Source organism: Scomber scombrus, chromosome 3 (assembly GCF_963691925.1).
Source record: "Scomber scombrus chromosome 3, fScoSco1.1, whole genome shotgun sequence".
NCBI classification, from domain to species: domain Eukaryota; kingdom Metazoa; phylum Chordata; class Actinopteri; order Scombriformes; family Scombridae; genus Scomber; species Scomber scombrus.
In genome coordinates this window covers 21,770,608-21,914,786 of record NC_084972.1, presented here as the reverse complement: position 1 = coordinate 21,914,786, position 144,179 = coordinate 21,770,608, and the positions used below count along the sequence as shown (strand labels likewise).

Genomic DNA, 144,179 nt, shown 5'->3' with positions numbered 1-144,179 from the left:
TAATTTTAGCTCTGGTTACATTTTGGCCTGCAGCTGAACAGTGATTGTCGTTATAGATTAATCTGGATTATTTTTTAAGCAGTGGATTAATGGTTTACTCCAGTGGTTCATAACCTTTTGGTCATGTGACCCCTTCAGTCTCTCACGAACAGTTATAATCAGTTCAACCAAAGTACGATTTTCTTTTCCTTGTTTTATTGGAATAACATCCTAAATAATGAAAATATCCAGTAATTTAAAAGAAAAAGCAGAGGTTAGAGGGAAGTCTTAATAACAATAGATTTGTGTATCTTTTTTTTTAATGACCCACATCTAAATGTGTCTTGTGACCTCTTGTGGGGGTCCTGACCCCTAGGTTGGAAACAACTGGTTTATTCTACAAAATGTAAGAAAAAATGAAAAATGGCCTTCACATATCCTCAGAGCCTGAGGTGACGTTTTCAAACTGCTTCTTTGGTCTGAGCAGCAGCCAGCATTTAAACTCATACATCTTATAAAACAAAGAAAAGAAGCAAATCTTCATGTTTGAGAAACTGAAAACATCAAATGTTTTGTATTTTTGATGAAGAAGAAACTTGAAAAATGTGTTAGATGTCATTTACAAAATTGTTGTTGATGTTATTTCAGCATTAGTTTGCTATATCTGTTATTCACTTCTGACTTTATCCAAGATTTTAATGATAATTCAAAAGAAAAATGGTTCATGGCTTCATGAAAATCATTTTGGACAGAATTAGTGGTAAAAATGTGTTGCTGAGCGGCAGCTGCCTGCATTTCACAATGATGAATTCAGCATCACAAAATACAAAGCAGCGTTCTGAATAAAACATGAAAAGGGATTCTTTGAGAATGGGGTCATACTGAAACCACATGAATTTACAGTCTCCCGCATCCTCTCACTCCATTTTTCACTATTTCCCATCATTCCCTCTGAATTAATTCCCAAAGAATGAGCGAATTTCCCTCTCTGATGAGTCAATGAGAAGCGCCAAAGCCCTTGTGTTTATCTTAGATCGTCCAGACCATTGACATTTCACTTTCTTTTTTCCCTTCCTTCAGAGTAATGTTACTGCTTAGGTGGAAGGAAGTGTGACATATGCCAGAGCCAGAGGTCATGGCAGATTTGGGTCATGCTGACGTTAAACGGTGCTGTCTGGCCGGCTGTAATATGCGGGGCCTCCGTCACATCTTTTTGGTAATAGTAGGGTAATTATGGTAAAGGATAGACCAAGATGTGACCTTACACTGTTCTGTGGAAAGTTGTGGATTCCTGAAATATCTGAAATGGTTGTTTCAACGTGTCTTTTTATGTATTCAAGAACGTAGATGGGGACGGATGTAATTATTTTCTGGCATTTTAAAAGCTGTATTAAGGGTAGAAGAAAAGTGATGTAATGCTGCATCTGTAGATCCACTAATTTGTGGATTAACTGCTGTGGTTTACACTGTTACTTATTTGATGTCAGAGTCTTATATAGTTGGGTTTGGGGCGTTCTGATGATGAGTTTTGGACCCTTTTTATAGTGGAAAGTGAGCACACATCACATATAAATTTAATTTGGCATCCGCTTGGCAGCTTGAGCTCGTGAGCCAACTGACCTCAATCCTACAACAAGAGATGCAGGCAGAGAGAGATAAAGGAGTGCACGAGAGAGAGAAAGAGAGAAGGAAGGAAAGAAGCACTTAACTCTCGCAAGTGCAAAGGCTCGAAACTGACAGAAGGTGGATGGATGTAGCTGGTTAATAATGTAAGATGTGTTTTTTTATTCAGGTTTTTCTACGTATGGAGAGCTAGAAAGCAGAATGAAACTAGAAAGAAAGAAAAACGTCTCTGTGACTTTCTGCTGTAATTGAGAAAGATCATGCTGGAAATAAAATATTTAGTTTTTAGTTTGTTTTCATGTTTGGAGTTGAAGTAAGCTTGTGTTAGGCAGTACATCACTTTGAATTAGAGCTGCAAGAAGCAGTTCTTTTCATTATCAGTTAATCAGCTGATTATTAATTAATTATGGTTTTGCCCATAAAATGTCAGAATATAGTGAAAACTGCTGATCGTAATGTCACGGAGCCCAAAGTGACGTCTTTTAAAGTCTTAATTTATCCGACCAAAGGCTGTAAAAACCCAGAAGCATTCAGCTTTCAAGGTTAGAAAACAGAAAGAAGCAGAACTTCTTCACATTTAAGATACAAGTCTGCTTGAAAAGCGAGTCGAAATGAATTGATTGTTTATGAAAGTAGCTGTCAAAGATATTTTTGTCAATCACCGAATCAATTAATAACCTACTTGTTTTGACTCTGTATATGACTGCATGATGTTATTCTTCAAATTAAATTTTTTAGATTAATCATTTGGAACTAGTTTTTACTTTAAAACTTTGCTGCTTTGAGTTATTTGTTTTTGTTTCCCACATATTAAAAGTTTGGTCTTGTGTAATGAAGAACAGTCAAACAGTTTATTGCTTTGAACATAAGGTGAATGTTTCTTATTTGATCTTGTGTACTTTATATTTTTATATTCCACAAATATTGTGACCTTAATTTCAACCATATTACGCAACCCTACTTTAAAGCTGCGAAAATCTTTTTTTATTATTTTATTTATTTTTTTAACAATGGATCAAATTACTATTTATATGGTTTGTGAAAAGTGTTGCCATGATGGCAGAAACACGACCCCTAATGTTGCTCCGTACCTGCTGGATGTGTAAATAGGCAACAGTTTGCTAACCTGTTAGCCAAAACAACTTTGTAAGGTGATAATATGTCAGTGTTATATTTTGATACTATAGTATGTGTTGATGACAAGATCATATTTTCATTAACTTAAAAGACAGTTTTCCTTTTGGCTCATTGATCATTTGAAGGCAAAGTTGTAGGATTACGCTGTAGTTTTGAACAGTTATCTAATCCTCTTTCAAATTTTTTTCTTCTCTTCTTTCCCTTCACTCGTCCTTCCCTCTCTTCCTCAGACGAGGCACGCTCGAAAAAGTGCGGCATCCTGGTGCACTGCCTGGCCGGGATCAGCCGCTCGGTGACCGTCACCGTGGCCTACCTGATGCAGAAGCTCAACCTGTCGCTCAACGACGCTTACGACTTTGTCAAGCGGAAAAAGTCGAACATTTCCCCAAACTTCAACTTTATGGGCCAGCTCCTGGACTTTGAGCGGACGCTGGGCCTCAACAGCCCCTGTGACAACCACTCGTCCTCCCCGACACACGACCAGCTCTTCTTCACCACCCCGACCAATCACAATGTGTTTCAACTGGACACGCTGGAGTCCACATGAAAATTAAGGGAAGGGGGAGACTGTCCCATCCAAAGGGTCGAAGTGGTTTTGTTACCACGGTAACAAGCGGCTGCACTGGAGGGAAGCAGCCAGTTTTAATGAATGTTTTAGCCTCCAGAGGCTCGTTGTCTGAGAGCCTGGCCACGGAGCAGCTTTGAAGGGAGAGGGGAGGTCACAGATAAAGGGAACGGGGAGTCTTTTTTTAACCGAGAAGGAACAGTGACGGGTGGGTTTACGGCGGCGTCCTCCTCGGAGTTCATTGAAATCGAGGTAAAAGCTCAACTTGTCTTGTAATGAGAAGCCAAGAAGACTTAACTGACTGAGAAACTGGGCGAAGTTCCGCCGCAGGACAGACAGCTTTAAACAAAGATCGGGGCACGGAAAATCTACCGTGCTCGACTCATGAGACGACATCATCCTCTCTGTCTTTCTGTCTCAGCTCTCAAGCTGAGCTGACTGGTGCCAAGTGGAAAATCTGGGATTTACTCGTAGGAAATCTCACTCTACTGAATGTAGAGTTTTTAAAAACCAAGGAATTAACACACACACGCACACACACATAAACAAAGTATGTATGTTTGTACTGTATGTACTGTTTGTATGTTAACGTACATAGCAGAAAATGTATGGGCAGTCCTTAACAAATTCAGTATGTCTATATGCATTTTTGTATATTTTTGTGTACATTTACACACAAATCTATACCTTATATAAATATATAAACATAGAAATCTTATCTTTGTCCAAAAACAAAGTAATCCAATCCAATAATGGCTTAAGAGATTGTAAAACTAAAGAAAGGGAATGGGTGTGGTGACGCCAACAAAGAGGAACGTTGTTGTGATATTCCTAGTTGTCTTTTTTTTTTAGGTTAGTTTTTCTTTTAGGTTTGTAATGACCTAATGCAGTTTGCACAGTGATGTAGCCATTGACTTGTTGGCACTCGAGGCCAGTGCTGGAAGCAGGCAGATAAAGAGACATTCAGAGAAGATGAGCGGAGAGGAGAGGCCAGTCCCAGGCTGCGACGAGTCCTGACAGCTGTACGGTGCAGCAGGGAGGGAGCAGGAGCAGGAACTGGGCCCTAAGCAAAGGACGAGGTTCAGGGGTTTGGATTGGGTCAGGAGGAAGACATGCTGCAGGCAGGACAAGGTATTAGCAGTAGAAGTGTGGCTAAAGATACTACAGTAGATTTGACCTTTAGCCAACTGTTTGCAAGACTGCAGTTCCCAGTTCCTACTTCCTTCCCCATCTGATTCATCAAGTTGCCTAACGAGAAGTACCAGTTGTTCTGACAGCTGTTTGATTATTTTAGTCGTTTGTTGCATTTCTAACTAACGTCCTTGGTTATTTCATCACAGCATAGTGAGGTTTGCCAAACTGGTTTGTAATGGTTGTAACTTTTGTACTTTGTCAGAGGCATGGACGGTCAGGGTTAGCACTGGGGATACTAAGACACCTTTTTGGGCAGCTTATCTTGGCAACCTTGTGGCAAAGAAGTGCCTCAACACTCTCGTATTACCCACATCGCAAACTTATTTTTGCCCAAGAGGAAGTTGTTCAATAGTGTCGCATCTTAGGTTCCTTTTAGGACACAGTTAGAAATTTGCCAAAAAAAAGAGGACTCTGGACAGGGTACAGGACCAGGTGTCGGGGCTGAGATTGTAACCCAGTCTCTTGGCACCACAGTGTTGTGGACTGGGACTGACCTCAGATACAGACTGCACTTACTTATTTCAATAGCTTCATGTCCCTTAACTGCATTTGGAGAAGACAGAGGGAAGGTCTCTCTTCGAAGGGGATCAGCCATTTCGTCAAAGACAAAATAGTTTGAGTTGATTCACCCTTAAAGCCTTGGGAATATTATATGACAGAAATATTAAACACAAATGGATATAAATATATATTATAGAGCTAATAGTAAACAGATCTATATTATTTTGTATACCTGAGCATGCTGTGGTATTGTATGCTCTCTAACAGCAGACTTAACCATGGGTTGGATGTTGCTTTACCGGGTGGGTTTACGAGCGATGAGGACTGTTTTTTTAACTGCTGTTGCTGCTGAACACAGCGGTACACAGCGTGTGGTCAAGGAGTTTTCTCAGACCCTGTTCACATCAGGAGCACTTCAAAGACACTGTGAAAATTATTTGAAAAGTATGGAGTAAAAACCAAATCACAAAATTCATAGTGAGTCCAAAAATATGTTAAAATTCCCTTATGCTGCAGCAGTTGTTCTTCAGCATGTGGACTTATGGCAGCATCTGTATGTAAACTGGGCCTCTTGCAAGAACATTTTACCTTTTACTTTTTTCTGAAAGGTTTGCTCATACATGTGTTCAAAGTCAAATCCAACAAACTTTGCTTGTTTTAACTTCATAAATACATCTGTTCATGATTAGGTGCACACTTGTTAGATGTATTCATTAGCATAATCAATACCCCAAAACAGCTTTATAAGGCTGTGTGTTCTGCTCCATTTACTGGCAAATTTCATTCACACAAAAAAAAATTTAAAAAGCAGAAATTCACACTGCGGAGCCTGAAGTTGAAAAGACAAAACAACTAATTTAGCAGTGTCAGTAGTGCTAAAAGTGTACCCAAAAAATACCAAGTAGACAAGTACTATGTTTGTCTGCACTGTCACAGCAGACAGAATTAAAAAAGGGAACTGTTTAGTTTGAGGTTAAATGCTTAAAAACATCTTGCTAAAGCAAAGAGATCCCTGACTTTTAAAGGGGAGAGCAGATTATTGGTTAGCTTTCATTTCATTTATTTTGACTGATCTCACATTTGAATATTTAAACTCCAAATTCATAAGTTTGTATCATTTTCAAGTATAGCACTATCTGTATATGACTCTTACAACACATAAACCACCACAAGAGAAAATTCTAAATATGAGAAAATTGGCAAACTTCTCTTAAATCATCTCATTTGAGAACTAATCTGTTCATACAAGTGTTTCTTGCATGAGCCTCAATGTTCACAGCAAACTACAGAAAAGTGTTTTCAGGGTGGTGATGTGGACGGGGTCTAAACAGAAACAAAGAACTGGGTTTCAGAGGGGACAGCAGTTGAATCTGAACAGGGTTGGTTTTAGCTGGCCTTATATAATCTTTCTAACTTGTTTCTAATGCTGACTGTTCAATACTCTTTGTATCTCACTTTAGAAAAATGTTATGTAAAAAAAAAAAAAAAAGAAAAAAAAAAAGATGAAACGTTTGTTATCTGTTATTTGAATCAGAACACGGTAATTATAGACGGCGAGCTGTCTTCTACCGTAACGGGTCACACAAGGTCCTCTTTGTTACTCTGCAATATATCAAAACACCTTTTTTGCAGTATTTTGTAGATCCAAGACCTCAACATTTTTAAATTCTTCTTCTTTTGTACTATATCTATTCTATATAATTATACAAGATCCAGCTCAATATGGCTTGTGGACTGAAGTAACATTTTACCTGGGGTCTCCTAAATGTAGAGCCAGTGTGCCCAGTACCAAAACACACACCCACACACATACATACACACACAGCCAGAGCTGTGTTTCAGCATGCCAGTTATGTTTCACAATAGATAATTACACCACCCGACTTAAATAACTACAAGGTCTTTTTCCGTCTTGTTTTGATATAATGTGCTCTATGCTATTCCTGTGGCCTTTCAATATGAATATATATCTGAGTATATATATGTTATGAATTTATATGCAAACGTTCCTCTCCTATTATAGCATCAGAGTTGAAAATAATACTACCGTGTTTGAATGGACTTCCCTTATCTGGAGTCATATCCCACTTACAATAAGGAAAATGTTGAGGACTTGATCACTTGCACCCTACGATTGAAATATATTTCAGTACGGAGCTTTTCTATTTAAAAAGAATACGGTTGATTTCAAGCTGCTTTCTTGTGTTTTTGTGTCTTTGTAACAATGAAAGAGAAATCAAGTCTTTTTCTCTGTTTGTAAATTTGCCAGACCACGGGAACGGCCGTTTCTGTGTCCTTAAACTTGTAGCTACATATTGGTAAGAATGTGCTCGGGAGTGAAAAACGTGAATGAGTTTTTTTTTTAAAAAAGAGGAATGGAGAGGAGACTTGGTGGTGTCAAATACAAAGTGAAAGAAAAAGTGAATGATTTAAAAAAAATGTTACCTCAGTGAGGAATTTTTCAGGGATTTTTTTGACAATGCATCTTGCATCGTGTTACAGCTTCAAACACACGTTGAATAGCTGTTTTGTATTGTGCTGTAAACAGTTTTTTAAAAAAGATGCAATCTGTCGGTGTATAAAATGGGGGCATGTTAACCGGGGCAGTTTCACCTTTCTGTCTACTGAAGGAAACACGATTGACCCTATGTATTGTACAGTATATGGAAACAACACAAGACATGTTTATACCGCAAATAAATATTGAAATATTTTTTTCTTTAACACCTGCTTCCTTCTTATTTCTTTGCACAAAACAACATTCAAATCAACCTTCACATGCCAATTACAATGAATGATTCTGAAAATGAAGGTCGGGACACAGTGAGGTTAAAACATATATCTGATAGGTCATAACATGATTAAAAAAAACATACAGGAAAAATCATATATTAATATTTATTACGACTCTAATACTCGTTTTATTCTTGTGAAGTACTGGATAGTTTTATCAGTTCAGGTCTCTATAAAGTATTAAAATAAACAGAAGAAAGTCACTGGTCATAACTGGTTGACGTGTGGTGATGCAGGGTAGCAACCTGTTTTGTTTTAAGGCATAATAGTCATAATAATAATGATAATAATATATTATGATAACTAAATACAAATTCCACACAGACATTCATATTTCCCCCAATCTGGCTACAAAATGACAGTTCATCATCTGTTTGAGGCTTGATGGCAAACAAGCCTCTCTGACAAAGATTGAGTTTAGAACATGATTGTACAAGTCTTGTTTCTTTTTGGTTTTTGGTTTTGCTATGCCTAAGACTTCCCCTTACTTTATCTCCTTCCACAATCACAAACACACATAGGGTTGGTCTCGTTGTGTCTTTGCCATGGTTTCGAAGGCGTCTTAAACCGAGATATCCGATTGCTTAAACTGAAACTCTACCACTTCCCTTCCCATACACCACTGTGTGTTTGTTTGCGGTAAGAAGGAACATGTTGTTTGTGCTTACCATAAAAAACTACCAAAAAAAAAAAAAAACAACCCACATCTACCAGTTTGATCACAATCTAACAGCCTGTAGTGTAAAATACTACACACTTGTATTTCAGTGCATTGTTTAGGGGAATAATTTGACATTTGGGGAAATATGCTTAAAATGATGTCTATATAGTAAATATGTAGTATATCTGTTGCCAACAGCCAGTTAGCTTAGCTTAGTGTCAAGGGGAAGTAGCTAGCCTGGCCCTGTACAAAGGTAACAACAACACCTACCAGCACATCTGAAGCTCAGTAATTAACACTTAATATCTTGTTTGTTAATTAAATACAAAAAACGATCTTGGTTTTACGGGCGATATGTTTCCAACTATTTCTTGGCAGGGAGTCTCCACTGGTTGCTCGGCAACTGCTCCTAGCCAAGAAATAGACTGGCACATAACCCCATAAAACAGCAAATGATATATAATGCTTTAGTTTTTGTGTGTACTTTAAGTATTAAATCAAAGTGCTCATTTGTCCCTCTGACTGATATATTATTATATAAGCTATGACATCATTAGATTATTAATAGTGAAGCGTTAGAGCAGCATGTTACTGATGTAGCTGTTGGAGGTGGAGCTAGTTTACACTACTTTATATAATTTAGTCCAGTGGTTCCCAACCAGGAGTCGGAGCCCTCCAAAGGGTCACCAAAATCTGAGGGGTCATGAGATGATTAATGGGAGAGGAAAGAGGAAGAAAAAAATCTGATACCAAAATTGTTTTCAGTTTTTGGACTTTTTCTCTAATCCTTAATTTTTGGAGAAATATTTAATCATTTGAACATTTACTGAAATGAAACCATGTGAGAAGTTTAGGGGGAAACGTGTTGGAGTTGTTAACAGCTCATAGACATCTGAAATGTGAGCACGAATACACACTGCTTTTTGTAAGACGTCAAAAGATAAAAAGGTTGGTAACCACTGATTTAATCTATAACAATGTGTTGTATTTTTTAAAGCTAATTATATTATCCATTGTGTCAAATCTTCATCTGAAAACTAACTAAAGCTGTCAAATAAATATAGTAGAGTAGAGATTACAATATTTCCCTCTTAAATGTAGTGGAATGGAAGTATTAAATTGGCATCAAATGGAAATACTCAAGTACAAGTACCTCAAAACAATACTTGAGTAAATGTACTTAGTTACTTTTCACCACTGGTTAAGTAGTATGTGACCTGTAGAGGTGCTAGTAGGTGAATTTTGTTATCTGTAAACAGAGTCAAGCTGTTTCCAGTCTTTATGCTAGAAATCCAGACATATTGCAGGGAAAAGAAGCAAAAACCCTCTTGTGGTTTTCTGTCCAATACCTGTGTGTCCATTAACTGTGCTCCCTACATAACCTTTCCTGCCGTTTCTATCTTCTCAATTAGTCGGTACTAATGGCACATGCACATGAAAATGCCCATGAAAGATGACAGTCAGGGAAGGAGAAACAGCAAAGTGAGGAAGCGAGGAGGAGGGTTGGAGAGAAAAAAAGGAGCATCTTAAAAGACAGTGCTCTGAGCTGAGCTGAGCTGGCTATAAATATCTCTCCTCTATCTCCTTGTCTCTTCCAGTGTTGCCCTCTCTTCCTCTTCCTTCCCTCTACAATGCTTCTCCTTCGTTGTTGTTATGATTTCCCCCGCCATTGCACCATCAAGCGAGCCATTCACCTCATGGTAATTCGGACAGGATATTACGGTGACAGCGGAGGTGGAACGGAAATTAAAGACCCACCCTGTTTGAAGACAAGGATGATCGACACCAGTGACTGATTACTCTCTGGTTTCTTGGCAACATGTTGACATATGCCTATCACCATCATCATCATCATCATCATCATCATCATCATCATCATCATCATCATCATCATCATCATCATCATCATCATCACAGTTCATGTAATGCAGGAAATGTTTCCAGCTCTAATTTGAAACAATTAAAACTGAGAGTTTATCAGGAACTATGATAGTTAAAGGACTTAATCGACAGCGTGGCCCAATTTCCGATGTTGTCATTTCTACTGAAGCCTTTCTGTGAGACTGAAGAGCTGAAAACATGTTCCAGTCTTCACACTAATTAAGTTATTTCATTCAGGTGTCCAGGCAGGTGCATGTTGTTGTTCATAAGATGACAGATAATTGCCAACAAGTTCTTCTATCTGACAAATTCTCAGGCCTCAGGGCACTTTCAGTGAAAAGATTCAGATTTGGTTATTTTAAAATGTAGTTTATTGGGAAATTACTCTATTGCAAAGTGGAAAGAGCTAAGGACACCAATGTGTTGCATTAAGGTGGATTTAGGCTTCTGCGTCGTTTACATTTCTAAGTTCTGCGTTGAGGGAATGCGTCTTTTTTTGTCGCGTTGCAATTCACCGCCAGAGCGGTAGGGGGATGTGCTCCTTTCCTGAATAGTTATCGGTGTCTCTAGTTGATTCTTTGTTTAGCTTCCGGCTTTTCCGGTCACAGTAAACAACAATGGCAACCGAAAGAGAGAGGATCTTGCTGCAGTTGCAGTTGTTGAATGTTGAAGAAAATATGCTTTTAATGCACTTCTTCAATAAGACGCTCTTCTACTTGGTCCATTTTCTTTGTGTTTACCTCCCTGATCCAATGGCGGGGTATAGGCAGGCGACCGGAAGTTCAAGATATCGGAAATACGTGGCTACCAAGCAAACCAATCACAGCCCTTGCGGTCTGCGTTGCCTCGACGCATAGTTACATTTCTGGGGAGGTGCACGTCAGGCGACAGCGTAGGGGTCCACGTCGACGGCGAGAACTCTGCGTAGGTACGCTGTAGCTACACTGTCGTTCCGACGCAGAAGCTTAAATCAACGTTTAGCCTGATAAGCAGATGATTAAAGGATGAAATAAAGCAAAAATATAGCCTCTGGTCTCGGCTTAGGTTCAAGACTCATATTTGGCAGTACCACTCAGATCATTGACTGTATATAAAGATGCACATAGTGTTGCGTAGTGCGAGTTGCTGCTCATGATTGGTGCCATTAATGGTTTGGGCCAAGACCTTCCAAATAATGAGTGCTTGTTGCTTTTCACGCTCTGAAAACATGCCCACACTACCTCAGACCGAACACTACTTTACCGGGAACACCGATCAGTGCACACTAAGCTATATTGTGCAAGAGAGCAGGGATGACAATCAAGTAACATTAAACTTTCCAAAATACTGCAGCAAATGACAACACTGGAGCCAGGGAGAGCAGCAGGCTAGCATACTGTCAATCACAGCTGTCACTCAACCAGTCACTCCAGGAAATTGTGATTTTGCACTCGCAATAGTTAATGCAAATTCAAGTATTTTTTTTTCATTCATCAAAGTCTGCTCTAAATCTTTAAATCTTAGAGCAATAATTTCCTGAATGACCACAGCGCACTTATTAGAGCACCCAAATTTAGTAATTGAAACCATAATGACTAAGATCTTAGTAATTAAGTTGACGCTTTTTGAATGTGAGTCAGTCGGAGCCAGGGATTTTTTGGAGCCAGCATCAAGCAGTCGTCGGAGGCATCACAGTTAGAGGTGCTTCCACAATGGCTTTGCCCTAACGGTATGGTAGTTGCTACTTGGTCAAATCTCAGAACATTCATTCCCATACTGCCAAACTGTTCCATATCATGAAAGCAAGTATATCTGTGCATTAATTAGTCCTATTGTTTAATGTGTATTCAACCATTTTAGAGAAACCACTAACTGCTGCCAATGATAATAACAGATGCATTACTACAGTGGCAGTGAGTTCAAATTGTCTCAAAGATAAGTGTTCACTTTATTTATTCATTTATTTTCCAAAATATAAATAAATAAAAGGAATTGGCAGCAGAAAATGCTCTCTGTATCAGTGTCAGTGGTGACAACAGTGCTAAGAATATGCACACTCTAGGGTAAAATCTGTAAGCCAAGATTATGCAACTTTTGCTCATAGTGAAACTGCGTCAACCAAACTTTGTGAAGGAATGTAGTTGATTTTCACCAGGTGTTGGAGACAGTATCCAGGGGTGAGTGAAAGTTCACAGAAGAAAAATATTTGATCTCAATTCATCCTCTCCCACAGAAACGGCATGTGCCAACAAGCCTCAGACATAAAATCGTTGTCGAACTGGAGAATAAATTGTGCATCTGTCTCTACATGCATGTGTCATTTACAGCTTAGACAACATGAAATACATCTGTGTTAATGCCATGATATTTCTGTCATCTGTCAACATGCTTATAAAGACAGTAAGTTCAACACAAAGCTTGAATTTCCTCAACATGAGACTTTTTTAATTCAGTTATTTTAATAATGGCCCAACTTTTGTCTTTAATGAGATTCTTGTCATGATCGCTCTCTCTCTCTCTCTCTCTTTTACAAAGCTCTACTTTTACCGGTTCCTTTAATGGGCCTTAATAATTGTAGTAAAGACTATGACTGCTGCTGCAGCTGCTGCTGCAGTACTTAGTCGAGCACTGTCCTCCCACTGTGAGTGCTACTGTACTGATGCACTGTACTCTCTCAGCTCTCTTACACAGTTATATAATGAACCAGTGCAGCGCTCTCCACAGAAACGCACCACTTCAAGAGCATAATGAGAGGGGATCTACGAGGGAGCGGAAGTCGAGGGAGGGAGCGATGTTCATGTTTCATCATGTCAAGGCCTGCGTACCTCTAAAATGGAAACTTTAAAACCAGCAGTAAAGCAGAGACAGACAAATGCTATTAATCATGTGCTATATTGCGATCACCATCATCATCACATTTTCATCACTAGTTTGCATTCTGTGGGTCACTGTGTGTTTATCGTCTGATGATTAGATTTATATCGTATTGATGTTAAATTTCCATTTTCCTGCTGAAACACTGTGAGGAGCTGCTTTTGAAGCAAACTCCCCTTTCTCAGTGATGATTCTTCAATGGTGGAAGAAATACTCAGATCGTTTACTTAAAGGTGCTATATGTAACAATAGGCCCATCCTGTATTGTATTACCACTTTGTACCTCAAGAGGTGATAGTGAGTCACTGTGGCATCCAGTCTGCCCAAAGTCTAACATGAGAAGAAGCAGCACTGTCCCAAGCAACCAGCAGCAATGGCGAAAAAATTGAGCCATGCCGATAATATGTCACTTTAATAAGTTTTCTTTTTTTCAGGCAAGAAAGTTACCATTTAGATTCCCAATGTGTGGTCAGAAAAGATCCGATGAACTGATCTGTAGTTCATAGCATTTTGATCTGTTGATGATGCCATAGGACAGACTCACTTTGGGGGCTTCTTCATCCTCTTATGTTAGACCAAGGGCAAAGTGGACTCTGCAGTGACTCACTATCGCCTCTTGAGGTATAAAGTGGTATTACAAGACAGGACGAGCCAGAGCTATTCTAACATGTTAAAATTACTCCAAGTAAAATTCCTGCATTTAAGATCCTGGCTGTGACTGTGACTCAGCCAGTATAGGAAATAATAAATAAGTTTTTATTCATTTTTAATATATTGGAAAGTTTGACCTCTTTGGGCTTCAAAAATGATTTATTTTGGTGGACCTGCTAACATCTCAAACATCTGTAATATGAAATAGGAGCAACAACTACACACAGTGATTACAAGCCAAAAAGTTTGGTAACTACTGGTTTATTCTTTAACATTTTTTTGTATTTTATAAGCTTATACATCATTTCATATAAAATTCTAAACTGAAAAGTAACTGCAGCTGTTACATAAAAGTCAATATTTCCCTCTGACTTGCGGTGGAGTAGAAGAACAAAGTAGCATAAAATGGAAACACTCAAGGACAACTACCTAAAGATTGTATTTGAGTACAGTACTTGAGTGAATGTATTTAATTATATTCCACCATTCATCAGCTAATGTACGTTATGTGTTCTCTGTGGTTGTAATGTATTATACTGCATGCTGTATTTCTTCTGTATTTCAATACAGTATTTTCAATGTATTGCAAATTACAGGTCATTTTAAGAGATCTAAATTAGTGTTAAAGAAGGACTTATCTGAGACAGTAAACCATACAATGAAGAAACTACTTTCATTGTAACTCTCAGGTACACTGACAATGATATCAGTGATTTGCACATCACACCTGAATTGCCTTGCAGGTCAGTGGCACATGTTTAAAAGCAACTTGAGAATGCACACCTCAACAGTTCACCTGTGTCCGCTTCTTGTGAACTGCCTTTACTGTAGATGGCTCATTAAACACCTGATCGAACTTTGAACACAACAAACCACTTACATCCTCACAAACAAAGCAATTGTTGCCATAAAAGTTTAAAAGAAATAATGACAAGACATTTGCTTGTAAATGTGAAACCACCCCACCTCTCCAAATACTAATAATATAGGGTATTTTTTGAATAAATCTATGTCTACATTGTACGGAGCAGCGTTATTGAGGCCAAATATGGCTTGAAAGTTCCTGGAGCTTACAGCAAAATCCAGATTTCAGCCACTATCTCAGGAAGTGTTTGCGTGTGTATGGGAGGGGGGAGTTTGATACGTGTATATGCGCATGGGCAGCCACATGTGCATATACAATGAATGTTTGACTTTGATCCTCTCCTTGGTGAGCAAACATATTCATACTCTTTGCCCCCAGTGGCATTACCTAAAAGACCACACTCGTATTTGTTTAATTCTCATAATGTCGGATGCGTTTCATGGTCATAAATATACTTTAAATTAACTCCCTGCTGTCGAACTGCATTATAGAATAATTTGATTACTGCAACCATATATTTCAGTGACAGTCACCATCTGTCAAAGAATAAAAGGGAGTCTTCTGGTTGAAAAAAATGTACCACAGCTCTTTCCAAAGTGATACCTCTTCCCATATTCCACCTTGTGAAATATGTGATTCAGTCTAAAATCTGACATAAAATGACTATCCTTTTTGTAAAAGTTATTTCCTTCTCATTATCTCTTAATCCTTAATACAACATTTTCTCTATCCTGTTCTTTTCTCCAGCTCACCTCAATCGTCCTCAGTTGATATCAATTTCTCCCTTCCCTCACCTCTACCCCCCTCCCCGCTGTGACATGACCTCAGATGGGGTAAAGGTGAGGTGCTCAGCAGGCTCATAAAATGCGTCGCACATCCGCTCGCAAGTTAAAGAGTAACAACAACAGGTGATTACCACACTGCTGTCTGTGACCGCAGTCCAGATTGTAGCAAGGAAACAAACACAAAGATTTTGGGATAGAGTGACAAAAATCATGACCATATCTATTTGTGTGTGTGCCTCGCATATGTGTTCAATAATTCAAGTAACCATATACTAAAAAGTCTAAATCACTAAATTATTTTTTTTTAAATACAAAGGACCCTTAAAAAAAAAAAAGACTCAGCATTTATGTAGTTACTTTAAACTACAGCAGATCATTGTAGTAGAAAAATAAAACCAATACAACCTCTCACAATAGAAAATGAAACCAGAGTTCATATTTTCTGTATATTAATTGGCTATTTTGAGGATATAATCATATGTTTACGTGTGATTAGTCTTTTAACTCTCAGCTGAACAACAAGTTCTCTCTTTTGTCATTTGTTTAGGGGTCGAATGTAGAATGAAATGCAATCCAACAATAACCCTTAAGTAACATGTTTTGATGACAAATGATAAATGGTCTGTATTTATATATTTATTATACTTTCACCCAAAGTGCTTTACAATTTGCCTCTCATTCACACTCACACCAAGCATCAGGAGCAATTTGGAGTTCAATGGCTTTCTATTATATTTAATGTGCCATCCTTTAAATTCAAAATAAGCAGCATCCAGCTTCCTCTGCCATTTTCGGACTTTACTACAGTATGTGGTACAAAAAACACTTGCAAGATGTTTTTGTACATCACTGTATTCATTCATATCCATTCTCATCCATTCATTCATGTTGCTACGGGATATCTAGTCATTTTTCAGCCTACAGGTAATATGCACCCATAAAATAATCAGTGACTAGGCACGCTCTTTGCTCTGGCGGTCATGAATGATGAATAAAACGTTGTAGTGTGCTCCCCAGAGCTGGATTAGCGGATCATTAGCACGTTGACTCCTTTTTAAATTGCTGGATTGTCCTGGGAACGCTTGATTGGCCTAAGATCATCTCAGTGCTCATCTTTCACCCAGGCTGCGCCGCCAAGACAAATGGTTAGATTATAAATGAAGGCCGGATGTGATACAGACACCAGACACTCGCTGGGATGAGCCTCTTCATCACCTTCTTTACCCCTGAAGTAACAGCTGCATTTGTATGCGGCTCAAATGCCAGTCAGGCAGACAAAAGACATGATCACCAGTCTGTTTTTCCTTAAGATCCTTAAGATTTTTATTTTATCAAAACCACATTTTTGCTATTATTTCTTGCATTTGTTAACAATACCTACTCAGTGAATTTGCATTGTGTAATTGCCAGTCTTTCCTTTTCCTGTGTAGTAATAATGTGTGAAAATGTGTGTAAAAATACTCGCAATTTTACTCCCTGTAGTCATTCCTCCTTTTCATACTGGCCATTAAAAGATCCCTATCCAAACACACTTACAATGCAAGTGATGAAGGACAACATCCACAGTCCTTGTTTGAGCAAAAATGTGTTTAAAAGTTAATCTATAGAGACAATTAGGCTTCAGCTGTCTGAAATAGACAAATAAAGTGGATATCCTCCATAGTTATGTCTTTTTTAGTAACAAATTACTTCTTTGTGTTGCAGTGTTTTCCTCTTTTAGCTGTGGAGGAGAGATCATAAAAAAGGAGAGAATTTGACTCTATAAAGTAAAGACTTTGGGCATCATTTTAGGACAGACTCATGGATTTTGGACTGTTTGTGTTACGTTGGCTCTTGGTTTCCAGTGTTACTTCGGTTGTTCAGTCATTTTGTTTCGCTTACTTATATTTGGGTTGTGTAAGAGTGTGTTTTCTGTGTTTTTATTTTCAGTTTGCTCTATTTCCTTTCTGTGTTCCTGCACTCCTCCCCAGCTAATTTTCCCCCTCCACACCTGACCTGCATCAGTCTCATCAGCCCTGCCCCGTGTCCTTCCAGCCAATCAACTCCCAGTCTGCCCTTGTCTCGTCACCCATTCCCCAGTTAGTATTTAAGTCATGATTTTCAGTTCCTTGTTGGATCCTCTGTCATGTTTCCTCAGTTCTCGTCGGGTTGTGTTCAAGTTTCATAGGTGTAAAGACATTTTTCCAATGCCTGCTTTCAGTCTTTTGTGTTTGGGTTCACCTGCTCCATTCTTGCATGACATCTATCCTTTAATGTTATTATTGCTGCAGTTATTGCAACGGTTGAGAGGTTGAGTTATTTATCTCATTGCTGCTTGAGGAAATGCATCGCTGGCCTATCTGCATATTGTGCTACATCAGATGCTTTAATGTTCATCCTTTACTCTGTGTGTGTGTGTGTGTTACTTTTTACACTTTTAGCAAGCAAGATAGATAGATGGACTTTTATTGTCATTGTACAGACACCTGAACAACAAAATTAAAAAGCTGTAGCTGAAGGTGCTTTTAGACATAAAAAACATATAAAGTGCTCCACATAATAAAAACAAAAGAAAACATGAATAGCTTCTGATTGTCTTTATCTCATTTTGACTTGGCTCACGTTAGCTGAAGCAGATTCACAGTCCAGCTGCAGCGTGAAGCCTGTGAGGACACTCAGTCCCCTGGTTATATGAGGCAGAGAGATGGGGAAGTGGAGATAAAAATAATTTTTGCAGTCCGATCCATCTGATGACACCAGAGTTCTCCTTTGCTGTTACCATGGTAACCGGGAACAGGAAGGAAGTGGAATTGTTGCCGAGCTCAGCAGGACAGGCTGAACTACTGACAGGAACCAGAATAAGTGATTACAGCATGTGGAAGATCCTGCATGTGTGTTTGTGTGTGCGGTATACTGAAACACACACCAAGTGAAAAAGTGTCTTCCTTATAAGCTTAGTAGCATGATGTGGACTCTAGCCAGTGTCTTATCTGACCCCATTAGATTATCTATCATCTTGCATAATCAGCCACTGCAAACTCCTTCTGACCTGAGCTGCACTGTACTCAGCCCAAATCAACTGAACTGTGCACACAAGACTGTGCGCTGATTATAGAAGTGGTCAGCAGGGTGGCAAAGTGATTCAGTCCCCATTCATAGCAAATGTAAGCCCTGCCGAAGTGTCCTTGAGCAAAAGGGGATGAGTCTCTACTTGCTGCATTGGCGTGTGTGATTCTGTATCAGAAGCTGTACTTTGATCTCACTGTGGAAGGGGCAAAAGATGCAAAGCTCGGTCAGGAATCAATATTGTAGCATCAAAATATTGATTTTCCATATTTACTAAGTAGGAAGTCCCTGTAAAATCACATTAAATATTAAAAAAATATTAAAAAACATACCATTTAGCAGTGACTACTTTAAAGAAATATTCCTTTTTTTAAGAGAAGAAACAGAGTTTGTACCATATAGGAAGTATGATTTTTACAATGATTACATATTTAAATGTTTAAGCCATGTGTCTATCATGTGTGAATCATTCACAGAAGTCATACCACTTCACCTTTGAAGGCTCGAAAAAGTGCGTTTCAAGCTATGAGCATCATCTGGGAGCCATGTGCAGGCATTCATGGCTCCCAAATGATGCAACTCGATGTTTCACAGGATAAGAGAAAACTTTGTTGCTTGAGCTGCAACGAGCTCCCCAAGTGATTTAAGAAACTACTCTTTAATCCTCCAATAAGCACGTCTCTCTGATGTGCTGAAGCTGAGGAAGCATTCCTCTTGTGGTGTAAGTTTTAAACTCCATGCTCTGTTCCCTATCTGAAGGCTTGAACAACACTGAGTTGATTCACATAATGCTATGAGATTCCCTGTAGAGCAGTCTTCACACACAAGAATGTGAAAAAATGCAAATTTGTACAACTTTTACTAATTATTCAAATGTACATTTCGCTTTGGGCCTCTGCTCATATTTAAATACAGGAGGTTGAGTTTTATGCTTCTTGAATAAATACATTTCCCAGAAGCTTAGATAGCGTCTTTCCTATCACAAAAAACCCTGAAATCCTTTCTTTTGTGAAAAATGTACCCTGCAGATTTGAGTCAAACTTGGTTCTACACTGTAATTCAGATACCTTTTTAGATGGTGTTTAACAACTGCTCACAGTAACAAAACACACTGACAGAAAGGTCAACCCTGAGCTGTGTCCTTCAGAAAGACTCACAGAAGGCTGTTTATTCATAGTGCTGTTTTAAAATAGCAGCTCAGATGAAAAGAAAGAAACATAGTATTGCATAACCGCCACTCTCTGAGCTCCACTGGCCAAAAAAGTCATACAATATGTAGATGGTTGTTAGACAGAGATTCAACCAGGGATATTCTCTGCTCTACAAGCAGCAACATGTAGAATTTGTTAAGCTGCTACAGGAGGAGAATCATGTAGAGAATAAGTTTTAGTTTATCAAACCTGTATGAATACAAGTAAAGTGAATTTCAATCAATTATACATGCTAAAGTCAACCTGTGAAAACAGTTGTATGTGTTCGGTTATCCTGGAGGAGGAAATTACTCATGTGACATCACCTAGATTTTCTAGATTTCTAGATTTTAAGAAGGCCTGTATGTTACAAACTTGGGATGTGGCGTTTGAAAGATGACTATAAAGTTTTGTTGTGGGAAGTTCAGGATCCAGCTTTTTTGGAACCTGAATGTCAATAGATATGTCAGCCTCTTTGTTTTTTATGTCTGTCTCTCACAAATCCAGTGTTGGATTTCCTCAGGGGCAAAAGCTAGCTGTTGGCTTCCTACTGTGCCCCTTTCTAAGGCCCTTAAGTCAAACTGACCTGCATGAAAAAACACAACTTTCTCATTCATTTCAATTAGACAAGTTGATTGATGCAGCAGTGGTGCCAGACAAAAAGTCGCAGGGTCAACCAACAAAAAAGTTTAACCTGTTCAACAAACCACGACACAATGTCATCAAGCAAGATACTCTGACGGCCAAAAAAATATGTGCAGCCACATATGTCCAAAATCTAACCCTTCACAAATTTGGAATTTTGATGTCAAATATGCCTTCAAACTAGAGATCAATACACATACATTCAATACATTTTATCAATGAATCTTAGAAGTGAATATTTTAGGAGTGATGTGGTCACTTACCAAGGAAATGCTGAAGTGTATTTGTATGGCTATGAAGCTTTAAAAGGAACTGGGAAAAAAAAGCTTCACATAAGGTAAATGATTAACGATTTATTCTTCAAACTCATTAATTTGTTACTCAAGCTGAACTTTCTAGGGCCTCTTGCATTGATGTTAACACCTGCCCTTATGATGCCAGTTGATACTGTTCTTTAGTAGTTCATACTCCAGTCATAACCAATCCCATTATTAAAGAATCTGGGTTTTTAGAGGGGGGTGTGGAGCCCACACTATGCTTAGCCCAGCTGGTAAGCAGCCATGCATAAAACTGCCACATTTATTAAGTGCAATATTAAATCCCTGGAGTATCCTATTCTAATCAGCCAGTTGCCGAATGATATAGAGAAAAGGCTTAATTTCAGTTTTCGGTTTTATGAACAATGTGATGCAAAAATGAGCTAAATGATGGATGAGTGTCATTTTAAATTCCATTCCTGTCTTATCAAACTTTGCTTTCCTCTTTCAGACTAAGCAAACGTGCGCAGACTGCATGTCAAGTGCTTTATTATGGAGAAGTACGCACTTTTCAGAATCGGCAGGGATGCAAGCTCTCTGGTGGATTCAAAATAATCATGAATGTTCTTTCCACATTGTAATCTCATTACGTGCTCACAGGGTGTTCTTATTTCATTCAAACGCTCTTAATTGTTTCTGTGGCTAATTCATCCCATGTCTCTTTTTTTTCTTTCATGTTCCTGATTCTTTCTTTTTTTTCTTTTTTACGCTGCACTCACTCTTTATTCTTTTCTTTTTTTCTTCTCATCTGGTGTCAACATCTCTACTCCCTCTGATTCTTCTTCTACTTCTTCTTCTTCTTCTGCTTCTTCTTCTGTCTTTCGGGGCTACTAATGAGCTACACTGCAAAAAAAGAAAAGTTGAGTGAACTCAAAATTTCAAGGCTCGATAAAATTTTAAGTTAGGAAATTAAACTAAATATTTTAAGTTTTGCTTCTGAGTTTGCTCAACTCCGAATTCTGAGTTTTGACAACGCAACTGTAAGTTGTCCCAACTTATAATTTTACATTGTAATAACTTTCAATCCTTACTTCTGTTAACTCTCCCATAAGTTGTACTAACTTGGAAATGTACATTGTAATAACTTTCAATCCTTACTTCTGCTAACTCTCCTGTAAGTACTAATTTACACATTTACATTGTAATAACTTTCAATCCTTACTTCTGCTAACTCTCCCATAAATTGTACTAACTTGGAAATGTACATTGTAATAACTTTCAATCCTTACTTCTGCTAACTCTCCTGTAAGTACTAACTTACACATTTACATTGTAATAACTTTCAATCCTTACTTCTGCTAACTCTCCTGTAAGTTGTACTAACTTACAAATTTACATTGTAATAACTTTTAATCCTTACTTCTGCCAACTCTCCCATAAATTATACCAATTTATACATTTACATTGTATTAACTTTTAATCGCTACTTCTGCTAACTCTCCTGTAAATTATACAAACTTACCATTATCATTTTTATATTGTTATAACTCTGATTTATTACACATAATCCACTTAACTTTGGGTAAGATAGTATAACGGAATAATTTTAGAGGAATTTAAAATTGCACAATGCAATAGTTTTTAATGTAACTCACCTTTATAACTTAATAGAACTAACAACAACTTCTACTCAAATGTATAAATAATTATACAGATGCAACATGTACATTCAAAACATTTGTTTTATTTAAAACTGCACCTGCATGCATCAAATCCCTTCCAACAGGTCCAAGTATGTGCAAACTAATGAGACCCATTTGTCCCTGTCCTGGCAGTGAACTTGCACTACATTGCATACTTGTAAACTTTGAGATATAAAATATCAAACATGCGTATTCCAAGACCATACAGAACCAGTATGAATAAAAGATCAAATATTAGTATGAATCTAACAAATGTGTTAACAAGGTTACTGAGTGCCATGACTTCAGTTTTCAAAATCTCAAAAATGAGTCATGTATACAAGGCCATACATGACCAGTATGATACAACTATGACTCTCAAATCTGTTTAAGGTTACCGAGCGCTAGAACTTCAGATCTCAAAATAATCAGCAAATTCTTTCTTGTGACACTGCTCAGTACCATGACAATTTTCAAACACTGAATCTTAACATATAATATGTATAAAGAAAACCTAATAAAGTGTAAACCAAGTAAAACTGTAAGACAGTGGGAGTTCGAGGTACATCAGATTTGACGGTGAGTAACAGGAAGACTAAATTAGCATGGTGTTCAGAGGTCAACAATGCCAGATCTGGCATTATCAGTTAACTTGTGGATTCACTGAAGGAGTTTGTTGTTGAGGGATCTGATCCTTGCAGAGAGGTCTGTACCAAGTTCCATGAACACCTTCTGAACGGTTTCAAATGTGTACCTGAGATATTTGGGGTACTTAAGGTTTAGAGCATAGATCAGTCCAAAGAGGTAAGCAAAAGCAGTTGGCAGGTCAGGGAGATCTTGGAGGACAATCTCTTCTTCCACAACAACAGCAACACCCACGACAGCTAGAGTGAGTCAGTGTGCCAACTCGGAAAGTTGGCTTTCCCGCATTTCACAACAAATAATTAAGAGTTGGCAGAACTGTTGTCCCTTATATTGAACTCCAACTTAAAGATATAAGTATGACCAACCAACCAAATCGTTTTGAAGCACACAACTGGCTTGCTTTGTTGTGCTAACTAATATTATTGCCTAAACTGTCAATAATTTATATCTTCAAGTTTAACCAACTTAAACGACTGTTTTAGGCCAAAAAATGCAAGTTGGCTTTTTTGCAGTGTACAAATCCCCTGGTCGTTTTGCGGCCCAGACTCTGTGTCAGTGCTACTTATTGGCAAACATGAATCTGGGCTTTACAGCACAGCAGCTGAGATGTGTGTGTGTAATTGTGCACCCACACATACACACACATGCACACACAGATTATTTCCTATCATCACACTGAGTGGGATCCCTTTAAGTAAAAGAAGGATTCCTGCTTTATAAGTAATAGCACAGTAAATTACACCTTCTAAATATACCCGGGTAGAAAACAGTTTAGTGACCGCTGTTTCTTACGGGAACGTGTTTATTCATCATGAAAGAATTACATGAAAAAGAAAAACAAGCTGACATCGAAATAGTTCACTTCAAAGAAATGCTGTCGTGATCAGAGTGGTGAATGGGCACAAATATTTGCGCTCACCTCAGTTAACCTGTGTTCAAGTCATTTGAACTGGTGCTGTTTTTATGCCATGACTGATGCAATGACCCATAGAAAATCCACAATTATGTATATTATTGTGTAATGTTTTTCTTTTGCTTTTTTCCCCTCCCTGAGCTACTACCTTATCGTGGTGGAGGGGTTTGTGTGTCCCAATGACCCTAGGAGCTCAGTTGTCGGGGGCTTTATGCCCCTGGTAGGGTCACCCATGGCAAACAGGTCCTGGGGGAGGGACCAGACAAAGCGTAGCTCACAAGACCCATTGTGATGAGTGATATAAATGGAACCTCGTTTCCCCTGCCATGACGCAGGTCACCAGGGCCCCCCCCTGGAGCCAGGCCTGGGGGTGGCGCTCGATGGCGAGCGCCTGATGGCCGGTCACCTCTCTGGTGGGGAAGGAGCCTGAGCTGGTGCGCGAGGTTGAGAAGTTCCGGCTAGATATATGTATTTTGGAGTTTACCCCAGTGGACGAGAGGGTAGCCTCCCTCCGCCTTCGGGTGGGGGGACCGATCCTGACTGTTGTTTGTGCCTATGGTCCAAACAAGAGTTCAGAGTATCCACCCTTTTTGGACTCCTTAGAGGGGGTGCTGGAGAGTGCTCCCTCTGGGGATTCCCTCGTTCTGCTGGGAGACTTCAACGCTCACGTTGGCAGCAACAGTGAGACCTGGAAGGGTGTGATTGGGAGGAACGGCCCCACCGATCTGAACCTGAGCGGTGTTCTGTTATTGGACTTCTGTGCTCGTCACAGATTGTCTATAACGAACACCATGTTCAAGCATAAGGGTGTCCATATGTGCACTTGGCACCAGGACACCCTAGGCCGCAGTTCGCTGATTGACTTTGTAGTCGTGTCGTCGGACTTGCGGCCGCATGTTTTGGACACTCGTGTGAAGAGAGGGGCGGAGCTGTCAACTGATCACCACCTGGTGGTGAGTTGGCTCCGATGGTGGGGGAGGATGCGGGTCAGACCTGGCAGACCCAAACGTATTGTGAGGGTCTGCTGGGAACATCTGGCAGAGTCTCCTGTCAGAGAGAGTTTCAACTCCCACCTCCAGGAGAGCTTTGACCGAGCTTTGATGTGCCGGGGGAGGCGGGGGACATTGAGTCTGAGTGGGCCATGTTCCGTGCCTCCATTGTCAAGGCGGCCGACTGGTGGTCGGTGCCTGTCGTGGCGTCAACACCCGAACCCGCTGGTGGACACCGGCGGTGAGGGATGCCATCAAGCTGAAGAAGGAGTCCTATAAGGGCCTTTTTGGCCTATTGGACTCCGGAGGCAGCAGGCAGGTACCGACAGGCCAAGCGGAGTGTAGCTGTGGTAGTCGCTGAGGCAAAAACCCGGACATGGGAGGAGTTCGGTGAGGCCATGGAGAACGACTTCTGGACGGCTTCAAAGAGGTTCTGGACCACCATCCAGCGTCTCAGGAGGGGGAAGCAGTGCACCGTCAACACTGTGTATGGTGGGGGTGTGCTGCTGACCTCAACTCGGGACGTTGGGATTGATGGAAGGAATACTTCGAAGACCTCCTCAATCCCACCGAGGCGCCTTCCGGTAAGGAAGCAGGGCCTGGGGACCCGGGTGTGAGCTCTCCTATCTCTGGGGCTGAGGTCGCCAAGGTGGTCAAAAAGCTCCTCGGTGGCAGGGCCCCAGGGGTGGATGAGATCCGATGTTGTGGGGCTGTCATGGTTGACACGACTCTGCAGCATCGCGTGTACATCGGGGGCAGTAACTCTGGATTGGCAGACTGGGGTGGTGGTCCCTCTTTTTAAGAAGACTATAGGGGGATCACACTCCTCAGCCTCCCTGGTAAGGTCTATTCGGGGGTACTTGAGAGGAGGGTCCGTCGGATAGTTGAACCTCGGATTCAGGAGGAGCAATGTGGTTTTCGTCCAGGTCGTGGAACTGTGGACCAGCTCTACACCCTCTGCAGGATCCTTGAGGGTGCATGGGAGTTTGCCCGACCATTCCACATGTGTTTTGTGGACTTGGAGAAGGCATTCGACCGTGTCCCTCGGGGACTCCTGTACGGGGTTCTCCGGGAATATGGGTATCGGACCCCCTGATACGGGCCGTCCGTTCCCTGTACACTGGTGTCAGAGCTTCGTCCGCATTGCTGGTAGTAAGTCGGACTCGTTTCCAGTGGGGGTTGGACTCCGCCAGGGCTACCCTTTGTCACCGATTCTGTTCATAATCTTTATGGACAGGATTTGTAGGCGCAGCCAGGGCGTTGAGGGGGTCCGGTTTGGTGACCTCAGGATTGGGTCACTGCTTTTTGCAGATGATGTGGTCCTGTTGGCTTCATCAGACCGTGACCTCGCGGCTGGGATGAGAATCAGCACCTCCAAATCCGGGTCCATGGTCCTCAGCCGGAAAAGGGTGGAGTGCCCCAAGTGGAGGAGTTCAAGTACCTCGGTCTTGTTCACGAGTGAGGGAAAGATGGAGCGGGAAATCGACAGGCGGATCGGTGCGGCCTCTACAGTAATGCAGACTCTGCACAGATCCGTTGCGGTGAAGAGGGAGCTGAGCCGAAAGGGATGGCTCTCGATTTACCAGTTGATCTTCGTTCCTACCCTCACCTATGGTCATGAGCTTTGGGTAGTGACCGAAAGAACAAGATCGCGGGTGTAAGCGGCTGAAATGAGCTTCCTCTGTAGGGTGGTTGGGCTCTCCCTTAGAGATAGGGTGAGAAGCTCGGTCATCCGGGAGGAGCTCGGAGTAGACCCGCTGCTCCTCTGCGTTGAGAGGAGCCAGATGAGGTGGCTCAGGCATCTAGTTAGAATGCCTCCTGGACGCCTCCCTGGTGAGATGTTCAGGGCATGTCCCACCGGTAGGAGACCCCGGGGAAGACCCCGGACACGCTGGAGAGACTATGTCTCTTGGCTGGCCTGGGAACACCTCAGGATCCCCCGGGAAGAGCTGGACGAAGTGGCTGGGGAGAGGGAAGTCTGGGCTTCCCTGCTTAGGCTGCTGCCCCCGCGACCCGACCCCGGATAAGTGGTAGAAGATGGATGGATGGATGGATGGATGGTTTTCCTTTTTCTTGAAAAATACTGTAAAATATTGAGACTTTGATGACGTCAGACCTCAGAAAATCACTCTTTGGGGAAATGCAGTTTATAACCTGTGATAAGGGCTCACAATTAGAAACACTGCCTCATTTTAAATAGTCACAAGACCAAAAAGCTGCAAACCACTGTCCTACACACATGTCAAGCTGCTTACGGTTAGTTTTTTTTAAAACTTTATTTTTATTGTTAAGTCAATTTTTTTAGTTTCTAGTATGTACAAGAATTTTATCAATAAAGCTTTGATGATATTTCAGTGAGAAAGATCTTTTCTCTCATGTTTTGTTGTCCTCTGTGGATGACTCTCTTTCTGCTCTAATCTTCTCTGTCACTTTCACTTTTCCACACTGTCTTGGTCACTACTGATATATCTGACCAATGATCTTTCAAGCTAATCAGTCCCTGAATGCTATTCAGGTCAAGTCAAGAGTCAAGAACTTTATTATCAATGTGCGAGCACAACAAAATTGCAAATATGTCATCCTCAAATGCTGCATTTGTATTTAGGTCTTTGCACATATTTACTTCACACATTTTTATGAAGAACAGATACAACAGCAATATAAAAATGTCAGTGATAAAGAGTGAGAAAGAGCAGTTAAGGTACAAAATATAATAAAATAATAATAATGTAAAGTATAAAATGCAACTAATGATAAAATACAACAAAAAACTAACAATGTAAGTAAAGTAAATATTGCACCTGACCAAATATTGCATATTTCTGTCATACTCCTCAACTCCAACATGACCTCCAGGGTGTTCAGAGAGATTCAGGGTTGTCCAGACAAGTTGATCTCTCCTTATAGGACTTGTTTTACTATTTAAATGTTTCATATGGCTTGCTGTAATATTTACATAACACAATATGTAAGATGTGTTTATATGTCACGCTCATTTGTATTTTTTTTTTATGGCTTAATATCAGAACCAATAAGCGATTTTTACCACTACAAAACTACAGATGTAAAATAAAAAAGTGAAATGTCCGGTTTTTCCATTGATTCTCGTTCATTTTTACATTGTATGACACGTGGAATATGCTTTTTGACAATGATTGAACCTGACACATGAATTCATGTGTCTCTCGTCTCTATCACAGAGGGTTGATGTTTGTGATATCGTCTATGGCTCTCCCTGTTAGTGGCAGCATGTGACAGGGTCAAGTCAGATCTGCCCTTTCACTCTCTCAGCTAACAAGCCCCACAACACTTTTGACAATGACACATGGTGTGCTCTTTCAACTAAAAACAGATCATTATTGGAAGATTTCCTGTTGAGAGGAGAGGAGAGGAGAGGAGAGATCCGTTTTTCATGCAGTACATAAATGGAATCGTTTCATTCTTGTCTTTTTTTTAATATTTAACTTCTGAAATGCTTTACATTATTTTTCCAGCCTACCTGGGTGTTGTCATTGTGTCCATCCTTCTTTGTCTGTGTCTTCTACTATCACCAAGTCTCACCTTTTCTTTCCCGAATTGAAAATGATCAATTAAGTGGATTTCTAAAATAGGCTCTATGATAATTCAGATGTAATTCAGAGCATGTATACATTAAATATACAATATACACTACTTTATCATACAACTACATTACTATACTACATGTTATAATGAAATAAAAAGATCTTGGAAACACAAAGCTGGCAAGACATAGTCTATTAGCAACTTTCATTTGCAGATGTTTGTTTTGTCAGTTTGACAATACATAAAAGTAGATAAAACATTTAGGTAAAATAGTTTAACAATAAAACCATTTAAAAAAACTAAACTACTACAGAGACTTTATGTGCTGCTTGACAACACTTTTCCTACATGCTTCAAACAGCCTTGACCTTTTTCTTTTCTTTTTTTATATAGATAATTGATGTCAGTGTATCTTTGTAACAAGATGATTCAAACACAAATAATTGACGATTTATATGTGTGAAATATTCCTAATTATATAACTAAATGAGTCATGTCTTTTAGTAGAAAGGGAATGATTACAATCAGCTGGGCAAACTTCATGTAGCAGGAAGTGTTGCTGTGACTCTGCCTCATGATGTTGGCAGAACAGACAGGACTGACTCTCCCTCTGTCTGTCTGTCTGTCTGTCTGTCTCTCTCTGACTAATTCTCTGACTGTGGGAAAGTCTTGGCCCGTCCTTGGCCCGGTGCGACAGATTCCACCATGTGATCAGAGGCGACAGATTCTCCACATATCAGACGACTCGGGTGTTCACGTCCGCTTCCTGCCCTCTCGGACATACACTTACACACACACACACACACACACACACACACACACACACACACACACACACACACACACACACACACACACACACACACACACACACACACACACACACACACACATACATACTGGACACCTAAACCCCAGTGTCCAGTCTGCCTTCCTGTCCCTGTGCTCAGGGCTAGCAGCCCAGTTCAGGTCCACACAGCTGCCAGCCATCTCAGGTTGCAGCACTCAGCCTGAAAATAGATGCTATGACCATTAACATCTAACATGCTAACCACGAGCTTCCTGTTAAAGTAATGATGGCTGCATAGGGTTACAGAGAGAGCAGAGAAGAGGAACTGTTTATGCCCCTTATGGTCAAACGGAGTAGAATAGAAAAGGCCTATATGACAGACCTTCCCATGAAAATAAACAGATTTTATTTTTTAAATATGAGTGGATCAGTTGTCACCCAGCCTGTTCAGTTCCCACATGGCCAAATGTTACTGTGTAACAAGAGACTCATAACTGTAGTTTACAGGTGACAAGGTCTCCTTCTGATGACAACCACTTCTCAGAAAATCCTTCCAGTTACAGAAACAGGAAGAAAGCACAAATCATATTGTCATAGTGACCAGTTCATAATTTTCTGCACCTTTAACCTCCCTCATTTGTCAGCTAACCACAATCATCATTCCACAGCCTGCTGTATGGGCCTTTTTCACAGCAGATGTTTAGACTTGTGGTTGGAAAAGCACAGATGTTATTGATAACATCAACCATGACTCTGTTCCAGTAAGCCATGAAAGTGTGACCCCATTTACACTCACTCACTTCATGAGTCCTGTCTTGATCAGACAGCCATCCAAGCTCAAACAAGATATAAGTCAGATTGCTAAAATTATCAACTGAGGTCACTTTGAAAAACACTCTAGCTAAATATATCTGTCTCTCTAAGACACATCATATATCATCTTTAAACGTGTAAGACCATGCTTGTACTAAGCCAGCAATATTCATGAATGCATCTTCTTCTTTGTTTTGGTTCCTTTCTCCCCTGAAAATGGAGCTTTTCCAAAATGGCCTCCAGAGTGTGTAAATCTGAACATGCCAAATTGGTGTCATAGTATATATAGAGAAAAAAGTACTTTGTGAAAATGCTGTCATATCAGTAACAAATAATGTAATTCATTCATAATGTTTATTTGGAAGACAAGGAAGAAAAAACACAAAAATAACGTGATGGATGGATTCATGCGTGTGTAGTTCTATTTGATGGCTTGTTTAGAGTTTGATGTAGCTCTCCACCTTCCTATCACTGAAATGGTTGTAATCTGTTGGTTTCTTCTTCATGAGTTTTTTGTGCCTGACTTGCTCTGCACATCCCCAGTATGAAGAGAACTACTGTTTTGACATTTTAATGTACTTGCAGAAAAGCTGAAACTGATGTGAACACATATTGTTTTTGTTCAAAAATGATGTTTTACAATTAAAATGTGATCTTACTATATTAGTAAGTGTTCTGTGGAAATATCAAATGTGATGTCCATATTAAATTAAATAAACTTACATTTTGTTTTACTTGTTGTCCATTAATGGGATTAACCCATGTTGATAGTTATTAACCTAGCTTCACTATTATTGTTACAACACTGAATATACATTGTAAAGTTATTCTTCTTTATCAAACAGCTTCATATGATTTGCACATAACCATTCATTCAAACACTATATAAATCCCATCTTTTTTGAAAAATGACTTTAGATGTTTTTTTTGCAGTTCCTTATAAATTCTTCACCTCCTGTTGTCAAGCACAGACCAGGTGGACTCAAATGCAGAGGGATGAATGCAGAGTTCTCTAGTCATTTAATCAGTCCAAAAGTCAAAACCGGGAAATCCAAAACACAGGGCAGAAGTACAAAATCGCTAGGTAAAACTCGGAATCCAAAAGGCAAAACTGGTCGACAACACTAGAAGATATATTGAGGTATGAACGCTGGAACTCTGACAGGAAACGGACAGGAAACTGATAAGAAACTGATAAGAAACTGTTAAGAAACTGTTAAGAAACTGACAAGTAACTTACATGTAACTGACAAGACAATCTGGCACAGAAAGGAAAGAGCACACCACATATATACCCTGGATAATAACAAGGCACAGGTGTAACACATTAGGGGAAGGGAGGCAAACAGGAGGGGAGGAGGCTAGACAAGACAAGGGAAAACACACCAAAATAAAACAGGAAGTAGACAAGATAAAAACTAAACCTACAAAATACATAACACTACTGGGCCCTGACACCTGTAGTAAATTGCCTAGTTTAATATTTTCTCCAAACAGAAGTTTTAAAGTAGGGAATCATTTTTGCAAAAGTCGACTCTCAGCTGGTTGATTCAGGGGGAGAAAATGAGTAATTTTTGAGTCAGAGTGGTCAGAGTGATTTTCAGTCTGGGGCTCAATGGAAAAGAGTCTCTTATCTGGTGAGTAGGTGTTCATCAGGCCTATTTCTGGTTGGAGAGCCGACAGACGAACTCAAGTGTTTCCTCTGTTTTGACATTTACACACACACACACACACACACACACACACACACACACACACACACACACACACACACACACACACACACACACACACACACACACACACACGAAAACACACAAGCTAATGCTCACACTGAGATTCACACACACACACACACACACACACACACACACACACACACACACACACACACACACACACACACACACACACACACACACACACCATTCCTGTGGCAAAAGCACAGATGAAGTCCTCGCAAATCAACACTCAACACGATCTAGGAGAGGGTGTAGTGTGACAAAAAACACACACACACACAGACTCTCAATATTCTGTCACCCTGTCACTATGGCAACTGTGGCACAGCAATAACTAGTGTGGTATAGTGTGTTTATATGCGAGACTGTAAGTATCTCTATGCATGTACAGATTTGTGTGTGTGTGTGTGTGTGTGTGTGTGTGTGTGTGTGTGTGTGTGTGTGTGTGTGTGTGTGTGTGTGTGTGTGTGTGTGTGTGTATACAAACACATGCTTGTGTGTTTAGGTGTCTACATACAGTATGTGTGGCAGTGATGTTGGGATTAACCTTTATGGATAAACAGTGACATCTCACCTCTCTTAAAGCCTGCGAGAGAGATAGTCGAGGGGTTTTCATTAGACACTCCAGCAGCCACTGTGGGAATCCTTTGATCCTGCATGTAAAAAGATGAGAGTGTGCTCGTCCTCACAGCTAATGGTGGTATTCACACACCAGGAAAGCTGGTCCCAAAGGTGAACGAGGATCTTTACATTATACTTTTGCCCTGACTTTTGACCGGCATGTCAAAAGGTCTGAGTGGGTCCTGCTTTTTATCCAACTGAAGAACAATTTAATAGAAACGATACTCACAGATAATACAAGAGGTTTTCAGATATAAAATAAAGAAAGACAAAGTTTATGACAAGATTCAGTCTGTTTCACTATTGAGAGTAAACTCGTAATGTAGCAGGGAATCATGTTGCTATGGCTACCTGTTGAATGTAACTCTGTTATACCTGACAGCTGCTAGCCAATCTAACACGCCAGATGGTTTGTTACACACAGAACCATCTGAGAAGTCATCTTTGGAAACTGTTTGGAAAAGGGCAGGCACTTTCAAAAAATACTCGCAGGAGATTGGATGAACTTGATAATGAAATCATGCGAGAAACCTCAGAGGATGCTGATTGGTCCGATCCACTGGTGGTTCTTGTGCAAGCGCAAACCTTGAAGCCGGATTCTCACAGGACCTTGTGTTGTCGTAATCTTGCGAATCCAGCTGTCTTGCAAGGGAATCTAGTCATTCAGAAACAAGTGTTTTTAGGGATGGCAATGCTAGTTGGTTGGTCCACGATTTTGGTCCAGGCTAAAATATATTGATTTATATTATATTTTGATAGAATTGTAATGCAGATGAACCTTCACTCCGCTGGTTATCCCCTGACTTTTCCTCTAGTGCCACCAGCAGGTCAAAAACATTATTCAGAGAAATGTCTCAACATATATGTGATGGACTGGCATGCCACATAATCCCACATGACTGTAACGTCCACGGTTCAGTGGACCCTTGTTACATGTCATTCCCCATATCTCTACTTGTTTCCTGTCAACTCTCAACTGTTGCTGTATAATGAAGGCATAAAAAATGAGACACAAAAAGAAAATCATGTTAAACATAACTGCTAGACATCAGCATGTTTACATTGTCATTGTGAGCATGTTAGCATGCTGACTTTAGCATTGCACTCAAAGCTCCACTGTGCCTATGTACAGCCTCACAGAGTTGCTAGCTTTGATGTAGACTCTCTGTCTTGTTTCCATGGTCATGTTATTATCTTGCATTTATCTCATCCTACTTGGATTACTGTAACTCAGTTTTACTTGACACTGAAGGTGCACTCAAAGGTTGCACATTACATTCATCTCAGTTTCACTAGCAAAACTCCCCATCATTTGTGTGTAAAAGTCTGTGAAGGGTCATGTCCTTGTCACTACACATTTTCTGGTTGGTTGGGGGTGGTTGTGTGGAGGGGAGGTGCAGGGGGAAGTATTCAGTCGCATGACCCTTGCCTTGTGTTACATCCTGCCCGTCAACCCCTCGGCTGTCAGGTGAAAGGAAGCAGCTGGTGTCTCCTACGTTTTCTGTAAGAGGAGACAGACTACGACAGATTTGAGATAATATGATATACAGTATCTGCATTTATCTGCTTTATTCTGTCAGTTTGTCTGTTCAACTCTAACAGTAAGGATGTATAGCAGTTTGGATGTGCCTGAATCATTAAAGTTCAAATGGATGAGAGTACTGAGTGACAAGGGGCTCTCCCTCCTTCATTAATAATCCATAGGAGACCAATTCACCTTCAGACAGAAAGAATATTAACTAACCTCACCACTATTCCTCTTGCCATTCACAGACTCATCCTTTCTCTGTCTCTCTGTCGGTGCACAAGTCTGTCTCACATAACTTTGAATGTGTGAGTATGTGTTGACCTTTTTGCATCCTTGTGTGCTGTGGCTTTATAAATGACCTCTAGACGAGACGTGTCTCGTCTAGAGGTTAGCTGTGTGAGGTAGAGGATGTCTCCTGTTTGCCATCTAATAGGTTTGCTTAATTTAGCATGTGGCTGGTGTTGTCTTGATTTCCTCCGTCTGCGATATGTTTCCTTTCTTGAATTACATCAAACATAGAGTGACATAAGTTATGTAATTGAAAAAAATGGACAAGTTATCACTGACTAAACATGTATTAATTTGATTTTCTCAACAGCTTGATGTAGCTGACATAGGCATATGACATAGGGATAGTGGTAGTAGACATATCACCACTGCTACTATTATCTTGACATAATAGTAGCAGTGGTGATACAGGATTGGTAGTACTATGTTAGTAGTAATTGTAGCAATATAGTCATTGTAGTTGTTGTGTTGGAGGTTATAATGGTAGTGGCTGTAGCAGAGTTTTTAGCCATTGCCATACAGAAATAATAAGAAAAACAGTAACAGTAGTGCACTATAATAATGTTATTAATGGTATTTATATGTGGTAGTATTAGAAATAGTGCAACACAGTAAGAATATGTGTAATGCTATGTATATGCAGTGTATGTTAGTACAAAGACAAAGGCTACACATTCATTTTCATTATGAATCAGTATTTTTTGTTGATGAATCATTTAATCTATAAAATCACAGGTTCCTGCTGCTCAGGGTGACAAACTGTGCGTTGTCCAACCAACAATCAAATCCCCCAAAATATTCATTTTACAATGATATAAATCAAAGAAAGCAAATCATAAGATTAGAGACACTGGCTTGTTTGGCATTCATGACAGATGAATTATCTGAACTATAAATCCATTACTATTTTCCGTCAATTGATTAATCAGTTCATCACTTGGGCTCTTGTTATTATGATTGCCACTACTAATAAAATGAAGATAAAATACAATAATCCAAGTGATAAGATTGAATCATTAAGGGAATACACAACCAGAGAGGTCAATAAATCATTGCAAAAAGCTTAAAAACATATTAATAGTATAATAGTATTTGGAATGGCATGTATTGTACAGCTGCTTTTTGTATTTAAGTCTGTTTTGTGTAATTTCTCTTCATTATTTCAAACAACTACAGTATATGAAACCTGTTGTTGTTGTTGACAAACATGTCGCTTGGCTTGAAGGTGCCCCCGCCTGTAACATCAGACTGGACTGAACCAACGGAGGCAGGATGACATTAATGATTCATGGCCGGGGTCTGGTTGTTGTCGGTTACTGGCAGAACGCCTGATGTCCCTCCAGACAGGCTAAACGATGATGTCATGCTTTAGAGTATCGATTAAACTCTCCCTTCTAACACATCACTCTGTCCCTCTTGTTCTTTATTGTTCTCTGTTTTTTTCTCTTCACTCTGGTCTCCCTCTCCTCTCCGCTCCCTGTACACTGACCTCATCAAGTCCATCATCAGAAACCAGATGCGGCCACTAAAACAATAAAGCTCCCATACAGAGAGTCATAAAACACATCATAATCAGATGGTCCACGCCTGGATCAATAATTTCCAGTTAGACCTGGTACCCTAGAAGGCAGTTTTGGATGCTGCAGTGGGATGCAGAGGAGGCTGAAAGGATTGATGGGGGCCAAGAGTTGGGTTACATTTAAAGTGCACCAGAGAATCGATAGTTTGTGGAGGCCTTGGCACACAGTCAGATTTATGGGCCGGTCTCTCACGGGATCTGAAACACACAGGCCTGCTGTGCGAAACAGTCTCGACAAAAACAACAGATTGAGTTTCACTTTCAAAAAGCATTACACTCCTCATCAATTTGAGACTTAGACAAAATGCTCCAGTAAAAAACTGATGGGCCATGTTTCGGATATGATAAATTTAGGTTTGTGATTTCAGAGCCTGTTGAGGGGTGCACCACCTATTCAAAATTATTTAACTTAGTTTGTGTTACTTATGTTCTTCCTAAGTTATTAACTAGCATTTAATTTCTATATAAAGGCTCATTTCACCATTGTGTTCATTGAGTTGCACCATTTAAATGTGGTCATTGTGGCTAACGATACTATAATGTTTTGAAATTTGAGTATAGGCTACTGTGTTATTTCTGTAAAATAATTGATTTGAAAATTGAAATTTTAGTAGAGTAGTTTACATAGTTGTAAAAACAGCGTATCAGTCCTGATATGCTGACCATATTCCATATTAGCTCTTTTACCATTCAATCTAAACATGTCATATTTGCAAGCTAACGTTTTTATATATACTGTAGGAACAACTAAAATCTATCTAAGATTTTGTTTTTTTAATGGAGTGCAAGTCATGAATTATGGAAGTGTATTGTGAAACTCATATGCGAATGAGGAATGGGGTGCAGACAAAGGATGGGAATATGGCTCATTTAAACGATTTGATTAACTTGTACTTCATGCTTGGGTTGAGACAGGGCGAGCACAGTGGATGATATTGTGATAAGTATGCTTACACTGAGAAGGATTTTAAAATGCATGAGGCTGTATGGGGTCTGGAGGTATCATCATTCATTGATCTTGAGTCCACAAGCAGTTTGTACGGTATGTCTTGTTTTAATTTAGTAATGTGTAAATCTTCACTTAAACACTTACTCTATGTTATAACTAACTGGGTCTAAACTTTATTGAGCTGGTAAAACCAACTCCCAGATTTCACAACACTCAATAATATTGTCAAGGCAACATCTATGTCTGATGAGTGATTAAATTCAAGATTCAGGCAGAAAATAAAGACAACGTGATACAGTCCTTCTGTGACAGCAGAGATAACCATGAGTTGTACAGAAAGAATGACATTTTTTTTAAAAAGAATAACACATCACGCCGGCTCTGTTTGTCTGTTTGCCAGATGGACCATGGCCTCAGGATAAACTTGTACCTCTGTGCTTCTGCTGTAGCTCATGCTGCTTCTTTCACAATTTAACCTCCAAACACACACAACCCTCAGCTAACCAAAGCCTCTGAAGAATGGTAGACAATGTCAGCTGCTACTATGACTGAAAAACCCTTGAAACTTGATTTTGTTGTTCCAAGACTTAACAAAACTAAAGGGAAAAAACCCTCTAAAACTGAACAAAAACCATTAAAACCATCATAGAATTTTCACCTTAATTTAAGTTTTAAGTTAATTTGCTAACACTGTAGATAGTTGTTTTCGTATTAATCTCAAGGTACAACTGAGTTCTGGACGTTTTGGTGGCACTATGAAATAGCACTGGTCAATAGGAGTCATCATCTGGTGACTATGAATGTCTGTACCAAATTTCTTGGCAATTCATGTAGTAGTTACTAGCCCCATTTCCACTTAGGAAGTTCCTGGTAAAATGTAGGAGGCGGGAACTTTACAAGAAAATTCTCTCACTCGGCCCTCTAGGTCGTTGTGTCTCCATTGCAGAGTATAGGACCCACGGACTCTGACCGTGACGTCACCCCTCTTTGAGTATACCCAATCAGCACAGAGTAAACCTTAAGCCCCACCCAAGAGGTTTTCGGGGCAGTACATACCCCGAGGCAGGGACTTGTTTAGCCCCATTAAAAGTTCGGTGAGATTGTCCTTCGGTGGCGGTTCCTGCTATGGAGTTACACGCGGACGGTCACGGCCCTGTAAAATTACCCTGAAGTTCCTGCAGTGGAAACAGGGCTACTGAGATATGTCCAACTCTAGCAGTAAGGATGTATAGCAGTTTGAATGTGCCTGAATCATTAAAGTTCAAATGGATGAGAGTACTGAGTGACAAGGGGCTCTCCCTCCTTCATTAATAATCCATAGGAGACCAATTCACCTTCAGACAGAAAGAATATTAACTAACCTCACCACTATTCCTCTTGCCATTCACAGACTCTTCCTTTCTCTGTCTCTCTGTCGGTGCACAAGTCTGTCTCACATAACTTTGAATGTGTGAGTATGTGTTGACCTTTTTGCATCCTTGTGTGCTGGGCTTTGAAGTCAGTTTGACATAGTGGCCAAACTGTATAATTACAACGTCACGTGATGCTACTGGACCTAAAAAGGTTTTTGTTTTTTAGTTTTTTCCGAAAGACTTGCATTGTGAAAGAGACATCTGTAAATCAGAGGACGCATTTTTGAGCATCACAACCCCCACAAAATGCCCTGTTTTACTATGAGAATTTGATCCATTCAGTTTGATCACACTTACAAGGTCTAGAAGAGCCACACAATTAAATCATTTTGTCCCCATCCAAGTTCCAAGTTAGCCGAAGTTTAATTGTATAGCTGAATGTGCTGTGAAGTGAAATGATTTATGCTCCATACTGAGATATTTATTTAACAGCATTCACAGCAATGCATACAATAAAACCCACTAAAATATGTTCATGTAATGTTGCCGTCAATAACACTAGAGAGGTTGTTGGGTGAAAGCCTTTAGAATGAAAGAGAGAAAGTGGAAGGAAAGGAAAGATTTACACCATAAAATGCTTTTCAATGAGACTAATACTATGATTACTGTATTTCGAAATTGGCATTGTACTGTTGCTTGTTACGGCATGGAGACCGCAAAAGACAATAGTACAAAGTCACATTTTCTCTCATAAACTCCAGCTTTGTAGCACAACCCCAACGTTTTTGCAGCCTTTTTCCTCTCTTCTGTCTCCCTCTTTCTTAATATGAGCCTCGTTACTGCTGGAGTTCTGACTATTACTGTAGTGTGTGTGCTCACATGATCACTTGTGCAGAGCAGAAGTGATCATGTGACTTTTCACAGATCACTGTGTTTCACTCAGGATGTTTGGACACAGCCAATGATACTGCTCAATCACGAATGTGTGCTCAATGTAGGCACTTCATACACACACACACACACACACACACACACACACAAACACACACACACACACACACACACACACACACACACACACACAAACACAAACACAAACACACACACACACACACACACACACACACACACACACACACACACCAACATACACAGTGAGTGCCCAGCATTTGCCTTGCTGAACTGCACTGCCGAGCTCCATTCATAGTTAATCAATGGAGAGGAAATTTTGATCCTAGATTCTAATTATCCTTTGCAGTGGCCTCTTTCTGTCTATATTCTCTTTTTCTCTATCCTGTTCATCCCTCTCACCATATCTCTCTTCCTCGCTTTCACTGCATCTCTCATATCTTTTTTCTTCCGAATCTGTCTCATCTCGCCTCGCTTCATCTTAGCTCCACTTTTCTGCCTCGATCGCCATCGTTCTCCTCTCCCCTCCCTCTCCTGCACCAAGACTCATTTTTAGCTGAATGATATATCAAACGGTAGCTAGCTGCTGAATGAGAGGGATTTGCTAACACCCCCTCCCTTCTGCACTCTATCTCACACACACACACACACACACACACACACACACACACACACACACACACACACACACACATAGCCTACACAGTCATCTATAGTACAGAGTGATTTGCAAGAGGAGATCAAAGGGAGTATTAATTCCACTATACTCAAGACATACACACATGCGAGCACATAGACACACACTCACTCTGTGCTGTGACCTATTCATTCATTAATGGAGCCACATGCTGCACATCTCAGTTTCACACATCACTTGCCTTTGGTCACTCAAAGAGAGTAAGCGACTGAGAGGAGCCGGATTGTGTGCATGTCTGTGTATACTCTTTCAATATGTTGTTTTTCCTGGTACATGCACATAATTTTATTTGCACATACCCGTGTGCATTTGTGTGTGTGTGTGTGTGTGTGTGTGTGTGTGTGTGTGTGTGTGTGTGTGTTTGTGTGTTCATTCACATGCAAGCAGAGGTACATTAGCGAGTGAATGAATGCATGCGTAATTGTGTGTGCATGCTCCTGTACATTGCTGTCTATGCAGTTGCTCTCCGCCGCCTGCTTGCTTGGATCCGCTGTCACATGGCCTCTGCTCACGAGGCAGCAGCAGTGCAGAGGAAAAATGATCACATTTCACATTGTCTGGATTCTCTTAACTTCTCCACCTGCATTTGAAAAACCTTTTGGTGGGAGAAGTGGCTCATATTCGTCCATTTTTTTGATATAAACTCTTTTTGTTATAAACTCAGAAAAAGAAAAAGAAATCTGTGTTTTTTGAATCCTGCACCCACCAGCTCCTGCAGGATTTCCGATCATCACAGCCCAAACTGCTGCAGATGCATCATCCCACTCCCACCCACTCCTGTGGAGATCCTGATCACTCCCACCCACATCACCCTTTGTTTTCTACTGGAAGTGTGTGCACCTCACCCTGCAAGAAAATAAGACACATGTAGCCCTCATGGATTATACTTCAAGCTGTGGGACCTAAACTTGGACAAAAATGTTATGGATCGGGTCCCTGTTTCTCTGATAGTTTGTACTGTTTCCCATAGCAGCAGATGCAAACCAGATGCTGGAATGTCAGACTTCTCAGAGGCAGTGATAGTGTTTCTGCTAACTGATCAGATTTGGATAAGAGATTTTTTCCAGTCTTTAAAGAAAATGTATGTAACTGCATATTAATTGTCTATATTGCAGAATAGAGATAACAGAAGACAAACTAAAAAATATATTTGGTGTCCTATTTTCAGGATGGTTCACTGGAAGGCCATGCATGTAGATGCATGGTTGAGCCAGATAATAACACATTTTTATATTTTTATATATTTATTTCATAAGAAAATATAATTTTTTTTCCTGCTCGCCTGCTAACACCCAAATTAGAGTAAACTATTCCATGCCCGCAGCATTTGTGTTCACCAGCTTGTAGCGATAAATGTGTATAAGTAAATATCTTTTTTTTTTTTTTTTACAGGGATTTTATGCATGAAATTAAAGAAACATTCTATAACAATAACTATTACAACTTGGGTCTTATTTTTTATGGGTTTGGCTTTCATACCTTATTTTTTGTACAATAAGGGATTATTACCAACATTTTGGGCGTGCTCACTTTTGGTTTTACCTTCATATAAAGTGGTTTAATGCTCTGGATAAACTATTGGCTTGTTTGCAACCTATCTAATCATTTGACTGCTCGTTTTCCTTGCCAAAACTAAGCTGTTCTGCTCCCAGATCTCAACAATTATACTGGAGGGTACAATATTATCAAAATTGCTAGAAGCAATGACTAAAGAAAATAAGACCCCAGTTGTAATAAACTGGAATTATACTTTAATTGACACATTAAAGGTGCAGGCATCTTGAAAACAGCTTCTATAAAGAAAGAAATACAGTGAATATAACCCTTGAGAATGGAAAAGCACATTTTTCCATTATTTTGGCATTGCAAAGATCATTCTATTAAATTGTTATAGGCCAAAAATTACAAATCTCTAAATTGCTTCCCTCAGATAAGGAAAAAACTTCACAAAAAGCAACAAGAGCATCAACAAGAGGGACACCTTTTTCAGGACACCTTTTTCAGGACAGGCAGACATGCAATAGTTGTCGTGAACAAACTAGACTAAAACTAAAATAATAAAATTGTAACAAGATAAATCTGGCAATATTATTGATAGATTGCAAACTTATGAAGAATATGGATATGGAAGGATGTCAAGTATCGTTTAGGTGCTGCAAAACAGGCAGGACCTGAGCCACACAACCTCCGCAAGAGGTCAAGACAAGACTTTTGGCTGAGTCTCCTGGAGGCCAAAGAACCAGTTCCAAAACATCTGGAACCTGGACACTGACAGCCAAAGGAGAAGGAGAGGTCCCAGGACATGTGAAAAGCCTCAGTACTGCAAAAAAAGAACAAGGGAGAGAAAGAGAGAGAGAGAGATTAGCACACAGATTGGAAGCTCATTTGTTTGTGGCTGTTGGACAACCAACAAGCAAACAAGTAGTTAGCTAATCTAGAAATAACTGCAAACCACATTTCACTGAGATTCTAATATGTAAAAGGATGGACCTGTCTAAGGATGATTTGTGTGTAAGAATGTTTTCCACAACAAGACAAAACACAAACATCTCACCAGCAGAGGGTTCTCGCAGTTCAAGATTTTTGGACTGCCCTGAAAATCCCCTCATGAAAATCATCAGGCAGAGCTGAAGCCCTCTTTTTCTCTTAACAACGTGTTTAATCAACACCTTCATCTAGCAGCGGATTGCATATGTGTGATTAACAAGATGAGACCTACTTTTCCCCCATCACACAGACAGCAGTGGGGTTCCAGCTGTAAGCACCACTGTGTGCGTGTGTGTGTGAGTGTGTGGGTCGACATGTACAGGCCAACCACCGACGAGCCGCCACTGTAATTAAACACACCCTGACAGCAGATTAATTCCTGCTATGAAAAAGAAGAGAGAGGAAAAAAAGGAGCAAAGCAAACGATTCAGGCCTGTGCTACGTCTCATATGTGTGAATGTATTATTGTATAGCGAAACCTTGTTGCTGTTACTGACACCATGCTGATCTCCTGCACCCTACATACAACCTGCCACTATGAACATTGAATAAAACATTTCTCTTGAGGACACCCTGTGAAGATATAGACCACCAGTGGCGCAGTGGAGCAATGTTTTGATGAGCTGTTGGACATATTATTTGTATCTCACGTTCTACCAGCATGTACTATTGTGGCCTGGACATTTTTGCATTTGTTCCATGTCCAGTTTTGTCTCTTAACATCTGGTTGCGGTTGCTGGCTATTGATTTTATGCAATTCAGCAACGAGGAAGTGCTCTTACTCTGTAATTATGTCAATTTCTTGTCTGCACCAGATGTGGGCATATATCACGTTGTTGCTGCTGATGAAAAGATGCGTTTTAATTGATATTGATAAATCAGGTAACAGATCAATTAAATGAAATCAAGTGATTTGCATTGTTCACAAGCAATCACACAACCAGCTGATCTTTTATGTACTTGTGATGTGAAACAACTTTGACAAGTATAAGTAGTCGGTGACCTAAAAGCCAAGGTAATTTTGATGTGATTACAAAGTGGTCTGAAAATAATTAATTAGAAAATGGTTCAGTACGTTGGTCCTAGAAGAAAGGGTTTGAAAACCATAAATATACTGCAGACCTATGAATGAGACTGGCGAGCGGATTTGAAGAAAAGAAGCAGCCCCATCAATAGACATGACTCAACCCTCCGAGGAGCATGTCCTTGTTAGAGAAGCTGTGTGTTCTTTTTTTTATTATACTATATCTGTTCAGGGGTTTAAAAGAGGACATTAGATGTCAGAAACACACACCCAGCAATGGCCATCAAAAAACATAACATCATTTGTTTTGTTTTGTTGTTTGAAAACTAAGACACAGTGTCCAGTGACAAATTCAATATGGACAACATTTTTTACTAATTTACAGTAATTCACAATATTAAAGCTTAACTTGCTCATGACATGTCTCAGAGCAGAAACATGTTTCAATTAACTTGTTTTGATCTATCTAGCCTCATAGAGACAGTCACATCATTATCAGAAAATGATAAGCATTTTATATAAATTATCAAAAGGCCATTTCTATCAGTGTGAAGCTGTGAGAGTTAAGAGAAGTGTTATTTAGACTCAGGGTCAGCGAGCCACTGAAGGTTTAGCAGCTCTATTATATGGAGGAGTTTAGGAAGTGGGCCAGGGTGTGAATTGGTGTTAAAATTATGCGCATGCTTTTCTTCTGACATACTGTCATTGTTCAGCTATTTATGGCTTATACTATGTCTTTATTTTTGTCTTACTTTGTGAAACACCTGCCATCAAATCTCAAGTAATTACAGTATGTTGCTACAGTAAACTGTATGTGTTCTGTGAAGTGTCACAAGGTTATGTTTGACATAAACTTTCCCACATCACAACCCACCTCATGTATGTGTTACATAAGAGGAGTGGTGAATGATTGGCAGAAACGGCACAGCAAGAGGAGGCCACAGAAAAGTTATTCAATGATGATTATATATTTAGACCATACATGTAGTTCCTATTATATATCTAACCCCTCACTTCCTGAGGGGGCGAACTTTCCTTACATGACAATTCCCAATCCTAGCACATATTAATCAAACAATATACTTTACCGCAGGAAATCACTGTTCGTTTCCCATTTCTGACTGCGATTGTCACGTTTCTAACTACGACTCCCCCTATTCTCCTCCATAGTGAACTGTATGTCACTGCCCCAATATGAAGGGTCACCATAAAGACATGGTTTTGCAATGGAATATGTTTTTTAAAAAACTCTTTAATTGTTTTGTGAGTCTACCCAACCTTAACCCTGTGGTTATTATTGTATTGTTCTATGATGACGAAGGTTGCCTAAGTAATCATTTTGACACACAACACATGTTCTCTGACCTTAACTAAGTTTTGGAAGCACTGACAAAAGATATTGTCATGCCAATAGGGGCACCAGATTAGAAAATGCTCCTGTCTCGTTTTGAAGTCACATGGTCAAACCACATGTTTGGTTGTTTCATTTAGGGGACTTGCTGGGCTGATGGAAATGTCATTAGTTTGAAAGTATTTGGTCATATTTTGATCAGTTGATGGTAATTGATTAAGAGTGAGGACACTGAAGTTATTACAATTCGTCCTGAAGGGGACATGAATGTGTGAACCAAATTTCTCCGTCCAGTACTTATTGAGATATTTCAATAAAGAAGTAAAATGTTAACCTCATGGTGGTGCTGGAGGAAAAGTCAATAGAATACACCATCTGAGAACCACATGTGTGCATTTATGCACGCTTAAAAATTCCCACTATGCACCAAAAAAAGTAATGTGAATGCTTATTATCGCTAAAAATCACACATTCTGTGATATTAATACATTTTATTCTGAAGTGAGTATTTCAGTGATGATGCAAACTTGCGATAACTCGTACAGTAAGTGTCAGGAATCTTATTATAAAGCTCATTATGGAGTAAAGTTTTGTGTTTTATGTGTATTTTATAAAAGGAATGGTGAGTCTGAGGAGAGACAATGTGTTACCACAGTACCACAATCAAGCTTCTTTCTTAATAATCAGAAATCTTAATGAATGTTGTATTCCACCAGTAACATACTGTACATACTGCAGGGTTGTGCTAGATTGTGAGATAATGGCACTGGGTCTCATCAACTATGTTACTGTTTGATTCAAAACCTGCTTTTCTAGGGCATTAACACAGCAAAATTATATTTTCATGTCGCCTCCTCAGTGTTTTCTTTCTGCAGTGTTTCATTTTAGGTTTTCTCTAGTATCTAGTCAGTAATTTAATAGAAAGAAAGCCCAGTGGCACAGATGATAACTTACATCTTCATCTCTCTCTCTCTCTCTCTCTCTCTCTCTCTCTCTCTCTCTCTCTCTCTCTCTCTCTCTCTCTCTCTCTCTCTCTCTCCCTCTCTCTCCCTCTCTCTCTCTCTCTCCCTCTCTCTCCCTATCTCTCTCTCTCTCTCTCTGTCTCTGGAAAGACAATAGTGAGTCGTGCCTGCTTGTGAGGCCAGTCTTCCCACCTCCCCACTGAGACAGAAAGCAGGTCAGAGTAAGACTGGCTGTCCCTGAGACACATATTGTATAACAGGCTACCCAACAACACTGTTTTCAAAAATACCCAATGCCAAGCCACAGTGTGTGTGTGTGTGAGTGTGCGTGCATGCGTAGGTGTGTTTTGAAAACACATATATGGGTGTACTGTATGTGCGATGAATGTGTGTACAAGGTGTGAATTAGAACGAGTGTGGCAGCGATACAAATGAGTCACCAGAATATTAATACAGTCGGGTTTCAGTCCATTATTTAACCAGTGAAACACTTTACATAAATCACTGTTAAGGATTATTGTTTTTCTTAACAGTCTTGGTCTTATTGTAATAGTCATGACAATGTAGCCTAGCATAGCTTTGCAGTTATATCAGACTCCAGTTCAGCCAACATTTATTTTTAGCCTAAGCACCATTTAAACAGTTAAATCTTAAACCAACAAACAAAAAGCTGTTTGGAAGTATTCAAAATGATCTAAGGGATTGTAAACATTTGAAGGTTGCACCCCAATAATCCATTGCAGAGCTTCTTATAGGTTGATCCAGATGACATAGCTACATAATGCATACCTCTAAATTGTTTATTTTGGGATGTTATGGTCTATATAGTATTCATTTTGTTGTTGTTGCCCAGCAAGTGTCCACAGTCTCTACTCTGACAGTGGTTAGCACAGTCTTATGCAAACCTGTATCACCTAGAACAATGAGAGCAGGGATGTCCACCCAATGTTTTAAAACATAAAACTCTCTGCTCTAAATAATAATTTGTTTGTGATTTTTCAATAACCTTGTTAGAAATTCTTAAAATTGCATCTACTCCTTCTCCCTCATTAAAAATCCATATTATGAATACGCAAAATATTTCATTTTAAAAGTCTCACTGCTGACTGTGCGGATCATCAGTCTTATCTTATTTCTACTGTGTGCATGTGCTTTTTAATACAATACTCTCACCACCAGAAGTAGAAGAAAAGTAACTGAAATACTTAGAAGAAGGAGGAGACAATATTGTCTGGTGGGAGAGAGCCCAAGTAACCTTTAGGTAGCAGAAAATAAATTGGTGTTGAGTCTCGACCGAGTGTCCAATAATGAGACAGGGTCTGATACCCTGACATTGTCAAGGAGCTACAGTGGTAAAGTCTCTGCCCCAAGCTGTCTCTTTCAAAAATAACAATGAGAGTGTATCCTGTGAACAGAGTTGCTGCGGGCTTGTCGGGCGCGAGTGAATCAGTGATACATTGTGTGTTGAGGCAGTGTAATACTTTGGTAGTTAGAAGCAGAACTTTGTAATCAATATGTGCATTCACAATGAGCCAATGAGAAGCGACTGAGATAATGAAATCATATATACTGGCTTGCGTTCATTTTCTGGCTGCTGAGTTTTGAATTAGTTTGATTGAGTCGGCGGGGACGCCTGCGATGAGTACATTACAGTAATTAATACTGGAAGAAATAACAGCATGTCTCAGTTTTTCTAGGTCATTTAAGCAGAGGGAAAGACAGGTTTATTTCTAAACATGTCAGACACATTGGATATCATATATAATTTTAAAAGAAAAGGTTGTATTTTTGATTTGTGATAAATGAGTTATCAGGGTTACATAGTCTGTATTGAGCTGAGTCTGATTTAGCTTTGCATCCAGTGGGTAAAACAAAACGGTCAGTTATCCATCATTTTTAGCATTTTTAGCATTTATTTCATCAAGTTGTTTATTTGAAGCAACACTAAGTTAACACAGCATCAGCCACAGATATTGTTATTAAAGAACAGCTGGAGAAGTGTGATCAAAACCACCTATGGTTATATTTAAACTAATTAATATGTACGTAGTTTTTATCTTTGTTTCCTTACTGATCTTGACTTTGTTTCTCTCTTCTGATGTTGTACACTGTTTTAGGATTTTATAGCACCAAATATTGTATTAAGTGGCATCTGTCTCATGTCCTGGCTGATGTCCTTTTATGTGGACTGACATCTGTTGTTGTTTTCTTTTCCCAGAAGCAAATGGACAAAGTCAAACATGATGTGCAAAGTCAAGACCAAGAACGACAGAAAGTAAATATAAATGATATAAAAACACCATAATAAAAAATATTATTCTATGATAGAATTTGGCGGAAAATGAGTCTAATAGACAGTGTAAAGTAGCATACTGATTGTTACAGATTACTCTTTACAGCACTGTATTGAACCTCAACACTTGTTATTGACCAGCCTGTAGCACTGAGTCTCAAACAAGAGTGCAGCTCTGTGAGGCTGTACCATGGATATACCATGGATATACCATGGCTATAAGAGCTGGATAGGACTCTATCACTCAGCCTTGCAACCAATTTTTCCCAAAGCTCACTTGTTGTACTGTAGTGAAAAATTCCCTTGCTGCCCAAAAATAATTTTCTCCATAAACCACCATTGTAAAAGAGACATCTATAAAACTGTTGACAGGACACCTCGAACTGCAAACAAGGTCAATTATGACTTTTTCTATTATGAATGTTTGATCCGTGGAGGTTTTATATTTGTAAAACTTTCCTCAAGCTGAGTAAAGCATGGCATAAAGTCTATGGGCCGAGCAGGAACTTGCAGGCAGGGCCAGCAGGGTAAACACTACTGCCCATTCAGTGGGCTGAACAACACAGAAGCAAACCCAGAAGCTAGAAACTTTTTTTGGAGTATGCACCAACTGAGAAATTCTTATTGGAATTAATCCTGTGGGAGACCTGAATGTGTGTACCAAATATCATGGTCAATGTCATAGTCCATCCAATAGTTTTTGAGACATTTCACTGAAAACCACAAATGTTACATATGTGACATATGATGTAGCTAGAGGGGAAAGTCTGGATGTCACTGAATTCATTAGGCTTCATCCTCTGTGCACAATGAATGTCTGCAGAATTAGATGGCAATCCAGCCAATAGCTGATCAGATATTTCAGGCTAGACTGTTCAACTGATTGCGATCTGTACAGTCATGGTGAGTATTTTACAGGTTGATTTAAGTATTTTTAGAATCAATATATTTGAATTTGACTTATTTTAGACCATAAAACATAAAAACAAGCAGCCAAAATGAATTCTGTATTTCCCCACCTGAATGTTGCTCTCAGCATGAAGGAAGTTTGAAACAGACTCATTTTCATTTTCTTTCCTAATAATTTAAGGTTTGGGGGCTTGTTCATTTGTCCTTGGTCTCTTTTTTCCCTCTAAACTCTCATTTTGATAATCGACACATCTGTTGTTCTGTTCTGTAACTTGTGCTGTGGTGTGTGTATGTGTGTGTGTGTGTGTGCCAGCTGAGCCACAGCGATGCAGAGGACAGAGGGAGGAGAGACGAATGGACAGATAGATGGTAGGACGAAGAGGGAGGAGAGACGGATGGACAGATAGATGGTAGGACAAAGAGGGAGAGAGAATGACTCATACTTCTACCTCCTTTACTCCATCTCTGTCTGTTCCCTCCCTCCCGTCATCCCAGTGGTGCTTCACGTCCCGATGCTCTGTGACATCTGGCCTTCATTCAAATCAGCATGCTTTCATTCATCTCCAACATTTAACCAATGGGGAAGCTCAATCTTAGCAAAGGCCACCCACTTCTCTTCTCCCAGCACAAATAAACACACACACACACACACACACACACACACACACCCTCTTCTTCTTTCTCATTCGTTCATTCTTGTATGCTGATCGCCGTCCTTTGACTGGAATGAATGAAGTCAGTGCGGCTATGCAAGCGAGCAGTCGGGGACAGCAGAGGTAGAAAGATGAATAGATAGCCAGACAGTGCAAGAGTAAGATTATCTTGCGCTTTGGGAACAAAACACAAGCTCATACATACACACACACACACACACACACACACACACACACACATGCACACAGCAAGAGCCACAAAATCACTTATCACAGTGAATAATTGTCAGTGCCAGTATGAAGAGGAAGCAGAGAGACTTGACAATTGTGAAGTAAGAGAAATTTCTCTGAAGGAGGACAGTCAGTTACTAACCAAAATGAAGTCATTACTGTGGAAGTCATTTTTCATTTCAACCAAGACGGAAGACGTTCATCATACATGTGGCATCTGTAGAGGGCGGATTTACACAAACCCATATTCCTCCTTTCTGAGCAGCTAAACTTGAGCAATTGGTGGCTTCACTATTGCTCAAGGGCACTACCACAGAAGCTTAGTCGAGAGCAGGTTTTGTCACTTCTGCTATTTTAGAGATGATTTGCAATCAGACTCCATGAAATCAATTGCTTAAATCTTCTGTATTTGTCTGTTTACTTGCATTTTGATGTTTCCTCTGAGCCACTGTGATACATAAAGCAATTAGTCAATCGAGTCAATTGATTATTAAGAGGCAATGAGAGATATGTACGATTATTAGCAATTTGTTAGCTACCTAATACTATAGGCATGAAAATATCAATATAAATGTGCATTACACAATAACTTAATGTAAACCTTAAACTACCATCAATCTCTATTTTAGGAAATGAATATTGACTGAGTTAATTAAAACAACTCCGATAAACACAAAACTGAATAAGTTAGCCAATGGTGGGTTAACTCAGGCTATTGACTATTTATCTCAGTACGGTGAGGTGATCCCATAATGCAACATAAAACATAGTGTACTGATGGTCACTAATCAAGAGTTAATCTTGTATATTCATGGCATATCAAAGTTATCAAAATTGCTTGTAAATAGCATTCATGTGAGTTTCCAAGTTGTACTTGTGAATGGGAAGTCCTTTTCTACAGAAGTGCCTGAAAACAAACTCACATCCTCTGAGGCCTGTAATTCAAATAATCAAATTAAAGCCAATTTTACAGTAATGGATGTTGTGTCATGTTGTCACTGCACATTATTTTTACTCCTTTCATGATGAACTGTAATCATACAACTGACGTCCAATGCTATAAAAAACACTAGTTAACATGGGATTTTTTCTCATCTCTACCTTCCATACCATAAAACATGAAATACCATCATGCATTATGAAGACAGAAAATTAATACAATCAAATAACTGTTAGGTGAAAGTAACCTGAGTAGTGTACAAAAGTACAGTTTTTTCATTCTACAATGTGAACACCACAGACCACAGAATTCTTATAGTAAATAGAAAACAGTGATTAAAGAAGCTATTTTGGACACAGACACAGTTGAGCATCTTGCAATGGAGCGCAGATATTTTCCCTGAAGACTTGGTCCAAACGGAGCAAAGTGAGGATAAACATTGGCCTTAACAATTATGTGGTGGCCAGAGTCACGACTCCAAATGAATGCTAATGTTCACGTCGGAGTAACAATAACAACTCTGTAGCTATTGTGAATCTGTCCATTTTTCTGCCCCCTCATGGCCAAACATTTGTTTTCATCTGAGCAGAACTCAATACAACATTTTCTTTGATGAAAACAGCATATTTAGGCACTTCTGTCTGTTACTCCAACACACTGTACCACACTATGCAGGAATGTCAAGAAACAAGCTTTTGACAGTTTTTCTTCAACATGCAAAAATGTCCAGTGGTATGGAAAACTCACAGTTTAGTGTAGGCTATTTCATCCCTTCACTAAGCTGATTTGAGTAACTGCACTCTTGTGTAGTTAATCAAAGTAAAAAAAGGCAGCTATCATTCAGCATTAAGATTTGCCATCGCTGCCTTAATTATTGTATGGGCAGTGAAGAAGACCTCGCAGAAAACAACCTTAATATTAATCACTGGTTCATGGGCTTGTAAAAATTCAACTCCTAATTTAGAGCCAAATAAAGTACACAATACATATTCATAACCCCTGTCACTCTTCAAGTCCTCAATATGCTGTTTTGTTTTGTTTTTTTTCATTCATTTTTGCTTATTTGTGTGACACTTCATGGATCTCTCCTCTCTGTTTGCATGTGCCTGCCTATAATGCTTCTAAATCCAGCGACATAATAAGCAACCTCTTTCATGTTGCTGAGGTGAAGTGAGTCCCTGGGGGACTGACTCTGTGCTGCTCAAAGAAGAGATTTCCTCTTACAGATGAAAAGGAAATGAAAGTGGGTGGGGAGTTGTGCAAAAGAGAGAGCAACAGAAAGAGAGTAGCAGGAAAGCAAGAGGGTGACATCAAGGGTAAAAGTGAGACGGAGACAGGAGGAATGCAGAAGGACTGAGATGGAGAGTAAGAAAAAGAGAAAGAGGATGGGACATCAATGAAGGAGTTAGAGGAGAGAGTGAAAGTGGGTTGAGGGGGTTAGAAGGAGGATCGTGAGAAAGATAACAGCAGTGGTGGCAGAAGTGTTCAGATTACTGTGGAAGCAGAGTAGGGGTTTCTGGTACAACTTCTCTGACTTCCAAATTGCACAGAGAAGGGAAAATAGTCTGAAAAGGTCAAAGCTCCAACAACACTTGTAGTATACAGAACAACTTCATTGTTAGACGTGCAGCCCCTCATAAAACACATTACTTTGGTTTTTAATGTGTTTTATGATGATGTCTGTCTGTATACTAAGTGTTGCTGGACCTTTGACCTTTTTAGAGGTGTTTAGTTATGCATACATTAAAGAGGCAATACAATTTGGTTTTGCTACCAAAAACTACCAAACATTTTACTTGTAATTGGGTAAGAAAATGAAAAATGTTCTTGAGTTTAAGTACAGAAGTCATTGTCAGCATTATCATTATGCAGAATGGCTCGGGATACACCAGCTGTGCTTGCAGGTCAGTCAGACCAGACTGAAATTTCTCAACCACTGTTGGATGCAGCAAGACAACATTAGACTGCAGCACCCAGGGGATGAACCTTACTGCCTTTGGTGATCCTCTGACGCTTCGCCCAGCGCCACTATGAGGTTGACATGAAATGACACATACTTATTGGATAGATAGATTCCCACAAAATGTGGTTCAGACATTCATAAACTGACAAACTGATCATGTCTTGAAATGAAGATGCAAAGATAATTGAGTTTTTATTTGCTAGGAAATGGGCAAAGCAATATCAGGCAGACAGCAGAATGTTTAATAAACATAAACAATAATGGATGTGATTGTTTCACCTTGTATGGAAAATCTGTTAAAATCTAAATCCCAAATTAGAGCTAATATCAGACAGCATGCAAGATCTTCATATTCTGTAATATAATCAGTGTTTGTCCCTGGATTACTGTGTGTGTGTGTGTGTGTGTGTGTGTGTGTGTGTGTGTGTGTGTGTGTGTGTGTGTGTGTGTGTGTCTGTGTGTGTGTGTCAAGATAGATAGATATATAGATACATTTTTATGTTGTTCTTGTAGCTCTTTTTTCTTTTACTGTTGTGTGTTTTTATCTGTGTTTCTGTGTGAAGTACTGTCAATAACTTCATTGTGTTAAGTGCTATATAATTAAAACATTATGGAAACCAGTCTCCTCTCTTGACCACAATTGGGAGCGAGGAGAAAATATTATATAACACGTGTACACAAATCTGTTATTGACAGAGCAGAGCTGAGTACTGCATAGCGGAGCGTATGATCAGGCTTGTATGATCAAACAGGGGTCTAAAGATAGGATGCTACAAGGGGAGAGGAGAGGAGAGGAGAGGAAAGGAAAGGAAATGTAAAGAAAGGAAAGGAGAGGAGCGGAAAGGAGAGAAAATTAAATTAAATTAAATGAAAGGAAAGGAAAGGAGAGGGAAGGAAAGCAGAGAAAATGAAAGGAAAGGACAGGACAGGAAGGGAAAGGAAAGGAAAGGAAAGGAAAGGAAAGGAAAGGAAAGGAAAGGAAAGGAAAGGAAAGGAAAGGAGAGGAGAGGTAAGTAAATGAAAGGAGAAGAGAGGAGCGGAAAGGAGAGAAAATGAAATGGAAGGACAGGAAAGGAGACGGAAGGAAAGCAGAGAAAATGAAATGAAATGAAAGGACAGGACAGGAAAGGAAAGGACAGGACAGGACAGGACAGGAAAGGAAAGGAAAGGAAAGGAAAGGAAAGGAAAGGAAAGGAAAGGAAAGGAAAGGAAAGGAAAGGAAAGGAAAGGAAAGGAAAGGAAAGGAAAGGAACGGAAAGATTGGATGGACATAACACAAGAGGAAAACAAACCTGAGACAGGGAAGTGTTTTATTGAGTGTTTGTGTGTTTATGTGTTTATGTGAGCGGGTGAGAGAGATGTAAACTCAGCCACATGTCTCTGCATCTGTTCACATCCATCACAACATATCAAAGGGCCAGCCCTGTAATCTCTGTGGATCTGACTATAAATCCTGGATGCTTTACAATCTGTCCATCACCTCACTCACTGTTCTGCTCACAATGTTTTGACCTCAGCTGAAAGTGACAAAGAGCGGTGGTGGATCCTTAAAAAGCATCTCATTCAGACTGACATATGCCCAGTGTGGTCTAGACTAGATAATAGCTGCATTTTAATGAGCCAAATATATTGTATGAGAGCTTTGATCTCTCACACATACACAGAAAATTGACCTGGGAAAATAATTTATCAAATTGTAGAAATTACATAAAAACAGTCACGTTTAATTGTTTGGCTTTCTATCATTAATTTGACTTTGTGAATCACATTTATCACTTATCTCATAGTTTTGACTTTAAAAGTCAGAATTGTTGCTTAACACCTCATAGTTTTTACTTAATATGTCACAATTTTGAGCTATTAATACATTCAACTTTACTGTCATTGCACACAAATACAGTTGAATATCTATACAGTCAATATATGTTATACAGTATAAACAGAAAATAAACAACAAGCAGGTATTGTATGTATGAGGTAAAAGAGGCTATTGCAACCACAAATAAGATTGTTCTGATTAATTTTAAATACTTTTAGTAACTTGATTAGATAAATCCAGTATTTCATAACACAAAAGTAAAAGCTAAATATAACAATGTTCAGGTCATTTAGAAATGAAACTCCAGTCTTCCAAGAAGTCGTGTCATTGCCACACTTTCATTTCTAATTAATGCAACAAGAAAAACAGAACATGTCTTAACTTTGTGCACATATATGACTCATAGATGTGTGGGCAATCACATACACACACACACAGACACACACATTTAATTTTTTATCAAGTCCAGTCAATGTATTTATAGAGCACATGTGAAAACAACAAAGTTGACCAAAATCAAATTTTCAAGAGACTGAGAAATGCAGTTAATTAAAGACACAGATATAATTATGAGGTTTGAGGGGAAGATTAACAAAAGTGTAGAATAAAATAAATAAAAATGAGATGTAGTCCTGAAAACACAACAGTGTTGCATAGAGAACAAATAGAGAAAAAAACAAATCAGATAAATAGAGTTCGACCATTTATGTCTTCATCATGACTATTAAGAGGCTGACAGTGGTGGAAAGTAACTATGTACATTTACTATACACAAATAGCTATACATAAGATACTACAGTACTGTAGTTTGTACAATTTCAAGGCATTTTACTTGAGCATTTCCATTTTCCGCTACTTTATACTCCTATGATATAGTACAAAAAATATATACCAGTCACCACTTAGAGAGATAAAACGAGTATGAGAAAAATGAGAAAATTACAAAGTTTTATTGAAGCATGTGTCAACTACGACAGTTTAAGTGGGTATTTTTTAAGTAATAGACGCAGCCACACTAACAAACTGTTTTTTATTTCTACTATAATATCATGTCTGGAGAGTGACACCATGTGGCCCACTGCAGACTTTCACCTGTAATACCACAAACCAACCAGCAGGCTGCAGTGTCGTGGTTTCAGATGCATCTTTTTTCCCCGCTGACTTCTCCTCTTGAGCTCGGAGTGTTTTTCTCTTCTTCCTGGTTTGTTTTTCTTTCTCTTCCGGTTGTCGTCCGTTCGTGTGGCAGGTATCTAATGTTTTCACCCCAGTGGACTTTTTAAAATCTGAATCCATCTCTGTGTATTTTACGTGTCCTCTCAGAAACAGCTACTGATTTTAATAGAGCACTTTACGGACTATAAATTCATAGCAGTATGTTGTAGAAATTATCTTAAATAAAGACAAAAAATGAGATAGAAAGTGTGTTAGCTTCGTGTAGCATAGCCGGAGCTTCACACTGGCTAGCAACCAGACATTACATCAATATGCAACTAAATAATGGCTTAAATACTGTAATAACCGTGCTTAAGGTTTAGTCTTGAGCGTACGGTAGTTTTCACTGTACACACATCTTATTTAGCGTTGCCGGCTAACCAGCGAATCAAAGTTACTCATCTTAACTAGCATGCTACTTACTTCATATATGTGATGATAGTTTAAAATAACCCTCTACTTTCTCTTGTTTTCCTTCTTTAGATAAACCAGAGTCAAAATGGCAAAGTCCAAGAACCACACAACCCACAACCAGTGTGAGTATGACTGCATTAAGCTGCTGCCTTCACTTGTTTAGTGTTTAAAACTAATGCACAATGCATTAGTTTTAGTTTTGCATAGACTGCAACTTCCATGTAGTCCTCTCTACTACAATAGCTGTTTATTAGTAATTATTGTGTCATGTACTGTAAATGTAAGGGTCCAAAATACATCTGCAACAGTGTCAAACGTAAACGAGAATAAAACTTAACTTATATTCTCTACGATCAAGAAGCCACACAAGAAGTTCCCATCCTTAAATACAGCTCATGCATTTTTGTAATCATTCATCCAGAAAAAGAATCAATAATCAAGCTGGTAGATTTGCTTCGCTCACATGCTAAAAAACAGCAGTAATTTATTGTGTGGCTGGTAAAATTTGAACATTCATCATCCATTTAGCACATGGACAGAAGACAGTAAATCTTGAACCCTTTTTGGTGTAATACTGATTTCTCTTTGGAATTGAAAAAGTAAGAGAAATTTAGATTCAGAGTCTATTGTGAATGAGATGGATGAATTTAATTATTTTTCCTCCAATTTCTCCTCTGTTATACAGCTCGTAAAGCCCACAGGAATGGCATCAAGAAGCCCAGATCTCAGCGTTATGAGTCACTGAAGGGGGTACGTACAGTTTTTGACCAGTGTTGACAGTACATGACTGACTTGTGTGAAATGCATAAGGAATCCCTTTCCTCCTTTACCCCCACCACTTTCTGAAACCATGGTCTACTTACCTTCGGAATAGGTTAGGTGAGGTTGTGGTCGAGAGAGTGAGTGCAGGTGTGGTGGTGGCTGTCAGACTGGAGCAGACAGTATGAAGTTAGAAGTATTATGTTAAGTGGGAACATTTGTATAGTGTGTGTACAGTTTATGCCATTTGTCAGTGAATAAATGCTCCTACTGTGCATTTATAGATGTTTCTAGTGGAGCAACAAATCTGCCCGTTGAGCCCTGTTAGTCAGCATCAGCGACAAGTGAATTTGAAGTCCTTAATTACCAACAAATTTACAGTCTATTTTCCATGGATCTGACATCTTGCGTTTCTGTTCTCTATGTGCCTGCTCACCAAAACTCCATAAGAGGCATTAATGTTATTTAGATTGTGATATTGAAGATAAAATGATGTTAAATGGAAAATGATGCTGTGATATTGTTGCACCAAACACTCTTTTTAAAAAGGAGCTGTTGCTTGAATTGCGGAGACATTGTTATTTTTGTGTTGCGATTAAGTATTTTTATAGAAGTGTTTATTCACACAACTAGGCCTAACTATTGCTTCGAATAAAGCCATATAAATTAATCAAAGTCATCAGATTGAAGATTTTGAATCAGCTTGAGTGTCTCTCAGCGCCTGATGGCGTTTTGCATAATCTTTGTGGTTTTATGAAAGCAATATTGCCAAAGTTAAGTAAATAAAGATTGACAAAAGAGTAAAAATTGTATTTCAAATATATATACATTCAAAATGTAGCACTATCTCCTATTCAGTGGACTCTTGGAATTGGTTTGCTGGCTCCACTTGAAAGCATCTTTTATTAGACTGATGTTACACTTAACCTGCAATGTGGCTGCTTTCATTCACTGCCGTAGTAGCAGATTAAAAACTCTGAAAGCATCACTGGAGTTGATGCACCCTTTGGGGCTCATTATGAGAATTTTGGCTCATTTTTCAGACTTTTAGTTTCTGCTGCTTGTTGCTATTTTGGTCAGTGTACAGTGTAGGAATGTTTCAGTATAATGCTGAGAACAAGACCCTTCAGATTTTCCATGTTGTAGACTGGTAGGAAACATTTGATCCTGATTAATAGTCTTCTTCATCTGAGCAGATGTCTTAAGTGAAACTGGGACTGCACAATGAATCGAAATACAATACTCAATTCAGGCCTCTGTGTGATCTCAGTCTCATCATACGTGACTAGTGTGTATTTCACCATGTGACAAACTGCACAGAGAGAACAGGACATTCTGCAGGACATCAATGTAAACATATCTTACATGTAATAAATAGTGGATTTAAATTCAGTGTCAGTTTTGGAAACTCAGCAATGGAGAGGAAGAACAGATGTGTCCACCTACAGCTCTCATTAAAATTATGTGCTGTTACCATGTAAAGTTGTGCAATCTGCTCTATACAACTGGATTGAAAGACGAGGTTACTTTTCAGTCCAAAGTAATATCTCAAATGGGTACCAAAACCTGAAAAATCATTGATAAAAGGCCAAGAAAACGCAATATCATCCAGCGTAACCAAGACTATAGAAGCTTCGACTTATCACCTAAAGGGAGCCAGAGATGTAGCTCTGATTTTTACTGTAAAATAAGGAGTTAGACAAGCACGACTGAATTCCTTCAACAGCTGTTCTTCGTGTTGTGCTGCCTGCTCTAATGTTGGACACTACTGTCCTTTTACAGTAGCTAATGATTATTGCTTGTACCGTCTGCATGAAGACAATGTGAAGTGCAATACTGTACTTTTTTGCTCATTAGGTTTGGTAAAGGACATTATCATAATAGAAGTGAAATCTTTTTTTTTTTTTCTTGATGCAGACTATTACAGTCTCAACATCCTCTCGCCCTTCACTAACTTAATGCAGATAGTGTTTGTTTGGTCTTTTCTCCCCAAGCTTGTTCTCTTGTATCTTCTGATTTATTGTGATATCATGTTTGTTGTTACATTCAAAAAAAAGTGCATCCTGATTGTGCACCACATCCATATGTGTGCTCCTTTTGCTCACCTGACCTGCTAACTCTATTTTTCTCTGCTGCAGGTGGACCCTAAGTTCCTGAGGAACATGCGCTTTGCTAAGAAGCACAACAAGAAGGGCGCAAAGGCAGCAGTAAAGCAGGCAGCGCAGAAATAAGCGGCCATCCTGTCACCCGTGTCTTTCAGTGTTTCATTGACTGTGTTACCACCATCACAATAAAGCTATGCTTTGTTAACAAACACATCAGATTGGTCCTCTGTTTCTATCGGTTATAATATCTCAATCTGATTCTTTTGGATGAATCACATAGAGGTGTGTGTCTAGTCAGTCACATGAATAGAGGTAATTAAAGTTTAAAAATGTTATTTCTTCATTACCATGACTTTGAGCTTCCCTTTACTAGTTAGATGTAGCCAGTTAAATCGGGCGGATAAAGGTTTATCAAAATATTCAGGCAGGCTTCAGTATTGTTGTGAATGTGGGAAACAACTCCTAAACTGCACTGTGGAAAAGAAAGATTACACCCTGTGTTTGATGAAAATGCTGTTTATAAAATGGAAAGTAGAACATGTACCTTTTCTTTTCTATAGTAACAGTTCTCAAATATACTAAAAAGTCAATTTTCTGTCTTTCTCTTGCTGTCTTCTCTCATATGCTTGCACTATCATCACTGGGAACACTATTTGCCTGCACAGCATAACTAATGTTACACAAGTGTCACTGGCAAAGAAAAGTAATGGATGACTTTTAAAGCTGAGTGACTGTTTTTGGAATACTTTATTCTCACTCCATTTATACATTTAGTCAACTAACCTGGTTAAATAAAGGCTAAATAAAATAAAAAACCTCATATTCAACGTTTATTTGTCATTTACATGAAATACACGAAATTTGTACTCAAGTCCAGCAGCGTACAGTACAATGAGTAAGTCTAAAAATAAGCTATAATAAATCACACTCAGGCTAAAAAATATAAATAAAACAACAATATGTATAATACCTAACCAGGTGCAGTAGATTAAAAACAACGCTAAAACAAAGCAGCATGTTGTATTAGGTATATAAGGCAAGGCAGGAGGAGGATGAAAGTGCATATAGTGCATTCAGTGATGTATGGAGTTAATCAGTCTGACAGCCTCAGGTAGAAGCTGCACTTGAGCCTTGTAGTTCTGGCCTTCATGCTCCGCAGCCTCCTGATGTAGATGTCCTCAATGGATGGAAGACTGCTGCAGGTGATTTTCTGGGCAATTTTCACCATCCTCTGCAGCGCCTTTCTATCGGCAGAAGAGCAGTTTCCATTCCAAATAGTGATGGAGGAGGTGAGTGTACTCTCCACCACACACCTGTAGAAAGCTGCCACCACTGAGGTGTTGAGGCCAGCCTGCCTCATTCTCCTGAGAAAATAAAGGCGTTGGTGGGCCTTCTTCAGGATGCTGGTGGTGTTTATAGTCCACTTCAAGTCCCTGGAAATGTGGACTCCAAGGTACTTGAAGCTGTGTACCATTTCCACAGCTGTGCCATTGATGAACAGGGGGGAGGGGTGTGGCTTCCCCTCCTAAAATCCACAACTAGCTCCTTCGTCTTCCCCACGTTGATACAGAGATTATTCGGATATGACGACTCGTCGCTGTGGGATATCAGTCCCACTACAGCTGTGTCGTCAGCGAATTTCACAATATGGCTGCCCAGGTGTTCTGTGTCCCCTGTCCTCATAATGTGCAGCAGACATCTTTGGATTTTTGTCCCATGCTGTTCCAGTTTGTGCTTTTCCAACCTGCCCTCCTCATTTTACCCCAGGAGTAGAAGGACAGGCAACAGCAAAGAATAGGAGGTGCTCAAAGGTGTTTACGTACCATGGGATGTAAAGAACAACTTTGGCAAAGTACTAAATTTATCAATACATTTAAAAAAAAAAATTGTTTGTACTGTATCATAGGAGTATATTTGATTTTGTCTGTTTAGTTTGAGTAAAATGTTAGAAATAATTACTCTTGAAACATGAAGAGTCAAAAAGTGGTGGACACCTTTGGCTACTTGAGAGGTAGAAACAGTCAAATAGTTTGTACCAACTGCAAAAAACGAATTACCAACATGCTATTGAAGCATTTCCCTTGTTTTATTTCACTGCTCTTTGTTTCAAATCACTTGTAGTCTCCTGAAGTGGTAAAATAACTCCTTTACTTAAGAACGTGTCAACACAGCGATGTCAAAAATACTCCAAGTAAAGCAAGCAAAACGTACTTAAAAGTATTAAAGTAAAAGTACTCATTCATCCTTCAGACTGACATATTATCATATATAACATCATTAGATTATTAATAGTGAAGCATCAGTGTTAGAGCAGCATGTTACTGATGTAGCTGCTGGAGCTGTAGCTAGTTTACACTACTTTATATACAGTCAGCTAGTTTAGTCCAGTGGTTCCTTGGGGTCAGGCTCTTCTAAAGGTTGGCCAGATAAATCTGAGGGGTTGTGAGATGATTAATGGGAAACAACTTCTGATACACAAATCTGTTTATTGAAATGAAACCAGGTGAGATGGGAGGGGAAAACTCACTATTTGGTGGAGCTGTTAACACCTCATACATAAGAAAGACTGCTAAAGACTGCTTTTTTAAAAGATGCCAAAAGCCAAAAAAGGTTGGAAATCACTGGTTTCATCTCTAAAATCTTGTTATATTATCCATCTTGTTAAATTTCATCTGAAAAGAAACTAAAGCTGTCAATAAATCCAAGTTTCCAATCAAAGTTTTTCTTGTTTTCTCTCATGCAGGATTTAAATAATGTGCTGTAGGATATATATGACTGTTCAGCCACAAAGTAAAGATGGATAATACAAAAAACATGGGAGGATAGATAATAGTTTAATCCATGAATTGCAACAGAATAGCACTAAAATAGACACCTAAGACTACAGCTGACTGCAAAAAAGTGGATTTTGTTTTCTTTGTTTCTCAAATACATTTTGAACTGGAAACAAATGTAGACAATACAGGAGATATACTTATTTATAACTCTCCTTAGCTGTGGTATAGTCACACTATACCATGGGCCAGTCGTGATATATCATAAAATAAAGTCATGATGCCTTCACATTAAAGGTGTAGTCTTAATATAATAAGAATAAATAACATAAATCAATCAATCACCAAAACTCCATTTGAATAAATATTTAAGAAACAAAACAAATAATTAAATAACACGGAAAAATGCATGGTTTATAGTTAGAAAACAGAGTTTGTGTACAAAAGAATCATTATGTGCATTTTATTTTCATACAATAAACCATTTGCGTGCCTTCGTCACTTCCGCCCACGCTGACTTCAGCTTGCATCATTTCTCGTCTCTTTGGCAGCCGGTGGAAAGACACCATGTGAGTATCTCCATTCAAACCTAAAAATCACAACATAAAGGTTTGATTAGAGCCACGCCGCACTGTTCATCTGTGACTATGTGTGACTTTTTAAACGTTGCCTTTCACAAACGTCGCAGCTCGTTTTGTTACAAGCTAACTAACTCTAATGACCGGCTAGCTTAGCTTAGCCTGCTAGCTAACAACAAGGAGGCGTCATTCTTGTGAAGTTGCTGCTGAGGAAAAGTGACTTATTGGACATACTTTACTATTCTGGACAACATTTCTCAAGTTTCATGCATTATTTGGATATAATTTATTACATAGGCTTGACTTTGTATGTGAAAAATTAAAGGGGACTTTATGTCCTGTTGACAAACTACCGAGCAACAGACAGCTTTGACAGGTCCATAAGGATCTGTGTGGACGGTGACATTTACTGAGCTTTTTGCCTCACATCATTTAGGTTACTTTGCTTAACTTGAGCAAAACGTACTTCAGCAACGTGGGGCAATTAAAGGCCCGGTTCAAAACCTTTCTGTCTTAAAACAACAGTCAGATACCCTAATAAAATAGTTGATGCTAAAAAGACTGTAAATGTGGCAGATATCCTCTTGATTTGACTAACTCAGACTGTCTCACATCAGATAACGATGAATAATTTGGGGAAATATATACATGGAGGAAATAGGATAAAAGATCCATCATTGAGTTGTTTTCTTTTCTTCCTGCCTTAGAAGTCTGTTGAGTTTCTTTCTTGTTTTTCTGTTGTTGGACAGACATCATGGTAGAGCCGGTCCCCGAGTCTATCAACTTTCCCTCTGAGGAGGAGAAGATCCTGCATTTCTGGCAAGAAAAGGACTGCTTCCAGGAGTGCCTCAAACAGTCCAAGAACAGGCCCAAGTAACTCCACTTGTTTCTGGTTCATGATTTACAAGAGAGTTGTTGTGTTGTTAAAATAACCTTTGGGTCATAACATTTTGTTTTGGCTGGGGTCCTTTTAACCTACTTTTTAAACTACCAGTAGTATTCACATTTACTAACTGTTTATTATCACTTCATCATTTAAACAAAGAAAAATCTGATATGTTTGGTGGGAAATGATTGATTACAAGAGCATAGTCACTCGAGTCTTTATTTCTGGTGATGGATTGTTGTTAATATATGACATTCAGCTATTGTGCTGCCAAGTAAAAACGTTATGTTTCCTGATCAACCAGTTGTTCTTAGGCTCCATTGTATAATTTGATCTCAGGGATTATTTGTCTGTAAAATGAAAAAATTCAGTAAGAAACACTGGACTATTATAATCAGTTTAATGTGTTAATAGCAGTGTTATGTGTTAAAAGTCAGTCGGCACAAAGGCTCAATGTTAAGTAAAAAGACAGTTCGGGTGAAGTGATTAAAGTAGGAAAAACTTTATAAAATTAATAATGAACCACAAATGTATGGGAAAACTTGTTAAAAAGTATCTACAACTTTTTTGCTTTATATGTCAGTGAAAAACAATTTCTACTGTTTGCTCACATGTAGCAGTCAAATTGTAGCTACAGTGTTTTAACATTAATTATTCTTCAATTATTTTGTCTAGTTTAGCCAACAAAGGCTCAAATGTCATGATGACGTATACTGAACAGAGCAAAACTGCATTTGTAAAGAGAATTTTTTAAAGAACATTTTTACCACTCATTTCACAACTAGGTACACCTTCTATGACGGCCCTCCCTTTGCCACTGGTCTACCCCACTATGGTCACATCCTAGCTGGTACCATCAAGGATGTTGTCACTCGCTTTGCCCACCAGAGTGGCTTCCATGTGGACCGACGCTTTGGCTGGGACTGTCACGGCCTCCCTGTGGTAAATATTTGTTTTAAATGTCTTTTCCCAGAATATTCTTAAAGTCCAATATTTAGAGTCAATGCGATATTTTCAGAAAAATAAGGTTTTATCGAGTGCTTTTTATCAACTGTGTGTTTTTTATTATTTTGAGTTGTCATCAGTGTGATCACTAGTGTCAAGTCTTTGTTTATTTATGTGTCTTTTTGCCCTGTGTGTCTTGTAGGAGTATGAGATTGATAAGACTTTGGGGATCAAGGGACCTGAAGATGTGGCCAAGATGGGCATCGCAGAGTACAACCAGCAGTGCAGAAACATTGTCATGAGATACTCTAACGAGTGGGAAGTGAGCATAATGAAAAAAACTATGATCCTTAAGTAAGGATCTCGTGCCACGAGATCTCGTCACACCCCTTTAACACAATTTCTATGTTGTTCTACTTGTGTATTTATGTGATACAGGATTTCTGCAATTTATTTTTATTTCTGTGTTTTTTTTGTGATAATTGGATTCTTTATTTAATTTATATGTATATTTTATATATATTTATATTAGGGCCGGGACTCGATTAAAAAAATTAATCTAATTAATTAGAGGCTTTGTAATTAATTAATCGAAATTAATCACATTTTAATCACATATAAATATTTGACCTGAGAACAGTGAGAAGTAATTTTTTTCACATGGATTTTTAGTATACGATTGAATAATGACTGAATACATAAGCTTAAGCAACACAAATATTGTTTATTTTTGTTCAAGTCCAACAGACCAGTGCAATTTTTGCCATTAAGTGTAGCAATAGCATATTTAGAAATATAGTACATATCAGAAATTAGCTAGCTACCACACTAGCGTCCATGCTAGCTGCTATATGTTTTGGATTGAGGTGATACTTGAGGCTCGATGTGCTGCGGTGATATGCGAATTCCTTGTTGCATAGCTTGCACACAACCATGCTCTTATCCACACTTCCATCCACGGGGCCAACCAAAGCGGTCTCATCAGCTACTTCGTTCATGTTAACTGTGGTTTGTTGTTGTTTGAACTACGCTAGTTGGTGCTCCAGTATAATCGGTCCGCCTGAAACTCATCCAGTGAGAAACGTTCCGCGATGCAAAAATGAGTGTGTTTAACGCGTCAATTATTGTGTAATTAATTAATCTTAATTAACGCGTTAAAATCCCGGCCCTAATTTATATATTTGGTATTTGTGACTGTATCTAACTTTTGTATTTATGGTTGTTATTTCCATAAATACCTAAATTATCCATCTATAAAATATCTATATGGGGAAACCTTTTACAGTGCTGCATACTGCATATGATAGTTATATATTTAGAAAGTAGAACTAAAGTGATTCATTACAAGATGATTAGTTAAAACATTTCAATTCAATTTCCATTTTGTGAATTTCAAATAAAAGAACAGTCATGTATTTCCTCATTGAAGTTTTCTTAAAAATATAGTTAAAATCTAGTCTCGTCTCGATCTCGTGAACCCAATATCTCGTCTCGTCTCGTGAGCTGAGTGTATCGTCACACCCCTAGTCAAAACCTTTGATTGGTACTGTGTGTGAGTGAAAATGTGCCATTTTGAAAATTGATTTTGGCAAACTAGAGCAAGTGATGTTCTATTTGGTAAAATACAAAGATTCACTAAACTAATCAATTATTAATGACCTATTTAATAGTTTTGAAACAATATGTTTTGTATTTTGACTGAGAAGCTGGTGAAAAGTGTCTGCCAAACTCAGCAGACTACACCTGTTCTGCTGATATGTAAATATAAGTATTGGATCAGACTCTGTATCAACAGATAACTAATACTATAGGACTCAGATCAGGAAGGAACTTGATTGTGACATCCTAACATGCATATTTCACCTGAATTTTACAGCTCATAAAAGCTTGTGCTACAAAATTTTGGTATATGATCATTTTTACACATTTGAATTTTGTGTGTATGCTTTTTGTTCCTAGACGTCTGTAAGGAGGATGGGCAGGTGGATCGACTTCAAAAATGACTACAAGACTCTCTACCCGTGGTTCATGGAGACTGTCTGGTATGTATGTCAGAAAAATTGCGATCTTATCTCTAACATTTTTGGCTTAAAGATGCATAGTTTTAACTCTACTTAAATACACACTTTAGGAGCTTGTAGTAGTATTTTTATATACTTATACTATGATATTTTACATTATTGATATACTAGGAGTCTGTGTTCTCTTTTCATATGAAGTTGGGTATCTACTTCACTGTATCAATTCTTAAACTTGATTATTATCTTGAAGGCCATTTTTTTGCAGTCAGGCATTAAGCACGTACGTCACATGGGTGAATAGATGGTTATAATGGCAATGATGGCACAATGATGATAATTGGCAATCAGCTTACAATAAAACATTAAAAAGCAACATATAATTAAAAATGCAACACAAACCAGACTTGACCCATCCCCATCTTATATTTTGTATATGTCTTATTTTTTTAGGTGGGTGTTTAAACAGCTGTATGACAAGGGAATGGTGTACCGAGGAGTCAAGGTGATGCCTTTTTCCACTGCCTGCAACACCCCCCTCTCCAACTTTGAGTCCCATCAGAACTACAAGGTATGCACACAAAACCCGATCATTTCACACCTGCTCTGCAGTATTCATGTTTTTTTCTCTAAACAACACAATAAGATCACCGACAGCGAGCTGACTGTAAAAACAAATATCTGTGTTTCGTTTTTTGTCTCCAGGATGTTCAGGACCCGTCGGTGATTGTTACCTTCCCACTGGTTGAGAATGAGGATGTGGCTTTGATCGCCTGGACAACCACACCCTGGACACTGCCGAGCAACCTGGCCCTGTGTGTCAACCCAGAGTTTTCGTACGTCAAGGTCAAAGGTGAGAGATGAGACTTCATGTAAACAACTACTGATGCGCTGACTGAGAATTCGTTTTTCTCTGCTGAGCTTGTTGGTTTGAAATGTTTTTTCTCCAGTTAGAATCATGGTCCCAGTGCTGTCATTTTGGTAGGATAAAGACTGCAAAGAAATCACCACTGTTTCCTTGAAGTAATTTTAGGAAAAGAAGGAAGTATCTGCTCACAAACATGTCTTTTGGCTACTTGAATTACCAGGATTGGTCATTTTGTTGAACAATGTTTATTAAATGCTTCTAGCCTCAAGCCAATGTTATCCCACTGAAAATCTCGCTTCCCGTGTGGGTTTAGTGTTGTGGACCTCAGAATAAGCTGATGCTTGTTTTTTATTCAGAAAGAACAAACAAGAACAAATTAGCAGAGGAGTGTTGCCTCAGCAGACTGCACCCAGAGGAAGGGATTTTTATACTATAACGTGTTGGTGGATTTTTCAGCCTTTGGTTATGAGATGGCTGATAAATAGAATGTCTTTAGTTGTTTCACAATGGACACTGACTGGAATACAGCTACAATGATTACACGATGTTTATTTCATTAGTTAAGTGACAGAAAATTAACCAGCAACTATTCTGACAATTGATTAATAGTTTTGAGTTATTTTTTGAAGGAGAAATGCCAAAATCCCCTGATTGCAGCTTCTTAAATGAGCAGTAACTTGATGCTAATAAAGCATAACTGATGGTCGTGTAGGCTCATTAAAAACATGACTGTCCTCCAACTGCATGTGAACCATGTGAAATGACCCTCTCTGGTTTAAACGAAATACCATTAAATAATAATGAATGATGCAAAGATGGAAATAACAATCATCGCTTAATCACTGTTGATTTAAATCGCTTTGTTCATTTCAAAGATTTGTTGTGACTGATGCAGTTTGTTCACTTTATTCTAAGCTAGAAAACTGCATCACTGTTTAGTATGCACAACACAAAATTAATGAATACATTAAATCAAACTTACATTCAGTTCAGTACAAAACTAAGCCCACACAAGACTCAGCAGCCAACTATTACTGCAGTTATCTCATCATGATTGTTCCTGATGGTCTTAATAAGCTTTGTAATGGGGAAATAATAACGCACTGTGTATCACAGCTGAGCCGACAGCGATGCTTTCAGTCAGCAGTGAGGAGCTCTACTGCTAAAACCTGCTGATCCTGTGTGTGACAAAGATGATTCTGTACAGTCAGTTCACATGGAAGTCCCCTTATAATGCTTTACATATAATGTGCTATATAATGTGCAGTTTTAAGCAGTACCTCATTAAAAGCACAATTTGAAATTGGAAGTCTTTGTGAAGAAACAATCTGATCCAAAATGAACCTGGAGTCTCTCTCATATCGACAGGCCTTTTAATACACAACAGACACCAACCAAATTTAATTCCAAAAAAAAAGTCAAGTCATGTTGGATGTTGTAGTTTGTGGTGCTGTTAATTTGTATTTGGTTATACTGAGAATTCTTTCTAATATTAATCTCAACCCCATTTAAAAAAATGAATTTATTGCAGGGCTGTTTTGATTGCCTTAGTCTTAGCATAGTGTCCCTAATAATAAACTGGCATCTTAGTGTATGTTACCTCCAAAATGATTTGTTGAAATTGGTCATTTTGAAAGTCAGTTAATTTTTAAAAAATCATCTTAAATATGAGAATTTGCTGCTTAAATTGGATATCTTTGAATTTTTGGGCTTTTCGGACAAAGTAAATCTAAAGACATCGCTGTAAACTCTGAATCCTTGGCAGAAATGTATTATTTTTTACCTTTCAATTGATTGATTTGTTTATAATGTTTAAAAATATGCTGTATACATATTCCTTAGCCTTATATATACACTATGAAACTGCCAAGTTTTTTTTGTAAATGTCCTTATTACCATATCTTTAGTTTTTTTTAGCAATAAGCCATTTTTACAGAAGACATTTTGCTGTGTCATTATAGGAAAAGCACAGGTGTTACTATTAACACGGCTTATTAATCTATATTCAAATGTCCCAGTTAACCATAACCCTGAAACTGAAGCAGCTAAATGGAATCAAGCCTCATTAATTTTATTATGTACACCTGTGCTTTTCCTACACAACAAACAACGTCCATGAAGAAGGCTGATTGTTGCAACTTGAACTGACAGTTTTGAGTGTGTGAGATGTACATCTATGTGTGGCTCAGACCTAATAAACGTGATGAAGCTCAAATCAGGTCACTTATAAAAGTGTTGTCCTTGTTCAAATATGAAAAAAAAACCCTCTAGATAGGTGGCTGGTGTTTTTCTGGTACCCTCCTCCTGTAGTTTTTGGCTCCCTGAGAGAGAAACTGGTGGGTTTTTAAAAGGATGACCTAGATTCTCGTAAGCTTGTCATATCCCAGTTGATACTGCAGGGGGCACTGTTGAAGCACAGTCTGAACGAGTCTGCCCTCCTAACTGCACCGCCTGTGCTGTGCTGCATGGGAGACAGCCTTGGAATACCAATGAATGTTTTTTTTTTTTTTTTGTATCAGCTCAGTCTCTCTTTTTATCTGCGGCCCTCTCGCTCCCATCTTCATCCTAATTTCCCCCCTCATTTTCTTATCGCTGTCTTTGCTTCCACATCCACCTGTTTTCGTCCTTCGTCGTTCTTGTTTGCTCTCCGTCTCTCTCTTCCTGTGTCTGTCTCTTTTCCCCCCGCGCTTTTGTCGCTGTTGGAGTGGAGCGCTGTCAGCAGTGGCAGGTCTGAGCTGTGCAGTCATTTGTCACACCACTGAGGGGAAGAAACATCTTTTATTGATGCTGCTCTCCTCTCTCTGTTTTTGTGTCTCACCGTCTCAGGCCATTTGGTTTCTGCCCTCTTCACAATGACTGTTCCTGCTGTTCTCAACCTCTCCATGTTTGTTTTCCTAAACTTCACATTCGGCCATTTCTTTTCCAGGAGGGCTCAGATTCCCTAAATGTCTCACAGTTATCCTACAGGAGGTGGCAACTTTTCCATAAGCCTGGTTGCTGTTTGAGTTGTTGTAGCTACATGATGGGGTCATTACCTGACTTTGACTTTATGGCCGACTGTATCATTATGAAGCAGGACTTGACCTTCTTTTTTTAGGGCATTTGTATGTAGCACAGCAGTTAGATATGTGGATTCGAACCGTTTTTGATGTGTTGCTGTTTGTCATACATGAAATTCTGATCAATAAACATAAAGGTGGCAAAAAATCATTTTACATCATATTGATCAGTATCTTCACTCCCACTTCATTACAAGTACTGAGAGTGTGGCAAGATTAGCAGAAAATTAACATTTTTGTTAATTAACTGGTGAGCATTATGCATCTTTTTAATGACCTCCAACTATGTCAAATGTGTAGGATGAACACATTGGCGAAAATTTGGTATCTGTGGCCCATTTTTAGGGGCTAAACAGCCAAATTGTATTTCTCCTTATTTACTAAATGGTTTCACCAACATTTTGCTCATAAAATTGAAGAAAAGCGTCTCAAATGAAAATGGCATGGTTGGGGTCATGTTTAGAGGTGTGAAATATGGAAGGAAGGAATGGAAATGTGTGGAAATATCCGGAGCACCTGATTTATCACCACAGACTGACCGCTGCAGCAGAGGAACCTGTGTCTGACATTTAACATTTGAGAAAAGCGAGTTTAAAACCTGCAGTGCATAGAAGTTGAGAGACTATAGCAGAGAGAGAGAGAGAGATGGAGTTTAAAAAGAGCCATTACAGAGTTATTTTAGTGGATCAGATTGCTCTGCTCAGCAACACAACACAAGACAAAAGAGCAAGAGTGAGAGAGAGACTTCACTGTTTTGTTTCCCTTCTTCTAATGTTTCTTGACTTTTAATGTTTCAGCAGCTCCAGTCCAGCACAGTATCACTGAGGCAGCCTGTTACAGTTATTAACTGTTATATGATTTATATACAAGTACAGTCTTATAACAAGAGTTTTAAAGTTTGACAAAAATCTGCCACTGATGTTTCGTAAGGTATTAAATCACTGATATATTTTTTGAACTTACATCATCACGATATCCAAGCCGTCATCCAAGTTCAACACTTTTGTTTGTGCTCCATTCCTTTCCAGACATCAGCTCTTACTTAGTGGTACCTCATTCAGATCAGAAGAACTGCAGCTTGGCTTTTTTACTTTTCAAATCTTAGTAAAAGCCCCACTAGATGAAAAGAAAAATTGCAGTGACAAAAATTGCAATAATTTCCAACAGGCTTAGTAAATATCATTCTTTGTGTTTATTTTCAATCTTACAGGTCAATAATGATGTCGCTTATGTCCTTTACCTTTTAATGTACACTGTAACTTTCACTTCATGCTATTTGTTAAATGTTATAAGCCTCTTCTGCTCATTACTGTTCTGTCTGTTTGACATCCTTTCAGTTGCTGTACTCTGTCTGTATATTTTTCAGTCAGTACAGAATTCAATATCAGTAGCTTGATGTAGACGCTTTGCATGAAGATATAAAAACCTTTTGTTACATCACTCAACAAATGCACTCAGATCTTTTCTCTCTGTGTCTCTCAGATAACACCACTGGCAAGACCTACATCATGATGGAGGCCAGACTGGGAGCTCTGTTTAAGACGGAGAGTGAGTACACTATCCTGGAGAAGTGAGTACAAAAGTCTTTACAGCCACTTATAAAACCAGTGTGAAAAAGACCAATATATAATTTCTTCAAAATGATGTGAAAGTACAGTCCTGTCCTATTGCATTACATCTTTCTGGGTTGGACAGAATACTTGGTGTAAAAAATCACTGTAAACATAATTGAAAAGGTCAGAGATGTTAAATTACATTAAAGTATCAAGTGAAGCATGTTTGCAATATCTCTGTATCAATAAGATGACTTTCTTTTTGTCAATAATGTTGATTTTATTTTTTCCAATTGATACAGCTGTGGTTGGATGGTAACATGAGCTCATCATGCTTTGAAAACTCATAAAATGACCAATTGTCAAGTCTCTGCTATAGTTGTGTACTTCCTTTAAAACTTTTAAGTTGTTGGAAAACTCAAACCCAAATTCCCAATTTCCTAGTTCACTGGATGACTATGGAGCAATGGAGGAAGGGAAAAATGAGATGAGATGAAGAAAACACCTCAGTGAATAAAAGATACAGAATGTACTGAGACACACTGGAGCACATTTTAGTTAGACCTACTCATCCCAAATATTGGACAAATTAACTGGCACTGAAAAATGACATGTTGAGGAACATTGTACTCTGGCAAGAGCTGTTCTTCCACAAGCACAAAGTCTCCATCTACAGATGAAGGATTTGAATGATTATAACAAAAACAGGAGATCATTATTGACTGACTCGGTTGCCAAAACAAACTTAAACCTTTACATAGAAATCTCACGAGACGCTGAGGCAGTGGAAATACATTTTCCAGCATGTTATGGTATACTGAAAGGTAGATTTTGTCATCAGGTTCCTCAGCTTAAAATTTTACAGTATGTATATTCTATAAAAGTAAGGCAGTTTATTTGTATGGCACAATTCAACAACAAGGCAATTCAAAGTGCTTCATATAAAGACATTAAGAAAGAGTGCAATATAAAAGGACAGAAAAATGGTACAAATAAAATGGAATAAAACTGATCAAATAGGAGAATTAAGGTTATATACTTATATACAAATATGTAAGAGTAAGGACATGGCATTCACATCTTGGTAGATATTTTTCTCAATATCATAATAATGTGTTTAAATTATTCCTAAGTACATACTTCAAGATAAATATTATATGTCCGTCTTCACTAGAGAGAACATTGTTCTTACTGCCTCATTTAATATTTAATTCATGTTCACCTGTAGCATTCTTTTTAGGAGAATCCTGACTCTGAATATATAAACGCTGAGTAGTGTCTTCAGTGTTTCTGCAGTGTAGCATAGCAGAGGTGAAACCTAGGGCAAAGAAAGTCCTCAAATCCCCCTTATGCTCCTAAAGTGTGTTGCTATGTGCTAATAGTAAGTGAATAATAACTATTGACATGTTGATCAAATCCTCTTTTCTCTCCGCGGCTGGACAGTCAGAGGACACTGTTCAGGCTTTTTTTTTTTTTAATACTTTATTTACAGTTTTCATCATACTGAAAGGACATACTAAAAATACTTAAGGACAACACCAAATAGAGCACAAACAGAACAAAAAAAAAAGGCTACCAGACAGTTTACAAGATTACATTATTAGTGTTTTTAAATGTTCTCAGGAGAAAGGGAAAGGCACATTAATAAATTAATCCAGTTTAACACCACACCCACTCTTGTTTCCTTGGCAGGTGAAAGTCCATATTAATGACACTGTGCCAGGAAAGGTCCCCATATGTGTGTGTTGAGTTTGTGCAGATGCAGTGTTTCCATTTGTATAATAGACATCTCCTCCTTGAGCCAGTGTGCAAAGCTGGGTGGAGTGGTTGACTTTCAGGTCAGGAGAAAAAGTTTTGTAACAACCGCCAGTCCTGGGCGCAGTGCAATCAGTGTATCTTACAGCAGCTCAAAAGTTTCTGCAGTGCATCCAGGTTCAGGTCGTGGTTGGGCTGAAGGTCTCTGGAATAGGCTGAGACTCAAAAATTGCAGTCCAAACGTTGTACAATGTAGAGCAAAACCAGAAAAGATGTGTTAGTCATCCTTCAACAGAGCAACACATCTCACATTCAAGAGATGGGAAGATGTGGTATAGGTGTAATCTATGTATTGCCTTTATAATTTATTTAAATTAAGAGACATTTGAGTGAGGAAAAGTGGAGGGATGTAAGTAGGATTTTAAATAGTGAGGGAGGGATGTCTTCCCCCATCATCAGTAAGGAGTGATGTCCTTGTACCATTGTGTAAAGGGACCTTTTTTTTTTTTTGGGGGGGGGGGGGGGGGGGGGGGGGGGTTACCTTTATTTTACAGTGTATGTTTGTTTATGCAGGGAAGGTGGAAAGAATAATGGACATTTACACAATGATTTTAAAGTGTTTTATTGTTGTTGTTGTTGTTTTTTTTTAGATTTCCTGGAAAGGCACTGAAAGGAAAGAAATACAAGCCTCTTTTCCAATACTTTGCCAAGGTTTGTAGACTCTTTGCTCTTGTCTCTGGCTGCTACTTGTTTTTATGTCACAAAATGAAGACAGACCTATGTCTCACTTTAATTACCTGTCTTACCACAAATTGGCATCTTTGTTTACGTCCTCTAAATCTGTCTCTTGATCTCTCTCATTATCTGTGACTTTACTACTTTTGCTTCCTCGCCGTCCTCATCTAATTCCCCTTGTCCTTGTTTCACTGCAGTGTGGAGAGAAAGGAGCGTTCCAGGTGGTGATGGATAACTACGTCAAGGAGGAAGAGGGCACAGGAGTGGTCCATCAGGCACCCTATTTTGGAGCTGTAAGTATTTTGCCGTTTCTTTCTCTTGGTCACTGTTGTATCTACAGAGAATATTCTGTTACATAGTGTTATGTAGTGTCCATTACTAGTTAGTTGAGAAGCACAAATCAGATCATGTTTAGCATTTTTGCTTTATAAATTGATTGCAGTCTCCTTTTAACACATCTAAGAATACACTGCTTACAATAATAATTTGTGTCTGATATGGTTTTTCCACAAACTTTATTTGCCTTGCTAAAAAAATCTTAAAATTAAATTTCCTCCTTGAATCTTCCTCATTGAGAAATTCTGGATCTTTGAAAATGCAAAAGTTAAATACCTTGCTACAAGATCTCTCTTACTTCAATAAAATGTTATCATTTTCAATCCATTTTCAATGGATGTACACCGGAGGTTCCAACTTTCCATATTACACTTACATAACTTGAATATTGGACCACAGTTGGCTTCCAAACTAGTTGTGACGTCATGCTTATACCTACACGATTTAAACTCAGATTTAATGTGAGAAAAGAGACACTTTCCAGAATAGTCAGATGCTATTGAATCATAGATATAATTGTAGCAGTTTATCAAAAGCATTACGACTCTCAATTGAGACCAAAACCAACAAAAGGAAACTTAAAGGCTCACCATGCCTGCCCTCCTTTAAATTATAATGTGGACCACTTCTTTGTATGATTTGGAATGAAGAGAAGGTAGAAATAGGTAGAAACGTGCTCATGAGGAAAACAAGGTCACCTTTTGTCTAGTGCTTGCAGAGGGTAACTTCATGGATGGCTTCACTACTATCCTATGGAGAAAAAGTGTTAAATCTTCCATGTCCTCCTAGAAGCATGTCCTCAACACATGCAGACAACGGTTTATATATCCCTTTAAAAAGTAACCCAGCATTTAATGTGTACCAAGTTTCTTTTCTATACAAACATTGGGTGTGAACATATTCATATGCTTATTGAAAAATGTGTTAGGAAATATTTGTATTGAATAGCATATCTGTGCACTCTAAAAGTCTATAAGCCAGTGTTGCAGTGCTATCAGAGGTATTGGGTCATTGCTAATAGGTTAGATGCCCTTGTCAAGGGCAGATGGATACCCCTGTGGCTGTAGCCAGCTGTGGGTACACACTCAGTCCTTCTGTGTCTTGGCTCACTCTTTTGGTCTCTGCTTATTTTACTGAAGCTCACCCCCCATGGGACTGTTGACGAAACCCTTAACATCAGCATCTCACTGGCACATGCATTTAAATGCAACAGTTCTGTTATTTAGTGATCACATTTGCATTCATTTGTTGGTTTAAATCTGATACAGGGATACCTTTGCTCTGAAGACATACATACATGAAAAGAAATGCACCACTGAACTACATTTTTCATTTTTTATGTTCTTATGACTAGGTGTGAAATGTCCCTGTTAGCCATCTGTCTTAGATCTTGACAGGGTGTTTGAATACAAAATACATTTACAGCTGGACAGCACTCAGATCTTTCATGCATAGCTGTCACATACCAGTATCGCTTGCTTCAGCCCTGCAAAGCCAAACAAGGTATTCAATATGGGGTCATAACATGTCTTTAAACTAGTGACACTCTCTGCCAAAGGCGTTAGAGTTTCATCTGTTAAGAGAATATTTTTGAAACAAATTACAAGTTGAAAATGAAATGGATCCCTGTATTAGTGTCAAGATAATGTATCTTCATTACAAATACATTTTCAGGATGCAGTCTTAGGCTACATTACGACTTTATTGCGATGGATATTTTTGCTGTGAATTACAATGAGAACATCATATAATAAGATACCGTTTCTCAAGTCTCTAAACTGTACATTATCTCCCCTGTAGGATGATTACAGGGTGTGCACTGAATACAACATCATCCAGAGAGACCAGGCTCCTATCTGCCCTGTGGACGCCTCGGGCTGCTTCACTCCAGAGGTCACTGACTTTGCGGGACAGTATGTCAAAGTGAGTGACACACCAGACATTTACATGTAGATTAGGTTAGCAGGCATTCTACCCCTGGTAGGAGCCACTGGTATGATATGAGGGATAAATCCTTCAACGGTATCGATAGCCGGTTTAATTCAGCATTTCATTTTCCGCATCCTGGGCTCTACTGACGGATGACTTTTCCACACGCTGTCGAATTGCTCTCCATTTCTTCTGTTTATTGCTATAAAATGCATTTCCACCAAGTTTCCATAATGATGTTCTCCCTCTTCATTCTGAATAGTCTGCCCTGAAATATGCCATTTATTTTTATTATAGGCTTGATCTTTTTTTGAGTTATGTTGTATGGTAACACTTAACCCGACTTATTTAGCATTTATTAACATTATGTAAAGATTTAATAAATGTTTAGGACACAATATAATGTAGTTATAAGCACATAAGTTCATTTTAAGGATTTATTAATGTAGAGTGTTTTGTCAACAATTGTAAATTCTCCTGTGAAGGCATATCTTGTATTATTACAGGGTTTTTTTCTTCCATATTTTCACTCAGTATCTGGTAATACACCAGCATCTGGTTATAGGTGGTCACAGGAAGAGTTATAGTTGTTGACATATACATTAATAAACACTTATATCTGCTCACAACTACTGTATAATTAGTTATAAACGACCATACATGTTTATATACTGCTTAAAAATGCTGAATAGAGTGTTATGAATGAAGGAATGAGAACATGAAATATTAATCATGCTTTTTCAGATGTTCTTCTTTGCTGGATGACATTTTCATTGATATGGAGGGTGTTGAATCCAGGTCAGAGCAGGAAAAATTCCTGCCAAAGCACATTGTCACTGTTTGCCAGTGCACTGGTTGCCCTCTTCCTCCCTCTCACACCCAACTTCATTACCATTCTAAGTGGATAGTGAGTGTAAAATAGCAGACATACATGATCTGATCACTATTTCACATCCTGGTGCAAAGGCCAGGGAGTGGGCTCGACCTGCGTGGCCGCTAACAGTACAGCGTTAGCTAATAACGGGCATGCAGCCACAGTTCTCTGAAAGTCTGTCATAGTCCACTTTTGAAATATGTAAACACCAAGCGTGAGTTTCAAGGCTGTCTGAGACATTCTTTATTGCCGCATAAAAACTTAGAGGTGATCTTAGAGCGTGTCAGTCGCTACGTGGGCAACGCAAAGAGAAGCTGAGAGAGCAGCCGGTCTTCTGTCAACTGAAAAACAAACCCAGTATTGTAGGCAGCATGAGAGCCGCATCTTACACCCAGAAGAGCCTGCAGGTTAGCGGCTCCGGCAGCAGAGTAAGGGTTCAGAGCCCATCTCCATCCCGATGCCGTGGAGCCTCATACGACAGCCGCGGACGTGCTGGTTTCCGTGGCACAGCCATTGAGTTGGGTACGGAGATACACCAGCAACATGCCAACGAGAAAGAGGAGATGCAGGAGCTCAATGTCAAGTTTGCAGGATACATTGAGAAGGTCCAGGCTCTAGAGCAGAGGAATGCTGCTCTTAAAGCTGAGCTAGCTGCACTGCAAAGCCGCTACAAAGGAGGCCCCTCGGGCATCGGAGAAGAATATGAACTCAAGTTTAAAGAGGTGCGGGATCTGATTGAGGCCCTGACAAATGAGAAGGGAGCAGCTGATATTGAGCGGGGTTACATTGAAGAAGAGGTTGAAGTGTGGAAATTAAAGCTGGAGGAGGAACTGGCCCTTAGAGAAGAGGCAGAAATGATCCTGAGAGAGTTTCGTCAGGATGTTGACAACGCCACACTGCAGAAGGCTGAGCTGGAGAGGCGTATAGAACAACTGGTGGCCGAGATAGAGTTCCTCAAGAAACTGCACGATGAAGAGGTGGCTGACCTCAGGAAGCAGATTGAGGACGCTAAGATTACCGCCGAGCTAGATGGGGATCGACCTGACCTCGCTGCCTACTTGCGTAACATGCGAGCAGAGATAGAGGCTGTCGCTGCCAAGAATGTCCAAGAAGCTGAGAAGTGGTACAAGAGCAAGTTTGACACCCTCAAGGAACATGCTGGCAAAACTGAGGATCAGATGAAGTCCATGAAAGAGGAGATCACGACCTTCCACAACCAGGTGACAGACCTGCAGAATCAGATTGACGGGCTGAGGTCTCGCAACTCCGCCCTGGAGCAGCAGCTAGAGGACATGGAGATGTCCCACATGGATAAGGTGGAGAGCTTTGAGGGTGTCATCGCTCAGCTGGAGGCTCAGCTCTGTGAAACCAAACTGGAGATGACCAAGTATCTCCAAGACTACCAGGAACTGCTGCACATTAAGCTTAAGCTGGATGCGGAGATCGCCACCTACAGGAAGCTGCTGGAAGGTGAGGAGCAGAGGCTTGGAATTGCCAAAGATGCCTAAATATCTGCAGTGAGAGGAGCTGCGGATCCAGAGCAGTCTCAGAGAAGACCAGCCGAGCATCGAGGAACGGAGAACTCGTATAAAAATTCTTTCCCTACCTTACCCTTCATAGTCATAGGGCTGGGTGTCGTTGGAAATTTTGTGATGCTAGTGCCGGTAAGACACTTGAGTGTTTTTGGTAACAATACTAAAATTATACTTTTTTGAAACCTTACTTTCTATATATATTCATATACATTTATTTTCTACAAAACTTTGGTTTCTTTAACAAAAAAGCCAAAGTTCTAAAATATTATATAGAAATACAAGCAGCCATATAAAAACTTGGCCTAAATCTGTAAAACTCTTTACTTTAATAATGATTCAGTAATTTGACAAAACACTCAATATCAGTTTTCTGGCAGTTAATGATACTGAATGAAGGAATACATTTTGCTTAGCACAAAGAAAGAACCTAGGTTTGATACCCAGCCCTACTGACTCCTATAATTTACCTTGCCACCACCTTGACCCCATTATCCTCATTTATTTGCTTGCTTTACAATCCTTCCTCAGACCTTCTTACTGCAATCCGGACACCACTTTCTAAAATATCCTTCCTGCTTTCCCTAATTCTAGTACCCTTTTCACTCCTCTCTTAGTCCCACTCTCTTCCTTTATTCCTTTTCCTTACAATAGAAAATGTATCTTTCTTCCTTCCTTTCATGCCAAGTCAACCCCACTTTTACACCTCTCTTCACCATTTCTGTCAATTCCCTTTGCTACAGCTGCTCACTTTTCGCAGCCGCTGCTTCTCGTGATCTAAGTTTAGGATCTGACCTCCTTCACAAAGAAACACCTTTGTTCTGCTGTGATGTGTCACAACTTAAACAGAGCAGAAAAAATAATTCATTGTCTGACAATGTCCCCTGATCATTACAAATGTTTGATGACAAAACTATTGACCATTTACACAAGTGTTGTCCCACTGTTACTTAATAAAGATTGAAGTGAGTGCATACAACAAAATGTATTGATCATTTTTTCTCTGGTGAGTTGCCTGTTGCCTTTATTCCTGGTGTGTGTTTTTCTCCTTTGTCTCCCTCTGTTATAACCATATTTTTCTGTGCAATCTATCGGTCTCTTAACCTTCTCTTACCCTACAACAACAGTAAATTAGATTTATTTTAGTATTTTGTGTATTGCTTTGTCCTGTAAGTAAATTCTAGGTACTGTATGTGCCACTGAGGAATAAAATGGCTGCGTGAATGGAGCCTTAGGTTGATATATCTTTATTATTTTCCTCAGCAGGCAGGCTGGTAGGGATAGTTTTGCTGGTGTATGTCAAATTATTAAACACAAAAATAAAGTGACTGTTTTGGAGCCAGTAACGCTGCTGATAAATTATACCTTGTAGCACATAGATTCTAAAAGAGTCACAAATACGTGTGATTAACAAATTGAGTCAGTTTAATTTATACTCGACCGGGTGAAAAGGATTGGTTTCTCTCATTGGGTTGCAGGTGAGGTTCCAGTGAATCTCTTCACATTACAGATGTCATTTCATATTTGAATTATGTTCAGTACAACAAGGTATGACAAAATGTACTCTTGGCTGAAAAAGTTAAAACCTCTCTTTCAGCAAAGAGGTCACAACCAACAGTCTGGTGAGCACCTTGCTGAAAAGTCATATTTATGAGCTCCTGGTGAAGTGCACTGTGAGCATGGTTAGAGGGAGATGAGATAGTGTGCGATAAGGCACAGGGCTGATTGCATATTTGCCATAAATGCTGAGCTGGATGACAAAATGGACAATTCCTCCCTGCCTGGTTGATTATATTTATCATAGCTGTAGGAGCAGAAATCTGGTCTTGCCTGTGAATTGACCTTGTTTTTCCTTCAAGGCGAGCATAAAGCCCTGATGTGTTCAAGGACTTCTCCCAGGAGAAAATTAAGAAAATTAATTTTTCAGAGTGGTAAAGGTTAAGGTATGATAGGTCAAATGTTTTGCTTTAATTATAGTTATAGCTAAAATCACACTGCCAATGGAGTGCAGTAGTTTTTACCATGTAAGGGTTTCAGTAGACATGAGAAATAACATTTTTGTAACATCTTACCCAGTGCAACAGTGTGAAAAATTTAGATGACTACCAGACTTATTCCTTTTAAGTATTTGCTTAATGAAAGAAACTATTCTCTACAGCTTACAGCAAATGGGGTCCACGAATGGCGAGCACAGCTAGAATGCCAGAAATACAAAGTGATGAGAAACGTGGTGATATGCCAAAGAGCATTGTGGCAGATAAGTCGGTGCTTAATTAGAAAAAGGTTAGGCTGCAAATTTGATTATTATTTGGTTTTCAGCTTCAGTTATTTTCTTTTCTTTATTGTTTCTGTAAAGATGAACAGAAATACTGATGAATTCTCAGACTTTTTCTTTTTATGCCAAACCAGCATTTGTATGAAAATCATGTCTAATATTTTGGTTTTCAATGTGTAGGACGCCGACAAGAACATCATCAAGTGGCTGAAGGAGAATGGCCGCCTCGTCAACGCCAGCTCTTTCAAACATAGTTACCCGTTCTGCTGGAGGTGAGACACGGATAGAATTTAAACTGTAACATTAATTTTGCTCTGTGCCTTTTTAGAGCTGCTCCTTTCAATTCACTTAAACTAACAGCTTCACTTTGAGTCTTCTACTGAGGGCCTTTAAAACAATTGTAGTAAAATAATCCCATGTTCTGGAGATGAGGGTTAGGGGTCACATATAATAGTCCTGCACACATTAAATATTCTCTTTTCTACTCCAATACTTGCAGCCTTATTTAGTGGCAGAAGACAGTGTAGTAACTTGGCAGTATCCTGTTGAACTACAGTACAGTCGGTCAGGTGGTCTCTGCACAGAATAAATTCAAAAAGTCAGTGTGATGACCCACACATAACCTCTCATGGTTCCACATTATCACATCGTAACTAACAGACACACGCACACACACACACACACAGTTAATTTTTGAGTTGACTAAATCACTCTGTCACTTGGAGCAGCTGCAGCCTGACCTGAGCAGGATTAATTAACCTCAGTAAATATACAGAGATGTGATCTCTAAGCCACTAGGAGACGCAGACTCGTAGAGATAAAACTGTTGCGTTATTAAACCCTCTGCATCTGTATGGTTGCCCTCAGCTGTGTTTACGGAAAAAACCCGGAATTTTCTCAAACCACAATTTGAACAAGTGCAAAATGATTACAATAGCAGATAGAAAACAGGACAATATGTTAAAAAAAATATACAATATGTGCACACAAATATTTTTCACAGTTTAAAAATGTTGAAGCTAAATTTCAGGATAATTTTTTTACAAAATAAATGGTTATTTTCATTATTGATTAATCTTTAGATTATTTTCCCAATTAATCATGTAGTCATTGGGTCTATAACATGTCAAAAATTGTGAGAAATGTCAGTCACTGTTTCCCAAAGCCCAAGATGCAACTTAGTCCAACAGTCCACAACCTAAAAATATTGACATATAAGAAGCTGGAACCTGAGATTTCTGAATTTTTTTTTTTTTTTTAGATACTCAAAAAATTATTATATATTAACAAAATGATTGGCAAATCATTTTCTGTTGATTGATTAATCAATTAGTGGAATTGCCTGCAGCTTTGCTTTCAAGCCCAAAACAAATGCTTGCTTTATTAATCATAATTTGTCTTAAAAATACAATTTTCAATTTTTTACCGGTTTTGTTTATTAGTCAATATGTAGTTTACGTTAATGTGTTCATGTTTATTTACTTCTAGGTCTGACACGCCGCTGATCTACAAAGCCGTCCCCAGCTGGTTTGTTCGGGTGGAGCACATGGTGGACAAACTGCTAGACAACAATGGAAAATGCTACTGGTAAGACTTTTTCTGAAACAAGTGATAACTAGCTCGGTGCTCTGTGACACTGAAGTCGCAGCTGTGAGCGTCTTGCCAAACAAGTGGTCGAAAATACTCCATGTCAAGAACGACAGCAGTTTCGGTCCCAAAACAATTACAGCACCAATGCTACATGCTCCTATTAAGTTATTTGTCACTGTCATGAGCGCTTTAGCTAATACTGGTTAGAATCATCTTATATGGGAATATATTAGTTTTTAAATGCAAGTTGTTGCAAGGATTTTTTCACTTGTATAAAATGGGGTTAAATTCCTCATCAAAATGTTTTACCATAGCGCACACGGGACTGATGCTGTATAGAAAACATTAACATGATGCTAATTGTAATGGCAGAATATGCAGTAAAAGTAAGCGTCAGCGTGATGACTTAGCTAAGTGGTTTTACCCCCAGTCCTCCCTGTGCTCTTTTCTGAGCCACAGTAGCTGCCTCTGGTAATGGGACTGTCAAACTGAGATGAATGACTAGCCGCTAGGAAGGTGAAAACTCACACACACACACACACACACACACACACACACACACACACACACACACACACACACACACACACACACACACACACACACACACACACACTATTATTAAAATTAAAATAATTTACAGTATGTTAAGCTCTTATTGCGTTTTTTGAGTCCAATAGGACTGCAGCTAATAACGATTTGATAGTGATTAATCTGCCAATTTTTAAATGACAAATCGTTTGGTCTATAAAATATCAGAAAACAACTTACCAATGCTCAAATGTAATCAGTTTAAAGTCATATAGGACTTCTAAAATGTGCAAACATTCACATTTGAGACACTGGATGTAGACAATGTTTGGCTTTTTCTTTCTCAATTATCACACTTGCTGTATATGAATTTTCTGTCAAATGACTAATAAATTGACAATCTTTTTAGCTCCAGATTAGAAAGTGAAGGAAAGTGAGATAACTGTCGACATGGTGAAAAATTCATGCTGGTAATGTGTGTTTGAAGAATAATATAATTTTCATAATAATGAATTTTGTATTCAGGACTTCAAACAGATCAAGAAAATATGCATGTATACACACTCATGTTTCCCCCCCTGTGGGTGCGTGTCTGATACTCTTATGCAGCTTACTAATTAAGCTTATTCTCCGACCCTAATTATTTGATTTTGTTAAAAGACTCTTTTTGATTAAACTCACCACTTTCATACTTGAGTTTTGGTCCTAGGCAGAATGTCTGTCGAGGAGGGCTGCCTGCTCATCAGCATCTTTAGAAAAAGTAAAACCCCACACAGTTCAATACCTCTATGTAAAGTTCATGTTAGCTGATCAGAGGCTTAAAAGAAACCCTTCAGATAGCAAAGTGCTAGTTACCATATTCTCAAAGTGATTTGTTCATTTTATCTCTTTATTCAAATGGTGCAGTGGATAGACGAAGGCTAAGTGTCTATTGAGAGAGTTCAGACTGATTTCTCCAGATGTTTGTCTCTCTGAATAAATTAATGACTGAATTAATGAGCGCTTACAGGGGAGCTGGTATCTTCAGGGGCAGGAAGCTCAGCCACTGGTGCCTGAATTCAGACATAGTTTGGAAAAAGGGAGAAAAAAAAGGGAGAAAAAAAAGCATTGAGTATGATTATTCATGTTGCAAGAAGACCTTTGCTTTTCTCATGTTTGTCCCTGTTTCAGACCCAATTTACCATTCGCTTAGTCCTGCCACCCTTTAGTTACTGTTATTACGCTTGGGGCTCGACCGACATATCAGTCAACCTATATTACTGGCCTATATTGCAGATATATCTGCATCTGTGTATATGTTGTCTGATATGGCCCGATATTGTTTTTCTTCAGCATTTTATGTATATTTGAACCTTTTTTCCTAAATCAACTTTTTATTCTTAGTTATTCATGATTATTAAATTCCCAGTTAAGTTTACTGTTTAAACGCACTGAAATCATTTTATACAAGTTCATTGTTGAACTGTAAAATATCATGCCTCTATTACATATCGTTTATGCATATATTCTGTATATATATGATTATCGGTAGATATAGTGATATCGGAATTTTTTTATCCCCTAATATCGGTATCGGCCCAAAAAATCCAGTATTGGTCGGGCTCCAATTACACCTGTCAATTGTAGTAGTATTATTGTCGGTATGACAATGAAAAATGTCATATCAGACTGCTATTTCTTTCTAGCATAAAGCAGCTCTTGGCCTTGGTAGTAAAACTAGGTTTCTACTGTATGAAATGTTAACTAGGCATGCTAATATTAGCTGGTTGCATCAGTAGCAGATAAACACACCATTTAAGCCAGGTTGATAAGCTATGATTGGACATTTACTGTTCAGGGAGGGGTTTAGTAAACGGTCATTTACCAGATTAGTCGGACCTTGTCTTCTTTTCATCCCTCTGTTTTTCCAGTATTCCCATCCTCCTTACCTTTATGCCTTCTTGCACACTCTTAATTAGTCCCTTCCCCGATCACAACCTCTGTCTCTCTGCCGTCTCCCTCTTGTATCCATCCCCAGTGTCTCTGACTTATTATAGAAGCTTGTACATGTTAAATGGCTCCTCTGTGCGTCTCCAGCACAAGACAGCACACTTTAAATTCTACATTTAGCATGAGTAGAGCGAGGGAGGGAGGGTGAGGGATGAAGGGGGGGGTTGGTGGTGAGCAGCAGTGGCAAAAAAAACATTAAATTGATATATTAGGGGCCTAAATAGAAATGCCTCCTACAAATGGGAATTGATGAACTCGTTGCTTAGCGCGTGGATCCTGACGACGATTTACACCCCCCCTCCTGCACTCTTCTGAGCAACACAGCCTGGCACAGCCAAAGATGGGGACAGAAAAATTGAAAGGAAGAGGAAGAGATAGTGGATTAAAGCAAGAAATCGGTCTTGGCAAAATAGGAAAAGGGGAGAGCAGAAAAGGGGTAGGAAAGAGGAAGATGCCTTGGGGGGAATGTTAACCTTTGCAGTTGAGCATAAAAAAGAGCATTGCAGTTTATTTTTAGGGCTAAAATTACGGAAGAAGTGGATGCTTAGTAAAGGAATAATATGTGTAAAATGCTTGAGAGAAAATGTATTGCCCATTAAATTCAATGTTTTCTAGGGAGTAGCGGCGGTTACGAATGGCTATCAAATTTAAATGTGACTCATTGGTTTGACAGCAGTGTTCCTGTTGTGTGTCATTTCAAGCAAAAGTGGACATGGACGCCTTCTTCCATGTTGGCTTGATTTTCCCTGTGATTTAAATCATGTTTTACATTTATGAAAAGAATTAAAACCAGAACAAACATCATGATCTCTCTGTCTCCGCAGGGTTCCAGAGTTTGTTCGTGAGAAACGTTTCGGGAACTGGCTGAGAGACGCACGCGACTGGGCCATTTCGAGGAACCGTTACTGGGGCACACCGATCCCTCTCTGGGTCAGCGATGACTTTGAGGAGGTCAGGAAAACACACAAACACACACTTGTGATGCTTTAATGGAGTACTTAATTCTTCTAATGTGTCTTTGTACTCTGCAGAGATCACACCGTTTGTCTGTGTCATGACAAACGGTACACAATTAATTAGCTGGTGCAGGAAATGAATGAAGTGAAAGACATGAGAAAGTGGGAAAAAATTACAGATGGAGAGATCGATGGAAGGTGGAGAAACCAGCCAAACTGTAAATGTTCGCCTTGTTATGAATTTTCATTGCCAAACCCGGCTGAGTGTGTGAAGTAGACTGAACTTAATAGAGATGTCGGAATTGGGTTGTTTGAGGGTTTGAAAAATGAAGTGTTGGTCCCCCGACTGAAAGAGGGACAGCTAGCGACCTGCTTGCTGGAAATAGCATTGTGACTGTTTCCAGAACATTTGCGCTCCCTGGTGCCTCCCTCAGCAGCAAATCACACCAAAAACTAAAGCCATACACGTGCGTGTGTCCATGTGTGCCAGTATGATTTCTATCTCTCAGTATAGTCTCTTTATGTCCTGAATCCCTCTGTCACCGTCTTTCTGGATATATTTCTTGTCTTCTTTGAATCTCACTATGGTGGATCAGCCTCTATCTGGGCCATGTTACCTAGTGCCATGGTAAAACTAGAGCAGAGCCTACAGGTTAACTCTCTGAGGAGACCTGACCTTACCATACTTTCTAAGGTAAAGTTACTCAGGAACTGTGTTAAATTAGGTCTACTTTTAAGTTGTGTGATGTCGGGATAATCAAGTACAAAAAAAACAGTTTAAGAAATGTGACAGCATTATTATACTGTAAGCCTCATCATTTTAACAGTGGATGAAGTGACTATGTGTAATGTGAAATATGTTATTTAAATTCAACTTTCCAACTTTAAAAAGTGTTTTTAAGCTCATTGTTTTGGTTTTATGGCCTGAAGCTTAACTGTTTGCTTCAGTCCAACTGCTCTCATCAACATTGTTTCCAGACACAGCAGGCAGCTGTTTTCAGTAAAAAAAAGCTCCAGTGAGCCCTTTGTACACTATCAGCGCTGCACCCCATGGCAGACAGACAAAGTTAGCGACTTGCTGGTGAACATAGTGAAGCATTAAGCACCTGAAGTACCAGATATCTCCCTCTGCAGTTGGTGGAGATCAGATAGACCTGAAAGGAGAGTGGATATTGGTCGTATATTAAGTCCCTTAATGTTACACAAGTTGGATTCATCCTCTAATATGTAATATTTTCTTTTACTGCATTGAGCAAATTAACCCATTGTCAATTTTAAAATGCAAATATGCAAATGAAATTTTAGTAAATATTAGAAAATGCTTATCATAATCTTCAAAAGCCCAAGGTGATATCTTCAGATTAATTGATCAGACTAACTCACTTGCAATGATTTAATAAAACAAAAAAAACGAAAAAGCAGCAAATCCTCACATTTGTGAAGCTGTGACAACATAATGTTGGGTATTTTTGGGCTTTCCTATTTTAGGAACTTGTTAATGTTCATTTAGCTGATGCACCAGATGGTTTGTTATACAAAACCATTTGAGAAGTCATCCATGGAAACTGTTTGGAAAAGGGCAGGGACTTTCAAAAAATACTTGTGATGATGGTGGTGATTGGATGAACAGTCTCTCTTTCACCGCCTATCAACGTCTTATCTTGCGAGGGAGCTGAGTTCGTGAAGCTGATTGGTCTGAACCAATTGTTGTGATCTCACAAATCCAGCTGCCTTGCAAAGTAAACTGGTAATGCTGTCTTGTGATATTGCTTCTTAGATTAGAGCTGAAACTATTAACTACCAAAGCAGCTGGTAACTGTAATCAACAATGGTAATTGTTTTTAATCATTTGCAAACAAATTTGACAAATATTTGCTTCTTAAATATGAATATTTTGTGCTTTTCTTTGTCATATATAATTGTAAATTAAATTTTATTTGATTTTTTTTTTTTACTGGTGGTCAGACACAGAAAGTGATGTGAAGACATCTTGGGCTCTGAGAAATAGTAATGGGACTGAATTTGTTGGACTAAAGTATTCATAGAAAAAAACTGTTGAGTTAACAGCCATACTGAAGATGTACTGTGTGTGTTTGTGTGTGATCTTGTTCATCAGGTGGTTTGTGTGGGGTCAATGGCTGAACTGGAGGAACTGACCGGAGTCAAAGTAACTGATCTGCATCGGGAGAGGTGAGTCACTGATCAGCAGCTCAGATTATCAGGAAACCACTCGAACATGAACTCAGCGGTGTGTGTCTGCTGTGACAGCGTGACATCATCAGTTTCACAGGCTGCCAGTGTGTACAGGGGCAGACATGTGATGTGAAGTTAGTGATGCAGTGTGTACATGTGTTGGTGTATACATTTATCCATTTAAAATCCGCCCTGTCCCTCTAATGTGACCTGTCTGCCTGAACCAGATGGGTGTTGTGGAACACAGATTACGTTACTCTTCTGCTGTTCATCCGCTGATTACCTTTAATCACTTCCGTGGAGCTAGACATCTTTAATTGATGTGGGAGGAAGAGGTCGCCCCTCATCCTGCTTCTGTGTTCAACTTGTATGTTCAGGTTTTTTGTGCAAGTCTGGAAACTGGAAAAGCACTAATACTTATTAGAGCTATTTATACATCTAGAAGTTAAAGAAAAATGAAACATGCCAAAGTGAAGAAAAAACTGTGGAGGAGTGAGGAATGTAGTGAAAATGCAGAAATCTTGTGGTTTTGTAGTAGGTTAAGTAGAAGTGTTTCACTACAAATTACATAGTTATAAAAAACGTTCAATGATTTTGACATTGTCAACAGCCAATAGGTGTGCTATCTCCAGTACCAAACAGGAAGCAACAAACCAGGTAGATAGTAAACATGGCAGGGACTCTGTGGTGTCTTCTCTTCTATTTTTTTGGCTGTTTTTTTCAGAACAAACCTGTGGCCAAAAGCTGTTTCTGTTTCTTCTCCATTGTTGGACAGTTTTTCCTCTTGTAAAATTCCACCAGGAACAGGATGAGAAATAATCTCTAAAGGAATCTAGCTGTAGTACATTTCAAATAGTGACCCGGCAAGATCCCCAGTCTTTGCAAAATGATGACACTTTGTCTTCAGATGTGAGAGGGTGTCAGACTTTAGTCTCTTTCATAGTCTTCTAGTGTATGGTAGGAATAAATGGATAAACTGTGATTAGTCCACATTATAAGGGGTAAAGTAGCCAACCCCTGATGATAATAGCTCTGCCTGGATTGTAGAAAAATGAACATTTTAACATTTACAGTATATCTTGTACATAACACACTGCAAATTGATATATTGACCTGCTCCAAATATGCTCAGCAGGACTCTTTTTGCTAAATTCCTGCTTAAATGCCCTCTTAAGAGCAGCAAGCCAGCTTTAGTGGCCAACGGTAGATTACTAAAAAAGTAGTTTATAGAGTGCCTGTAATTGTATAAACGTGTTGCAGGTTGTTGCTGGAGAAAGAAAATATACATATATATATATATATATATATGTGTTCAGTCAACTGTCTTTATGATGATTTGATGTACATTTAGTGGACACATCATGTAGTCTTACACCACAAAAGCCAGGTTCATCTGTTTTCCTCAACTTGAGTAACTTTTCTCAAGAAATAATGATTTTTGTTCACAGGCTGAATCTGAGGAAGTCAGTATACGGAGTAAATTAATCCATATCCCTGTGCCTGAAATGTATGACCCAAAGCAATAACGGACCTTATTCTAGTGGGTGTCAGCACAACATGAACACTGCTGCTCTTTTCTTTCACCTCATACCCAGCAGTGAAATACTATAAAATAGTTGTTTTGGACTGCAGCCATAAAGTCCATAAATCTATGGGCTAGAATCTATATTGTGTAAAAATGTTTAACAAGTTCCTTTGGCCCCAATAAAGCCTTGAATAAAACCAAACTGTTCAAAGTACTTGCTGCCATCTGTCTTAACAATCGTCCTTTTCTATTTGTTTTTATCTTTCTCTGTCCAGCATCGACAGTCTGACAATCCCGTCACGCTGTGGAAAAGGTGTACTGCGCAGGGTCACAGAGGTGTTTGACTGCTGGTTTGAGAGCGGCAGCATGCCTTACGCTCAGGCCCACTACCCCTTCAAAAACAGGAAGGAGTTTGAGGACACTTTCCCAGCAGACTTCATCGCTGAAGGCATTGATCAGACCAGGGGATGGTAAGCTAAGGATTGGAATGGGGTAACAGATGAGGAATAGAGACACAGACTTAAGCTGCTATCTTCTTTGAAGTAAATTGACAAGAGCAGAGCATTGATGGACCGATGATCACAGAGAGATTCAGGCAGACGAGTTTTGTATTATCTGAATTAATATCAAATAAACAGAAAATGACTGAATCAAAAACAAATAGTTAAAAAACAAATTTTCTCTTTATGAGTCTCACTTGAGAAGACTGAATTGTTCTGTCTCAGCCCCAGTTGTTACCCTAACATTGTGAATTATTTTTGTATCATCCTCTGTAGGTTCTACACCCTGTTGGTGCTCTCCACAGCCCTGTTTGGCAAACCGCCCTTCAAGAATGTCATTGTCAACGGTTTGGTGCTTGCTAGGTCAGTCAATGGACTTGTGCTCTTTTTTTAGTTGCAAAAAATTATTTTCAATAAAGGATAAAGCTGTAATAATAATTCTGTATTTTTTACTGTAGAATATCACCAATTCTATAATTAAAAAAAAAATCAGACTATTACTAGTCTTACCTATCATGTTTTAAGGTATTTTCTTCAGACATCTTTTTGCTTTTGCATTTTTCCTAATTCTCTTCTCTATTCACTCTTTGTCCTTCCTTTTTACTAACTTTTTTTATTATTATGAATTATGTCCTTCTTCACTTGCCCATTCATCTCCTAGTTTTTCCGCTACTTCTCACGATCAGTGTGGTATTTGTGCTGCAACATTTAGCCCTTGGAGCTGCTCTCCAATAGGGCTGCTTGTCCTCAGCCCTGGGGTCTAAACAGCACTGTGCTCATAGGCCTGCTGACCTGGAAGGACTTGGCTAATTTGAATACCAAGTGCATGGTTACTAGCATGCACTTTAGTGCATGCATGCGTGTGTATGTGCATTAATGCCTTTGCCTGTCTTATTCCTGCAGCGATGGACAGAAGATGAGCAAGCGCAAGAAGAACTACCCGGATCCAGGACTGATAGTGAAGAGCTATGGAGCTGATGCCCTCAGGTCAGCACTGTGCTTGAACGTGAGCGTGTGTGTGTTTCTGAAGCATGAGTGCTTGTTTGCCGGTGGCAGGGTTGTGTGTGTTAATCTACCTTATGTTATTAGCAAGCAGGGTTTTAAAAGGTTTGATTCACTATCTTAACCTAACTAGAAACTGTCTCAGTTTTACATACTATATTCACACACTCACACATTCAGTATATACACGTGTATACACACGTTTTCCTTTCCTTTGCCCAGAGCAGTAAAAGAGCCATGGCCATATGTCCTAATGAATAAAGCACTATGCAGTTTCTCCATATGTTCATATATACACTGATGAAGAATGAACTGCAGAGATAAAGAGAGAAAGGCCACAGTCTGTGTCTCTTCATGGCCTCCATTCACAACAGAATACATCTCTTGTGTTTATTAAAACTCTTATTTGCACATAGATTATGTGCACCACACTTATTTTGACAGCATGAAATTGAACCTGTGACAGACTGAAGTAGAGACTGTACCGGTTTTGGAATGACAAGCCTCCGCGTTTTTGTTTGCTCATTATAAGGTGCCAAAAAGTATTTGAACAGTTGATGGTTATGTCTCCTCTGCATTTATTTCAAATGTATCTTAGATGCACTGCTATTAAAATTGCTCATGGCCCATTGCATGCTCTTGCATCATCATGTCAGTTCCCCTTCAGAATCATCATAAAAGATTTTCTAACCTGTTCAACCTAGTGTACTGATGCCTGCCATAGACTATTATATCGATTATAATATTATTTTCTTAGATTTTCTGTCATTGTTATGTCAATTGTGTCTCTATTTTGCTTTAATGGAGAGAAGATATTAATTTGCACCAAGATGCTTGCTGTTGGTAAATTGGATTTTGGCCAAACATTTGTACAGTACATATTCAAGGTGGACATTTAGCCTGAAGTAAGTCTAATTTGTAAAGCAAATTCAATCCAGACATGTTTGACATCCTAATAGATGTGTATTAATAAAATACAGCCTGCCTCACAGCTTTCCTTTAATAGCTTTTTATAATGTTCAGTAGCTTTTTTTTTTATAGCATCCATATGGAGAGGGGTTAGTATCAGATTGTTGTTGCTGGAATTCTTGGACAAGATTTAGACCGCTTCAAATACAGTTTTCAGCTTTCAGTAGCCAGACATGAGGTATCTTGAACCTGCTTAATGTCGAACATATAGAAGCGAAGCAAAGTGACCTTTTCTAAGGCAACGCAGGTCTGCTTGCTTTATTTGCTGATGTGCACTGTCAGTGCTACGGTGAGATGCTAGATGCAGTTTCAGTTAATGATATTGCTCACAGCACTGTGCGTGGTTTGCTCACTTACAACCCTTTGTGTTGGTTCTAGTTTTTAACAAAGCTCAATGGGGCATTACTGACAGCTGGTGTACCTGGAGCACAATAGTTTACAGTTAAAAAAAAAAAAAAGATAGGGGAGATACTGTTCACTGAAATATATTCTGATCAACCCAGATTCTACGTTTGAATAGTGACTTGAAACTTCCCTATCATCATTAGAGAAATCAACATTAGTCAAACAGTTACATTTTTAAAAAATCAATTTATTGAACCACATGCTTTGTCTGAATCTTTAAAGTATAGCTGCACAGAATGTATTCCACTGCTTCCCATACAGTATATCAGCCAGTGCTTCTTTGTGCAAGATGTCATGCCGACCAATTACTTTGCATTATCATGTATATATAAATATATATATATATATTTTTTTGCATGTCCTGCAGTGCCGTTGAATTTGTAGACAAACAATAAATCATAAATCATTGATATTGAGTATTATAGCATTTGACATGTTTTCTCACCTTGAGGTTATTTGTTACATGATTTTGTTTTATTTCGTTGTGAACCAGCTCTTTTGGTCTGGGTGCTTTGTCCTCTGTGAACATTGCAGCCCAGTGTCGCCCTGCCTTCCATGTATTCCTGTAGAGGGCATTTAAAGTAACTCTGGAGAAGTGTATGTTTAACTGGGGCAACACTGTTACACTCAGCTTTGCAAAGTTTATTCAGACTACTGCTCTGTTTTTACGCGTCTCTGTCCCCTCACCAGGAACACGTTTACTTTTGTAGGTCCACTCACACACATAGCGAACACTCACATACAATCCTGCCACACACTCGTACACTCACCAATTCCTTCACTGTCTCTCCCTGCAGACTGTACCTCATCAACTCTCCTGTAGTGAGAGCAGAGAACCTGCGTTTCAAAGAGGAAGGTGTGCGAGACGTGTTGAAGGATGTCTTCCTGCCATGGTATAATGCCTATCGCTTCCTGGTGCAGAATGTTCAAAGGCTACAGAAGGTACATATATAATGAACTGAAAAAAATGTATTACTTTCACAATCCTGCAGTGTTCCTTTAGCTACCCCTGACCTAAAAAGTAGAGACTTGTTTGATAGTGTAGAAATGTCTTACCGTTATTTATTTGCTAAATTATTTGTCATTGGTAGAAAAAGGTAATTACTTTTGATGAATACCATGAAATAATGTTGTAAATGATGCAGTAATTCCTTGTAGTCTCTATGACATTGTTTAACTGATAACTAGGCATTTAGGTGCAATAAAAAAGATTGCCTGTAATGCACATTAAAAATAATCCCCTGAGAACAATTTTAACAAAGTGAGTGTCCTTACCAAGGTGCAGATTCTTGACAAAAAGGAGCCATTCACTCATTGATTTTGACCAATTTTACACCTTTTGTAGATGGTGCACACCAACACTTCTCCATCTTATTCTAAAGTGCTACTGCTACCACTTCTTGCTTATGTGCAGTATAGGTTTCATGCTTGGTTTTGGCTTCCTCACATCAAGAATATTGAGTGTTTTTTATTCTGTTTATCAAATCAAATTGTGAAAGGAGTAAAAACGTGTGAATTTGAGTTTATGCCTCCTTCACATTGTGTGTTTTTGTGTGCACGTGCTTGTGTATTTAATGTGGTAGGAAGATGACATTCGGTTCCTGTACAATGAAAACACGGCGAAGCAGAGTGACAACATCATGGACAAATGGATTCAGTCCTTCACACAGTCGCTCATCCAGTTCTTCAAGGCTGAGATGGACGGTGAGAACACACAAACACAGTTACACTTTTCTTGCAAGAGAGGCCAAGAAACGGATTATTTCATACCTTGAAATCCATCCGTGCTTTTTGTATATTCAGTGTGAATAAACTGACAGCAGTTCCTTGTTGCAGCTTACCGCCTGTACACTGTTGTGCCTCGTCTGGTCAAGTTTGTGGACATGCTTACCAACTGGTACGTAAGGACCAACAGACGACGTCTCAAGGTGAGATCACAGCTCTGAATAGAAACTTGTTTAGGGTTAATGTTGTTTTTATGTACGGAGGATGCAATGTGTAGGTTTTACTCTGTTGCTGATGGCCAATTTATGGAGTCCTAGGAATGACAAATCAGGAGTACTAGTTGTGTCTAATTAGTTATATGTATAAATACAGATGATTAGAGCTGCAAAGATTAATATATTAGTAGTAGATCAACAGAAAATGAATAATTTAATTGAAACATTGTAGTAAATAGAATATATATTTTTATTTTAAATAGGTTGGATAAAACAAGACAATTAATGACATCACTTTGTGCACTAGGAAATTGCAATGGTCACATTTTTACTGTTTTCTGATGTTTTGTAGGCCAAATGAATATTCGATTAGATCATTGTTAGATTAATTAATTATGAAAATAACCGTTAGTTGCAGCCCATGGTTAATGTCCTGGATCTTTTCCAGTTTTGTTAAACACATAAATTATTCATTTACTCATTGGAAGCAATTATTTGAACTACCAGTAGGTTTCACAGCTTTAATTGTAGCCTCATTATTTGTGGACACTTAATAGCAATCAGTTTGTGGCTCTTCCCAGTCAACTTTTGGATGATTTGCGAATACATGTACTGTCTGTTTGGACTCTTCTCTCTTTTCACTGTTCCAAGAAGGGACTGACTGTGTGTGTGTGTGTGTGTGTGTGTGTGTGTGTGTGTGTGCGTGCGTGCGTGCGTGCGTGCGTGCGTACTTTTCAGGGAGAGAGTGGCACTGAGGACTGCCTGTGGGCGCTGGAAACCCTCTTCAGTGTTCTGTTCTCCATGTGCAGGCTGATGGTGAGTCATACTGTTCCTGTGTGTAAATGTGTGTGTGACTGAGAGAGTGAGGGTTTATGGAGAGAAATGTTCTTGTGGTGAAATGTTGCTTTTGTGTATATAAGACACAAAGAAATAATGCCGGTATGGAAGATATGTGTGTGTGTGAGAGTTATGAGCTTGCATGGCTATGAATAATGCATTAGCAGTAGGAGTTTTTATTTTTAACACATTGAAGATGTTTGCATGTGAGGCAGGAGGCACGCCAAGAGCCAGTTAGCCTAACCAAGATCAATACATATCAGCTGTGAGCTTTACAAATTAATTAGCCGTGGTTGAAATGGAGAAGAATCACATTAGAAGTAACCTCTCTCTGACACAATTCTGTTTGAACTTTTGCACCATTGAGGATAAACCTGAAGAAAAAATATGTTTACTATGCTGATTTTATTGCTCCTTCTGACTTTAAGACCTTGATGTCAGAAAATGTAAATTAACTTATCGTATTGTGCATCAAATTATCATCCTGTCCTATTTTTTTCTCTCATGTGTATTTGTTTTCTTCCTTCCTTCGCCTCAGGCTCCCTTCACACCCTTCATTACAGAGATTATGTACCAAAATCTGTGTCACCTCATCGACCCTGCCTCTATTGAAGAGAAGGACACCAGCAGCATCCATTATCTCATGATGCCCCAAGTCAGGTTGGAAAAAACCCTTCAATAAACTTACATTTTAGGAGAAGTGACTACTTCAGGCCATGTAGAACGTATATATATATATATATAGTATATGGCTGGTGATTTTCTATATTTTTATTATTGTCAACAAATCTCATGTGCAGGGCCAAACCAACAATAAATTAATCCTGCTGACAAGTGTTGTGTGTGTGTGCTTGATATATCTTATTCCTCTGTGCAGTAGAACTTTGTTATTGTCCAAAAACGATAAACATATCATGAGCCACACTGCTGCACTGGGTGACATGTTCTTTTGTCCTGGAGATTATTTTTAAAGTTGGTTTAGAAACAGCTCAAAAGACTAAAACAGCGATCATGTTTTCAGTCTCCATACAATTTACAATGTAGAACAAGTACAAACCAGTGAAGCTTTTTAAGCAGAACATGCACGGTTGTGTCTGCCTTACATGAGGCTATGCTCCAGAGACTGAAAACTTGACACTGTTGTTAATTATTGGGGTTGTTTCTAAACCAACTGATGTGTCCACTCTTTAAGGGGAAAGGAATATGTCACCCAGTGCAGCAGCATGGCTCATTGATGTCTTTTTAATAGTTATTGGACAACAACAAAGGCTTATAGCACAGATGAATAGGATATATGAGGCTTTTGATACACAGACAATACTTGTAAGTAGGATGAGTTCATTCTTACTTTGGCCCTAGTCACGAGATTTGTTGATGATAAGAACGATCTAGAAAATAACCAGCCATAGGAGGAAGGAACAAAACTCAAATTGCAGCCTGAACACGACACAGCCGAGCCTGTTGGGATCAAGGCGTTACTTTACCCCAATAGTGTCAGACTCTGAACTCCTTAGAGTAGAAGCGTTTGAAGCTCAGGAGTCCACAGTAGTTTCTAGAACTGTCAGGCTTCACAAAAGCTTTTTTCTTTGTGCCTTAACCGCTCTTTCTCTTCATTCCTGCTGTATGGCTCACTCTTTGTTGTCAGACTGAATATTTTTCTTTTTAATCCTAGTTTATATACCACCACTAGTTTTATTGTAGTTTTAGGACATTATTAGGCCTTTACATTTTATTATAATTTAGTTATTATAAGTGTTGGATCCATTGTTTCTGTAAATCAAGGCTTTTGAAGAGTTTCTCAGCAGATTTTTGCTGCAAGCACATGTGTCAAATGCAATTCATGGCTCTTTGTTTCTGCATGATAAAAGTGAATTGCAGATGATGCATTTTCCGCAGCAGTACAAAGTCAGTCCCAACCAACAACCAGGTCATCTGATATGAAGAAAACTAAGAGACTGAAATCCTTGTGCACAGCCTCCCCTCCACTGCTATCTTCTCTAAAAATCTGTTATTTGTATTGTTTGGGTAGAACCATTTGGTACCTTTAGTAAGCGAGAGGGGAGTGTGTGCACTTTCAGTAGAGAAATACACACATATAGAATTGATAGTCAGCTTTGAAAATAGATGTTGCTCTTAAAATGTGATTATTTAATTCCCCTCACTTGTTACACCTCAGTTAAATGCGTGCCTTGGTGGTTGATCAGCTTTGTTATGCCTGTGAGGAATTTCTAATTGCCCAGACTTAATTGCACCATCTTGAACTATAAAAAAAAGTTGTGACATGATTAAATGTCCATTTGATTTCGCATAAGGAAAATAGTTTGTGTAATGGTTCATATAATCTCCCCTGTCACTTAGTCAGCACACAGCGCTGCTGCTTTATTAGCCGCTTGTCCTTCCTGCTGTCGAATGAGACTACTTCACCCCTTCCCAAAGGTCATCCACCAATCAGGCAGTGGGAACAGCTGCTCCTCAATCAGCTCATTAAATGATTGGCCGTCCCCGGTGTCCTCTCCTCTCTCATTTCACTCCAGTGTTGTGTGCACACTTGGGGAAGCACACTGCATGAGTAAATGAAAAAGCATTGCGCATACACACACACACACACACACACACACACACACACACACACACACACACACACACAGTCTGTGTTCCTGCAGACAGTCAGGACTAATATCACAATTATGTGTGATTATCGGTGGCTGTGCAGCTCTAATTTGAATTCAGAGGTGGAAGTCTCGGTGTACCTTATTAGAGGATGTTCTGGGTTAAATTATGGTACTGATGGTTCTAAACTCTGCCTTTATTTAGATGTGTGTTACTAACCTTGCTATGCTTTCTTATTAATTTTCCTCAGCAGAGGACTCATTTAAATTTGTAAATCACCATTAACTAAAGATGATGATTGTTGTCTGTAAAAATGCTCATATCACCCTGAAATTGTACAGTGTGTATTTTTATGTCCCTCTCATCCCTCTGCAACTTCTTATTGTAAAAAGCCAGCACAGTCAGGTGGCACCTTTTTCTATTACTTTATACAAGCATGGGACTTTTGTTATTTAGAGTTTTGGATGAAACTTGAGAAAGAAACACTTTTATAACCCTGTCCTCTTGTATGACTTAATCAATAGTAATACTCTTTTAATACTCGTTTCTTTGCTCATGGTTCTGTTTTACAGGGAGAATTTGATTGACAAGCGCATTGAGAATGCTGTCTCTCAGATGCAGTCTGTGATTGAGCTGGGAAGAGTGATCCGAGACAGGAAGACACTGCCTGTGAAGGTAAATCATCAACTTTACCCAATTCACTTGTACACTCCAGTACAATTAACTAAAGGTATAAAAACAAGGTCTTGAATTGTTATTTTCCATCTGTCGGCATCAGTGTATGTTTTCACAAATAAAGTAACAATAAAATGCAGTACAGAAATGTTAAACATGTTTGAGGTCATTTAGAAATGGTATTTTGTCCACCAGAAAGCACTGTCAAATATTTTTTTTAAACTGTAAAATATCCACCATGTCATGCTGTTCTGTAAAAGAAAAGTTGTCATTATCAGATTTTTATAATTCTCAAGTGTGCTTCAGAAGTCAAGTATGGGTCTGAATATTTCATGGACTGCAGGGATTTAAAGTTACAAACATATGAACATCTTAAAAATTCAGTATACTGGGTATCCAGTAACTTTAAGTGTATTTTGTTTTTGTGATATTGCTGCACCAGGTCTGGTCTGGTGTAAATATAGTTGTTGTGTTGATTATGACAACCCATTTTTGTGTCCTTTATGTAATGTACTGTTCTGTAGATCAACTGTAATGTTTATGGGTCAATGACGTATAAGGATTTATTTAAAAATAATAAATATGGGAATATCTATTGCAGTAATTCAAACATTAAAAAAAGGTTGAGTACACATAAATACATATGAAAATAGTAAATTAGGTGCTTTATGTGTTTTCCCATCTCGATGAATTAGAACTGACCTTAAAAAAGTCATGTGGTGCGACCATGATCTATCTTAAAATAAATGAATTTAAGTGTTTCGAAACAAATTATTTGCATGTCTTTTAAGTTTTTGTAAATAATAATCTCATATTTATGTTCTATTATGTCACAGTTGCCTTCTTAAATGTATGTAAGACTTATTTTTCCTGTAAATTGCTTAAAAATGATTGAAAAAATTTAAAAATACAATTCAGTTAAGCGTACTGTATCAGTGATTAATATTAAAAGTGATATTTTACTCTGAATTTAATACAGTTATTGGTATTATTGGTCGCACCACATGATATTTTGTCACTTTAAATAACAGAAAAATTACTAATAACTTGGGGTTTTTGAAAAGTTAAAGTGAGTACATATAAAGGAAAGGTATTACATATATATGGTATTTTTTTTAATCAATTTAAACCTTTTTCTAACTGAAAAAAATGCAGTTAGACTGAAAATGTCATAGTCACGTCATTGACCCTTATGTGTATTTCAGTACCCACTGAAGGAGGTGGTAGTTATTCACCAGGATCCAGAGGCTTTGAAAGACATCCAGTCTCTGCAGAAATACATCCTGGAAGTAAGCATTTTTTTCTTTTTCATAACTTTTGTGTATATTTTGTACTTGAGTATTTGCAGTTAAAGTATTATTTATTCAAGTTGCACATTTAGTGTACTGGTTTCAAGGCACAAGGTGAATCTTCTTATCTTTCCTTTTAAGGCTTTTCCTGAAATCTCACTTTGTTGTTGTACCGTGCTTTGATTTGAGTTATTGCATTCATCACTCAAAGGAGGGGCTCTCTGGTGGCTTTGAGGGGGTTTAAGGTGCAGAACATGGACCACAACACCTCTGGCTTAAGTTTGACTACAGACCTCTGTTACAACACGTACATTTTCCGTTACCGACTCGATAGAGAGGTGTAAAATGCACTGAAAATATTTGTAAGTCAAAGAGAAACATCCCCTGATCCCCTTTGACACTTCAAAGCCACTACTGCATGTTCAGCTTGATAGAGGAAATGTAGAACAGGAGTACATCTTTCTTCATATGCTGTTTATCTGTAGCTGTGAAATTTCTGTCTGTTTGATTTAAAAATGTCGGCGGAGCAGATGCCTAAATAAGAATAATTTCACCTTTGATCTACTGCACACCTCATTGAATGTAGAGTGCAAATAGGAGTAATATGTGTTTTTCTTCCCCTTTTAGTTCAGGAAACATTATATTTCTGTTGATTTGTTCATGGATTTCATAGTGACAGTAATATACATCATTATAATTTAACGAACTCTTCTTGCCGCTTTCACATACTGTGGATTTTCTGTATGGAAACATTTTCTGCTTTTTTTAAATGTGTATGATACAATGTTTTTGTAGTATCGTTATCACTGTATGACTCTGCATTGAAAAGCATAGATTACAAGATAACAGATATGTGTGGTGCATTCAGGTGCTGTCCAATAAACTGTAAAAATGATGAATTGGACATTAGACAGACTAACTGTCAAAGTCTGTAAGCACAAGAAGCCATAAAACTAAAATCTTCCCTTTGTCTTTGGGTTTGATTTTTCCAACAATGAAGCTCGAAAAGTCAATGCTGCTCCACTGCTGACTCAGATATTCCCACTACTGTCAGTAGTGATTCCATTGTAACCTTTTACATGCTATACTTGGGAATGTTGCTGCGTTTGTTCTCACTAGAGCCACAACAAAAGATTCCCTGCGATGTATTAGGTCCCCAGCTGAAAAAATTACTGATGCGCCTTAGATGGAAAATTGATTCCGGCTCTTGCTCCCACATGAAGCTGAGCGGGAAAATTGACAGAACATTTACGGATTAAGTGAGGGAAAAGAGCTTCTGTTGCAGCATTCTGTTGGACTCTGCAAGCTTTATCTTTATTCTAGCCACTTCTCTGTTTCATTTCTGGTGTGGGAAACGTTTAACCTTGCCACCTTCTAGCTTCTCTCCAGTAAACAAGGTTTATTTGATCAGAGTTGAAAGCAATTAAGGTCCCACAGCCCAGGGAAGAACTTTCAAACTCTGTGTGTAATGTAGTTTCAATTTTTTTGGAAGTTATTTTGACCAAGTCTGCCAAACCTCCTATTCAAAACTCTCCTTTTTAGCATCGCTTTCCTTAAATTACTACATTTATTTCAGCACTACTTAACATGTGCACCAGCTGGGCAGACATTTAACATTTCTATTAAAAATGAGGAAAAAAAGATATTTGCAATGACTTTTAAAATAAATGATTAACTTTTAAATCTTTACCAGTATTGCTGTCGTTGGCTGGGCTTACTGACTGGTTGATTTCATGGCTGGTTTGCTCTCTGAGTTAATCACACTCTCTGATCTTTTTTTGATTGGCCCTTTACAGCAGTCTGAGGTAATTGAAATTTTCAATTTGACTCCAGCGGGATGTAACAAAGCATTTAGCTTAACTTAAGACCAATCAGACCTGCATGTTGTGATATAATGACAAGTGAACAGTATTGGTAGCAATACTAGTACTGACATATTTGATGGGATTGCCTCTTTTATGGACAAACCTGGAGCATCTGACACTGGACTCGTCTCAAACCTCATAGATATAAGACACAACAATTCACACTAAGCAGTGGTGACTCCTGATTTATGCTGATTGAAGTTTCATTGTCTGTTTCTTGAGGCAGAAAATGCATTTAACAAATTGCCCTTACATTCAGGAAGGAAGAGAGTAGACACAGAATGTGATAGGCTGTTAATGGCCGTCTATATTTGAGCTTTGGTCAGCTCTTCTTGCCATATATTGCCACTTTATAATGTATCACACAGACATAAAGAGTCATATATGCCCTCAAGGTAAAAGAGGTTCATCCTGTGGACTTTGGCATAGATTCAGTCCTATTTTAAAACCAAATTTTAGTCAGAACAGTAGCTCAAGCTGCTATTTTCAACCCCTCAAGCTGTTATTTTCAACCTCACTAGCCTTGGGTTACTCAGCCCACTACAGCATCTGTGCTTTCTGTCAGCAAGTCAAATATGCTGGAACTCTGCAACAACCTGCAGTTTTTCACAGTGATTGACTGAAAGAAGCCGTGCATGGCAGGGCCAGGGTGGGTGTCAGTATGGCTAAAATTAGTATCAGATATGACTGCTTCACATATTTCTCCCTCTCCTTTGATTGAAAAAATAGAACGTATTGAATTGAAAGGTAGAAATATTGACTGAATCGGAGAAATGGTTCACAGACTTACTGGATACTTAAAGATCGACTGGCTTACTGGCTGTTTGATTTAGTGGCTGACTCACTCCAAAAGAGAATTTCTCTCTGTGGTCAATTTTTGATTTGCCCTTTAGTGTGTACGTCTGTGGTAATTAAAGTTTCATATTTCTACGTTAGATTGCGTTGTTATCTAGTTTGAATATAGTTTTTCATGAACTGAAGTTTTTGTGCATTTTCATCTATTCACTTGACATGTTTCATTTTGTATTTTGTTTAATTTATTGTATAATAATGAGAACAAAAGCATACGAATCAAAACACTGTTGGTGTAATTTATTACTATCTTTCAAGTAGTTTACATTGAGGTGGACAGGTACACATGCTGTGTGCAGGAATAGCTTTTTAAATGTTTAATTGACCAAATGCAAATGGGTCGCTAAACATGTGCACTGTTGTGAAGGAGAGCTTTGTTGATTTCTCTTCAACAGTTTAGCAGCACAGAATGAAAACACAGGGTGATTTGTAAGCATAATTTAATTGAACTTTTATTAGTTTTGCTGTGATTGTTTTAGTTAATTTTAGTTGTTTTTTTGTATTTTAGTTTTTGGAATCTTTTTCCTCTTTGTCTCTGTTCACCCTGGTTCTCATTCAGTGATACTTTCTGTTCATACCTGGGAAGTTAACACTCTCTACAGGCAACTACAACACAGCGACTTTAACTTTCTAAAACATATTGTGATTCTTTTTCACTCCCCAGGAGCTGAACGTGCGCCAGTTGACAATGTCGACAGATAAGGACAAGTACGGTATCCGCCTGAGAGCTGAGCCAGACCACATGGTGCTGGGCAAGAGACTAAAGGGGGCCTTCAAAGCCATCACTGCTTCTATCAAGGAGCTCACCAGCGAACAGCTAGAGGCCTTCCAGAAAACAGGTATTGTTGTGGGTGGCTGTTTGTTTTTGTGTGTGCAAAAAAAGACACACTCTGTGAACTGAGGGAGCAAAGAAAAATCAGAAAAACCTTTCAGCAATTTCAATGCACATCCGCTCTAGTTTGCATGTACATGTGGTCAAGTTTTTTCTCTGCAAATGACTTGTCAGAATTATCCTAATGTATTAATTTTTACTTCTCGACACCAATGATGCAACTGCTTCTAATTATTTAGTGTACTGAAGTAGGTAAGTGTTTTTGCTTGCAGTTGCACAATTGTTGCATGTTGTGTCAAAAGCATATATATATTTATTTTTTTACCAAAAAGTAAACTATGAATCCTTGCAATGAAAACCTGCTACAGACAGACAGCCAGTTAGTTTATCCCCAGAATGCTCACCCTAACCCTTCTGAAACTATAATGAGAGCTAGAGTCCGGATCAAAGCAGTGCAAGGTATCTTGTCTCTCCAATTATAGAAAGATGAGGAGAGCCCCAGAGTCTCTGGGGAAGGAAGCTGTGGAGGTCAGCTGGACTGTGGGAACTTAACATTTCCAATCACTTGGATGTTTGAAGTCTAGCCAATTGGAAGGAAGTAGGTTGAGCGATGTAAGGAAAGTGATAGCTGTGGTAGAAGATGGAGAGGAAACACAGATAAAAATGTGGGCAATGGTACCCAGTGATGGTTCATTGACTTATAATCAAAGGCGAGATGTAATGTTTGAGTAAACTAAACCCATTTTAAGGGGCTTAACTTCATAATTCGGCACCTATTTCTGTTTTAGAGGAGAAGGATTAGAGCTATTTGGGAAGAGGGCGTTAATTAAGTAGTGAAAAAAAGACAAAATAAATGTTTGGTAACTGGTAATGATCAGTCTCTTAGTGGATTGTACACTTCTATCTCTGATGCAGTAAGATAATGGAAATGGATTCAATTGAAAGCCTGCTTTTAACCTCATGAACAATTTCTTGCTTCAGAATCCACAATTGAAAAACATTTATAATTTAGACTAGAAGCATGGCAATTTATTATGGGCACACAGCGGTTGGTTGTGTCACTCATTGTTCCTCACCTGTAACTTTGAGCCCATTGTTTTGATGGGATGGAAAAGAGGTGAAGAAAGAGCAGAGAAGCGAGGAAGGACAAAGGAAATCAAAGCGTGGAAATCTAGGATTAGAGAGAACGGAGTGACCGTTTCACCCGGCCTCTGGGTGTGGAGAAGTGAAGAGGAGAGGAGAAACATGGTCATGGTTTTTAGTCAGAACACAGACATGGGTAATTGCCGCCACTGGCAAAATTCAGCTATAAACCTGACTAGATTGGGTTTGCTGTATTGTTTAAAATCTCAGATCCCATGTGGATTTGGCCAGGAAGACACAATGTAAGGAAATTCAAAATGCAAGCAAATACCAGTCCCAATCCAACTAATTCAAAACAAAGCCTCTGTCTGCATTCAAGTTTGGAGAGGATTTTAATCTGAAGGATTCAGCGTAATTGAAACATTTTTCTAGGATCTTTCTCCTTAGATAACTGCGGCCGAATGAAGACTCATTTCACACAATCAGCTGGCAATTATTCAAATTTAATGAGGAGGATGGGGGGAACTAAATTGTTTATCGTCACATTTTCACCAAAGTCTGTAGCCAGCATTGACTTAATCATACCATGCATCAAAATGCCTGAAAGTAAAAATATAAATATCTCTCTACTTGGAATTCAATTTTCACAGGAAAACCAGCTGTGAGGACATTTCTGTGTTTTGAGAACATTTTGGTCCTAACAACTTCAATGGTCAATTTGAGGGTTAAGACTTTTTTAAAGTTTTATAGTTTTAAAGTGAAGGTTAGAATTGAGTTAATGGTGAGTTTAGGATCAGGGTTGGGTTTAGGTATTTAGTTGTGATGGTCAAGGTTACAGTAGGGGGCTAAGGAATTCAATATGTCATTTAGTGTCTTCAAAAGGATATAAAGACAAACGTGTGTGTGAGTGTTGTGATTGATCTGAATGTAATCCCTTCAAAACAGTTCAAACATTTTCCTGAATGTATATCATTCAACATCCCACTGAATCCAACTTTGTACGACAGCAGTCCTCCTAATTGTCTCTCTAGGCCGTACGTTTGTCCTGTGTGATTGTTATCAAGGGTATCCCAACCCAAAATCCTAGTATTCTTGGAAATAATCTTTTCTAATGAGTGCATATTAAGTATGGTTCAAATCATTTTCTTGCCCCTTGGTGCATTTAATCATAGGCACTATGATTTATTGTTGTTCAGAAATGTGGGCCAACAGAGCTGAGACACAGTAGGGTTCAATGTTGTTGAATTTTGTATAAATTGCAAGTTTACGATAATAAAAGGTATATATAAATATAATGATGATTATTTTTAGGTTCATAGAAATAATTGTGGTCTTGACTGTGTTCTTATTGTTGTGGTTAATTGTCAGGATGCATCATGGTGGATGGACATGAGCTTCACGAGGAGGACCTCAGGCTGATGTACACCTTCGACCAGAGCTCTGGATCAGCTACACAGTACGAAGCACACTCTGACGAGCAGGTACGCTTCTTATATACAGCACCTTGGCATGCAAATTCAACACTGTGATAGACAAAAAAATGTGACCTTCAGGAAAACTTCGAACCAAAATTAGATTTAATATCTAAATGAAAATAGTTTTCAAGTCAGTATGGGACCCATTCAGACAGTGCTGCTTTCAGACAGCTTAAAGGCCCTCTTTTGTGAGAAATGTGATATTAAAATATTAATATATCAGTCACTGGGTCTAATGTAAACTGTACAAAATATAGAAAATACAATTCATGAGAGTCAGTGATGGTTCCTCAAGGGGTCTAATTACTGGTTAACAAGTGATTGGATGTTTTTAATATGCATTTTATGTCTAATGCCAGAAACATGCTCTACACAAACTCACATCCAAGAAGGATTTCACACGCTGTTGAATTATGGAGCGTGTCACCTGAAAACTCAATGTACTTTCAGCTCGGGTCACTATAGCTTAAAACGTGAAAGAAAGTGAAAGCAGATCTATCACATTTGTATTCACTTCTGCTCAGAACAATCAAGCTGACCATTTTAATGATGCTCTAGCTTAATTTTGTCACCGATTTATTAAGAAAAGAATTCTCGGTCCTTGGAGAATTCCTCACATGGAGCATAATTCGGACCTAAGTGCCATTTTTTGCATTGCTTTTGTTAATCAAGCACTTTTTTTTTTTTTTTTTAGCCCTGGTAGCAGCATAGCTGTAGAGATGGCAAGGTCAACAGGTTGGCAGTTTTGGCTTCTAGTGAAATATCTAACCACTGGATGGATTGCCAATGAATGTGTTCAAAGTCCTGCCCAGGATGAATTGTAATCACTGTGATGATAAAATTGAATCTAATGCTACCATCAGGTCAAAATTAAAATGTTTTTAATACTTTGATTTATGAACAAATACCTGCAAAACTAATGACATTCCCTTCAGCCTCTGCTGTACTTTGTGTGCTAAGTAGTTAATGTTAGCACACTAAGCTAAGACGGTGAACCAGGTAAACATTATACCTGCTTAACATCAGCATGTTAGCATGCCGCTGTTAGCATTTAACTCAAAGCACCACTGTGCCTACGTTGCAGCTACTTACTGTATCTATCTATCACCAGTCACATGTATACATATTTTGACTGGTGAATGTCATTTTTCAAAAAATGTCCTTTCTATCTAAAATTGTAGTAACCTAATGAATAAATTACTAGAGCTTGACCATTCCTGGATCTTTGGGGCCGATACTGATTAAATATATTTAAAATGTTCTGCTTACATAGCTATAAAAGATAGAAAAAAATATTGATGCATATTGGACGATATATACACCTATACTGACATATCTGTGATAAGCCAATATCTGCTGGCTGTTATACTGGTCTTGCTCTATAAATTACACATACATCTAAAGTACATTCTCCCATCTACTTCCCATCTCTTTTTCTCTGTCTTTACTGATAGATTACGCGTTGTTGTTTTCTAGGTTGGGCTACAAAGTGCAGTGTAACTTGATCTAAGAAAATAAACGCTTCTCTGACGCTGCTCCTGCACCAAGCTGCCATATACAGTAAATGTGTGTCTTTACTAGGAGTGTGATGTATGAAATCATTTCACGGCTAAGTGGAAACCAGCATGTATGCGTTTCCCACAGGCCCTCTCTAATCAGTGCTCCTCCAACCGTATACACACCACACGGCTGCACCTTAATACCAGTTTACTGAGCTGGCTTTTTAATTCTCTCTGTTACACTCACTCGCTTGCACTGAGTTCGCAGCTCCCATTTGTCTGTTTCTCTTTTCTCTCTCCATCGTGTTCTCTTCGTCTGTTGCCTATGTGTACTCCTCTCAGTCGCCCTGTCATCTTTTTCCCTCCTCCTCTACAGTGTTCAGGGCTGACAGCAGCTCAGCCTTACACATCATGTCAGTCACTTAACTTTTACTGTAATGACTCAAACTGACAACAATATTGTCATTATTGCTGCTTGGCTGGAAGATTTTTTTTTTTTTTTCATTTTATACACTACACACAAATGGTTCACGTTACAAGACAGCTCTAGTTTTTTAGAGGCTGCTCTTATCATCTTCAGACATTAACCTACTTTCATAAAAGACAGTAGCACATAGCTGAAGGTGTATGTAGTACTAAGTAAGCACTTAACTTCATCACTAAAACTAGAGAGTCAACAAGTGTACCAACCTGGAATTGACTTATGTTTAGTTGATTGATTAGATAATAAAATGAGGATAGAGTCAAATATTCTTCCTCGATATTTCTGAGCATTACATGTTTCTTTCTGTCCACATGTCAAAACTTTATGCCCTCAGGAAAAGATATGATATTTGGGCTCAAATAGTGGCTGGAACATTTCACCATGGTTTATCCTCTTCATTATAATTACATTAGTTGAAATATTTACAACAAATAATGATGATGGTGATGATCACCAGTAATCTGTAATGTTTTTCATCTGATATAAAGGATCTTTTGAAACTTTTGAAAACTAAACCTTCTTTGACTCAAAATCCAGCTACCTCTCCTTTGGTCACATTTTGTAGCCAGTTTATGCATAAATCCTCCAAACATGAAAACTGAGGATTGTATGTGATGCAGCCTCTCCTGTTAACATGAAGAAATCTTTATTAGTCTTTTGAATCATCAGTTCTTTGCTCACATTTCTCAACCATTCAACCTGTAGCTGAACGTCTCCTGTTGTGTTTTAGGTCCTGGTGCTGTTGGATGTCTCCCCAGACCAGTCCATGGTGGATGAAGGCGTTGCCCGTGAGGTCATCAACCGCATTCAGAAACTACGCAAGAAGGTGGGGCAATTATTTCAGGAGCACTACTCGCTGTGGAAACCAGAGTGACACCTAACACGCTACTACTGAATTTTGCAATCCAGTGCTTAATGAATACAATCTGACATAGTTGAAAGTGTTTGCCAATACATGTAATCAGGGCCATGCCAGGGTGAGCACAACAGACCACTGAGACAGTGTGAGGAGAGGTGCTGGATGACAAAATATCTTACAAGGCTGTTCCTCGCATGGTGTGTAATGCATGACCGTGGATCAAATTAAATCGAACATGAGAAGTATTTCAGGACATGACACAGTGGAACAGAAGGAATTACTCAAAATTCCCCCAAAAAGGAAAAAACAAAATGCTGGGAGCTGGTCTCTGTTTGAAAGACAACACCAACCTCCTGGCAGTAGAAATTCACAACAAAATACAAGTATCTCCAGTAGAAATTAGAAGAGGTTTCCCTTGTTTGATATCTCTAAATAATACTGCTGTCATCTTAATCATCTGTATCATGAAGCATTTCTTCATATAATTTGTTCAATATAGTAGTTCTGTTTAAGCTGTTAGTCAGCCAACCAGAACTTTTTAAGGAAATAAAGAATATCCAGTTGTTCCAGGAAAAAAACAACCCTTTGGACACAAAGATACAGTGTCTGGGACAGTAGAGAAACGTTTCATTATAAATGAAATGATTATGTTTATACTAGGGCCGGGACTTTAACGCGTTAATTAAGATTAATTAATTACACAATAATTACCGCGTTAAAAAAATGGACGCATTTAATCACACTTATTTTTGCACCGCGGAACGTTTCTCACTGGATGAGTTTCAGGCGGACCGATTATACTGGAGCACCAACTAGCGTTACAAAGGAGATAGTGGGGGTCTCCAGGAAGTTAACTGGTTTAGAGTGGCAAGGTATGGTGAGTGTGTCCCGATTAAAGAACACGGATACAGATGTACGGAGTTATCTGCTTTATTACAGCTGTGGTCCTTATACATTCACACACAGCAGGAAATCAGGGCAATAAGGATGCAAGATGCAAAAAGGCAAGGGAAAAAACGTCAGCTCTCTAGCGCATGGAGAAGGAGAATTGCACAGGTGTGGTGCGTTCAAGAACGTCGGTAAAACTCAGCTGCATTCAATAACGTAGGACAAATGAAACCTACAATGCAAACAGACTATAAACAGGTAAATATCACTCAAAACAATGTGGGCTTTCTAACACGCGTAGTTCAGACAACAACAAACCACAGTGAACATGAACAAAGTAGCTGATGAGACCGCTTTGGTTGGCCCCGTGGATGGGAGTGTGGATAAGAGCATGGTTGTGTGCAAGCTATGCAACAAGGAATTCACATATCACCGCAGCACATCGAGCCTCAAGTATCACCTCAATGCAAAACATATAGCAGCTAGCATGGAAGCTAGTGTGGTAGCTAACTAATTTCTGAAATGTACTATATTTCTAAATATGCTATTGCTACACTTAATGGCAAAAATTGCACTGGTCTGTTGGACTTGAACAAAAATAAACAATATTTGTGTTGCTTAAGCTTATGTATTCAGTCATTATTCAATGGTATACTAAAAATCCATGTGAAAAAAATTACTTCTCACTGTTCTCAGGTGAAATATTTATATGCGGTTAAAATACGATTAATTTCGATTAATTAATTATAAAGCCTCTAATTAATTAGATTAATTTTTTTAATCGAGTCCCGGCCCTAGTTTATACATCATGGAATATTGCATCATTTTAATTGTTGGTGGTTCAAATTCCAAAAAATGCTTTTTTTGTTTCACAGAAATATAACCTCACAGACCAAGATATGCAGTAAATTATGTTATTCAGTCTGAAATGTAGCTATAATAAAAACCCAAACTGTTAGCTTAATAAAATAAAATAAAATGTAATATAGGTTGATCTGTTCATTTTAATACATTTATATTTATGTAAATGTGGTGATATCTGTGCCTGGAGTCCTAGAATCAGCTCTGTTCTGCCCAGTAAAAACATGAAACTTCACTTTACATTTAGACAAACTAATGTGACAGCTACAGTTGTTACATTTTATCTGTGACAACATTTATCTTCCAAAATGATTTATATCATATATACAAAATGTCATTGAGACTTTACAGCCAGAAGTAAATTATCAAAAAGCTGCACAGATTAGTAAATCTGTTCATGTAAATAGTTACTCTCTTGCCTGAAAAAATATTAAAACTTTAAGTGATATATTAACAGTCCTACAGCAAAAATAACAACAGACTGATGTTTTGGGGGGCAGCAGTAAGAAGATAATGCTGAGAAAGATATACATATGAGATCAAAACAAATTAAACTGAATGTTTAAACTGTGAAGCCATCATGGTGTTTAAAAATAAAATAAATCGTACTCTGAGATATGTTCAAAGTGTGTATGTAAATTTCCATCTGCGTGTATCAATCAGAAACAGGTTTACATTTGCACTGCAGTCAGCAGCGATGCATTTATTAATCAAACAGTTAAAAACAACAAAAAACAGTAAGTCAACCCGTGACTGTAAGAGTAATGAAAACTGATTGTTGCCAAACTCAGGGTGGTTTCAGTATTTTATTTAGATATAGTTTTTAGGGAACAACTAGCATAAATTTCATGGCGGGCCAGAGTGAGTCAATAAAGTGATGCAAGTTACTGAAACAGACTTATTAAACTATATTTAAAATGAAGAAAAATATAACTTCAATTTGGGACAATGGTTATTAAGTCTGGGACACTTGAAAGTATATTTCAGGGCACTGAGGAAAAAAGTTCATTCCAAGCTCTGCAATCAACAGAAAATGTATCATCACTAATTATAAATTCTCATTTCTTTTAAGACATTTATCAAAAAAAGCACCAAACATTTTTGTTTTCAGCTTGTGTGAAGCTTATATATATCAGTATAAATATATTGACTAAACTTTGATTTGAATTAATTAAAAAAAATAAGAGTAATCAATAATGACGCTAATTATTATTTGCAATATTGACCCCCGGCAAAAAATATATTTTCTGTGTTTTTGTTACATTTCTCTCCCTTTGATCACCCTCCTCCCTCCTTCCTCTTTATGTCCCATGCTAATTTAGTCGAGGCAGTTTTGAAATCTTTCCACTGCAGCGTCACAGTTAGAAGTTTCTCCATCATAAGGCAGGCTTAATGGAAGCTTAATTACAGTCTGGCCCCTTTCAGATTCTAATGTTAGAGCTTTGAAGTGGTCTGGGGAGTAAAGACGGATTAGCCAACAGCCCCTTGTTTTCACAACCAACAAACAGTTTTTTCCGTCCCCCTATAGCAATGGTGTGCACTGGCTCACAGCCAGGCTAAATTCCTCCAGTTATTTCAAACTGAGATCTGTTAGGAATTTTCCACCCCGGGAATGGGAATTAATTTTTTAACAATTCTTTGACATGTTTGGTAGTTGGTGTGTGTGTGTGTGTGTGTGTGTCTTTATCAGTGTTTGTGTGGGTGTTTTTTGTTTGTATGCAAGGTTGAGGAATCCAGGGGTCAACATTTCCTTTTTTTTTTCTCTCAAACTCACTCTCCACTCACTCACTCTCTCTCTCTCACACACACACACACACACACACACACACACACACACACACACACACACACACACTGTACTAGCCCCTTCAGGGTAGGGTCAGTACCTTGACTTGGCAGGAAAAGCCTATAAACCTTCCTCCATTGATTGACTGCTCCTCTGTATCTAGCTAACGCTATTCCTCTGCCCTTGAGCCACATCCTGCAATTGGAGAGTTTGTGTGTGTACTACAGAGTTGTCATATACATGTGTGTATGGCTGTGCACGTGCACACACTTGCACACTGCAGATTAGGACGAGATCAATGTGTTTGAATGTGTCAAGGTTAGAGGAGGCTGGCAGCACAATGCAATGCCAATGCTTTCATCCAATAAAAATGTCCTCTTGTTCCCTCCTGACTTGTTTTTTTTCTTGTACTGTCTGTTTTTTGTTTTTTAAGCCTTACCCTCTCTTCTTGTTATCCCATCCTTCCGTCTTACCCTCCTTCGGGTAATTGTTTCTTCCAGATTTCAATTTTTTTCATAAAAAACCATTGAAAAGAATTGCTTGTGGCAAAAATAGGATTCCTTACATCCTTGAAAATAATTTTAGTCAGATAACAGGTTTTTAACAGTAGTAAGCAGTACTTTTAACATATTTACTTACTCATGGCAAGTATTATGATTATTATTATGATTATTATTATGATTATTATTTTAGTGAAACAAAGTCAGTTTCTGAAAAAGGCTACACTTGCTATTTGTTTACATATTAAAACCTGCAACTTGATCCGTCAATCTCTTGTCCCACAGGGCCATTTGGTGCCGTCAGATGAGATAACTGTGTACTACCGCAGCCAGCCAGAGGGGGAGTACTTGGCCTCTGTGATCCAGGCTCACACTGAATTCATCCTGGCTACAACTAAGGCTCCACTTTTGCCCTACCCTGTCCCCAAGACTGCCAGCGTCATCATAGAAGAAAAGACTCAGGTAAGAGAGGACACCTGAGGACAAGCAGGATTATTGTTTGCTGAACCAACATGAATTAGAAACTCAGTTTGACAAGCAGCTTGTCCTGTAGCACAGACTTTGACATATATAAAACATACTGTTTGCAGACAGTGTTTGTTATCATAACTGTGAGTAATACTTTATTTTATACCAAAATTATCTATCTAAAGTTTTCACATTCTTCTTATTACCACTCTGAATGAATTAGTGGGTTCGTATGAGTCACCATTTAATTTTTAGTTTTAAGGACACTTCAGTAAAGATTATGAAATGTCTGTCTCTCTTTTTGTTTCTTTCGTTCATGCTCTTTATTTTCTTTGTTGCAGCTGAAGGGCTCAGACATGGAGTTAACTATAGTAAAAGGATCTTCAGCTCCTCGGGCTCCTCTAAATGGACCAGCTTGCAGCTACGTGAACCTCAGGGTGAAGGTCAACAACAAAGAACAAGGTAACACATGGGGGAGCCAAAAAGAATGTCTGTCTGTCTTTCCAGCCTGAAATATTGCAACAAGAAGATGTAAAACAGTCCATAGAAGTTGCTCGTAGGTTATTTTTGCATTTTGGGGAAAATAAATGATGTGCTAATCGGTGAAATAATGAAATATGGTGAATGCCATGTTTAGTACAAAAATTTAAGTTTCAAGTGGCTTTTCACATATAGAATGAGTTTAGTCAACTTGTCTTATCTGTTGTTCACTGAATGAACTGTTTGGCTCTTCAGAGGGGGTGGTGCTGCTGGAGAACCCTAAAGGGGATAACTGTCTAGATGTGGACAAGCTGAAGCAAGTGTGCAGCAGCATCTTTGGAACCAATAACACCAAACTCCGAATCTTCAACAGCGGGACTGGTGAGACCCCCCATTTCACTGGTCAGACAGAAATAAAGCATTGTAATAATGGTTACATGCGTTAATGTCATTACCTTCTTGCAGTAATTTCATGAAAACACACCAACTCAACTGTTACTGTGTAAAGGACATTGTTTTACTGATTTGAGTAACTTTGAGATTAAGTGATAAAACTCTTGTTGTGTGTGTGTGTGTGTGTGTGTGTGTGTGTGTGTGTGTGTGTGTGTGTGTGTGTGTGTGTGTGTGTGTGTACACATGCTTTTCTGGGCATATTTGTGTGTTCATTGCAGAGTTAACCAGTAAAACGGACCTCAAGGCTTTGAGCGGTAAAACGCTGTCAGTGATGTCAGGCTCCTCCTCTCCTGACCCTGCCCCTGCCCCCGCCACCGACACTCTCCTATGTCCTTATGTGAACCTGCTGCTCTGCAACGCACAGCCAGCTGGTGAGAGACGCATGAACACACACATGATAACGCACAAATAAATTAACGTAATACTACTTTTTCTTATTATAATCTACACCAACTCTGAAGTGACCAAAACAACATTGAATTTATCATGTGAACAAGGTTAGTATAGTTAAAACTGTATTTTGTTCAATAGATAATGCATTATGGCCCCACATTTCTTTCTGTGTCATCCAGCTAAGATTTCAAACTTGACACAGTTATCACTATCTGGTCCAGACATTGTCAATTTCTCAGTGACTCAAAATCCAAGTAAGCAGAAAATAACTAGCAGAACAACAAAAGCAGTGCAACAATGGAACAGCATCTCTGAGCCTTTGCAGTAATGTCTACCCTTCACTGTCCTTACCAGAAACCAACAATACAGTCACTGTTATTAGATTATGAATGTGGTTTCACCATTAAAAACAGTGGTGGTAAAAGCACAGAGATCTCAGCAACACCACTATATAAAAATGCTATGTTACCATTAAAGGTTTCATTTTATGCAATTTTACTCACATAAATGCAATGGGGTACAAGTTGTAATAGTTGCCTTTGAAGTATTGTGAAGATGAAGTGAGTGAAGTACAAGCGTGTCAAAACTGTGCTTAAATACAGCACTCAAGTAAATGTATTTTATTTTCCACCACTGGAATCAACTATAATCATTGTTTGTTGAATTCAGTGTTCATTGTGCAGCTGTATCCTTCAAGTCATTCACACCAAGCCATACTTCTACGCTTATATTCACCAACTAATCATGTTCCCATTCCCATGTCCCTTATGTTTTCCCTTGTTCTTATACCCTCCTGGGTCAGAAATAGCCAAACCAACAAGCCAATAATTCCTTAATGTGTAGAGGAAGTAAAGTCTGTCTTCTCTTCAACACTCTTCCTGTCTCCTCTAGAGTGCCAGACAGGAGAGGTGGGCACCCTCCTGCTGGTGAACCCAGTGGGCCAGAATGGGCTTGACTACTCAGGCCTGCTGTCTGAAGCTGCCAAGGTTTTTGGCCTCCGCAGCAGACGGCTCAAACTCTACCTGGACCAGGTTCTCACCCAAGGTAAGATGAAAAGATGGTGGATATTATATCTACTTTAGAAGAAGTCTTAAATTGATTTACAGACCATAATTGAGGGCAGAAATACAGTGAGGAGACAATGTGATAGTTTTTTCTATTATCATTTAAGATGCCTCTGATAAGAAAAGTAGTTTCCATTGCAGGTTTAGAATTTAAGGAATTATGTTGTAATACTTGGCGAAGAGAAAATGTCAAAGCTTAGCTAGTAAATATTGGGAGATACATTTAAAAAGACAGAATCAGGTCAGGTGTGAAAGCAGTGTGTTGTTTTCATTTGAGTCAGTTTTATATCTCAGTTTGTTACAATTAGATAAAACAAAGAAAGTCGGTAGAGATAACACTTCTAACACAGGTTTATACTGATTTAAACACCATTACAGTTTAAACAAGTTATAATGAGTGCACAGGGTGAGATTATGGATATTTTTCATGAGCGTTTTCAACTGACAAAGAAAAATATAGAAAGCAGTTTGTCACTTTTTGTAATAAATGTGTGCTTCTAGTAAATACAGAACATAAATAAAATGAGACATTAATATATTGTCAAATACTATTAATCACAGATCAAAGCACTTTTTTTTTTTTTTTTTTATTATTCAGCCACCGTATTTGATCTTTTTAGAGCTCATACATAGTGAAAAGCAGTGTCAGGTGCACAGTTGTAGTAAGGATAAAGACGAACAAAACACTGGCACTCACTGATCTATAGTCTTCGTAAATTAATATATAAAATACATTTGTCCACAATAGATAAGAAGACTATGGATCTGTGAGTACTGGTGTTTTGTTTGTTTCTTTTTAGATTTCAGTTCTGTGTTTTGCAACATTGGATACATTTAAAATTCATGGAATATTAGAGACAGGTTAGATGTAATCTTATCTGCACAGATCAGTGAGTAAGTGGCTACAATATGATGGCACAATATGCAATGAAATTAGATAGTATATAGTATTGATGAAAAACTACATTGCATGTTCAGTTATTACAGGAGTTGCTGAGATGTTTATTTATTATTGTATGGGTATAAACTTAAATAACTTGGGCTGTGAATGTGTTTTTTGGGGGGGGGGGTTCAATCAAGCATAATAAACACTATAACTTATGTTGTCCCTTTATGTTTTTCAGAGCTGTCAGCTGATTCATCAGTGAAATTTCTAGACACCAAAACTCTGTTTGTGAGAGTTATTCCCACCACAGCAGAAGCATAGATCCTGAGAATGAGATCTCAGCATCAACATTTGTCTCTGATGCATCACAGGTTCCCCTAATTAAGTTTTTCTTACCTCTAAAATCACAACAGCCCCACTGATGTACAGTGGATTATTACAACATGATGTGCGTCATTTGTTAAGATGCTTTTTTTGGAGGAGAAATTCTGATGCAAAGCAGGCTTGTCTGTCAAGTTCATCCCATAGAGTCGCTATCACTCATTTCTTCAAAATTCTTAAGATACTTTCAGGCACAAAATTAGCATGCTTAAGATGTCTTTAAGATTTTGATGTGTTACAACCCTTCCAAGATGTGATGATAGCTGTAATAATCATCTTATTTAGCCAAGTTTCCTTTTGCCCTTGATGCAGTTTCTTTCCATTCTTCTCTTTATTTTGTCACCAAATGTAAGTGAGTTTTTTCAGGAAGCACAATGTGTTAGAAAGCTATATTTATTCTGGACAGTAAAGGGATTTGTCGGCAAACTTTTTACATTCTTCACTAGAAAATTGATCACTTCAGGAACAGAACGGTTGTTCGTACGCAACAGCTGAACAGACCAGCTGGATAGATGTGTGAATTTGAAAGTGTGAAGTGGCCAGTTATGGAAACTGGAAAACTACCAGTGGAAGGAAATCCAGGCATTGAGTTTACCCAGAAAGAAATGCCAAAGGTTCATGTTTCAGTAATGGGGAAATTAATATTCCAGGCAACTGTCTAACCTGTCTAGCCGTCAATATTACCAATGGTTGTTTTTGTCCTTTAGTATGCTAGTGATAAAAATTATGCAAGCTACTTCCCTTCGAGGCTTATTTGAGGTGAGCTTAGTCCAGAGTAATTATTGCTGTGGCTCATAATTGGGAAACCAATTTGGCCTATTGTGCTTACACACCATTTAGAATTTAACAGATAAACCTATTCTGCTCATTGCATTGGGAATCCTTTGACAATTGTGAAGGCATTTGAAAGGTGAAATGGATTTTCGGGCTGCTGTACCTCGGGGACAAAAGGGTTCTGTCATAAAAACGAGCAACAAATGGATAATGTACTATTTTAAGTGACAAATGGAATAAATCAAAGGTGACTGAAAACATATTTTTTCTTCTTCTTTCTGCTCACTCAAACCTCAGTTTTACACAGAGAGACTCGCTCTACATCGTGTCTGTGGGAGCCTGAAGTCGGACACTTCCAGCTATATGGAAAAATGTGTTTGAACATTTTGACTGACTCATGTTACTTTCTTGAACAGCAAGGTCAGGGAACAAAAGCAACAAAATGTTCTAAAAATGCCTTCAGCAGCAATAAATGTTTTTTTAAGAATATTTTGACATTTTGGGAACTACACTTGTTTTCTTGCCTAGAGGTAGATCAGAAAATTGATACAAATGCTGCATCTCTGACTGTGATATTCCTCTCAGATTACTTTACAACCCCAAATCACCGTCTTAATGTATAAGTATACTACATGTTCGGTGCTGTAAATCATTTGATTCTAAATGACCTGAGGATTGTAAATGTCAGCACTGCACTGTCTAGCCTGACGGTGAACCCTAGTTTCAGGTTTGAGCAATGAAAAACTTGAGCACTATCTCATATGTCCTGGTTACAGGTGACCCAGTAACTAGCCATCCATGGAAAGACGTATTAATCTTCCACTGGGTCATCCTGCTATCTCCATTTATTATTGTAAACACGCTTCAGTCCTATTTTTTAGTTCTAGCAGCCAGTCAGTGCAGAGAAGATTAAAAAGAAGAGAATTAAACTTGAAGAACGCTGACAAAAGTTTTGATCATAGGCAATAATACAGACACATTGTCGTTCATTTTGAAACTTTAAAAAAGAAAGTTAATAAGGTCACTAGAGACCCAATGTTGAACATCACATTATTCTCTAATAATGTGACTGACCTTGAGGTCTGCTTTGACTGTTGGGGATTTAAACGTAGCGTCAGGCTGACTTGACTTTCCAGGGGATTTTTACAGGGTACTGACATCTACAGGCATGGTGTTAATCTGTGTCTGTGAAACCTGGTTCCCATTAGTCTGCAGCTTGCCTCTGCAGCCAAAATAGCGAGTAGTCATATGTATGTGTGTTGATTAATGAAAGGGCCAGGAGGGAGAGCTGCTTGTTGACAGTTGAGGTTACCCTCGGTTGGGGGCGCTGCTGCAGAATCTCTCTTCTGCTTGTGATCTTAACAACACCGGGATATAAATGTGTAACTAATTTGCATCCAAATTAAACACATACATTTACAATTAATCTTATACTAGTCTATTAATACTCATAAACATTTGCTCACTGCATGCTACTCTACCATCAGCACCAGCACAGAATAGTAAACTGCCCTCAAAAGGTACCAGCTCATCTCTGTCTATTTAATCAGTGTTTAAGTATATTACTCACAGATGTGAAGGAACCCAAATCTTTAGTAAACGCAATGAGTAAAATACTCCCAAAGCATGTGACAGTTCTGAATTCAAAATGTAGGTAAAGTTAAACGTATAAGCAGTAAAATGTACACTGATGTTGTGAACAACATTTACACAGTTCTTTATCACAATACACTATCTACTTTTATGTTAAGTAAGTCATCTAAACTTTACTGTGATACAGTAAAGTTTCTCATAATTCTGTTGAGAAGGTGTTTATGTATTAATAGCCAGACAGTAATGTCTGTTATTGGTTGGTCCAGTGAGCCAAATAAATGTCATATAAAGGTTCTTGAATAAAATTACCAAATACATTGAACAATATTTAAGGAATGGCTACCATGTTATAAATGATATGACCAAATCTCACATTTTTTATTGCCTCAGAGCACATTTCTACTTTTGATGTTTTACTGTTGGATGAAACCTTTTATTTTTGGTATTTTGGATTTTCATGTTGATTATCTAAAGAGGGAAAGGAAGGAAACAATGAAAGATGGAATGAAAGAAAGAAGGATATCAGGGAAGAATTAAAAAAAGAAAGATTTACAGTTCAAGTAAATTCTCCAGAACCTAAATACAGTATTTCCCACTGAAAAGTAATGTAAAGTGTAATATCTTGTCTCCCGAAACACCTCAAAATATCAGTAGTACATTATTTGACACTCAGTTACTTTCCACCTGTGAATTCCAGCGTCTCCATAATCAGTGTCACTTCAGAGTGATGCTTTTATCCTCTCCCTCCCTGGGTGGAGCAGCATGCTGCTCCACTGGTTAAATATTAAGCACATATCTCTGTCTGTCTCATCCTCCTCTCATCCGTCTCGCTCCCATCTGCTCCTGCTGCTCCATTTGTGCCTCTCCACACACCCCGGCCCGGGTAAGAGAGCAGGTCAGCGACCCATCTGCTGATAGACATCACAGAGTACAGTATGTAGCGTGGGTGAAGTCAACATGACCCCTGTCATCTAACTCTAATGATGGACAACAAAACTCATTACGGAGTGCTGCAGTGACAGTGAGCAGTGAAAAAAAGGTTTTGCCATAGTGCAGAGTAAAGAGGTGTGTTTTCAAGAATATATAGGCCAATAAGGGCCGTTTCCAACCAAGCCACCCTGGCAACACGTGTGTAGACCTACTGCGTAATGGAAAAATCTAAATCTCTGCCAGTAAATCAATTTTCAGCACCCTGCATGTTGCCCACTGCAGAATGACAGCAGCAAATACAACCTCAAATAAGAAAGCACACTAGGTAAGAGGGTGAAAAGGGTAGGCATTTTTGTTATTTTGGCTGTGGAAGCTGTTTGACCTGAGAGGCCACACACAAGGGTTTTCACCTGACACCCAATGCCAGGGAAGTATTGCCATTTGTGGTCATTTTAATTCACAAAAATATGAATGTTATAAACTGGGCTGGCTTGAAAAGCTACACTACAATGGGCTGTCAAAATGAAGTTTTTACTCTTATTTATTTGGTCATTATTGCCTTCTTTTTCCTCAATCGCCTCTTTCTCATTACACAAACTTTTGAACTGAATTTATTGATCCCAGTGATGCTGCAATTTTTGGCTCATTGTCTGCCAAACTTCAGTATGCCACATCCCCATCTTTGCAAGGACAAGTTCCTCTTCTGTTTTAACGTTTTGTTAGCCCACTTTGTCTGCTTTACTGAGAATATGAGCAGAGACCCACATAAAATGACCTCTGTGTCTGTCCTTGTATCTTGCCATGATTGAATGAATTAAGTCCTTGTGGTTACTGGGATTCAACTAACTTAATGCCAAAGAATTTGTAGCTCCTTGTACTATATATAAGAGACTGGTCAATAAATTGGGCAGGCCAGCTACACATTGTAGTCACAATTCTAAAAAAGTCAGATTTAGTAAATTGGGATTAATTGAGGTAAAATATCAATATTGGTGTTTCAGTCTCAAATATGAAGTATCATTCAGGCTCTTTACACAATACTAAAAAAGGTTTGTTGTTCCGTTCATTTATCTTGTTTTAATTTTATATTCAATTATGAACATGTTCATGTTTATCTGTTGAACAAAACCAGCTGCAATTGCAAATGGCAGCCAGAAACAGACTCTCAACTAATGAAAAGGTGCTTAATATATTCATTTTGAGCAAAATGAATAATTCTCAGTCCACTAGGACGGCAGACTCTCTGAGAAACCTGGAGATGTCTTCAAACTGAGGTAAGAGTTTTCAAAGGTTTGTCTTAGAGGTTATCGGATGCAAAGTCTGAAATTTTAAAACGAAGTTAACATGAGAAACAAACTGAAGCATATTCAGTAAGGCGATGACTGTTATTAGGGCTGTTTGAAGGTGATGTGGTGAACTGCTGAGCAGGGGTGTAGCTAGTGGGTGGCTTTTAGGGCTTCAGCTCCGAATGTTTTCTCAAAAGGCCCAAATCTTCTTTTTTTTTCTTCAACCAGCTGCTGACTGAATCTAAGTGAGTTTAATATAATTGTGAACAAATTAGAAGAAAGTCACGGAAGTTTCGCGGAGCCGTGTTATGACGACCCCGCCCACATTGGGCTTTTTTGTAATGAAAAAGGTCGTTCCTGGAACATTACCGAGTTGAGTCGAGCCGAGTAGTGCTAGAACTGTATAGTGGAAAAGCGCCATTAGAAAGTGTCTGCCCTTTTCCTAACTCTTTCCTTGGACAACTTCTCACCTGGTTCTGTGTAACAAACCATTCCTGCATCAGGTTAAGTAGGAGTTAATAGTAGTAAAGTTAATTGGAATGAATCTGCTAGTAGGTCACTTTAAGGTTAATATGCTCTAGTTACCTTAATGTTTTATCTTGGCTAGGTTAGGAAACTGTTGTTTGAAACTCAAAGCAGAGCTAGTTAGTAAGACCACATAATCTTCATTAACCCTTTGTTTAGGATGTTCAAGTGCAGTTCACTTTAGCTATTGTTTGTCATGATTAACCCTCTAAGAACAACACTGGTTAGACGCTTCTCTGAATTACACACAAGCAGACAGACTACAATGAACCCCTTAAATGTGATTCAGGTACTATTGTGCAATAATTGGACTCCTTGTTGGCTTGGAGAAGCTGTGCGCCAAAAGTCACCGCTGAGCGCAAAGTGACGGGACGTGCGTCGTGACTGGACGGCGGAGCAATACGTCCCTGCTACAGATACACCTCCATTTACACCACCTTAACTCCTCATCTACTAAATGCGGCAACTATCTTCACCCTGCCTGATGCGCCTGCTCCTCCTCCTCTTCCTCCTCCTCTGCCTCCTGGAACAGCAGAAACAGGTAGGACACGCATCCGATTAGGGAAAAAGATCACCCACCTATCCAGTTAGTGAAGGTTGTGGTGAGAGATTGTTCTTTGCGTACCCCCCTGTTTTTTTTAGTTTGTCCTTTTCGTGGTCGTTAGGAGACCACTGTCATATGAGGGGTCGGTGATAATGGGAGATGCCCTGGCATCCGTAGTGAGATGCGTCGGCAGGACTGACACACTGTTGCTACCCAGTCTGTCTGCTGTCGTTGCCACAGAGACGTGCATGGTGCTGCAGGTATGCAGCGGTGCAGAGAGGACGGATGCAACCAGTTACTTTCTTGTTCTCTCCACTTCTGTCTTTGTAGATGTATTCTGCAAATGCAACATCTTCTGTCTTGATGTTGTACAGTTAGAGGACATAATGGTTAGTTCATGATATAATAAGCCAATCCTTGTGTTTAGTTTGTTCTATTTTGCCCTGCAAGCAGTACTGTACAACTCAAAGTAGCACAACTGAAATTCAATATTTAAGATCCCTTTTATTGTCATTGAGCACAGCATCAAAGATGCGAAGCAGAAGTCAATGATACAGTGGAGGTTTACCATTACTTTATTGCATTTATGTGATTACTAAACTGTAAAGCCGAAGTGATTTGAGTTATATAGTAGGTTTACTATATATTTATGATAGTTGTTGTATGCTTTCTGATGATAGACAGCTTCACACTACTGTGTGTTATAGCCTTATTTGAGCCTCTCATGTACTGTCATTTCATTTAAGTTGCAGAGCTAAGGATCTGATTAAGGGAAGAAATATCTCCGAATAAAAGAGAGTTGTTTAACAACACCTACCACTTTTTGAATGTATTTCCAGAATCCTCTTGGCTCCTCTTAACCATCTGGATAAAAATCTATATAATCTGCTGCAGGATGAAAAAGAGAGGTGAGGGAATCCCACAAACAATCGGACTGGTTTTAAACAAGCCAATTACTGTTTATAACCACATTACGTTTTCACTTTCTAAACCAATTATGGTAAAGTGAAAATAAAGGTCGACACTGCAGCAGTATCCTAAATCACCTGACGTAAACAACTGTGAGGCCTCACAGAGTTAGTCCCTACCTTTACCTACTGTACTCACTGTAATTTAAAAATGCCATGGCTGACTATGATGTACATTTCAGGTGTTTCGCTTTTGATTCACTTCCTGGGTCTTCCCACAAGATTGACAGCTGAAAATCTGAGTTTGAAAGGCAGACTACCATCCCCACAAATCTTCCTCACAACCAGTAGCTCCTTTGATACTGTGTCAATGAATAATGCATACATAATTACATTGTTTTTGCAATGTAGTAAGAGCTGACATCTTGGTGTGTGTGTGTGTGTGTGTGTGTGTGTGTGTGTGTGTGTGTGTGTGTGTGTGTGTGTGTGTGTGTGTGTGTGTGTGTGTGTGTGTGTGTGTGTGTGTGTGTGTGTGTGTGTGTGTGTGAGTTTGGGTCTGTGAAATTTAAGTGAGCTGGGGAAATTGTTGCCCGCTAGACAGCGCTGTGGGGGCAAACACCTTGGCAACTCTTATTAATGTCTCATCTTGGTAGAGTGGTTGAATGGATGTGTCTGCAGAAATGTGGCCAAAACAGAGCAAATTGAGAGATGGACAATCAATTTGCCATTTAGGTAAATCTGGAAAAGCAACAACAACCAAAAAAAACCCATTTAATTATGTTTGCATGTAAAATCTTTGATTACTTAATGAAATCATGAATTCTAATGAGCCATTTAAGACTCTTAATTACCACTGCACATTCATTGTTCCTTCTGTCTGTCATCTGCATATCATGGCGCAGTGTTAGAATCAATTTAACCATGACAAATTCTCACGGCAACAATCAAAAACACTATTTCAGGTGTTAAGATCCCCACAGAATCTCTAGACAGATGGATGAAAAATCAGCGCCTGAGTATGTTTCTTGAGTCGTTTCTTTTTGTTTGTCTGTTTGTCTTCTGTGTCCTCTCTCTCCCTCCATCTTGCTCAGTGGCATGATCGAATGCAAGTGGTCCATGGTGTTATTCCAGGGTGATAAATGGGATTGTCATTTTGGCTGTCCAAATGTGCCAATTAAAAACTTGAGATCAGAGCTGTTTTATATCTGTCACTTTGAAGAAAGAAAAAGTTGTGTGGGTGTTTGAATTTATATTTGTGAGGTATACACTGTCAGTTTCCTCCTTGAAACTCCTCTTTATAGCACTGGATAGGCAATTTAAATTGTTTACACTGAGGAGCCTTCTGTCTTTCTGTATTTCTTTGTTAAATTTAACAATAACTTACGTTTTCTTCAGTTGGATTTGTGTCAGAAGTATGGTCACAGTTTTCACTCGTACAGTGGCGCAGTGTGTATTTGATGAATGCAGAAAGTCCCCTGTTCATCGATTTCTATGTTAAATATTGTCATAGTTAGTCATAGTAAAACTTGAGGTGCACATATGTAAAATGCTCTCTGGAAGTCAAAAACCAAGGCTTCAGGCTACTATGAATGCTTTGTTTGCAATTTTACCTCGACTACCTTGACGTGATAACGTCAGATTGTTCGCTCTTACCCACAAATGGCTGTCCGTCCCATAGCCTCTGTTGCTAAGGTTATTCCATAGGTTGATTGTGTTGTCCACTCACATGTTTTGAATTGGATTACGGCTCAGGCATGTACAGATGTATTTGAGGAATTTTCATTATGAGTAACTTGCCAGGAGAGTTGCCTTGAAGAGACGGGAGCTGAAACGGCCTGTTTCAGACAGAGGCTGAACTGAGGGCCTGCATAAAGGTCCAGTGTAAGATAGGTAAGGAGTTTTTGAACTGTAAATCATGCAAAGATATACCAGCACAGCCCCAGAATATAAATATAGACCTGGAAATGTGCAGGATACGTCCCCTTTAAAGACATTTCAAAGATTTTTTTTTTAATTAACATCACACCTTAACTGAACAACTGCTATGTTTTTGTTGCACCATTTAGATGTTGGCATCACTGCTCCTGAAATATTTGGCTGTTCGACCTATAAACTGACTGCTGTTATGCTAATAACCATCCAGAAAGACTGATAGTGCTGCTTGCCAACAGTGCCCTTATACTTTGGTGCAGTGTGTTAAACTGTGCCAATGGTGGCTACCAGATTGCACTATACCCATAAATAAGCAATTACATTTTTTTATTAGTCAACATTTTATTACCTAGTTCAGCTTTGTGCTACTGTTTACTTTATTATTTAAGGAATATGTGATTATGCCATGCTGTGTCAACATGCCTGATTTCTTAGTCTTGGCAAAAGTGGACATTCAGCACTTGGCGTTAGATAATCTAGACTCCAGGGTAAACCGCACATTAGAGGGCTTACAGTAGGCTGTTTGTATTGGGAGCATTCAGGTCAATCCATTTGCTCAACAAAGCCTTCAGTGAGACTTAAAGGACTTGCAGCATTTCATTTTCGAGGAATTATGCGTTACAACAATGTAAGTGACAAACTTGCGGATTACTAACTTTTAATACTTTTAGAAATGAGTTCATGTATTGCTTTCATTTGCTGTCTTTTACACCATCAGTACCCTATGTTTCTGTTTCTCTTTTATACATGCATTGTTTTTAGGATTTCTTCTTTCATACTCCCACTTCCTAGGCTTAAAATTCCTGCCACGTATGAGGCACAGCAGGTACCTCCAGAGTGGTCACCTAAGTTCGTCCATGCTGACTTGCTGTTCTGTGTTACACTTCCCCGAAGCAGAATTCATTGTGTGTGTGTCTATGTGGCGTTAAAAAGAGTGGGAGTTTTTTTAAGGTGCATTGTGGGAGTGTACATCATATTTGTAAAACAGCTTATTGTAAAAATGCTCAGTGGCAGGAACTAATTGAATCACTCAAAATAGAGCATCTGCAAACAGAAAATACTCATTGTTTTGGAGTATGACATAACCAATTGGGTTCCAAACAACAAGAATAGGTCAAAACCGAGTATACGGCTGGACCTTGTGATCCAGACACAAACTAAACCAAGCTGGATCCTCTGTATTAGCACTGATTGTGTTCTGAAAAACTGGAAATCAGGGAAACCATGTTTGCTTTATTCTTTGAAAGTTATTGCCCAACTGAGTGGGACAATGAGAGACTTTTCTATTATTGGACTCATTTTTTCACATGAGATAAATTAAAGTGCTTCATTTGGCATGCTCATTTTCAGTTCGCTGCATCCTCATGTAATTCATAGGAAGTAGCCCAGTGTTTTGTAAGCTGAAACTGTCAACACAAGAAAAAACACAGCACCAGTCATTTCAGGAAATACCCTAAAAATGCATGTTTATGCAGAAGTGACAAAGGCCTCCAGCAACCATAGGAATTATGACTCTTGTCTATCGGGAGAAAAGGAGGAAATAGTTTGACGTTGTTATTGAGCCACAAAGTCAGTAGAGGGAGAAGGTCAGAACAGAAACATGAGAGACCACAGTTCACTTCCTGTTTCCCTACAGCAGTCAACATTTCTCTTAACCATGGCTTAGATTGTTCTTGTACAATAATCAATCAGGTAATAATTTAACAACCAAGGTCATCCACTTATTCAACGTAGTGGCGTAAGATGTCATATTTGTCATTCTTGGCATGGCATCACTTGATGTGTGACTGTTCATTAGTGATGGGAACAGTTAAAATAGATTAAAAAATAAAAGATAGTGAACAGAGTTAATTCCTTTCTGGCAGTAATGGCAGTTGACAAATATGCAAAAACATGGCACAGAAACTGAATAATTACATAAGAGATGAAGAAGTTTAGCCTTTTATGAACTTTATTGTACCAGTGTGTTTTAGGAAACTGAAAACTAGTGTGTGTGTGTGTGTGTGTATAGCACATTGTGAAAAAACCTTAACCTTAAGCAAGCTGTAGACACTAAGAGCGTGAATTCAAATGTCATGCCTGTGGGTGCAGAGTGAGTCATCAGAATAAAAGGTAGTGAAAAAGTTGATCTTTTCTATGCATTTTTCCTTTGAGTTAAGCATGGCTGCTCAACATCTGGTTATCCACACCAGCATGGGTGGAGTAATAGGCTGTCAGAATTTCCACACCTGTGTATTGCCATCATATAGTATTTTTAATCTTAAAGATGTGTTGACATCAAGGTTGGAGGATTTACTGTCTGTGGTCCGGTTTGTCATTGATGAAAGTAAGTAAGTAAGTCACCTCCACTTCATGTTCATTCATTATGGACGGCTTTTCATGATGCTATCGGCTGCTTGCCACAAAGGTCATGAACCAGGATTGGGATGCAGTATATGGGATTTTATGTGGCATTGACAGATATGGTGCTGCATCATTCTGGTAATAAAGACATGAAATGGTTCGAGTTTTTGGATCACTGTTGTGCTGCAGGTCATGGGGTTACTATATTAAAGGTCGTTTAGAGGAACTGGGGATGCGAAGAACCTTGATCTCTTGCAAAAATATCAGCTGTAGGAGTTGAGATTGAAACAACGCTGTACTTTGTTGGTGTGTATTGATGTTCGCAGCAATATACCCCACGACAGTAAGGTCATTCAGTAGTCACAATCATTTGTCACCGTGTGGAATTGTTGCGGCATTGAAGGTGTCCTTGTGTTGTACTCTTTGTCACTCTTTTCCTAGAACAAGCTGTTCTGAAGCATACACAGCGCGGCCATCACAGCAGCACCACTTATATGATGATGCACTGCTACTTCATGCACAATAAACACAGGTTGCAGAGACTCGTATAGTGTGTTACCGTATGAAGGCCCTGCTGATGCACTGATGCTGCTTGCTGACTGACACAGACTGTCTAAATACCACTAAAGCTAAGCAACAGGATTCCTGCAGAGTGAAGGGGATTCAGAAATCCATCTGTGCTCACAATGCAACTTGGTGATTGTGTTTTCTTTGTTTCTCTTTGTCTCATGTCTTTATCTTTGTTGTCTTTGTCTGTATTTCCACCGCTCTTCATCAATTAGCCATCGATGATGATTCTTATTAATAATGTTTAAGCTAACAATGGCTACCAGGTTAAAATACTGTTTTTTTGTGTTTTTTTTCCCAAAGTCCCCAAAATGTAGGACAATGATGGATTGAGGTCAATCACCTTACCTCAGTTCACCAAAGCATGTGGTTCACTTACTCAAGATCAGACTGAAAGCAAGTAATAATTTTTCATAAAGTAATGCTATCTTGTTTCTTTCTGTCCATTAAAACTGTGAGCCTGTGTAGTGAAATGGATGCAGTCCCCTCACTGTTAGTCTGATGTGGTTTTAATAACTTCAGGTGGAAGCTGCATTGTTTCATTATTATGCAATATGCTGTATAAGAGGGCCAACACAGCAAGACAGCGTGTCGCTGTCCTAATATTTTGTGACTGTACTGTGCTGCGTGTAACCTTTTAGACAGCGAGAGAGAGGGCGTTTGAAGATGTTGCATGTGACACTTAACACTTGTTTTGTCAGATTAAGCAACACGCTGAGCATGTGCTGTCAGAACGAGCTGATTTTATGAGAACCTGAGGAGGGCTCTCTGTAGATAACCTGTTTTTGGCCACAACCACACACACACACACACACACACACACACACACACACACACACACACACACACACACACACACACACACACACACACACACACACACACACACACACACACACACACACACACACACACAAACACAAACACAAACACACTAGTTTTTTGTGATCATAACACATAAAAATGATGATTGTGGGGTGAGACCTAACAGACAAATGTGTTAAGTAGATGTGTTGTCTAAAAAATAGAATCATGGTTTTATTTAAGGAGGTTTAACATCATCATCATGCAAAGCTCACCTTTAACAAGGTCGTATAATTAACTCTGTAAGCAACTAACGCTTATTTTCATTATCAATTAATCTGTTGATTATTTTCTTGATTAGTCCTTAGGTCCATAAAATGTCAGAAAATGGTGAAAAAAATCAATCATGTTTACCAAAGCCCAAGATGACCCTCAGTTTTCTTGCTTTGTACAATAGCCAACCACTCAAAGATACTCAGTTAACTGTCAATATTCACATTTAAGAAGCTTGTCTCTGGTAATTTTGAAATTTTTTCTTAAAAAACTATTCCAAACAAACAAAACACTGGCACTCACAGATCAATCTTCTTATTTATAGTTTCAGCTATAGGCCATCATCATCATAAACATTACACTGATGATGGCTTACAGCAGGAATGCATTTGGTGTTTTTTTTTTAACCATAAAAAAGAAGATTGATCTGTGAATGCTGATGTTTTGTTTGTTTGGATTTTCACTACAATGGAGCACCTGATACTTTGTTCTAGAGTTGGAGTTGTGCACACCTTTACTTTTCACTGTATATATTTGATTCAAAATGATTAATCAATTATCAAAATAGTTGGTGATTAATTTAATCAACTAATCATTAGCTCTGGCTATACTATATGTACATATCTTTATTCCACAGTACGTGAAGTACAAAAGCCACAAATTAGTTTATTTACCTTTGCATTTAAAGTTGTATTTCTTCAGCTACATGAGCAACATGATCATGATTCTATAGTCAACCATTTTTCCTTTTTATGGGATTTAGATATAGCCATCACTGAGTTCCCACTGATCCCACACACTGATAGTACAGCAGCAAAAGCTGCACTGCAGTAACTTTGTTAGAGTCTAAATGTTTTGAAAGCCTCAGTCTTCTCTAATACCAAATGACAGCAGTAATTGTCAGTCATTTGTTTGATTTATTAGCGTTGTACTCAAGATACAGTACTTATTAACTTCTACTAAAGTTCAATGGGAAAGTTATAGGCTGCAGGACTACCAGCAAATAAATGCATGATGATGGGTACCACTGTAAGCAGTGTACTGTAACATTCATGTGGCAACCGAGAGCAGACACATGATTTTCTTCATTGCCTCGATGTCCTGTAGGCAACATGCTGTTCCTTTACTTCTGCCTCAGTCTCTCTGTCCTAAGAAGCTAATGAACTTAACATTTTTGGAGTGCTTTTTGGCTGCATGGAGATGATCATATGTCAAGACATTTCAGTGTCTGTGATTTTGTGTGTTTGCATGCACACACGTTTTTCCACACTACCTATACGACAGGCACAGGGAGCAATTACACACCCCTGAAGAGCAATATATCAGCCTACAATAATTCACTGTATTTTATTGTAGGTTGGCCAATAGCAGTGTTTTATACAGTAATTTACTGTGCAATCTTTGAAGTGGTTCACACTTGACAAATTGTTCAATAAAACCTTGTTTCTGCTCTGTTGTATGGCTATTAGACCCCTCTTGACATATCATAAACTATTACTGTGATCTATTCGGACATTAACAATTACAGATGTTCCATGAGCCTGCTACAGAGGCTGGAACCAGAATGTGGTGAAATCCTCCATGCTTCTGTACTTTATCAAACAGTGTCTGTAAAAGTGTATTTGGCAAAAACTTTCTGAAGTTGTTTATTTAACTTTTACTATAATAAAATTTTGCTTAAGACATTTAATGAATATAATCTGCCATAAGCGAAAAGGGGAAAATGCGGTTCAATCTCCGTTAGCTGATGTGCCCTATCTCACCGTGGTGAGAGATGGTTTGAGTACAGTTTGGTGGCAGGCCAGAGTAGACATCTAAGTATAGATCTCTCTGTGTGCATATGTGTTTGTGTATCTGTGTGTGTGTGTGAAGGTTTTGGGGGTACTGTCTATTTACAGCTCAGCCTGTGGGAGATGTCCAAGTCCAACAGAAAGGGCAGGGGGGCATGGGAAGGCCTCCATGCTGCCTCATATCATCCTTTTTCTGTTAGGACTTTAAGCACTATTGTGTGTGTGTGTGTGTGTTTGTGTGTGCGTGTGTGTGTGTGTGTGTTATGTCAAGGTTACTGAAAATAGTCTCAGTGCACGAGTAAAAGAATATGACACTCTTGTTTGCTCATGCACACACGATCGTTGAGTGGGAATTGTCTGACAAGATTTGAATTTTCCTTGTGGCTCCCCCCAACAGCTGCTTGTTTACAAGCCCAAATACTTTCTTTTCCACTGATGGCCATTCATTATTTTCAGAAGGAGAGAGAAAGGGAAAAGTAGAGAAAAAGAAAACAGAAATGGAGAAACTAATTTTTATTTCAATGTATTAAAGAATGTTTAAATACCCAGTCACTTGAAAAAAAAAAATGAAAAAATGAATGGGTTCCAAATGATCAAAATATAAGCAAATATAAATCCTTAAAGGCTAAATCAGTTATTTTTGATTATTTACAGAAATATAATATAATATTTTGGCTAAATAATCTTTAACACAATGTTCACTTACATGCTTTTTTTTTGAGTTTTCAACTTTGCTTAGTTGTGTTTGGAAGCTCTACAAAAAGCTTGTAACTACACCTTCAATTAAAATTAGTTTGTCAAACTACTATCTCCTAATTCAAGAATAATTTTTATCCCAATTATTTTAAGTTTACTCTCAGCTATTGTTGACTAATTTGTTTTAATTGAGTTGATACATAAAATATATAATATAGGACACATAGCACCCAAATACCTCTCAATATGATAACCTGCCCATATTTTCTGTTTTACCTAAATGCCTTTAAATGTTTGAGCGTTTCCATAAAGCTGTACTTGAGGATGCTGAGGCTCATCTCATGACTCTTTGAGTATCAAAACATCTTCAGCTGCACTGCAACAACACTCAGTACTGAAAACCACCAAACGTCCTCCTGGGAACTGCTGTGGTTTAAAATCAAGAGAGCCTAAACAGCTGTAACGGTGTGAGTGAAGACTGGCATGTGTCCATTTCCGTCACCTTCAACGACTTTTACCAGGAATTTCCAGTCACAAATATATTTCTCTAAACACTTGGGTACTGGAAAGCCTATTAACATTTTGTGGACGAATAGTCAAACTTACCAGTTTACTTAAGACATAGTAAGCTTAAAGTAATTGTTTTATTGGTTTAATGGTTAATCAATGAATTGTCATTTTAGTTGTAATAAACCATGAAAACCAAGCACATGCTCACATTTATAAAGCTGTAACTATAGCCAATTATTTTCATTTTATTAGATGAAACACTTAAATGATTAACCAATTGGTAATTAACAGCATTTATTGCTATCTCTTTTTTTGTTGCAGATTAACTATCATTACTCAACTAAATTGTTCTGCAGTGCAAACAGATTGTGTTACAGTGCATAAGTAGAATCCATGTGGCTAGACAGTCTATTCCAGGGTAGATTCTTCTTCTTCTTCTTCTTCTTCTTCTTCTTCTTCTTCTTCTTCTTCTTCTTCTTCTTCTTCTTCTTCTTCTTCTTCTTCTTCTTCTTCTTCTTCTTCTTCTTCTTCTTCTTCTTCTTCTTCTTCTTCTTCTTCTTCTTCTTCTACTTTTTCTTCTGCTTCCTCCTCCTCCTCATTATGATTATTGATGTTGTTGTTGTTTTTATTGTTGTGCTTCTGTGTCTCTCTTCCTTGTCCGGTTTTACTTGAGGTTTCCTCATGTTAGTTTTCCTTTGCCGCTGTTGTCTGTGGGGGGAATGTTGGGTCTCTGTAAAATAAAGAGTACAGTCTAGACCTGCTCTATATGAAAGGTAACTTCTATATAAACTTCTATATAAATAAAATTCAGTTGAATTGAATATTCCCACTTCTCAATTGTAACTAAGTTACAACCCCTGTGGGCCAGACGTGCTTAAAGGTGACAGACCCTCTAAGAGTAGAAGGGGGGTAGCAGACTGTGTCTGACTCTCATCACATTTCTGACATTCCTACAATCTGATTTCAGTCCGATTGTAAGATAACAAATTTCGGCAGGAACTGTTGCCACCCCGCTGTGAGAAGACTGGTGTCCCGCTGTTACCAAGCGTGCAGCCACTTCAGTAACTGCTCCCATCTTTATGAAACATAAACCTACGCTCTAGGTATCCTGCACTCTCTCTGGTTCATTTTCTCGCTATTTCTTTTTTAAACACATTTTTAAATATATGACAAGAACAATTAAAAAAATATGTAATTACATCTTTACAAAACCAGCACTCCAATAGCTCAGATTCTCTAGAAATGTTAAACTTTTGATCAGGTTAACTTAATTTATTAATCTAATGTATGATTGGTGGCAATTTATAAACTTTCAGCTTCAATAAGAGAATATGAAAACCTAAAAACGAGTATGTTTGAAACCTTGTTTTAACTTGACATACAGGTCCTTACTATAACATTCTTTGTCATAGTAAGTAATTTAGAAGAATAACTGCTCTTATCCTTTCTATTGCTTTTGTGAGTGTCACACAATAGAAGGACAGGTAGTAAGTGTATGCAAGAGTCATGAAGCAGCAAGTTTAGTGGTAACTGTGGTCATAATTATGAGTTGCAAAATGTTTGTGTGCTTTATAATGTTTTGTCACTGCAGTAAAAAAACTGAAAATACAGATACACACACACTCATCTTTTACACTACAAAAGGGAATCCCAATGAATGTCATTTCATCAGTAAAGCTGTGTGTGTGTGTCAATGTGTGCTCTCCTTACAAGAGGTCATGCTGGCAGGTACTATATATACACAAAACCCGCTCTCTCCCTCCCTGCCTCCTTCTCTCTCTCCCTCTCTCTCTCTCTCTCTCTCTCTGTCTCTCTCTCTCTCGCTCTCTCTCTCTCTCTCTCTCTCTCCCTATCTCTCCCTCTCTCTCTCTCTCTCTCGCTCCCCCCCCCTCCTCCCTCTCTCCCTCCCTCCCTTCATTTGTTCTAGGGACAGAGCCCTAGTGGGAAGCTTCTTGTTCTGTACTTTCCCGTGCTGTGCAGCTTTCCAGTCGTTCAGAATGAGTTCATTTATGGCAAATACACTGTCCATGCAATGTGGAAAAGCCCGATTCGGCCTGCTTTGTACTTTTGCTACAAGCTCTCTAGGTTATATTTAGCCTTGGACAGGCCACCCTGCTACTACAACTATCATCAGCACCAAAAAGGATATCTGGGAAACTGTACCTAGCACCACCACCACCACCACCACCACATTCTCCTCTCTCTGCTGTTTCACTGTAAGTAAATCCTTTAAAACAATGGCATTCTGTTGAATTTAAAAGGCTGATTTTGTCACCATGGTGAGAGCACAAAGGGATTAGGCAGAAGCAGTTACACTACACTTGACATGTATTGAAGTACTTCCATTTTTGTAATCCAATGGTGTCACCTTTTTTATTTTGTGGAATTGCTGTGGTAACAGTCAACTTCAGACTTCTTTAAAGTGGGCTCAATAGTCAGTAGATAAATATGTGGTTGTATAAGGATGTTAGTCATTCCTCAAATGCTTTGGGAAGAGACGCTTGTGAGTGGTTTTGTTTAATGTATGAAGCGCAGTAACACTTGTACTCTAGTGACATAGTCAATGTATAGAAGTCAAGGTTGCACTAATCTTACATGCTTAGAAACACATCAAGTTTGCCCTTAGTAGCTTCTTTTTAAGTCAAACTGCAAATTACCAATATTAATTGAGACTGGTGTAAAAACTATAATCAGATATGGCATTTTTAGTTTGAACTTTAGTTTACCTCTGTTTTCTTAATCCTTATTCTTGACAGGTTTTCTGTCTTTACCCACACATCGTCTTTGCAATGTGTTTAAATAGGGACATTTTACAGTTAGGTACATATTTGTCTGCAGGGGAAACATTAACAAACTTACTCATCAGTTACAGAGGGAAGGGAGGGGGGTGGGATTTGAGCGAATGTTGTGCTTGCAGTTGACAGAGGAAGTGGACAGCAAGACATGGAAAGTTTAAAAGTGAGTTTCTCATCCCTGAAAATGGAAAGTCATAGAGAGAGCGAGTGAAACAGAGAGAGAGAGAGAGAGGGAGAGAGAGAGAGAGAGAGAGAGAGAGAGAGAGAGAGAGAGAGAGAGAGAGAGAGAGAGAGAGAGAGAGAGAGAGAGAGAGAGAGAGAGAGAGAGAGAGAGAGAGAGAGAGAGAGAGAGAGAGAGAGAGAGAGAGAGAGAGAGAGAGAGGATGGTGGGAACATCTGGAGAAACAAGACCAGTGCCAAACCCTGTGACAACATGGAGGCACTGGAAAGTCTCCTGAGAGAGGCTTGAACACACACAGTCTCACACACAGTTTGATGATAGTATGAACACATTGGCTAATAGAAATGAGCTGAGTCAATGGCCAATGGACTCCTTTGGGCCAAATTTCAATCACAAAAAGTGCTTTTTTAAATGTGTAATTCATCAGTATTTGCATAACACATTATTTAATTTCTAAAGCACAATTAGTGCTCCAGCTTCATGTTTTCCCCCATGTAGCCAGTTGCCATATAATAAGCAGAATGCTGCCTAATTCACTGATAGCATGTGCCTGCAGTCTTCTACACAGCTCACCTGCAGAGCTCTACTGAGAAGACATCATGTGGCTATATGTTCTGTTTATAGGCTTTGTAATCTAATGGCATGCTGAAGTTTTATACTGTAATCCAGTGGTATTCTGCAGGGGATATCCTCAATGGTAACCTTTAATCAAAATGTAATTAATTGCCTGTGTTGCAGTTGTGTTGTATCTGGGATTCCTTAAATAACAGAAGCTATTAAGGATTAACTCTCAATTTTCAAGGTTTAACAGGAAAGGTGTTTGAACTACTTCCCTACCAGCAAACTTGAATGTTGTATTTTCTTTCTTTCTTTTTTTAAATTTTTTTTACTGAGTGCCATGAAAAGTCATTGGTTAAGGACAGAGTTGTGCAGAGGGAGTTAAATAAGCGCAGCACCACATACCACAGAGAGATAGAGGATGTAGGAGATATGGAGGGCAGGGAGATGATGGGGTGAAGTGTGGGGTCAGGCTGTAAGAGAGCGCTACTACCTTCTGGTGGACTGACAGGTTAGTTTTCATGACACCAATTACCTACAGTGGAGAGTGTGTGTGTTTGTGTGTATATGTGGGTAGAATTGCCTTCAGTAAGTCATTGCCACATCCTTTACTGCAGGGGGAAAAGCTGCTTGATGGAGCACTCCCACCTGGATTCCCCCCTCCATATTTTTCTTACTGTTTCTTCTCTTTCACCTGCTCTCACTCCCACTTTCTCCTCTGCTCTCAATATTTTCTTTACCTCACCTCTCCCCACGTGTATGCAGTTATATTACTTACAGTATGTCTCATGGTCCAGTCAACAATAGAAATATGTATTCTCTTTATCTACATAACACTGAGAAAGAAATTTGGAAATTTCAAACGTCTCAGTGGTGGTATTGCCTTTATATGCTGTAGAATGAGTTGGGATAAAAGTTAGAATGATAAATTTGAGCTCAAAGGTTTACTAATGACCTTGGAAATAGTAGTTTGATAGATAATTAGTAGCACAAGGTCCACTTAATCTTCTGAAGCTTTTGTGGCCTTCATTCATTTTCTTTATTGATGAAGGTGGAAAGTGCCAGAAGATTTCCAGTACCTGGACTTTGAGGTAGGATTTGGTTTGGAGATCCATATATATTGTTAAAATACAAAATAGCATACTATCTGTGCTTGAAGCTTGTGTGTCTCTGGTCAGTGCACAATTTGGGCTTGAAGTACAATTCACAGAAGATCAGATAAGAATTGAGACATATAAGAGACCAACTGTGTCTCCTAGAAATTGTAGTAGTGATTTCTCTTCACAATGTTATGAATGTGAAAAACACTGAATATGAAAAACACTGCCTGGATTATGTTTACAGGCAACATATTTTATGCAAATGAAACACTACATACTATACATGCCGCAGAGAGGTCATAGGGAGGGTGTTCAGGTTGGATGGAGGATGTACAAAGTGATGGATGTTGACACCAGAGTCCAATGTTCTCCTCCTAAATCCTGGGGGTGGTTAAATTTAGACAACAAAAACACTTTGGTTAAGGTCAGTGGAAGATCATAGTTTAGGTTCAATGTTAATAAACACATCCTGTCTTGTGCTTCAAGTCACTGTAGACTTTTTAATGTACTATTATATTAAACCAAGACCACAATCTTTCCCTAATCTTAACCTAATGATGCCAGTGTCTAAACATAAGCATAAAGAAATGTAATAATGCTGTAATTACTATGAGCAAACTTTGGCACAAAACAAACAACATATGTTTATCATTGCAAATTAGTCATATATATTGCATATAGAGGGTTGAGGAGATACTTGTATCTACTTTTATTTTACATTTACAGTTAAAGTATGTTAGAAATGATCAATTTTACTCTGAACGTATAACAGTGTGTGTGACTATGTGTATATTTGTATGTGTGTAGTATTTTAGAGGAAACAAAGCCTTCCTCTGATAAGGTGGAATCAGTTGGAACCAAGCAGAGGGTTTACTACCCAATGAGAAGTCCGCTTTTTTTGTGCAAAACTAAAGTGCAAGAGCCTGTTACATTAGCAAGAAATAAATCAAAGCACAGTCACCAATTGCTCCCTGCATCAGGCAGTGTATAGGAAATAATGGAAAAACACAGCTTGCTATTTTCTTACACAAGTCTGAAGGAGTGAACGGAAAAATCCTGTTCGGTCAGTGGAAATAGCCCCTGAGAGGAAATAACTTGACCATGCTAATGCTGGGTCCAGAGACGAGTGTACCACGGCCATTAAAGTGCCAGGAGAGAGATACAATCAATGAACCCATGTACTCAGTGCACCAAAGAGCAGTGCGGGACAGAGCTTAGTAAGGAGCAACCTGCATGCTCGAGTTCCTGCTCCACAGAAATACAAGGACACATATTCCCGTATGTGGTGGTTAACCAGCTGTCGTTATCCCTGATGGGGCTGAGGGATTTTGTCCAGTCTGAGCAGAATATCTCTAAGCTGCCTAACCAGCAAACTTTTCCTAAAATAGCCAGCTGCCCCAGTCTGCTGGTGAGGTTACTCAGTTCATTCATTGGTCTTAGTTAATTAGCTTCTCGTAATGATTGCAGCTAGAGGGAGAAAAGGGAGATACGTAGAAAGAATGGAAGAATGGTATGAGGGCCCGTTGGAGAAAGAGAGACGAGGTTAGACAAGAGCAGAGGAGGCAGAGGAAAAGCTTATGAAATGTTGATTTGGACAAAACTGGAATTCCATTAACATTTTCTTCCATAGACATTTTGTAACTCTCCCTCCAACAAAATAATTGGTTGTCCTTCTCTTTTTAATGATTTCAATGATCATGTATTTCTCACTTGACTTTTTATGAATATTTCATTCTAGCCAGTATATAAGTCCTTACATTGTATTTGAGTTGTGCAGTTCTTTCCAACCATGGGCCTGTGTGTGAATGTGTGACATTGTCTTTCAGAAGTTTGTATTTAAATAAATTGCCACATCATAAATTTAGCTTTCAAATGATCTCAAATTTTGATGAAAGTAATAGTTTTCTGATGAAGGGGTTTATTACAACTAAGTCACACACATTTTCTGAAGTTATTTGAGTGTATTAGCTGAATGAAAAAGCATTGCCGATGGTCATTATATCAACATAGTTTTTTTTTCTTCTCTCTCTCTTTTCTGCAACATTATCTATTTTGGTCTGAGGTTTGTATCAGCACTGCATGTAAAGTGTGTTCAGGGGATCGCTCAGCTCTCTGTCCTTTGTCAAAAGCCTGAGGGCCAAACTGTTACTTACTAAAGACAAACACTCCTTAAACAATCCAGTACATGTCTTATCAACACAGTGTTTATTATTGCCTTGAAGGTCCAGTCCACCTCACCAAAGGGACCCATCCCCACCCCTCCTAATAGAAACAAATAAAAATGTAACTTGTACTACACATGCAGTGTGAACCTAGCGAAGACTCTTCTTTGAGACCGACCAGTGTGCACTCTGTTCCTAGCAGAGGATCGTAATTTCATGTGCGAGTCTCAGTTGGGTTGTTCAAACCCAAAAGCATATTTCTCTGCATTGGCCAGCAGCTCTCCTGCTCCTACAGGAGGAAAAAATCCTGTGGAACCAGCTGTTGACTACTTGCATCGTGCTCCAATAGCCACCAAAGGTGTTTACTGTTGTCCAATAGAAACTATCTTGACAGCTCATTGTACTTTTCAACATCAGGGATAAACCATTTTCTTCATTTCTCCCTTTCTACGCAAACTCTCTCATATCAAAGTAGCCCCATTTATTTGTTTTCTTTTTTTCTTTTTCTCTCAGCAAGTCGTGACTAGGGATCAGGCAATAATTAGGAAAGCTTATGGGACCTAAATCTCTCTCGCTCTCTCGCTCCTTCTCTGTCTCTCTCTCTTTAAATAATGACAGGCCTAAAACACTTAAGTAGCCTAAATAAACAAAATAAAACAAATATGGATTAGAACAAATAAACAAATTAAACATGTATCCTAGTTTATTTCAGTGGGGATTGGATGGGCTTGTTTGTTTCCTTTTTTACATTTTGGATTGATGATTCCATACAAAAGAGTCAGAGTAAAAATATATATTTCCTGCATTTTATATTCTATTACAACATAGGGAAGATAGCTTTTCCATTTAACAACAGCCTGAGTTTCAAGCACTCAAAACCTATTAACTCTGTGGGAGCCACCTTCTCCTATGTACAATGTGACTGTGCCTTTAAAACCCTTTTTTACCTATTAACAGAAAATACTGTGTACATTGTTACAGCTCACATCGCTAGATTGATTGTCCACCTTCCAGGCTGTCATGGGGTCCATTTATTTTGGTCACATGACAGTTATCTTGAAATATTATTTGAGATTAGTAATCCATCACAGTGAATAAGTGGTTGTTAAAATTCTGTGATCATTGTGAGTTCATAATCATACTGAACAGTACATTTCTGTGTATTGGGGAAATGAAAGTCACTGTGTAGCTTTCTCTTTAATTAAAGGATAAGACTGGAGATTTTCTATACTTTTCCTATTGTTAACAAATCTGATGTGCATAGCCAAACCAACAATGAACTGATCCTAGTTGCGTGTGTATCTAAAGGCTGATATATCTTATTTCTCTGTACTGTAGATTTCTGTTGTTGTCTAAAAACTATTAAAAACAGATGCACCGATGCACTTGATGACATGTTTCTTCATCACAGAGATTATGGTCACAGTCATTGTTAGCTGTTAATTTTAATGATGTCACACATTATGTGCACACAAATGGAAATTTTAATTTCAACTGATTTGATTTTAACACGGTCAGTGACTGACTTCCATATCTTACAGGCTTTGACTGTGTAATCAAGTGTTTTTGAACACATGCTGTTGAGGGTATGAGGATGCAAGTCAAGTGTGGTTACAGTATATACAATGGGGGTGTGGAGTGCAAAACAGGCTACTGTCCACTAAAGCCTAATCTGTGCCTATGGGTCTAAAAGGTGAAGAACCATAAAAATCCATCCTTGTGGAGAAAGAGAGTGGCCTACATTTCCAAAGAGTTCCATTGTCTTCACGCTAAAAGGTCTGCAGCCCATCTGGTAGCTACCCACTACCTGACATATTTTGTGTCATCCTGAGAGGAAAGAGGAAGTCCAACCATTTTAACATTAGAGCAGAGATATTATCAATTTTCTGTTTTGAGCACAACAGTGCATTTATTTATGATAAACCTCTTACACTCTGTACTGCACAAAGAAATGTTTCTACTGCATGTTTAAGTTTCAGATGGGAGTTGTGCATTGATACACTGGCATTCTCCTTAAAATCCCTGTAACTTTGCTTAACATCAGAGAATGTTATAGTCTCAAAAGACTAGCCCTCTTAGATAATTTCCCCCATACATTTATGTTAGAGGGCCATGTGTTTATATCTGATACATTGACTTTATGAAAGAGTGATTCCTCTTCACTTGTTACTATTCTTGGTTGCAGACTGTTGGCACGGATCTATTACCCTCTGCTTGCTGTAACTCTGTAGTGTTATGCCTTTAAAAGCACCTTGCTGCACAGCCTCACATTCAGTTTTGTAGAATGGGTCACTGTCTGGGCTCCTGCTCATGGTATTAAAAACATCTAGCTGCCTTTTTTTATCAGATTGACTGATTGAGACAGTCTAATGTCTCTGGAGCGTCAGACAGGTATTTTAGCTCCTCAAGTGTGTCCATCATCAGCTGAGGTTTTTAACAAAAGCAATTGAACTCAGCTTTACTGCTAGCCTCTCATACATGCATTTTTCACTTGAATTTCAGTTCACATATTTACTGGTAGCTGTAAGGTGATTGTAGAGTGCATCATACATCGTCCAAACAGCATTTACTGTTCTGAAAGATGAAGCCACCCACCTCAGCCCTAGGACTCGACCAATCCTTCTCAGACATACACCTACTTCAGAGACTATAGTGTTTCATCAAACTCTCTTAAGTTCTTTGGTGACTGATTATACAGACAGTGTAACTTGTCAAGAATAGCTGTGAAGTGGTTGGTCTCTGTGCAGTGCTTGACTGCATCTGATATCGACATCTCCAACCTATGGATCAGACAGAGAGTCCTGGAAACTTACTTTTGCCTAGCATTACAGAGGCTGCATCTGAGCAGAATCCCATCAGACATTCTTTTAGAAAAGTATCATCAAGGCCACATTTCAGCAGGCAGTTCAGTAGTTCTCTAGTGTTTCCATGCACGGTTGTATTCTCTAGCTCAAGAAAATCTAAGAAGAAGATCAATAGTTTTGAGCTATAAATTAACGTTCTGACAATAAGACGTGACAAGATGTTTTGCTTAAAAGTGAGCTTTGGTCAGGTCTCTCTGATACCTGCCAAGAATGCTTCCCTTGTCTCTTTTTATAGGAAACATACAATGTCTGTACATGTGACATTTGAGTGAAGAACACGGCCCTTCATTTATACCATGTATCATCTGTAGCTCAGTTAGTTCTGCAAGATGTTATTTTTGGCAGTATGTTACACTGTTCTGAAGACATTGTGACGATTTCAGCTTGATTCTCAAGCTTGCTTACCTTGTCTTTTATGTATGTCCTCTGCTAATTTGTGAATTTGTGAGCCACCGTGTTCATTTATTTTCTTTCTCAAAGATTTAATTTGCTTCTCATTTTTGCCATACAGGCCTACCCTAATGTGTACCTCAGTTTTCCTATTCTCGTTGCTCCAAGTGACCCTGCTTCCCTGCACTTTATATTTTTAACTATAATAAATGGGTACATTTTGGTGAACTATTCAAATTCATTTCTATTCCACCAGTCAGGTAAGTAATCACTTGCTGCTCCTACACTGCTCCCCTCTCCTCTCTCTTGTCCAAGCTGCTTTGCTCCTCTCTCATCACCCACCCTGTTCTCCTCAACTCTGTATTTCAATAGAGAAGAGGAGAATTGGCAAAAGAAAAGTAAAACCTTAATATTAAGTGAAAGCACTATGGCATGAAAGGATGATGACGAATCTTACAACAGAATGAAAATATGCCAAAGGACAAACTTGAACTAACTTGGCCTTTCAGTTTGGTACTTTTATATCAAGGAATGAAATCATAATTGGATTACCTAGTGAAAATATTACAAAATATACAAGTGGCTTCATGTACCTAGCTGAGCTAGATCAGTAGTGATATCTGATGTACCTTTGAAGAAGTGTGTGAGCTTCCTCCTTTTTAACACCCACATCTAAGATATTAAGATATTAAGGGCAAAAGACATTAAACAGACACAGTCATTATTGGTTATCAGATATCGATAATGTTTATTACTTTACAGAGTCAGACTGGCAATCATCAAGACTGTGAGAAATCCAGGTGGGCCGGTTGCTATGTGTGCCCCTTGAGCAGCCCATTAAACAAGAGCAAATGTGCTATTGTTTGCCCAGCAGCAGTACTGCCAACATTTTTGTAAAATTGAAACATTGTATAAGCAGAATATCAGAGAAATTTCAATTTCCGACTTACTTTTTTACACACCTTGCCATACACCTCACTCTGATATCTGTGCTATCTCACTGACTGACAAGTGGTCACTGATATGCTTGGTAGCTTTTCAAGAAACCCCTTGACAGAAGAAATGGAAACTTCATGAAAGCTCTGATACTTGAAAGTTCTTACATCACCTCAGTTACACCTATGTTAGAGCAATGGTGTTTTAGTCATTGTTTGGATTACTAAAACAGAGAAAACTATAAAAAATATATACACTGATGAAGGTGTTAGAAGTTAGAGTTAAGTCCCAGACAGCCCCAGTCCAGTTTAACCCCGGAAAATAGTTAACAATATGTCACGACAGTTTAATGGAAATCTAATGCAAGTGTCTTCTTATTGCTAGCCACAATATATTACAGCCTTAATTAAGAGCCAGTTGCATCAAACACAAGCAGTGATGTAAAGCACATTGTCCTCTCTGACAAGGTGTTTGGTCCCATCTCTTGATAAAATAAATTAAAATATTATAGACTTTATCCCACAGTTACAGTGTGTGGCACACTGTGTTTGCATGGTGGCAACAGGAAGGACACCTTAATACAATGTCTGTGGCAGCAGCCAATGGTAGTCAAATCCTTGTCCATATTCCCAAATGCCCCCTGTAATTAATTGGGAACTAACATGGTTTGAAT

General features: G+C 38.7%; 4 protein-coding genes across 4 annotated transcripts in view; all 4 read left to right on the top strand.

Annotated features, from left to right (window-relative positions):
- The window catches only part of dusp7 (dual specificity phosphatase 7), an 11,304-nt gene extending 3,579 nt beyond the window's left edge, over window positions 1-7,725 (top strand). Inside the window, exon 3 of the mRNA XM_062415504.1 lies at window positions 2,970-7,725. Coding sequence (XP_062271488.1) covers window positions 2,970-3,286 — 317 coding nt within the window. The 3' untranslated portion in view covers window positions 3,287-7,725. The remainder of the gene's footprint in view (window positions 1-2,969) is intronic.
- A 47,794-nt stretch (window positions 7,726-55,519) lies between these two features.
- rpl29 (ribosomal protein L29) lies at window positions 55,520-59,021 on the top strand. Its single transcript, XM_062416480.1, has 4 exons — window positions 55,520-55,564; window positions 56,014-56,066; window positions 56,630-56,694; window positions 58,842-59,021. The coding sequence occupies exons 2-4, from the start codon at window positions 56,030-56,032 to the stop codon at window positions 58,932-58,934; spliced, it is 195 nt and encodes a 64-aa protein (XP_062272464.1). The 5' UTR covers window positions 55,520-55,564; window positions 56,014-56,029; the 3' UTR covers window positions 58,935-59,021.
- Window positions 59,022-62,123: 3,102 nt separating this feature from the next.
- iars1 (isoleucyl-tRNA synthetase 1) lies at window positions 62,124-118,079 on the top strand. The gene is made up of 34 exons (XM_062415636.1): window positions 62,124-62,151; window positions 62,910-63,033; window positions 63,832-63,988; window positions 64,194-64,313; window positions 65,951-66,033; window positions 66,463-66,580; window positions 66,715-66,862; window positions 71,419-71,506; window positions 73,895-73,955; window positions 74,177-74,272; window positions 76,116-76,238; window positions 81,106-81,197; window positions 82,414-82,512; window positions 85,860-85,986; window positions 88,108-88,181; window positions 89,985-90,179; window positions 90,486-90,572; window positions 91,113-91,196; window positions 93,383-93,527; window positions 94,169-94,289; window positions 94,422-94,513; window positions 95,264-95,341; window positions 95,901-96,022; window positions 98,545-98,647; window positions 99,853-99,936; window positions 103,318-103,492; window positions 105,937-106,049; window positions 108,757-108,852; window positions 113,206-113,382; window positions 113,730-113,850; window positions 114,124-114,249; window positions 114,540-114,692; window positions 115,606-115,758; window positions 116,903-118,079. The coding sequence occupies exons 2-34, from the start codon at window positions 62,915-62,917 to the stop codon at window positions 116,983-116,985; spliced, it is 3,813 nt and encodes a 1,270-aa protein (XP_062271620.1). The 5' UTR covers window positions 62,124-62,151; window positions 62,910-62,914; the 3' UTR covers window positions 116,986-118,079.
- LOC133978158 (vimentin-like) lies at window positions 77,475-78,626 on the top strand. The gene has a single exon (XM_062416519.1). It carries the CDS (start codon window positions 77,490-77,492, stop codon window positions 78,624-78,626), a length of 1,137 nt encoding a protein of 378 aa, XP_062272503.1. The 5' UTR covers window positions 77,475-77,489.
- Window positions 118,080-144,179: the final 26,100 nt, after the last annotated feature.

Coding starts and splice junctions, on each gene's coding strand:
- rpl29 (XM_062416480.1), top strand. CDS start 56,030: ATGGCAAAGTCCAAGAACCACACAACCCACAACCAGT. Junction 56,067..56,629: donor CCACACAACCCACAACCAGT/GTGAGTATGACT, acceptor TCTGTTATACAG/CTCGTAAAGCCCACAGGAAT. Junction 56,695..58,841: donor GTTATGAGTCACTGAAGGGG/GTACGTACAGTT, acceptor TCTCTGCTGCAG/GTGGACCCTAAGTTCCTGAG.
- iars1 (XM_062415636.1), top strand. CDS start 62,915: ATGGTAGAGCCGGTCCCCGAGTCTATCAACTTTCCCTCTGAGGAGGAG. Junction 88,182..89,984: donor ACTGATCTGCATCGGGAGAG/GTGAGTCACTGA, acceptor TTCTCTGTCCAG/CATCGACAGTCTGACAATCC. Junction 113,383..113,729: donor TCATAGAAGAAAAGACTCAG/GTAAGAGAGGAC, acceptor TCTTTGTTGCAG/CTGAAGGGCTCAGACATGGA.
- LOC133978158 (XM_062416519.1), top strand. CDS start 77,490: ATGAGAGCCGCATCTTACACCCAGAAGAGCCTGCAGGTTAGCGGCTCC.